Source organism: Eschrichtius robustus, chromosome 3 (genome assembly GCF_028021215.1).
Source record: "Eschrichtius robustus isolate mEscRob2 chromosome 3, mEscRob2.pri, whole genome shotgun sequence".
In the NCBI taxonomy this organism is placed as follows: Eukaryota; Metazoa; Chordata; class Mammalia; order Artiodactyla; family Eschrichtiidae; genus Eschrichtius; species Eschrichtius robustus.
Window position 1 is genome coordinate 59,067,748 of NC_090826.1, and position 144,179 is coordinate 59,211,926.

The following is a 144,179-nucleotide window of genomic DNA, read 5'->3' on the forward strand; positions in this document are numbered from 1 at the left end:
CTTTGCCCCAGAAATCTAGGCCAAGCAGGAAAGAACTCTGAGTTTCATCACTAACTTCCAGGTTGCCTCCTGCCCTTAGTGCTGAACTGGAGAAGGACTCCCTGGGACCTCAAGACAGAAGCCTGGAGCAGCAGGTTAGAGATTCCACCCCTCCAGTGGCTTCCCTGACCCTCCCATCTGAGGGTCCGCTTAGGGGATGGAGGAAGACAGGGAGAACACTTGGCAGGACCCTGCTGTGAGCATGCCCTCGCCATGTGTTAATCTGCCCACAGCTGCATGGGCTAAGGGACTGGCCCGAGGCCACACAGGGGCTGAGATGGATGAGTGGCTGAGCCAAAGGAGCAGGTGGGTGTTTGCCTTTCCACCTCGTAATGCCGACGCCTGCACAGTATTTGGGGCAGGAGGAGAAGCGTATCTGCCAGAAATGCCAGTAAAGGCAGTGAATGGAGGGGTTAAGAACAGGCTCTAGAAGCAGAATGAATTAAACCTGGCTCAGTTATTTCCCAGCTGTCTGACCTCAGGGAAATCGTTTAACCTCGACGTGCACCAGTTTCTTCAGCTTTAAAACGATGGAAATGGTCATACCTACCTCTTAGGACTGACTTGAGGATGGAAATGAATTGATAAATATCAAGGAATTATAATGCTACCTGGCACATGCGTAGCATGGGATCTATAAATGTTAGATATTATCATTGTTGTTATTGAATTAAATCCCATGAAGGTAGGGATATTTGTCTGTTTTGCTTACTGGTCTGCTTTGGAACAGTGCCTGGCACTTCATAGGTGCTCCGTATATACTTTGGGGGTAAATAAACATCATTATTACAATCAGTTAAAACGCTTTTGTAATGCAGACATTATTTATTTTGACCAGCAGAGGGCAGCAAGTAGCTATGACTGACAGTCATTCTGGACAAGGGGGTTTTTAAATGTTCATTTTGAAGGCTAACAGGACTGCCCCCTCCTGAGCCAGCTGGTGGGTTGAAAGGATGCTGTTGCACCTGTATGAGTGGCCCCACCCCTCCCACTTACCTTTATGCAGTTAGATGACTGGCAGAAATTCCAACTCATGACAAACCTTGGCTCGATATTCTCACAGGGTCAACTTATTTTCAACTTCTTTCTTCCTGTCCTTCCTCCTTCCCTCTCTCCCTCCCTTCTTTCCCTCCTCCCTTCTCTTTCTCTAATTATGTCTCTCTCTCTCTCTCTGTCTCACACACACACACACACACACACACACACACACACACACACACACACACACTCTCTCTCACTCCAATGCATCAAGCTAGTATACTGTACACATTCCCAAATTCTATCTGAACTACTGCACCTTGTACTCCAAACCATTAAGTCTAGAGTGGATATTCTTCCCAATCAATTAGTGTTGCTAGATATAGTATAATAGAAAGAACATCTGATAGATTAAAAACTAGACCCAGAGAGGTACTGTAACTTGGCCAAAGACACACAGCAATTAGTTGCAAAGTTAGAGTATAAACCAGGGCATTCTGCTCTGTCCATCCCACCAGGTCATCCCTCACCTCCCCTTCCACCCACAGAGAAGACTCAAGCGGTCCCCATTTATTGATCCAATCAATGTGGTCATCAGCTTCTGACCCCAGATGCTATTCCCGAGCTCTGCAGTGGAGGAGCTGACTGCTTCCCAGGGCACCCCCCCCGGGAGGTCCAGGCACAGGGGGCAGTCAGCAACCACTGCCTACTTGTCCCTCAACAAACTCGGCCCCTGCCCACAGCTCTCAAGTTTCCTCCATGACCCAGTGCAAGTCCATCTTCCCCAGTGACAGGGCCCACACCGGCAAAGTCAAGGTGAGGACCTGGGTGGCACCTGGGTAGCGGAGCACAGAGAGCTCTACTTCTCACAGGCAGCTTCTAGCGTGCCTGGCGGCTGGAACGGTTCCCACACTTCAGCCTCAAGGCTGTCCCAGAGTCTCAGCTCACGGGTGGCCCACTGCTACAGCCTCCCCAGTTTGCTTAAGATAGTGCCTTTCCCAATCATTATCCAAAAAACCTTTAGAAAAAAGTATTTGAGATTCCTACTGAAAAACAAATTCCATACGAATTAATGAATTAAAGAAAGAAAACTTAAAAAGAAAATTGAGAAAACTAGAAAAAAATATGGTTGACCTGTTCTATTATCTCAGATTAGAGAGGTTTCCTTCAGCATTACAGCAAAGGTAGAAAATATAAAGGAAAAGATTTACAGAATTGATTATATACAATTAAAAAGCTCCATGCCCCCGAGAAACATCAAAAAACAAAATCAAAAGCAAGTAACAATTGGGAAAAGCTTGGCTACATGTATGAGAGACAAAGGATGAATATCCTAAACCAGAATATCAGAGGAAAACGGATGAAGAATCTGAACTGACAACCTAAAAATATAAACTCACAGGAATATAGAACATGTTCAATTCTCACTGGTCATGAAATATATGTAAAATGCAACTTTTTTTGCATCTTAAAGTGGCAAATGTCAAAATTGCATAGTGTCAGTGAAGATGTGAAGCCACAGGCCCCTATTCTGCTGGTGGCACATTTCTGGGGGCCATGGTAAGCTTACAGGTGTCCATCATGAACGCTTTTTTCCGTAGTCTTTATCACCATCACTGTGTTTATTTATTACTTATTCTCCCTCACCGCTTCCCCCTACCAGGTCAATATGCACCTTGGTGACAGGGACACTGCTTACTTGTCTGTCCCAAGTACTTAGAACAGCACTAGCCCATAACTAGGGTGCTCAACATACACCTAATGAATGAATGATTGAACTTTTGCCCCAGTAATTCTACTCTTAGGAACTGATCCTAAGGCAACCATCAGAGATCTACAACAAGATTTATATCCAAGGATGTTCATTTCAGCATATAATAGTCAAATTTTGCAAATCATTTAAATGTCCAAAATAGGGGCTTAATAAACAAATGACACATCCTTATTAGAGACTACAGTAATAAAAGTCATTAAAATCATGTTGTAGATGATACAATGATATGGAGTTTCTAGATATAGTGTATTGTGAAGAAGGCAGGTTACATAATACTGTTTTCTAGAGAGTTTCTGGAGAAATTCTCCAGAAATCTTTTGTATATAATACCACTGTAATATACATAAAATACATATGTTATATATATACACATATATTTGATATATACACACATATATGATATATGCATGCATATATAAACATAGGAAATATGATCTATGCATATATATACACACATGCATACATGCATATAAAAGCTTGTGTAAGAACACTGACATTTTAAGTATTTATGTCTAGTACTTGATGTGATCAATGAAAAGTTTGCCTTTTTTTCTTGACTCACGCATCTTTCCAAGGGCCTGTTTTGCTTTGGGGAATCAGGTAAGAACACACCGTAGCACCCATATTACTCAAGCTGACCCTGGTTCCAGGTAGCTAACAGCTCAGGGGTGACCCTGCACCAACAGAGGGCGGGTGCTGGCTAGGCCCCGCCTCCTTGCTCAGCGGGGCTGCCGCTCACCCTTCTAGGGAGCAGGAAGCCCGAAGCCCGAAGAAGCCTGAGTCAGCAGCGCAGTGGTGACCGCTCCGAGCTTTCCCTTTTCTCAGCATAAGTTCCGCGCTCCCTCTCAGTGTCTCCTCGGACCGCCTTACGAACCTGCACACGAATCCTTGTCTCAGCAGTTGCCTTTCGGGGGACCAGGCTAAGCCACAGAAACGTGATTTAACACTCCTGCCCATTCCTAGGAACAGCTCCCTTTGTGAAGCATTTCACAAACAAAGGAGGAGTCTCTTTAAAACGGATTCTCAGTTCGCAGTGAGTCTTGACCGGCCTCTGGCCTTTTCGTGCTGGCCGTGCAGTTTCCATCCGGTCAGCATATGAGGAACGTCCGCCAAGCACGTGCTATGGAAAGATCTCATGTATTGGCCGCTCCTGTCTTTGGCTCACTTTCAGTCTCTCAGTGTCCCTGAACTGAGAAGAGTTCATCATGGGAGTGAAGACCATCCTGACCTTGACTCATCCCCCTGGAAGGAGCTGCTGGGTAGAGCAGCCACCTGAGGGAGCTCAGAGCTTCAGAGGAGCTCAGAAGAACAGTGAGAAGGATCGGAGGGGCCTCCGAATCAATAAATGCAGGGGATCTATTTACACTAGCACCCCCCCAGGCTGCGATGCCAGCGCATCTGCCCACAGCGGATCTGGATCAAGTGCCCTGCGTTGCTGTAAGATGTCATTAACACATAAGCCTCCTTTACCGTTCTTGGAATCAGGGCTGGTGAGGACTCCAGAGATCACCTAGTTCAAGGGGGATGGGGTGTAGGCAACTGCCCTCAGGGTCCCAGAGCAAAGTCATATGCAAAGCTATGACAAGAACTCACTAAACAGCAATAATTATCATGGAGCAGCTGCATATTCCCCCATTCCCAGGTCTGACTTTTGTTCTAAGAATTTGCTCAGTGGTAGCTGTCATCCTCCCTTTGGCCGGAAGAGGGCAGACACTTGCCACCGATGGAAGTGGAGAGGAAGCAGATATTTGTTTAGGCTGGAATAACATCTCCCAATAAGGTCATTCTGCTCTAATGAGAGTTGCAGCTCAAAACAAAATTCTTGACTCTTCTGCTGCAAATATGCCACTGAAGAGGCAGGTTCAGAGACTGAAGATCTCTTCCTAGTTCCAACTTTGTCATTTCACTTCTCTGAACCTCACTCCTTTATTATGTAGTCACTATGTGACTATGAAGAGGAGATATGAAAGGAAAAATATGTAAATTATAAAGTTCCATATTACAAAACACATGCACATGAAAAAAGGAGTTTAACAGTAATGGGGGGTGTGTGGTGTGTGTGTGTGTGTGTGTGTGTGTGTGTGTCTGGAGAGAGCTGGACAAAGGAGAGATCCAGGCTGAGGGAGGAAATTCCCCAGCAGTTGAAACCAACCCATTTTGCACTTAGGTCTTAACTACTTTTATTTACATTTCAAACTGTGCTTATTTAAAAGTTAAAGATGTGCTTTACCTATTGAATCGGTGTGTGGGAAAAAAGTGAAATTCACAGATACACTTGTAAAGTCCTACAATTTAGTTGAAAAATATTGCTGAATACAAAGGCGGGTATTGGCGATACAGGCATACCTTGGAGATACTGCGGGTTTGGCTCCAGACCACTGTGATAAAGTGAATACCACAATAAAAGGAGTCACATGGAGTTTTTGGTTTCCCAATGCACATAAAAGTTATGTTTACACCATACTATAGTCTATTCAGTGTGCAGTAGCATCATGTCTAAAAAACAATGGACATACCTCAATTAAAAAATACTTTATTGCTAAAAAATGCTAACCACCATCTGACAACAGAGGGTCGCCATAAAACTTCAATTTGTAAAAATTGCAGTATCTGCAAAGTGCAATAAAACAAGGTATGCCTGTATTAATTTTTAAAACTCTTAAGTGTTTTAGTGGTTACATGTTCATGAGAAGCAAAAAGGTAAGAAGTGGATAATCTTTCAAATCTAGTGCCATTTTCTTAGGATGTCGAGCCCTAGTAGAAGTATTATTTTCACACTAATCTGTGCCAGCTGGAGCAATGCTGCAGTCTGAGTATCAAATTCTAGAACAATGAGGAACTAGAAGGCAGTTAATAGGCGAACAGTCATGAGGCAAGGGTCCAGAAACCACACCTGGAGGAGGAACTGAGGAATCAAGACGTGAGCCTGGAGGAGAGCAGTCCTGGGTGGGACAGGACCTGTGGGAGGAACTGCAGTCAGAACAAAAAGGCCAAAGTCGCAAAGGGGGCCTGCTCTCAATACTGAAGGGTCTTAACCACCGGAGCTAAGTGCATGATCATAGAGACAGGAAGCTCTGGACACTGGGGTGGTTCAAGGAGTGCCCGGAAGAGCCCTCTGATGTCAGGAGAAAAGAAACGCACCACTGACACTGTCTCAGAAACCAAGTCATCCCTGTAGCAAAATGTGACAGGAGAGAGCAAGCAGCTGAAGTCAGAATAGTTCCCGTAGCACAAAAGTACGAGAGGACCTTGAAATACAGGGAGTGAGGCATAGGCTCATGGAAGTCAGGCTGCACCCACACATTAAGCCTAATCAACTGCACTAACGTATCCTGATGCTGAATGGCAGTGAAAGGAGCAGGGTCTGATTGAATCAAGGGAAGAAGGGCATCCCCAGCAGTCAGAGAGAATGGGGTGGGCTGAGGTGCGTTCACTGGCTCACCCACCAATGCTCCCCAGCTGGACTCCCGCACTGCGCTAAGCACTCTTCAGGGAGCTGTGTGTATTTTCTTTGGAGGTCCAGGGATGCTCCCTCATGCTTCATCATGGTTGAGATGTTATTTCTTTCAAGGGCTCTCATTTCTCTGTGCTTTTATCCCCTGTGCACCAAAAACCTCCCACTTCCTCTTTTAGCCTCCATGGCTACCCAACAATAGCAAGGAAGAACACGTCCTTGATGATGGAGACACAAGGCGTGTCGAACGCTTCACTGTGAGACGGCATGGGAATTGTCATCCACTGAGACTCCCCGATGTGACCAGGCAGCCTCTCAAAGCTGGATCAGTTTGAAAGAGTTGACAAAATAGAGTTTCTAGAACTGCCAAGATGAGGATGAGACCCAAGACCAACCTCCCTTCTGACACTTCTGTAGAGCTTCTCAAGGTACCTGCCGGAACCCCGAGGGGTCTGACTTCCAAAGGCTTCACCAGCTCTTAGATATCAGAATTGAGACATCATCTCAGTTCTGAGAAATGATTAGAACTACCGAGAGGTCGTGAGAGAAACCACTTATTTCATTTTTATGGACGTCTTCTTCCCCTAAGGGGAAAATGTAGGACTAACACCTCGTGAACCCAACGGCTTAACCAACAGAAAACTGATTGTTTTCTACGGGAAATAGCAATTGTGCCTTACTTGTTTGATGAATATAATCGTAAATTCTCTTATTTTTTAAAGGCAGATAGTTGGGGAATTTTATACTTCTTCTCCATAATATTCTTCAAAACTACTTTAAAAATTTAAGATAATTTGTAAAATGCATACATGGCCAATAATTAACTTTTGCTCTAGGTTGATAGTCCTTAACAAAGGCTTTTTCTCACCTCTTGAAGGGTTTCTTGAAGTTTCCAACTGATTGAAAACAATTGTGTTCAACCTGCATTGTTGAAACCGAGAACTTCTTCAGCAGAACTCCAGGCTCATTTCATGTTCGTGGAGAAAACAGAACACACAGAGGGACAGGCTGCAACTTCTCTCCTTTTGACCTAAAGTTTCTCCTCTAACATCCATCGGTTATTTCTCTCCTGTCTCTGGATAGAAGTGACCTTTCACTCTTTCAAAGCTAACTCAACAGCTTGTGTCCTTTATCCCAAGTCTCTGACCTTCCTTGGGGCTTATGTTACTTCATCATTGTCTTGACTTCATGGCTGACTCTCACCTCTCAGAGTTTACAAGCTCAGTCCCATTCTCTCCCCAGACTCTGGTTCCTCCTGGACCACCGTCCTACCTCTTTCCTTCCCATCATGAGAACTCTAATGTCTGCCCTTGCCATGAGGTCCCACATGTCCAAACCACCAAATCCAACAGGCCTTATTCAATCTTTAAATGCTGTTGAATCTCTCAGGGTATTGAACTTTTTTCCCTTGGGTCTGGTTCTTTCTTTGGCTTCTTTGACACCTTGCGTTCCTGTGAGTCATCTACCTCAGTTTCTTCCTCTCACCTCTTGAATGGGCTGTGCCCGGTTCATCACTCACAGCTATCTGACGCTTTGCTGCTCTGCCAAGCTGAACTTCATTCTCAATGATGATGGCTGCAAAGTCTCCTGCCCTGACTGGTCCGCTTCTTCTCTTATTTCCAACTGCTAGCTTGTCAATTCCTCCAGAAGATGGCTTTTAAAACCCAAAACTCCAAACTCCTCATCTGGCCCACTGTAATTCATCTTTTCTGATTGTGTGCCCAGCTCAAAATGGATTCTCCATTCTTTAGAAACTGATGTCAATCCACAGGGTACGCTGCTCGCAGCCACTTGACTTGGCTTCCTGATCACAGGTGATCTGCACAGGGGCAGACACCTGCCTGAGACTGAGCCGCTCATGCACCCTCCCCTAGTTTTGAAGCGAGAGAGACAAAGACTTGGACTAGTCAATGGTATTGTTTTAGGGGAAAGGTCCATGAATTCCTGGTGCTGGGTGCTCTCGGAAAGTTCTACTAAAGTCCCTCTTTTAGTTAAGCTTGCTAGACTTGGCTTCTAGTACTTACAGACCCTTAGGTAATAGATTCACTGATACTTCCTCTCCAAAAATCCCTAATTCTGTCAAGGGCCCTAACGTTCCCTCACCTAGGAGGGCTTGAACTTTGACTCTGCTCTTGCTTTTCATGAGGTCCACATTCAGAATGCTCAGACCTTGCTGGTTTTATCTCCAAAATTAATCCCCTCCTCTCCATGTCCTCTACTGTTGCCCTGGTTCCAGGCTTTGTGATCTTTTTTGCTGGGCTTGTCCAGCCTTTCTGTTGCTCCAGCAGTAACTCTGATCATATCACTTTTCTGCCTAAAACTCTAGGCTCAGTCTGACAGCTCTTCCCACAGCATTAAGGACCCTTCTCATTCTGGCTCACAGATGCATGGGGCCCATCTTCTGCTATATCCACTCCTTTTACGTGCCAGTCAGGCCTGATGACCAGCCTTGTCCAAACATTCTCTATTCTTCACTTCCTCTATGAGTTTTTACTGTTGTTCCCTTTGTCCTTCAGCCCTCGTAAAATCTTACTTCTTCTTCTTTAAGGCCTATCTCAGGCCTTTTCCCCATCTCCTTAGGAGAAACTCTTCTTCCATCCTCTGGGGCAGATTACTTGTTGTGTTTTAAGTTCATCTTCCCTTCCAGACTGTGAGGCATGGGCTACATTTAATTCCTGGCATCACAGTGGTCGATCAGAAGTGGATGTTGACTGCATTGGATTAAACATCATCAAATGTTTACCAGGACAGGAAAAGGCCTGAGAGAAAAGCCAAAGCCATAGTATTTCCTCCCATCACTGTTTTCCATGGATTTAGCCAAAATCAGGGAAAAGAAAGGATGGAGAAGGAGTGCCGAGTAGGAGAATTAAATGGATTGTGCCCCAAACCTCCAGGCATCAATGTCTGAAAAACAGGACACTCACAAAATTGTCTTTAAAATCCAGAAAGAACATAGTTACACAGCTTCAGAGTTTAAAATGCATTTCCATACACATTAACTGACTTAATTTGCACTGCCACCCCGTGAAGCAGTTAAAGTTTATGAATGCCAGTTTGTAGGTGAGGGAACAGCCAGGTCAGGTGGCTTCAACAAGGTCATGCTATGTAATAAATGTTGGGCCTCTGCTAGGAAACTCTGCCTTCTAATCTCAGATCCAGTATTCTTTCTCTCTGCTGCACCATGTTGTCTCTCCAATGGCAGAGTTAAAATACAATGAAACAGGCTATCTGGGGAAGTGCGCATAGGTAGGAGGGTCATAATTTACTTCTAAATCATGTACATTTCCCCCCCCCACCCTTTCTGTCACACATGCCAGCCTAGGTAGGTTAACCATCCAGTGAAGAAAATGTTACCCTATTTCCAGAAATATATAACACCCCCAAACACTTTGATTTGATGGCAAAATATTTTAATTTTTCATAGAGCTGTTTCCCCCCTACCTCATAGACGCAACACGGAAAAGAATCTGCATGCACGTGTTCTGGCTGAGCATGAGGGCGAGGTGTGCATATACATATATGCATATACATACAGGTTTATTTAAATGATCGGATCTACACTTTCGGAGGCTGTTTGAAGCATCTTATCAAAAGAAAACACATTTTAAGCAAGAGGTTAAAAAAAGCTTTTCAGACCCAGAGGCCATTTAATACGATAAATCCTACTTGGGTAGTTTAGCAAACATTTTTTAAAACCCACATCCAACAGACTGGTTAGTATTGAATATACAGATTTGGTTTCAAAGCTGAAATGCCCCTGGTGTAACAGACCTTCTCATGAAATTCAGTTATTTTATATTATGCCATAAAAAATAAGGGCACATATCTATTGACAACTTAAATATTAACTCGATAGGCTACTTGGTGATATAAATAGGGGAAAAAAAAAGTGGTCATGGACTAGGAGAAAGAAGACTATGACACCAGCCCATCTCGGACAGCAAAGAATGTTAAACTCTATCCTAGAATCTAAAACAGGAAAAAAAAGAATCAAATATTCCACTCCATATAGACCCCATCTGGCCCAAACCATCCCCCAAGGAGTGCACCCCCAACACATGAGGTTTACTAACCACCTGCTACAGCTGTTACTATGTCACTAATTAACAATGATCACAGAACATGTGTCATACCAGAGGGTTTGTTATCATACACAATGCATTAGTGGCTGCAGGAATCTTCCTCCAAGAGTTACCATCAGAAGGCAAGCTGACAAACATCCACACTGCTGGTCCAAGTAAACCACAGCTAAGAGACAGAGCATTCATTTGCACGTGGAGCTCTCTGGCACGCTCCCCACTCTAGTTAGAGGGGCTGGGGCGTGGGGGACAGTCCCAGCCGGGTGCTGCAGCCTCCTACTCCTGGGCCTCCTTGCGGGTCAACTTGTAGATCTCGGTGGGTCCATCCACGTGGGTGATAGTGGTGGTGAGCTGGAGTTCTTCCCCACTGTGGACACCCAGGTCGCCTGAAACAGGGTTTTTGGTGTTAGATGTGATCAAGGAGAAAGCTGGGATTCGTCTCAGTAACAACCGCCCAACGCCAGAGCTCTTTCACATTCTGAGCTTAGAGAAAAAACCAGGGCACAGACACCTAAAACTAGGGCTGACTCCCACCCTTTGCACTCGGACTTGCCAGTAATTTCTTAGCATTTCCATCTCCCAGAGAAGACATTTTAATGATAGATGAGTCAGCTTACTGCCTACATTATTCGTAATAATTATTAACATTTAATAGAGCTTACTTTGTGCCTGACGCTATTCTTGATGCTTTATACGTGATGGTTGAAATTTGTCAAATGCGTCTTCTGCATCTATTGACACGACCATGCGGTTTTTGCCGTATTTAATCCTCACGAGAGCCCTCTGAGGCAGGAACTCTGGTCTTGCCAGCTTTACAGGTGAGGTAGCTGGGAAGGGGGGTCAGGAAGAGGAGCAGACACACGATGGAGCCGGGAACTAGGCCAAGGAAGGTAGGTCTGACTCCAAAATCGCGTACACACTCGCTGTGAATAATTTACAAAGCAGCTACGGCCATGTGAAGGTAAAGAAGACCTGCCTATATTCACCAACACATTGGACAGGGCACTACGTGTAATGCTTTTAGGAATAATTAGGGGTTTTCTCCTCCAGGAAAAAAGCATAAGAAACGTGCTCTGAATTTTCTGTTGCCCCCAGGATTCTACACAACATCAGTGTTCTGGAGTCATCACCAGTGGACAAAGGTATTCCTCTGCTAAAACGGAATAAGGTGGCCTCTTCTCAACTAGCAGGAGAAAAATAAGTTTCTGTGTTAAACCTTTAAAGTCTGCTACCTGACGTAAGACCATTAAGTGAATATATAGTTGGCAAAGGGAAAACGAATAACACCAAGACCCAATGGTTCTCAGTTAGACTGTATATGGGGTGCACATGTACAGGCATATTTGCAGAGAGGGGTGCTGGAGAACAAAAGGTTAAGGTTATGTCTGGGATTTTTTTTTTTACTTACATTGTACACATATGATTTCATAGTTTCTGGAACTGAAATTTTTCCTACTTCAAAGCATGGAATTAAACACACAAGCGCTGTTTTCAATTGGGATTCCATACTATTACTTAGAAGAAAGCTCTGGCCCAACTAATATCTTGTCACTAGTTTAGGAATTGCTGGGCATCCATTAATCTGATGGCCTTAGGACCCTAGGGGTCACCCAACTCACTGGCCCTTCAGGCTGCTTGGCTGGTGCCCTTCATGTGTGCCACGGGGTATTCGCTTTTCACTGTAGACCCTCAGCAACTGTGCAACTAAATCAGTCTTATGAAATGCTGGAATTGCAGCTCTCTACCCAGGAGAATCTTTAGTCCCAGAAGCAGGGTCATTAGCTGTTGCAGAGACTGTTAATAGCAATTTGGGGCTGTCCTAGCAAGTGTCCAATCCAAGGACAGGGGGCAGAGCAGGTACCAAAGGGGTATCAGCCCAGACTCCAATGCTACGGCCCTCGGCATGCACCAATAGGGTGGAAAGGCTGCTTAAAGGCTTTGCACAGAGCTGCCTGGGGCCACGTGGAACCATTCATTATACAATGAGGGAGTTTTCCCAGGTCACTAACTTACATTCTCGCTGCTGCAAATTCTAGTCCTCTCCTCAGTCAAGAACGGGCTTAAGCCTCAGATTTCTTGGTCAAAGCTAGTTCTGGATTTGCATATCTGGGTGAGCCAACCAAAACTTCAAAGCCAATTTCCTGATCTGCATGTCTGAGAGTCATCAAAATTTCAAAGAGAGTCCTGAGCACCCCAGTAGACCCATTAGTACCTCCAAGTGTTTACCTAAGGGATCCCTTTCACTGAAGACTTCATAGAAATAGATACTAGATTGTAATTCCACTCAGGTTTTGAACCAAAGGCACCAATTATTTAAGCTTAAAATGTGATTCCAATTAGCAGGTCCTGGAAAATGTGTATGACGGTACAGATCACATCACGTGAAAAAACAGCCAAAACTACTTGGGCTTTTTAATTTTAACAGGTACCGATATTATAGTGCTTGTCCTATGTCTGACTCCATTCTAAAGACTTTACAAATATTTATGCATTTAATCCTCATTACCAGCCCTTTGAGAGAGGTACTATTTCATCATTTCCATTCTTTTGAAGAAGAAACTGAGGCACAGAGAGGTCAAGTAACTTTCCCAAGACCCAAGTTGATAAATAGTGATGTGGGGTTGAAACTGGAGCAATGAGGCTCCTCAACCTTAGGTTATGCTGACTCTGTGTAAATATTCAAGTTCCCAACACCCATTGAGACTGCCGGTGAAGTACAAATCCACATGCAATACGTTACTGTCATAGATATATATATATATACAGCAATTTGGATGAATTGTTCAGCATATTAATTTTGCATTTGCATCTGATGAAAGGAAGTTTATAGCACACAACACCAGTGCACTGATAGTAAGGAGAGCTATTATTTATGAGTATTTACCATATGCACTTTTAGGGGCTTAGCATGCCCTGTATTTCCTAATAAGACGTGAAGACACCAAGGCTCAAATAGGCAATGAATTTCTCTAGTGTGACCAGGCTTGCTCCCAGCAGAGCCAGAATGAGGACCTGGATCAATGAGACTCTGGCTAGGAAAATCCATGATTCATGTGTGGTTTCATTGTACCTTGAAGACCAACATTTTCCCTTTAGGGAACGGATGGGAAAATGACAGTGACATAGCAGGAGTAGGGATCTCGCCATTTGTCTCCAAACTCCATAGACTTCCTCTTCTGCCAAGGTCTCACTCCATCTGCTACCCTCCCTCTCTCAGCTCCAGTGCAAAAACATGTTCAAAGTCTCTTCCCTTCCAAGACAACAAAACAAAACAAACCCTTCTGAAAATGTGATACGTTTCTTATTAGGGGGTAGGGGCAGAGTAAATGGAAAAGAATAAATTATGAAAGGAAAAGATTTCTTCAGTTTGCAGTAAGTCTCTTTTCCTACTTATGATGTCATTTCATCTCAGCTAATTAACAATAAGATGAAGGCTTGTTTCTAACCATTGTGAAATGAGACCAATCTCTGCCATGGGATTTAATCTCAAAGGACTATCAATAGATCCACATCTATGGTATGACATCCACAGATATGCAGCTGCTGCTTGATTTTAACTGCTGGAATGCATACTGGGGATGCAGAAAGCTACATAAACTGCACTCTAATGATATAATGATGAGCACAGCTTCCTAAGACTGGCAGCATTTTAATGACAATTATTTGTGTAAATGTGGCTACTTTAGTCAAAGAAGGGAAACTTCTAATTTAATTCCAAGGCTGTTTCACAGAATTTGGGAGAGATCCACATTCTTCTAATATTAATAAGGGCTACCTAATTCTGTCCTCACAACCATTAAGGCAAATTAATAACCTCATTACCCAGATGTGGAAGTCAGAAAGCTCTCACACTATGAGTTTGTATTTATTTCTTGAGGTCATACACAGTATACATTGGAGCCAGGATTCCAAACCATCTGTGTCTACCTCCAAAGATTATGTTCTTTCTATAACACTCCTGACCTTTCTGTGGAATTTTTTACAGTCCCACACAAACCTCTTCCCATTTTCACCTTCAAAGCTGAGCTCAAATGATAACTCTCTGTAATGATATCCCTGGTTCATGGCAAAATGAGAAAATCAAGGAGAGCGTATTGTTTGTAAAGCTAAATTATTTCCATGCCAAGGACTGTTGTTTACTCTACAATTATATCCTTTCTACATTTTGGGTGTTAACAAAATACTGGATGGTAGGTTTTCTAAATCTTTAAAAATAAAAATAAAAAAATTTTAAAGAATGTAAATCACCAGCACAGTATCTGCTATGTAATAAGTGATCATTAAAAACACCCACCAATAATTCCTCACATGGGCCGGTCCAGCTCCTCCCTGTTCTGCTCTGCTCTACACGGCTCATCTAGCCCAGCACCCCAGCACTGGAATTCCCCACTGGGGTTTAGGGACAAACACTCAGCTAGAAAACACGTGTGCTTTGGGATGACTCAGCCTTTGTGATCCCTTCTGGGGGATACGGCAGAGTGGCCTTGGTAGGAAGGGTTCAGGGATCTCTCAATCCCTTTCAACGATCAGATTGGTTTATACCAGGCTTGAAGTGAGCCGTTTCCCATCTACCTCCAAGGTACCTCCAGACACTCAGTGCCAGGCACCTCTAAGGAGGGGAACAATAAATCCCAGACATTTTGCATGAAATCTTAGCGTCGTAGTTTGAATTGTACCTCCCCGCCAATCCATTTGTTGAAGTCCTAATTCCCAGTACCTCAGAATGTGACTGTATTTGGACACAGGGTCTTTAAAGAGGTGATTAAGTTAAAATGAAGTCATTAGGGTGAACCCTGATCTAATATAACCATAATTTCTCCTTCTGAGAAAAAAAGAGATGAGGATACAGACATGCACAGAGGGAAGAAGACCATGTGAAGACACAGGCTATCAAGACCCACTTCAGAATCTGAGTCCAGCCCTGGAGGGAAGACCGATTCCATCGCTACACACAGACATCAAGGGGAAGCCAGTCTGGCCATGGGTAGGTGCGTGTCACTTAACACACAAGCAGGGGAAAGATCTGCAACAAAAGGCAGCCACTGTCAAAGCCTCATGACTCAAACCAAACATTTACTGAGGCAACAAAAGCCAAAGCCACCTTTCCTGTGAAACAAGCAGCAGGAGACCTCAGAAGCCTCCAGAAGCAAAACTGACACTGAATGGTAGCTACCAAGACACAGGGCCTGGGGTTGCTGCTGTGGCTTCCAGCAGAAAGAATGTATCAGACAGAAAACATTTAGTGGGAATAGAAATAGAAAGGAACCTGTTGGCACTTAGAGTGTCTCCTGTTCCCTCTGTCATAGTCATCCAGTCAGGAATTCCATTTCTCACTTTTTTTCTAAAACCTTCTGATAAGAATTTTATAAACGAAATAACACAAAAATGAAAGCTAGTATCAAGAACTGACTTCATAAGCAACTCCAACTTTTTTTCCCTACATGAACTGGTGACTGAGGGGATCTGGACGGTGTGTCCTGTGTGCAGGGCATCAATGGTGTACCCCTGAGAGATGAAGCCTTTGCTCCGGGCTAAGGGTTAACATCAGCCTGTGTTGCAGTTTGTTTCTGCCTGGGAAGACATCCAGAATGATTCGCAGACTGATTATGCAAACAGGTAAAAGGAAAAGCTTTAATGAAAAGGCATCAGGAGCACGGCAGAAAATGCGAATGGTCCTTGAAAGAGAAGGTCTAAAGTATCTTTGCTAAATTAAAGAAAAAAAAGTATATGTATATCTGTATATGTATACACATATATACATATATACACATAAAATGATTATATGTAAACAGATACATATGTATACATTGATAGTCTCTCTATATATTTTTAACACATTAAAAACTATTCAGTTTTATTAATTAACATATATTAAGTACACACATAGTCTAAATAAAGCCTTTCAAAATCCACTGTATGATTCTCAATCAAAATACAGATTACAAGCATTCAAAAACATTCCTGTTCTTCCGATATAAGAATCTGAGAATTCGGATCTCTATGGTTTACAAAACTAAGGGTAATCGTTTAGCAAACATGGACGTAAATTAATTTTACGACCATATATATATAGACTGACTTGAATGTGTTCATACCAACGCTGCAGCTATGGTGGATCAACCGACAGTCAGGAACGTGGAGCACCACGCCCTTGCGGCACCAATCAGCCGCTGACAACATGAAAACATTCTGGCTTGGACACCCTGGCTGGAGTTGTCCCGCCACGTCCCATGTTTCAGGAGGCAGAGGAGGAAGTCTTGTCTCCTAGATCAGACTACTAGCTCTGTGAGAGCAAGCATGAGTCTTTGTCACTCATCCTCTCAAACCCAGCACAGGGCAAAGCAGTGAGGCGCTCACCGGTTCATTTTTAATGCTCATTTTCCGAGCCACACGATAAACAGAATTATGTGAGAGAAAATGTTCTTTGGAAACTGACCCTTTCTCAAACCTGCTGCCTGCTTTGTTTCTCTCTGTCCATTCCTTGACCAAAAGGGAGAAGCAAAAGTCTGTGCTCTCTGCTTTTATTTCCTTCCTATCCACTCCCGCTCCACACACACACACACACACACACACACACACACACACACACACACACACACACACACACACACACACACACACACACACTTCTCGGCATCTCTCTCTATGTCCCAAACAAAACAACACTTCTCAATGGTTCTTTCTCTTTCCTTAGCCCCTCTGGCCTCTGCTGCATCAGAAACTGCTTGCCAAGTTCCTGGAAATGAGCTTTTTCCAGAGCTCCACTCAGGATCCATCTCACGAAGGCAAGAAGAGCCACACATCTAGGATTCATTCTCCATAGCAAGAGATCCAAATTCTTGGCTCTGGACCTTAAAAGCTAGAGTGGGGAGGGAGTCCAAGCCATTTAAAAATAAAAACTTTCCGCAAGAAAGGAAAAGGAGCATGGGAAGGCTGAGGAAGGAGGAGGAATGCCATCCAGAGAGTCGGAGAATTTAAAAATACAGTGTAGGGCAGTGTGGGAAGACGAGGAGTTTGTGTCTCCCCACAACTTGGGCACCGGCAGGATGCTGGTGGGGGACCTCGAAGCCCAAGGTGACAGGAGGAACCCCCAAGCGAACTGGTAGGATGTGGGGAGACTGAGGAGGTAGGAGAAGTGGAGGCCAGACAGGACCAGTGCCCTCGAAGGGTGGCTGAGAGGGGGAAGGGGTTCACCCTTGGAGGCTTGGATCAGGGGGAGCACGCCCAGCGCATCCCCTGCCCAATCGTCCAGAGAAGTCTGCCTGACTCTTGGGCCAGGTCCTATGCCCTCAGAGGCCCACTCCAGGCTGCGTGGGTCTTGGGGGCAAAGGAGGGAGACCAGGAGGAGATCAGGAGAGGCGGGCAGGAGGGGGCCTCCAGGACCAGAGGAGCGGGAGAGGAGCACAGGGCGTTGGCCCCACCCACTCGAGCCCGGGAAACCTACTGAGCTCCCAGGTGGGGTCCCCAGTGCTCTGAGACCAGAGGCGGGAAGCACGCCTGGGCCCCTTCTGTTCCATTGAGCCTAAGCCCCACCCCCAACACCCCCAGGGCCTTTTCCAGTCCTGTGGGTCCTAAGCATAGGGCCCACCCACTGCCCAAACTCCACCCCTGCTTAGGCCCCACCCTCCATAGCCAAGGTCTTTTCCACCTTTTCTTCTTTTCTCCTCCTCTTTTTTACTATTGTGGTTCTGTTTTGCCTTCCAGTTGTTGTTTCATCTCTATTTTTATTTTTACGTTCTTTCTAACATATCTGTTAATCTCTTAGTATAATTTTATTTTTTACTTTGTTATTATTCCCCCCCCCCTTTTTTTTGGCTGCTCCGGGTGGCTTGTGGGATCTTGGTTCACGAGCTGGGGGTCTGGCCGAAGATCCTGCGGTGGGAGCTCCGAGTCTGAACCACTGGGCTAACAGAGAACCTCAGACTCCAAGGAATAGTCATCAGAGTGAGGTCTCCTGGAGGTCCTCATCTCAGCACCAAGACCGAGCTCTACCCAACAGTCTACAAACTCCAGTGTTGGAAGCCTCAGGCCAAACAACCAGTAAGACAGGAACACAATCCCACTCATCAAAAAAAAAAAAAAGAGACAGCAAAAAAATATGTCACAGATGAAGGAGCAAGGTAAAAACCTATAAGACCAAATAAATGAAGAGGAAATAGGCAATCTACCTGAAAAATAATTCAGAGTAATGATAATAAAGATGATCCAGAATCTCAGAAATAGAACGGAGGCACAGACTGAGAAAATACAAGAAATGTTTAAGAAAGATCTAGAAGAACTAAAGAACAAACAAACACAGATGAACAACACAATAACTGAAATGAAAAATACACTAGAAGGAATCAGTGACAGAATATAACTGAGGCACAGGAACAAATAAGTGAGCTGGAAGACAGAAGGGTGGAAATACCTGCTGAGGAGCAGAATAAAGAAAAAAGAATGAAAAGAATTGAAGACAATCTCAGAGACTGCTGGGACAACACTAAACGCACCAACATTCAAATTATAGGGGTCCCAGAAGAAGAAGAGAAAAAGAACGGGTCTGAGGAAATATTTGAAGAGATTATAGTGGAAAACTTCCCTAACATGGGAAAGGAAATAGTCACCCAAGTCCAAGAAGCACAGAGAGTCCCATCCAGGATAAACCCCAAGAGAAACACATCAAACCACATATTTATCAAACTAACAAAAGTTAAATTCAAAGAAAAAATATTAAAAGCAGCAAGGGAAAAACAAAAAATAACATACAAAGGAAATCCCATAAGGTTATCAGCTGACTTTTCAGCAGAAACTCTGCAGGCCATAAGGGAGTGGCAGGATATACTTTAAGTGATGAAAGAGAAAAACGTACAACCAAGATAACTCTACCCAGCAAGGATCTCATTCAGATTCGATGGAGAAATCAAAAGCTTTTCAGACAAGCCAAAGCTAAGAGAATTCAAAACCACCAAACCAGCTTTACAACAAATGCTAAAGAAACTTCTCCAGGCAGGAAACACAAGAGAAGAAAAAGACCCACAAAAACAAACCCAAAACAATTAAGAAAATGGTAATAGGAACATACATATCAATAATAACCTTGAACATAAATGGATTAAATGCCCCAACCAAAAGACACAGACTGGCTAAATGGATACAAAAACAAGACCCATATATATGCCTGTCTACAAGAGACCCACTTCAGACCTAGGGACACATGCAGACTGAAAGTGAAGGGATGGAAAAAGATATTCCATGCAAATGGAAATCACAAGAAAGCTGGAGTAGCAATTCTCATATCAGACAAAATAGACTTTAAAATAAAGACTGTTACAAGAGATAAGGAAGGACACTACATAATGATCAAGGGATCAATCCAAGAAGAAGATATAACAATTATAAATGTTTAGGCACCTAACATAGGGTGCATAAACCCACCTCAAGACATAAGGCCAATGCTAACAACCATGAAAGGGGAAATTGACAGTAACACAATAATAGTAGGGGACTTTAACACCCCACTTACACCAATGGACAGATCATCCAAACAGAAAATAAATAAGGAAACACAAGCTTTAGATGACACAATAGACCAGATAAATTTAATTGATATTTATAGAACATTCCACCCGAAAGTTGCAGAATACACTTTCTTCTCAAGTAGACACAGAACATTCCCCAGGATAGATCACCTCTTGGGTCACAAATCAAGCCTCGATAAATTTAAGAAAATTGAAATCATTAAGCATCTTTTCTGACCACAACGCTATGAGACTGGAAATCAATTACAGGAAAAAAACTGTAAAAACCACAAATACATGGAGGCTAAACAGTGAGCTACTAAATAACCAAGAGATCACTGAGGAAATCAAAGAAGAAATAAAAAAATACACAGAAACAAATGACAATGAAAACATGATGACCCAAAACCTATGGAACACAAAAGCAGTTCTAAGAGGGAAGTTTATAGCAATTCAATCTCACCTCAAGAAACAAGAAAAGACTCAAATAAACAATCTAACCTTAGACCTAAAGCAATTAGAGAAAGAAGAACAAAAATACCCCAAAGTTAGCAGAAGGAAAGAAATCATAAAGATCAGATCAGAAATAAATTAAAAAGAAATGAAGGAAACGATAGCAAGTCAATAAAACTAAAAGCTGGTTCTTTGAGAAGATAAACAAAATTGATAAACCCTTAGCCAGACTCATCAAGAAAAAAGGGGAGAGGATGCAAATCAATAAAATTAGAAATGAAAAAGGAGAAATCACAACTGACACCACAGAAATACAAAGGATTACAAGACAATACTACAAACTATATGCCAATAAAATGGACAACCATGAAGAAATGGACAAATTCTTGGAAAGGTACAATTTTCCAAGACTGAACCAGGAAGAAATAGAAAATATAAACAGACCTATCACAAGTAATGAAATTGAAACTGCAATTAAAACTCTTCCAACAAACAAAAATCCAGGACCAGATGGCTTCACAGGCAAATTCTATCAAACATTTAGAGAAGCACTAACACTGATTCTTCTCAAACTCTTCCAAAAAATTGCAGGGGGAGGAACACTCCCAAATTCATTCTACAAAGCTACCATCACCCTGACACCAAAACCAGAAAAAGATATTACAAAAAAAGAAAATTATAGACCAATATCACTGATGAACATAGACACAAAAATCCTGAACAAAATACTAGCAAACAGAATCCAACGACACATTAAAAGGGTCATACACCATGATCAAGTGGGATTTATCCCAGGGATGCAAGGATTCTTCAATATATGCAAATCAATCAATGTGATACACCATATTAACAAATTGAAGAATAAAAACCATATGATCACCTCAATAGATGCAGAAAAAGCCTCTGACAAAATTCAACACCAATTTATGATTAAAAACTCTCCAGAAAATGGGCACAGAGGGAACCTAACTCAACATAATAAAGGCCACATATCACAAAGCCACAGCAAACATCATACTCAGTGGTGAAAAAATGAAAGCATTTCTATTAAGATCTGGAACAAGACAAGGATGTCCACTCTCACCACTCTTATTCAACATAGTTTTGGAAGACCTAGCCACAGCAATCAGAGAAGAAAAAGAAATAAAAGGAATACAAATGGGAAAAGAAGAAATAAAACTGTCACTGTTTGCAGATGACATGATACTATACATAGAAAATCCTAAAGATGCCACCAGAAAACTACTAGAACTAATCAATGAATTTGGTAAGGTTGCAGGATACAAAATTAATGCACAGAAATCTCTGGTATTCCTATACACTAACAACAAAAAATCAGAAAGAGAAATTAAGGAAACAATCCCATTTACCATTACAACAAAAAGAATGAAATACCTAGGAATAAACCTGCCTAAGGAGGCGAAAGACTTGTACTCAGAAAACTATAAAACACTGATGAAAGAAATCAAAGATGACATAAACAGATGGAGAAATACACCATGTTCTTGGATTGTCAAAATGACTACACTACCCAAAGCAATCTACAGATTCAATGCAATCCCTATCAAATTACCAATGGCATTCTTCAGAGAATTAGAACAAAAAATTTTGCAGTTTGGAAACACAAAAGACCCCGAATAGCCAAAGCAATCTTGAGAAAGAAAAACAGAGCTGGAGGAATCAGACTCCCTGACTTCAAACTATACTACAAAGCTACAGTAATCAAGACAGTATGGTACTGGCATAAAAACAAAAATATAGATCAATGGTACAGGATAGAAAGTCTAGAGATAAACCCACGCACATATGGCCACCTAATTTACGACACGGGAGGCAAGAATATACAATGGAGAAAAGGCAGCCTCTTCAATAAGTGGTGCTGGGAAAACTGGACAGCTACATGTAAAAGAATGAAATTAGAACACTACCTAACACCATACACAAAAATAAACTCCAAATGGATTAAAGACCTAAATGTAAGACCAGACACTATAAAACTCTCAGAGGAAAACACAGGAAAAACACTCTTTGACATAAACCACAGCAAGATCTTTTTTCACCCACCTCCTAGAGTAATGAAAATAAAAACAAAAATAAACAAATGGGACCTAATTAAACTTAAAAGCTTTTGCACAGCAAAGGAAACCATAAACAAAATGAAAAGCCAACCCTCAGAATGGGAGAAAATATTTGCAAATGAAACAACGGACAAAGGATCAATCTCCAAACTATACAAACAGCTCATGGAGCTCAATATCAAAAAAACAAACAATCCAATTTAAAAATGCACGGAAGACCTAAATAGACATTTCACCAAAGAAGACATACAGATGGCCAAGAGGCAAATGAAAAGATGCTCAACATCACTAATTATTAGAGGAATGCAAATCCAAACTACAATGAGTTATCACCTCACACCAGTCATAATGGCCATCATCAAAAAATCTAGAAACAGTAAATGCTGGAAAGGGTGTAGTGTAAAGGGAACCCTCCTGCACTGTTGGTGGGAATGTAAATTGATACAGTCACTACGGAGAACAGTATGGAGGTTCCTTAAAAAACTAAAAATAGAACTACCATATGACCCAGCAATCCCACTACTGGGCATATACCCTGAGAAAACCATAATTCAAAAAGAGACATGTACCACAGTGTTCATTGCAGCACTATTTACAATACCCAGGACATGGAAGCAACCTAAATGTCCATCGACAGATGAATGGATAAAGAAGATGTGGCACATATATACAATGGAATATTACTCAGCCATAAAGAGGAACGAAACTGAGTTATTTGTAGTGAGGTGGATGGACCTAAAGTCTGTCATACAGAGTGAGGTAAGTCAGAAAGAGAAAAACAAATACCATATGCTAATGCATCTATATGGAATCTAAAAAAAACAACAACATAAAAATGGTACTGATGAACTTAGTGGCAGGGCAATAACAAAGACGTAGACATAGAGAATGGACTTGAGGACACGGAGGGGAGGGGGAAGCCTTGGCGAAGTGAGAGTAGCATGGACATATATACACTACCAAATGTAAAATAGTTAGCTAGTGGGAAGCAGCAGCATAGCACAGGGAGAGCAGCTCGGTGCTTTGTTATGACCTAGAGCAGTGGGATAGGGAGGGTGGGAGGGAGGTTCAAGACGGAGGGGATATGGGGATGTATGTATGCACGTGGCTGATTCACTTTGTTGTGCAACAGAGGCTAGCACAGTATTGTGAAGCAGTTATACTCCAATAAAGATATTTTTAAAAAAATACAGTGTATCCCTCTGAGAGTTCATCTTCTAGGTTTCCATGTAATATTCCAAATTAGCTTTTTCCAAGGAGCTTCAAAATCTTGACAAACGCTCCATAATTCCTACGATACATTGTGTGATCTGGCGGCGGATGAAGAGATGAAAAGGGAAGAGAGCAGAGAAAGAAAATGATCGGAGAACCCAACTTGGAAGAGCCCTTTCCAAATGCACAGGGCACAGCACCAGTCAGGTAAGCTAAGGGCACAACAAGCTGCTAGGGGCTTACGGGCTTCTGCAAAGTCACAGTGGGTCATGTCACCACTGCAGGGCTGCTAAATCGTGTGACTAAAAATTGTGTTTATGATCAGAACAGGGTCCCAAAAGAGTCTGCCTGCTAGATTGCTTGAATGTTTTTCAACAAGGGCCCTATTGGCATTTTGGGCGGGATAACTCTTTACTACAAGGGACTGTTTTGCTCCTTGTAGGACATTTAGCATCCCTAGAATCTGGCCACTAAATGCCAGTGGCACGTCCCAGTCATAAATGACAATCCAGTACAGCCATGGACATTTCCAAACACCTCTTTGCAAGGGATTCAGTGGATATGACCTCCTGTTGAGAATAGCTTTTGAGCTTTCAGTGAAATTACAGATCTGTGTGTTGTGTAGACTTCAAAAACAACAACAAATCTGCTGGGGAACAAATCAAGTTCTATTGTCAACGGCAAGGTTCGAAGCCTAGGAGGGTCGCTGCTGTGCTGTGTAAGACGTCCTCATGGGAGCTGCCTAACACTTGGCTCGCAGCTCAAGCATCTGACCCCACAGGGTAGCAGGCAGTCATCCTGCCTCGGCAGGCCTGGCCCCAGCTCTGGCCTCCCATGAGCCTGAAAGTGCTGGGCTTGGGCGAATTCTCACCAGTGTTTAGAAATCCCTTACGTGTGACGGAATCACCCCCTGGGCTGCCACTTTATGAAAGGAGGTGCTCTTCTGCCCCTTCCTTGCTAACGGGAATGAAGAGAACCATAGAATTTTACGGTCCCAAAAGATTTTAAGAGAACACGTACAGGTGGGAGAAGTGGTGCAGAGAGGGAAGCAGTTCGCCACCAGTCACACAGCAAAAACAACCAGAATAGTGTACGTCCATAAAGTGCTGTAGCACGCAGTCAGTACTCAATAACTGTTACCCGCTAGGATTATTATTCCAACATCCCAGGAAGTCCAGCCATTGCTTTAGGTGGTATATCCCTGGAAGGCAGGGACTCCACCTACTAGGTTCCTGCTTAACACTCTCAAGTCAAGGACAAGTCCATATGGTTTCTGTCAAAGTCCAAGAGGATGGCCATGAAATGAAATCAAGATTCTTGTTCACAAGCCCAGAATCCCTTCCTTTGGCATTATGGAGGGCCACTAAGAGACCACATGCTCCCGTTACCATGCATACAGTAAAACACAGAGTGCTGGCAGTGGAAAGGAAGTTGAAGGCTACCTGGCTCACAAGCTTTGTAGAAGGGAAGTCAATCAAACCAAGAGCTGGGCAGGTGGGAAGGTGAGCCAAAGGTCTTTGTTCTTGCCCAGAACCCATGGCCAGAGGTGGACTTGATAGTGTGACAGGAAGTCATGGAGTAGAAAGGAAGAGAGGCCTGGCGTCTAGGATGCTTTTGTACAGAAGAGGCAGGTGTAATACTGGGGACAGATGGTGGCTGAGACCATTCCACGACCCTTGACCCTCAGCACAGATGCCCTCCTCTCCCTGCTCCATCCCTCATGTCATCTCAAGATGACCTATCTCAAGATCACTGGCCCACCTGTGAAATAAGAAAGCTAATCTAGAACTCTTATTTCTAAAGCATTAATGCACTCAACATTTTCAAGGCACCCTTAAGAACCGATCCTGGCCCTTAAGGAGTTAAGTGTTCCAGCAGGAGAGAGAAGGCACAGGTAAACTCATCCACTACACCTACACAGTGAGTGTCACGTGAAAAGTGTAGTCATGTGCCCCCAGGCCTGCTCTTCAGAACACTAGTTCCAAAAGATACCATGCCTGGAAAAAGGGTTCCAGGGCCAAATGATTTAATAATTTGGAAGTGGGACTACCCTGGTGGTCCAGTGGTTAAGACTCTGTGCTCCCAATGCAGGGGGCCCGGGTTTGATCCCTGGTCAGGGAAATAGATCCCACATGCCACAACTTGGAGCCCGCATGCCACAACTAAAGATCCCGTATACCACAACTACAGATCCGTGTGCCGCAATTAAGACCCAGCGCAGCCGAATAAATAAATAAATAATTTAAAAAAATAATAATTTGGAAGTGCTGTTACCCCCACCCATTTTAGAAGACATAGTACAAATTAATGTGCTAAAGGCATTAAGATATCTTGCAGTAAAATCATATTAATGCTGATTAAAAACCCAATGATTCTCAAACTCATTTGACTACTAAAGCCTACCAACATCCCACGGCAACAATATTCTATCGAATGTAATTTGCCCGACTCCAAGTGGGGTGATCAGGAATGGGTTTGAAGGAGGAGAAAACATTTTGAATGGACCCAAAAGACGAGTAGGGTTTTATCAGGCCCAGATGGAGAGGAGATATGAATCCATCAACTTAGCAGACACTTGCTGAGCACTTCCTATGAGCAAGGCCAACCCTTGGTGCCACGCAGACATGCAGACCTTAAAGCCCTGATCTCTGCTTCAGGGCAGAGCGAAGGGCACTGGCTCTGATTTGACAAAAAGCATCTTTTGTTTGGAGAATAGGAGGCACATGGCCAGGGTAAAGCAGGCATGAAAAAGGGAAGAAAGAATAAGGGTGGAGCCAAACAATGTAGGCCTAAGTATGCAAAGAAAAAGGAGCTCTCAGATGTGTTGTTTACCAGGTCACCTCTTCCATGTTAACAGCACCGGCCCAGGCAGTAATGTTCATTTCCCTCTGCCACGGCTGGTAGAGAAACCCCAGGCAAGCCTCTCCCTTCTCCGGGTCTCAGTTTACTCATCTATAGAATGACTGGACTGACTAAGTTCTCCAAGGCTCCTTGCAGCAGCACCAAAGACAGCACACACTAGCACTTCAGGGGAGGAAGGCTATGGGGACAGGAGAATAGCTACCGGTTTGGATGTGTCAACAGGCTTGCAGGAGAATGAGCAGGGGAAAAACGAAGCTAGCGCCACTTCAACTCAGGGCCCAGTCCCCATCCACCCGATATCTCAGCTTGTGGTTCTCAAACTAGAAGAATAAATGTAGCACACTTTCCAACAGTCAATTTTGTTCAAAGAATTGAAGAAAGTAAATTTAATGTTTGTCCTAAGACTGGGAGATACTGTAGACTAGAATGCAATATTCCCAATGTATTTTAAAGATTTTTTTTAAATGAGGACTTATAGAAATATCTGCCCTACGCTGGCGTTTTGTCTTATGGCCCCAGAGTCCCTGGAGGTGTTCATTCACACTTGGAGGGAACGTTTGACTGGGGAACCCAGAGCCTTTGCTATCTAAGTCTTGTAGAGACAGAAGCCTACTTATCCTGATTAAAGCTATGCCAAAGAGGCTGGAACTCACCATTGGACTGGTCTTCCCCATAGTTCTTATGGGATGGCGCATACAAGAACATCAAAGCAAAGACATACAGGTTCCACATGCCATAGATGCCTGTAAAAAAGGCACTGTTCACTTGGACCGTGACGCCGCCCCACTTCCAATGGCCTTCAGTCACCTACAGGATAAAGAAGTGACATTCAGTTGGAACCAAGAAGAAACAACTCCAACATAGGAACCAACTAACACAAACACCAAGTCTCTTCCCTATATGGGAAAGTGAAGGGCCATGTAAGATTCCATCTTTTAATCTGAATCATACTAGTCTGAATTAAGGTTAATTGAGGGCTTACTATGTGTCAGGCACACAGTCAGTGGTTCTCCTCTTGGCTGCACATCAGCATCACCTGGGTAGTGTCTCTTCCTAAAACAGCAGCACATCATTATCCCTAATTTAATGAAACGGCATTTGAGTCTTAACGCTTAACTACAATTATAGTTCCTCCTCTGCTACCTGTCTTCCCAGCTGGATGTAAACTCCCTGCAGGCAGAGACCAGTTCTGGGTTGTTTTCTGCCGTATCTTCAGCACCTGATATACCACAGGGTTGGTTAAATAAACAAATGGGTCCTCGGAGTGAGTAGTTTTCCGGAGTGGGGCAGTATGGAGAAGCCGAAGGACACAGGCTGGAAGTCAGAGACCTGGATTCAAGTCCAGGCTCTACCACTCACTCTCTGTTTAATGTAAGAGAAGTACGATTAAGACTCTAAACTTCAGTTTTCTGAAGTGCAAAACAAAAACTTGCAGGGTTACTAAGGAGAATTAAGTAAAAATATTTCTAGAAATTTCCTGGCACACAGCAAACACTCAAAAAATCTTATTTTATAATGTCACCCTATGTAAGTCACTCATGAAGGTAACTACGAAGCTTTCATATGCTTTACAATTTGGCAAGAATGTTTTGAGGCGGGTTTTGTCTATGTTAATGACTTGGTCATTGTTTTAAGGGCTGATGACATATGGCTTGCACTAAGAACTGTCAAGAAAACTGCTGAGCAGAGGAACTAATAATTTGTGCCAGCTCTGAGATCAATGAAATGATTTTGACCACTCTGCTTGCTACAGGAAATCTTAAATGGGAGTAAAAGAAAGTATGGGACAGATGTTCTTGTGATGAGGCTGGGTTATATAAACCGTATCTAGGAGACCCTCCTTCTAGGAGCTAAAGTGTAAGATGGCAAGCTACCTCTAAATGTTAATGACTTAAACAAGCAGGTTGATTTCACCTCCTGTTTATGAGGCAGTGGGTCTATATTCATTTGGTACCCTCTGTATAACCCATGACCCACAGGGGCCTCAGGCAGAATAAAGCTATAAGGACAGGTATTTCCTTCTGAAAGGCCTGGAGTGTCAGTTAACCAGGTTAATGGATTATAGACTTGCCAGTTTTAGTTTGGCCTTGTTAATACATAATTTTTCATTTTTGTGATTCATAAACAAACCACCACCACTAACTCTTATTTACTTTGGGAAATAATTCACTTTATATGACATGCTCAGGAAAGTTTTTTTGGCAAAGAAGGATTTCATAACCATCAACGATTTTAGAAAAATGTACCAGCATTCAAGCTATTTAGGACTGCTTCTTAGAAACGTCTCCAAATGTCACTCTTCTTACTTTTAAGTACAGAATATCCTAACTTTATAAAAATTACAATACTTAGAGCATACTTAAGATGATTTTTAATGTATATAATGGAAGGGGAGAAGTAGCCTTAAGACAGTTTTTGGAAATCCATGTACCTGCTATCATAACAAAGGGAACTCTTCTTTATGTGATCAAGGAGGGGAAATGAGGCTGGGAGAGCTAAAGGTAATGTGGAGTAAGGCAGTTCTTATTTTCTTCTACTCTGTTAAGGCAGTGGGCCCCTCAGCTAGGGGAAGGGCCTGCAGGAGAGCCTACTTCCCATAATATAAGCTGGGAATACTCAATATTGACAACTTTGCTGAAATTGATTCTTGCTGGGACTGGCATAACTGATCTATCTAAGGAAACACCCCCCTCCATGCCTGGTACACAATGGTGCTCTACAGACAGATATTTGTTGAATCAATACGGGCAAAAGCACAGGGACGCGTGCAAGAATGCCAGCACAAATACAGGGAGGTAGAAAGGGGGTATAGAAAGAGTCACTTTTAGGAAATATCTGACTAAGAAGTAAAAAGAAAATATTGCAGTCCATAGTAAACCATAATAATTACACTTAAAAGTAAAAGGAGTAGTCAATGACCTAATGAGTAGTCAATAGGTCAAATCATTTAAATAGTGCTCTCTACTATATTCCTTTATTATCACTTAAAACAAATCGTTAACGTAGATATTAACAAAGCTAAGACTTTTAGAAATAATAACAAGGATAATGATAGTTAACGTTTATTCAGTGCTAATGATGTGTCAGGCACTATACTAAGAACTGTACGTGGAAGATATCATTTAGTCTTAATAACAATTCTATGAGGTAGGCAGGTAATATCTCCACTCAACTGATGGGTAAACTGTGACACAGAGTATCTTGCCCAAGATTGCTCAGCCAGAAAGTTGTGGCTCTGACCCACCAAAAAGGTGGGTGTTCCTAACCATTATACAGCACAAGAGTACGAATATTATCTTAAATAGGATGAGTCTCTTAGTTAGAGAGACTAAGAGGCAACTATTATGTCAGGTCAAATTTCCTTTGAAATTCACTTAATTGAGCACAATGCACATATTTATACAGTATGTGTGTATATATATATATATATATATATATATATATATATATATACACACATATACATACACAGGTTTTTATATTCAAATCTGTAATTATATGAACTATGTATCCCAGATGTAGTAATGTTCGGTATATAACAAACTAGATATATATGCAAAATGCAGTTTTACAGTAGAAACACTGAAAGGACATGCTTATACTATGAGGGACGCACTGGAACCAGGACTGGCTGAGGACACAGTAGATTCATGCCCCCATCTCGCGCTTGCTTTGGGACACCTGCACTTGTTTAAAATGGAGTTGCAGAATTACCCACACTATTTGATCTGTAATCTCTAAATGCATTACTTCCTGCTGAGGGCAAGGAGTTGAATTTGCATAAACGGACTGTATACATAATGTCACTCTACTGTTTGGAGACCCCATTGTGCTTTCCCCTCTTCTCTCTCAATTATTCATGCCTGAGACATCCTGAGCTCCGAGTACATTCCCACCAATATGTACCACAATGAGCAGCCTCAACAGAGCAGGCCTTGTAAATCCAAAATCTTATTAATGGCAAGGCAAAGAGGTGACAGTCACCCCCTTTAAACTTCCAGAGAGAAAAATCAGGTAGCCCCAACCAAAAAAAAAAAAAAAAAAAGAAAAGAATCTCCCCTCTGCCTGAAGTCTTATTTCTAAAAGTCCCTGTTTTTCCTGATTTCACATTTGAACAATTTACTTTTGTGTGAAACCACCCAATTATACCCCTGTAGCCAAGTGAAGGTCAAATCCCTTTACACCCAGTAGTCTTGACAACCAACATTCCACTTTACAACGAGATTTCCAAATCCCAGACACAGGCTCTCTTACTGGAAACATTTCCTCTGTAAGTAACAGAATGAAGTGATCACATACAAAAAAAAGAACTGGGGAAGGCTCTCTGGGAGTTTGCTGCATGTGGCTCGACCTGAATGTCAGGCACCTGGAATCCCCTTAGTGAAGGTCAGTGACCGTCTTTCCTGCATTGCACTTCTGTTCCCTACTGCCTGCCACCCCTAAATGGAATGCCTCTTTCTTTTCCAGAGGGAAGGGGCTAAAATACCAGACTGTGACGTGCCATCACTTGGTTGCTATGACTGAGGCCATTTAAATGGCAGGCATTAAAAGACCGCACCTCAGTACCCAACTACAAAGCCTCAAGGTCACTGCATTCCACAGCTTCCGTCGGCCTTTCATTCCTGGCCTCAGAGCTTCAATATCCTGGCGAGATCCCCTCGCATTATATTTCATGGGGTTTAAATGCAAGCTCTCCCAGCAAGCCTGAGAGTATAATGGGAGTTTTAATACATTCCTTTTACCTAAGGCTGGGATCTATTTCAGAAAGTTACCCAATAGGTTTTCTTTCAGGTGAGCTCATTGCTGAGACATTCCAAAATGACATTAAAAAATAAAATCCTGTGATGACTGTATTAACACAGTACCTGGGACACTGAGAGTTATGCCTGAAAACGTCTTAGATATCTATAAATAAACCTTAAAAAAAAAAAATAACCCAGCAGGAGGACTCTAAGGAGCTAATGGAATCCAAAAGACCTCATCGCTACCCCCTTAGAGTTGAAACCCACTCCAGGCCAACTGTCGCAGCAGATATAAAAAGCCAGCCACAGGCTGCAGCTGTGTTAGAAAATACTGGGCAGTAGAATATTAATCTTTTTCTCCGAAGAAAAGCCTGCGACTTGGAAGGTTGGCCTCCTTTGCTTCAGAAAGGTGTACTAATGAAACATGTACAAGATTAAATTTGGGCAACATGCAGCCAGCTTCAAGATCAGCCAAAAATCCCTCTTGCCTTCAGATGGGAGAGACGCTCTGCAGAAACAAGAGAGTAAGTGGGATGGGATGGCGCCATGGGGGAATGACTTCAGCTTTCTAAGGTAGCAGAAGCACGTTGTTAGGAGCAAAGGGGTCCTTTCTTTCTGCCTCCCTGAGAACGTATCTTGGCATTACATTTTATTCCTCAGCCCATCTTCCTCGAGGTTCTGTTTTTCCAAGGAGTGTGTCCTGCTCTCGCAGCCTTGCAGAACTGGCTGTATTAAGCGTCACAGGACATTACTGAGGGACCGGAGGACCGGAAAGCATTTTGGGCACATGAGGGAATCAGCCAAGGGATAAGTCTGGCCTCACACACCCTTGTTTGAGCCTCATCTGGTTGAATAAAAAACTCATTCAGAATCTGAAATATTTTTACTGCATTTGGAGTGGAGGGTGAAGTTTCCAAGGTTTTATAAACAAACAGTCTGATACAAACACAGCACTGTTATAGGTCAAAGCAGAGGTGGTGAACAGAACCTCTGAAGATGTGTACGTATATTTGTTTTATTTTTTTCTATTCACATCAGCCTTCAGCAGCAGCACTAACACTGCCCAGTGGGCGTAGCCAACAGGGCTCTAGGGATTAGAGGTACCCTTGGGTATCCTTGGATAGAATTCAAGGGGTCCATGAACTAGAGTGGGGAAAAAATTATGTCTTTATTTTCACCAGTCTCTAACTGAAAGTTACCATTTCTTTCAATTATGAATGTAAAAAACAAATCCCCATAATATTAGCAATACCTGTAATTTTGTCACCGATAGAAATCATATTTTCATATCAATTATACTTATATATCTGAAATCTCTGTAATATGTATAACTGCAAATATACATCACCTATCTATCTCTGTATCTATATGATTCCCTTTGAAATCCAAAGTATTTTGTTCATTTAAAAACATTCAAAGAAGAGGCCTTTGGATGTTTGGAAGGCCATGGCCTTCACCTAAGGTTACCTAAGGGGTCCAGGACACAAAAAAGCTTAGGAGCCCCTCTCCTAAAAGGAAGTTTGCTAGCAGAATGGGGCAAGTCTTGTCCTAAGGCTCTATCTGCACTACTAACATCCTCACTTTTAATCAAATATAGGGATGACAGAGCAGCTGGCAAAGAAAATCAAAAGACTGGATTCTGGTGCTTAACTCACTGTATGTCCTTTGGTACAACACTCACCCTGCTGCTGCTATTCATAAGAGCACAGCTACTCACGCTCACAGCTTGCCGGGCCCTCTGCAAATCACTTTGCAAGCATTACTTCATATGATCCTTACAGCCGCCTTCTTCAGGTGGTGCTATTATTATATCCATTTTACGGATAAGAAAATTAAACCTTAGAAGTGTTCAGTAATCCATCCACAGTCCCACCCAGTTGGAAAACAGCATAAATGAGAAATGTCTCTAAGGCCATTAGACTTCATATTCTAGCAAACTGGCATAGCAATTCCTATCCTACTTACCCATCAGATTTTTGTGACGCTCAAAAGCATGATAGGTACGTAATATGTATGATTTAAACAGTACTTTCCACTTTCCAAAGCAAGTTACCAATATTTAAAAATCATTATCATTACCATTATTGAGATTTTCAAGTAGAGCAAAATGTTGAGCTTTGGAAATAACCAGCAGAAAGATAAAGCTCTATCAAGGGGAATTTTGAATTACATTTCATGTTTAAGTGGCAATATAATTGTTACAAAGAATGGCTGATGGACTGTAAAAGGATCTATGTTAATGCTAGATAAGGATCAAATCAAATTAATACTTGCTTGTTGGTAATCTAAGGGGCTTGAAAAGTTATTCTCTTAAGTAAATGAAACAAGTGCCCTTCAGTCTAGCTGCAGGCTTTTAATTTATTTAGCAACTTTTCCCTCCTACAGGGCTGTACTGAAAGAAAAATTCAGTCTACCTCTGGCCAGGTGATAACAAGTCCCAGATTAGAGCAGCCTAAAAGCAATGGCTTGATCAGCTGCCCAGCATAACAGCCTCTGCTCCTTTCACAGTAGCTCTATAGAATTTTCTGTGCAAAGCAGAGGCACCTTTTCAGGACATTCTCATCCTGACCTCTCAGAGTCAACTTACCTGACTAACGATGAAGAAGATGACAGTCATGGCAGCACAAGCCAAGGTGATAAGCATGAGGAACTTGAACCTGAAAATCAGCCCCTATTAGGAAAGAGAAAGAGCAGTTTAACATTCTACCAGCTACCACCAATCCTTTTCTCAATATGTAAGTGTATCAAAAGCTAATTTTAAAGAAATCTGTAAAACCAAATCCCTAAGAGTAACAGTGAAATAATTTCACAAAGTAACATTTCTCCTGCAGAGGTGAATATGGCTGGAAAATTTACTGGGCCAAATTATTTCCAACGTTCTTATCTGTCATGAAACAGTGATACCAGAGCCTGGGAAATTATATTCACAGCACGTCATGAGGCTGCTAATTTCCCTGCTAAGCTAGTTATGCTTCTCTGCAAGGGTTCAAAGTTACCAAATCCAAGTTTTCTGCGGTTGTAATAAAACTCTGCTCCAGTGAACAAAGAGAAATGTGCATATTAATCACCATGAAGTGGATTTGGTTGAATTTTCTCATGTGTCACTCCAGCTCTAGACACAGGCAAAGCTTCTGAAAGTGCCCCTGCTTCCCGAGAGGAATTGAGGGAACCTGTGTTTCAGGGAGAGACGTCTCTTATTCAGGGGCTCTTATTTCCGCTGCATATAAAAACCCTGTGGTTCTGCAGTTTCTGTTTCTCTTTGCACAAAGGAATTAGGCCCATGTCTCCCAGGACAGCCACTTAGGCATGAGCCTAAGGGATCCTTGAAAAATTAAGAATGTGTTGCCTGCATTAGAGATGTGAGGCTGTCAGTGTGTTTCCCTTGAATAGGGACATGATCTATAAACAGAGGGAGCACCTGCTGGATATTTTAGGGGAAAGTTGGTTAATTGAAGTCTGGAAATCAGATCACCTGGGCTGAACCCCACTCTCAAAGCTGATTCTCAGCAAGAGAACTTTAAATAAAGCCTCACTCCAAGCCAAATCCCAATTCTACCATAGTCAGGTCTCCTATCTAGTACACACCCACATTCCATTCCAAAGCTGAAGAACCTGCTGAACAAGTTTACTCCTTATTGGGGATAGAAAGACATTTATACCACAGAAAACTCCAAGATCTAGATAAGCCAGACAGCTAGATGCCTCTCAGAGTAGGATTTAGCCTCTTATTTTGCCTAGAGGTTCTACATTACATGAGAATCTCTCACTGTGTATTTGGAATAAAGGCTTCCATCTCCCCTACATCTCCAGGTGTAGTGGGGGGGGGGGGGGCGTGTTCACATCAAGCAGGAGACAGTGAGCACCAGCTCCTGAATGAGCCCAGAGATGTGCTCACCTCATAGTGCAGCCGCCGGACTTTGCTCATGGCTGACAGGCTGGACTGCTTCCCACTGATGTTCCGAAACACCTGAAAGACCATGAAGCACAGAAATAGGAAGTAGAGGCAGAGGCAGATGCCAGCCACAATGATGAAAGCCATCTGATGGCGTCCAGTCAAGGAAACGGCCAGCTCATCGCCAAGGACTCAAGTACTTCTCTCCCCATCTCTGTGGGCGATACTCTTTGTCTCCAAATATTTAGGCAATTCTCGGGAGGATAAAAATCTTAAAACCTGGTATTCTAATATCAACAATAGAGAGGTTTTCTGACACAAAAGTACCAGTGAGGAATGTTCCAAATTGCTTTCTAAGCTGAGTAAGAAGAGGAATGGAGCCTTGCTTTTAGAAATGCAGACTCTAGGGTCCACCCTAGACCTACTGAATCAGAATCTGCCTTTTAACAAGGTCCCAAGGAGAGTCATATGCACAGTAAATTTGAAAAGCACTAAAATATTGGATATTGGTCGTAAAATATTGATCAAATGGAAAGTTGCATTAAAATCAGCACAAGAGTTAAAATACAGGTGCCTAGGTCTCACTGCAGATCTACAGAATCAGATTTTCCAAGGGCTGGGAAACCAAGTACAACCATGTTTGGGAACCACTGGGTTAGTCCCTGGATTTTTATAAGGAGATGGAGATACCCTGGAATCTGGAGGGGATGGAATGGGGTTGGGTGAAATAGCAGCAGCTGCTGCTACAAGGGATACTGGGCCTGAGACTGCAGGTCTTCAAGTAAAACCAGGGATGAAGTTCTGTCGCCATCTTCTCTCACCACGAGAAAAATCTTGTCAAATGGAACGAGGAGCAGAACACACGGCCAAAGTGGGAGCTGAGGGTGGGAGCAATATACTCTGAGGCATCTTCAAAGCTTAATCTGAGAACCAACCAGCTTTGGGGTAGAGTGAGCTGGCTTGGGAGGCAGGTGACCGGACTCCAAATTTTTTCTGCTACAACTCCATGCCAAGCTGCATATTTTAAAAAATTTTAACAAGTGTGAACTCAGCATTTATATTTCATTAAATAATATATTTAATGCAGTTTCTTTCTTTCCTAAAATCAATGGTACCCTTGGATGAAGAGAAAAGAGTTGTTTGCTGCAAGACTTGACAATTTATTTGCCTCCTTAGACCTCTATCACATCTATAGAATGAAGGGGTTGAGGCAGACTTAACATTATAAATATTCTTGGTGTCGTGCAGCTCACATTTGAGGGGGCGCGGCGCGGAAAGGGGGAGCTCAACTCTCTCGTCTTTAAAGCAATGATACTATTATTGATCATGGCCAAACAAAGCATATTCACCAGCACCTGACAAGATATTATCTATCAAGAAAGAATACAACTCAAGCCCCCTCTCCAGAGGACAGTCTTTTTCTCCTGAAGCACTTAACATATTGTTGAGGAAGATAAACTATTTAAATCCAGCATCCTAAAAGGGATAAGCTAAGACTGTCGCTTCTGCTTCATAAAGATGACTCAGACACTTTATGCCAACCAACCAGAAGCCTGGGCGACTCCTCTGGAACTAATCCCCTTAGCCTTATCTCCACTTGGTCTTGGAAATGAATAGCAGCAGCATGGGATGCCAGCACACCAAAGTCACTGTGAGAAGCCTTGCACACAGACGACTTCAGAAACAGGCTCTCCCACAGGGGCCCAGAGATGAACCTCCGTGGCTCCAGGGAAAAGCTAGTCATACTTCGGTCTGCAGTAAACAAGTGTATAATAGATCATTTAGACAGGCAGCAGTAAGACCAGCTACTCTGATCCTTCTGCCGTGGGGATGTGCTGTAACCTCCTCATTTGGCCTGCTCTCACCCAGGCTTGAAAGCAAGCATTAATTCTCCTATTTGCCTTAATTGTGCTGTTATCTTTGGTCTGAAGATCAAAGCCCTGGCTGAGCACATATGGAGAGCATCAGCAGGACTTAGAAAATGATCTTGGGGACCAGGCGGCTATGGGACGAAATAAAACCCTGAGCCCATCAAGAAAGGATACAGCCAGCTCTGTTCCAACATCTGTAGTCCAGATACTGTAGAAGGGATTCGTGAGTTGTACCCCTCTACAAAGAGAAACGAGATGGAAAGGCAAGAAACAATTAATACAGAGGCAAAGGGGAACTTTCCTTCTTACATACTCTCAGCTTTTCAGCCAGAGGGGCAGAGACTGTATTTAGACTAAGTCACAGAGGACTTAAAAGAGAAACGGAGTTTGAAGAATACAATCAGCTCAAATATTTTGTATCTATAAAGAGCTCTGTCTCTGATTTAATCCCAGTGCTTATCTGAGGATGTGACCATGTCCAGTGCTTTCATCCTACAGGCTCCCGACCACCCCCTCTCCTTTTCAGATACTTTTTCAAAAGAGCTGGGAGTGGACCTGGTGACATGCATTTCAGCCCAGGGTCCCACGAGCCCCCTGCTCACCTCTCACACATGTCAAATATGAAGAGGCAGAAAGAGCCAACAGCAATTGGTCCGACTTGCTTCCAATACCCTGCTATGTGATTCCGCTCGTGCTGATCCTGCGGAAAACCAAGTTGAAAAACGAGATAAAGGTGTGGGAGAGCAAAGCAATTCTATAGATGACTCAGTCATCCAACAATCCCTGCTGACCACCTGTTATTTATCAAGCGTTGCACTAGACCAGCATACGAGCCCATCCATGAGGGCTCTCATCCTGTTCTCATAAGAACAGGATGCTACAGGAGGCAACACAGAGAAAGGCCTTGTACCTGTCAGGGAGGAAGATATTTTCCTCTACCCTTCCAGGTTCTTCTGGCTGGTCTAAGAATCAAAGTGACATGAGACAGATTAACAAGGTGAAAATCAAACAAAAGTTTAATAACATGGGAGAGTCCCAGGAAAACTAAGTAACTTGCCAAAATGGCCAAAACCCTCACCTCCCTTTTCTTTTGATGGCGATAAATGGGTGGAAAATTTACTTAGAGAAAAATGCACCCATTCCATAATTCCTTATTCCTTCATGATATAGATAAGAAACATAGTGTTCACAAATGGAAAACATTTCTCTAAGTTGTACATAGCTTTTTGTTTTTTTAAAAATATTACATCATAGAGCCTTATCGACTCTTTCTTGACATCTTACATAAATTATCTAAATAATAGATCCACACTTTGCTTAGCTTTTATAAATACTTTGACCTAATCACCAGACCACTGACCCTCACCTCTTAAATACTATCTTCAGCTAAAGACAAAAGAGGATGTTGGGGGTAGTGGTTTGGGACTTCAAAGGGGAGGAAGGCAATTCACATGGAGATGGAAAAGCAAATGTTTGGTAAATAAATGTTTGCTGGGCCCTGCAGACGCAATGAGATGGAGTAAACTGATTTTTAAGGCCCTGCCTAGAGTTTTCCCCACCACACCCAGCCCATATTCTTGCAGATATCTCTGGTGATAGTTCTATTCAGGGAACAGGCCCTCTATTGAAATTCTTTTAGGCAGTTAGGCGGAAGGTCCAAGTTTCTTCCTGAGTCTTTTGAACCTTGATTGTTTCAGCTAGAAATAATTCACACGCCAAAGAGATATTTTGGTTTTGAGTGGCAAATTTTGCTCCCCTACATACCTTAGATAGTGGAAGTTCTGTGATCCACAAAATCACTCATTCAGAATTAAATTCCTATGTGACTTATCACTTGTGTTTTTTCAGGTGGGGTAGTTCCCAGAGGACAAAATAAAGACTTAAATGCATTAAAATACGTCAAGTGTAAGCGGTCTCTTATGGTTAGGAAACTAGAAATAAAGTCTATCTTCATTAAAAAGAAGAATGATTCCTCTTGATAGATAGACAAAGATGCTAAGAGACAGAAAATGAAGGAATGTAAAGTGAGAAAACAGGGAGAGGTAAAAGACATGTCGTAGCATCCAGGCTAGGCAATCCACCCAGACTGGCTGTCCTGCTGCTGCACCTGAGTCCCCTCAACTCCCATCCCTGCTGCCGAGGGCTGAAGGACCCCTCACGCCCACCCCAGCTGTAAGGAAAAGCCTCTCTCTCCTCTCACTGCTCTTGTGGAAGGGCTGCAAGCCTTCAGAAGCAATGATCAAACCATAATGGAATTTAAAAACAGGCCGCTCTACTATGAAGCCCATGTGCCTGACACAAGGACCAAGCTCCAGCTGGCCTATCCTCCTAGCCATAATGTGATGACTGCACCATTCTTATTTTTATCCATGGTATCTTCAATCCCTCTTGAAATATGATTTGGTGTCTGTGCAAACTGAGACCAGGGAGGTCAGTATTTCAGGGTAATAGGGGTTACTAGGCCACCTGGACAAATTGCCAGCTGGAAAGAGCCCGGCCCACATTCTCTGGCGGTTACCTTGGTCCTAGGGACAAGCAGAGCTGAAGCCAAAGGACAAGAAAGAGTGATAATCATTAATGTTTGTGCATTTACTTTCTGCTAAATACTTATCCACGTTATCTCATTTAAACCTCACGAGAAACCTATACATTAGCCTTTAAAACCCATTTTATAGTTGAGGAACCTGAGATTCAGAGTGATCAAGTCACTTGCCAGCTAGTTTATAAGTGGTAATGCAGGAATCTGAACCACAGGTCTGACTCCAGGGCTCTTGAGCTCACTACTCCTGTAACCACTAGTTTATTCTGCCTCACCCCCTGCCTCTTCCCCAGGGCGCTCTTACCATCATGTGCTCACCACAGAAGATGATCCAGAAGGAGAGAAGCATTGCATAGAAGATGCCCTGTCGGATATCGCCAAACAGTAGCATCCAGGTCCAGTCAAACCCAATGGAAAACCATTCCACTGGGATATTGATAAAAGTCATGGAAATCCCAAGGGCAAAGATGACTCTGATGGTGAGAAAATATCAGGAAAACTACTTTGTTCATCTGGGAGGCAAAACATTTTTGATTTAAAAATCAAAACCCAGTTTTGGGAACTGAGATGTTACATATTGGGACTGAAGCCATATGATCAGTTTCTTCGCTCTCATAATGAGTTTTTACACGGAGATGCTAAATGTCTTCTTTCACTGGCACCACTGCAGAATGAAGGAGTGTTATATTAATCTTTCTACACAGTAACTGAACCTAACCTCCTGAATGCTCTGAACTTTATCTTGGTGCCACCTCAGATCAAGAGCTTCCTATAGTGTTTTCACCCTCCCTTGCCTTCTTAAACAGACCTCACTGAGTATAATTATCTGCTCTTACCTATTCAGGTTATCATTAACCTGATCATTAAGAATGATATTATGATATCCTCAGCAACTATAAAGTATACAAGCATATTTGTTTCAATAATACATGACTCCAAACAATATGAAATACAAATTATTTTAGCTGCTTGTTTCATTTTTATTTTGCTTTTCTCCTGTTATTTCCACTTCTCTATCAAAATATCAATCATTTTGTTACTGACTTATTCACACTTTCATTCATACCCATGATATGTTTATTAAGCACAAATCATGTACCAGGCATTTTGTTAGGGACATACATACCTAAATGAATAGGACCAGTTCTTTCCTTCAAGGAGGTATATTCAGTGGCTGAGCCAAAGTGTGATAAGTAATGTGACAGAAGTGTGCACAGGCTGCTACCAGGACTTCTCACTTTGATAGAGACAGAAATTGAACTGAGTTGTGAGTCAAGATTAGGGAGGTGGAAGGGCATTCCAAGCAGAGGAGAGAGCCTGGAGGGAGGCACGGAAGTCGGGAACAGCCTGAAGCATTTGGGGATCTGTATGTGGCACATATCAGGAAATGACAGGACATGATACCAGAGAAATAAAAAAGGCTGAGCTGGTAAAGAAACTTGCATACCTCATTAGAGAATTTGAAAATTATCTTGAAAGGACTGAGGATCCAATAAGAAGGTTAAGCAATGGAGTGACATCATTCCATTCATTCATTCAACAAATTTATATTTATTGAGCTCCTACTATGTGCCAGTCACTATTCTAAATGCTGGGGATATAGTAGTAAACAAAGTAGGCAAGAATTCTGCTCTAGTGATGCTTGTATTCAGATGGGGTGAGTGGAGGGGTATGGGAGGAATGATAATAAATAAATAGAGAATGAGTATTATGAAGAAGTATAATAAAGCAAGGTAGGAGAATGGAGAGAGAGATCAGGTGCAATTTAAATAAGGTAGATGGGAAAAAGCCTTTAAGACAGAAATTATATCAGGTCCTGAAGGAAATGAGGCATTGAGCCACAATGATACCTGGGAAGGAGCACTTCAGATGAAGAGAACAGCAAGTGCAAAGGCTCTACGGTGGGCGCATGCTGGGCATGTCTGAGAACCATCAAGGTGGATGGTAGGTGGTGCAGAGAATAGGCAGATAAAATTAGAGGTGGTGAAGAGCCGGGATCATCGAGGGTTTATAGGCCAGAGCAAAGGAAATGAAAAGCCAATAGAGAGCTTTGAGCAGAGCAGTGACGTCATCCAATTTCTACTTAAAAGGGAACAGTCTGGCTGCTGTATGACCAGATTTCAGGAAGGAAAATGATGGAAACAATAGGAGCATCTTATAGCAAATAATAGGCTATTTCCTATAATCCAGGTTAGAAATGAGAAATCATGGTGAGTTAGATTAGGGTGGTAGGAATGGAAATGGTGAGATTTCCTGGTGTGTTGGAAGAGGCGTGTAAATAAAGAGAAGTAAAGGATGCCTCCTGCATGCCTGCTCAGCTGCTTCTGAGCAGCTGAAAGGATAGAGTTGCCAATTCCTAAGACCAGGAGGCCCCGAAGAGGAGCAAGTTCGAAGTGAGAGGAAAACAAGTGTTCTTCGTATGTGTTACATTTCTGTGTAAATGAAGATGTTAAGTAAACAGGTAGAATATTTAGGTCTAGATTTGGGAGAAGCTGAGGTTGACCATGTAAATGTAGAGTCATCAGAGTGTAGATGATTTTTTAAGACCACAACACTAGATGAGATCACCCAGGGAAAGCAGCGTAGCTAAGAAAAAGAAGACGTCCAAAGACCGAGCCCTGGTTCCAAAGTTTAAGAGGTCGGAAAAATCGTTGGAAGCAGCCATGGGGACTGAGTGGTCAGCAAAGGAGAATAACAATGAGAATGTGGAGGAGGCTCTATGAAGAAAAAGGGAGTGATCAGTTATGCCAAATGCTAACGACAAGTCAAGAAAAGCGAGGACTGAGAAATGAGCATTGGATTTGGAATGTGGAGGTCATTGGTGATTCTGTTAAGCAATTTTAATAAAGGGTCAAGGAGCTCAAGAAAAAGCAGGAGGAGAAGATATACAGACAAGACTTTTGAGGAGTTTTGCTGTAAAAAGGAGCAGAATATTGGTGTGGTGGCTTCAGGGGGAAGTACAAAGAGTTTTGACTAAGAATGGGAGAAGGCAGAGTGTGTCTGTGTATTAATGGGAATCATCCAGCAGAAAGGAAAAAGTCAATAATGTGGGAGAGAAAGGGGCTATGTCTACAGAAACATCGTCCTTCTGGCAGTGAGAGGGGTTGGGATCAGTTAGCAGCAAGGCAGTTCGTCCACTGTAATAGAGAGAGGTATCTGATGCAGAACATGGGAATGAAGAGCAAAGATACAACAGAGAGCTGGAAATATGAGAGCAGTAGAACTCCTAGGATTTAATAATAATTTGCACATGAAAGCTGAAGGAGAAAAAGGAGTCCAGGCTGATGTGTGGTCAAATCACCAGCCCAAGTATTGATAACACACTGACCACTTGAACTAGGCCCCCAGCAAAACCAGGTCCACGGCAGGCAAATCACAGGATGCCAGTGTTCCTTAAGGGTGCTCCAAAATCAGCTCTTACTTTTCCAGAAGCACTGGGGGTCGAGACATCATGGTGATCCTCCTCCAGTACCACACCATAATGATGAAGATGCTGGGTGTAAGGAAGGTCTTCATGGCAAACCACACCTTGGTGAAGCCTCCATTTTGGTGAATTCCCTAGATAGAGACCAATCATAATTTTGAAGGTCAATATATCTTAGTGTTATTTTCTACCAGCAGATGCATTCTGGGGAGAGGTAAATGGAGATCTTTTTTGCTGAACTTTCAAGATCAAGAGCGCTAACATTCACAGCATGTACTGTTCTAATACTACCTCCCTGGGCCCCTCCTCAGGCATTGTAGAAATATAAATCAAAAGGCATAAAGATAGACTCACTCTATCCTAAGGGAATGATTAAGAACATGATCAAAGATTTGTCTGTAAGGTTTTCATTGAAAAATTGGAGCTATCTTAGATGCCCAAAATGTTGGCATTGGTAAAGCGTGTTAAGGTAAATCCATACTGTGGAATGCTAAGCAGTACTACAAAGTATATTTATACTGTATTCACAATATACCATGAATTTTTTTTTTTTTGGTCACCAACTCTTTATGAACTCAGAGAAATGTATTATATTATCAACATCTTGAATACATATGTAACTTTACACATACCCTGGCCATTCATTGGTAAATCAATCCCAGATCTCAACACAAATATTTTCCATCACGTTTTTAATAATATGTGGGCGTTCAGTAATATGTGGGTGTCTAGTTAATACACTCATTAGACAAATATTGAGTGCCTACATTGTGCCAACAGTTGGAATACAGTTGTAATGTGATTTGTTTCTATTAATACAGTATTGTTAATGATAACAACTTTTTTTTTTAATTTGTCAGAGTGGCTTTCAGGTTATTCCCATAAAATTTCATTATACCTTACTTGTGTTACAATATCCTTCCTTTAGTGGAGAGAAAGGGGTGGAATGGATGTCATTGCCACAGGAGTTGCATATAAACACATTCTCTCTTCAAGAAATGAAAAAGATTTTGTGGGTGCCTACTGACATAGTATGCCCATGAAAGTTGGTATATACGTAAGCACCAGCCACCCTATTTCACAGTGAAGAAACTCTTAAAAACCACTGTATCAAAGTGCTTTTAGTATTTGCTAATGAAGATACAGAAACACTGAAATTCTGGGTTTCATGTAGAATAATCCCAAATTAAGACATTTTAAATATTCTCAAAATTTCTTCCAAGGAAAGATACATACAATTAATTTTAAAAAGCAAGGAACGAAAGAGTCAGTTGAGTATGATGGCCTTTTTTTTGTGAGGGAAGGATTATATACGTATATACACAGAGAAAAAAATTGAGGAGATACAGCATAACCTCAAAGTGGTTATTTCTCTAGATGGCAGGATGTTACAGGTAATGTTTATGTTCTACTCTGTGCTTATTTGTGCTTCTGATTTTCTAGAGTAAATATGTATTTGTTTTTTAGATGTAAAAAAACCTAAATTAGATATAAAAAGTCATGCTGCACATTCTATTTTTTCCCCTACTAAAGAGATAAAATGGAAAGAACCTAAATCATGACTGCTCCCTTTAACATTTGTGCTTGCAAGGTGAAACATGTTAAAAATAAAATTACTTATATCTTGGTGTTATTCACTATATAATCATGATCATCATAATAAAATCTTAAATGGACACAATAATTGCATTACTTTCCATTTCCATGGGTTTGTTATTCTTCTTACTTCTTAATGAAATAGTTGAGACATGGAGAATTCAAGAGCGAGATGGAGCGTCTTTCCAATACACATGCTCACAACCAGTGTTCTTAGCCAGTGCTCTGATGTGACAGGCTGCCTGGATCAATCAGATTCACTTACCACCAGCCGGATATCCTTAATCTCTCCAATCCCAACGTTGATTTTCTTCTTCTCATTCACAGGCAGCCGGATGTTTAGAAGGTAATACTTATGAGCCACAGACCCAATTTCCATGAAAGGAAGGACGTCACATTCATAGTAACGGCCCTCATGTTCTGCGGTCTGGAAGAAGAGTGGAGGGTTTGAGGCATGGTCACTATTTCCAATAGACTATGTCTGAATTGTCTTGCCTTTGCCTCATATCACCAATTCTAAAAAGCTAATGTTTAAAGGTATACCTCAGAGGTACAGATAATAGGGTACACTGGAGGCATGGCATCTACAAGCTGCCACCTCCCCCAAAATAAAACCCAGGGACTTCCCTGGTGGTACAGTGGTTAAGAAGAATCCACCTGCCAATGCAGGGGACCTGGGTTCAAGCCCTGGTCCAGGAAGATCCCACATGCCACAGAGCACCTAAGCCCATGAGCCACAACTACTGAGCCTGCGTTCTAGAGCCCACGAGCCACATCTACTGAACCCACGAGCCACAACTACTGAAGCCCGTGTGCCTAGAGCCCGTGCTCTGCAACAAGAGAAGCCACCACAGTGAGAAGCACGCGCACCACAACGAAGAGTAGCCCCAATCACTGCAACTAGAGAAAGCCCGCGCACAGCAACGAAGACCCAACACAGCCAAAAAGAAATAAATACATTTATAAAAAGATAATAATAAAACCCAGCCACATTCGAGATAGAACCAGAAATTTTAGGTAACAAGCAGAAATTTCTTCTATTTTGACACCTTTCTCAGCTCTTCAGTCCTCATTAGAGCCTCACGTCAGACTAACCTGGTCTACCAGGGCTACAGTTTTATTTGCAGCGTACCGTCGGAGACCTATAAGGCTCTGTGGAACAGTCAACTCAAATGTTCAGGAGGAAGCCCTTTTTAATGTTCATCACTTTCTTGGATGATGACTACTTATTTACATGGTTTTGGCCTGCAGGAGAAGCTACAAGAAGCTGAAAATATCTACTTATTACTGATTTGACCAAAAAAAGAAGCTACCCAAGGAGCCCTTGGAATTTGGGGAAGACACAGAGGGATGAAAGGAAACAATGAGATTAGCTTGCTAGAGATGACCACTCGCAATTCTCTGCCTCTAAAGCTTTCTAACTGCCCAAGAGACAAGATGGCAGAGGGAGCAGAAATTAAATAAACAAAAATTTAGCCCAGTTTCTAGAAAAGCCTCTTGGACTTCCTGCCAAGCAATTTAAGAGGTAACAGCCAGCACATGGCAGTGGGAGATTGGCAAGTAGTACAACTTGCTTTTGAAAACTAAATTCTGCTCTACCTTCGCAGGACACATGGCTATGTGTCCCAGCTGAGGGGTGGGGAAAGTGGGTACGTATGGACACATATAGGCAGGAGCTTCAGCAACCGAGGACTCTTCCCTGATAAAGCAGATGAGTGTCTTGTCTTCACTGCTGGGTTCGTATGCCAGCTTCAATGTTTGCTTGATACCTCCTGATGAAGTGATGGGGGACTGATTTGGTGTTCCTAAGCCTGAATTCTCAGGGCCTCCAAAATTTTTTGTAAATCTTCAGAGTAAAAAGTCCAGTGCAGAAATCAAAAGGAAGATACCAAGGAGTCTGTTTCTTCTGTGATCTTGGGGCGGGGGATGGGGGGTGGGGAGGGGGGCTCTTTACTGGACAGTCAGAGCTTAGAGTGCAATAAACAGACCTTTGTACAGGAATGGAAGACACACATGACATAAGTAGAGGTAGAGCAGGCAAATATCTGGCTTATGCACTTCCATTTTTCCCTTTCCCATTCATGGCAGACATCACTAATCAATCATGATAATTTTTCATCCACTAAGGTCTAAGGGGCTCTTATCAGAACTACCAGTTGATTAGACACGGCATGTAAGATTTTAAAAATTCTTCTGTAGAAATGATCCTTCTTTGCCAAACCTCAGCTGCAGGTTGGATGAGTCTTCCTGTATAGATCTGTCTTCCTCTCCCCTCTGCTCCTTTCTCTTATACTTACAAATCAAGGCTATTATTAGGACTCTGCAGAACTACTGAAAATACAGTGCAGGCTCTAATTCAGCCTCAGATGAAGCTGCACTCAGGAGGCTGATTACCTGCTATGGTAACAGCAAGAGGTGGGTTTTCTGATGTGTTTCCAGTCAGGGTCTTATTTACAGCAATTGAGAGTTTGAAGGAAACAAAACTTATTTAGTCTAATGCCACTGGCTTGATTATGTGGCTCACCCAAGGTCCAAAAGTCATGGCAGAATTGGGTTGAGGACGTGGGTCTCCCAAGTCCAGCCTCCAGCTCTGATGCAGAGGAGGGTGCGTGAGTGCAGCAGGAAGAAAGGAATGCTGTTTTGCCTCAGACATGCCTGAAGGCAGGCATTGTGCTGGGATAAGGAGGGCGCTGAACTTCAAGCCAGGAGGCTGAAATTCTAGTCCTGACCTCACCCCTTGCTGGGTACCTGGGGAAGGTCATCCACCTCATTTGGCCTCACTTTCTTCCTAAGTAAAGCGAGAAAAACATAATTCAAAAAGAGTCATGTATCAAAATGTTCATTGCAGCTCTATTTACAATAGCCAGGACATGGAAGCAACCTAGGTGTCCATCATCGAATGAATGGATAAAGAAGATGTGGCACATATATACAATGGAATACAACTCAGCCATAAAAAGAAACGAAATGGAGTTATTTGTAGTGAGGTGGATGGAGTCAGAGTCTGTCATACAGAGTGAAGTAAGTCAGAAAGAGAAAAACAAATACAGTATGCTAACACATATATATGGAATCTAAGGAAAAGAAAAACAAAGGTCATGAAGAACCTAGTGGCAAGACGGGAATAAAGACACAGACCTACTAGAGAATGGACTTGAGGATATGGGGAGGGGGACGGGTAAGACAAAGAGAGAGAGTGGCATGGACATATATACACTACCAAACGTAAAATAGATAGCTAGTGGGAAGCAGCCGCATAGCACAGGGACATCAGCTCTGTGCTTTGTGACCACCTAGAGGGGTGGGATAGGGAGGGCGGGAGGGAGGGAGATGCAAGAGGGAAGGGATATAGGGACATATGTATATGTATAACTGATTCACTTTGTTATAAAGCAGAAACTAATACACCATTGTAAAGCAATTATACTCCAATAAAGATGTTAAAAATAAATTAATTAATTAATTAAAAAAAAAATTATACGATCTCTGGGGTTCCTTCTAATGCCCCGTCATGGGTCTCTGTGTGTTCTCCACTTCCCTGTCCTTACAGAGAGGGTAACACCACCACATGAGACAAATTTACCTAAGTCCAACAAATGAGAGAGACACACAGGGTCCTGGGATCCTGGCCTGGCCTACCTGTCTCAGAGACAAATTCACTGTATCCTGCTGGGGACTTTTCCTTATTCACTGAGGTTCTGCCTCTGCCAGTATTTAGGGCATTTAGGAAGAAAGATTTCCTTCTCTCTCTTCCTCCCTCCTTTTCCTTTCCCCCACGCCCCTCCGCCTTCCCCCAAATCCAGCATAAGCCTGGCTAATTAGGACAAATTACAGCAGGTGGCAACTTGACTTTTATTTTTTTTAACTTCACAATCCACCAGGGACTAAAAAGCTTTAAAGCAATTTCTCATTTAATCTTCAAACTCAGGTCTAAATTTCACTGCAATCAAAAAGCATAGATTTGATGATTCATTTCCTTCACATTTTTCAAGGTTTAATATCTTTCTTGAAAGGCATCAGCACACCCTAAAGATAATTAAGCAACTGTCATTAAGAAGCAGTTACAGTCTTCTTAACCGCCTCCCCCTGACTCTGCTTCTCAGTGTCCTCTAAGTGTATACGTAAGGTGAGAAATGACTTTTCCCTTTTCCGAGGTTGAAATTCCATATCCAAAAGCTTTATATCCTTTAGCTTAGACAGCCAACCAGTCTTATCTCTGAATGATGAGGTCAACTTTTAATTAATTTCCTCCACTGCATACAAAGATCTAGAAATATTACATATTTCTCTCCTGCTACCTCCAATTTCTCTTGACCATTCGTTTTTACCTATAGATTGCCCCCAAAGGCCTACCCGAAACAATTCCAGATGGCTTTTGGGTGGGGGGAACCCTATATTTGACCATTCAGCAAAGGGTCTACTGAAGTGATTTTCAAACTTTATCAAGCTTAAGAGAAGGAACTGAAATCCTGTTAAAACACAGATTCCTTGGTCCTACAAGCTGAGATTTTGATTCCTAGGTTTGGGGTGTGCCCTGGGAATCTGCATTTCCTACAAGCCACCAGGTGATGCTGACGCTGTTAGTCCTTAGACCACACTTTCCATAGCTCTTGTATAGGGAACCTGGGGAGGGAGAATTAACAAACACCAGGTGCCCCAAAAGATGCTTATGTGTAGGGTGCATGGTTTGCCCATGAGAGTTTTAATTTATACCTTTTGTCCTGTTGGCCCGACTAGTGAAACGTGTCCCAGACTTGATGTTAAGTGATAAGGTTCATTATCTCATCTGGTCCTTCTAAAAATTCCCAGGGCAGGTATTATTATCCTATTCTGCAAAGGAGAAACTGAAGCTTGGACAGATGAAGCAAGCTTGCCTGAGGTCATGCAGTCAGTAAGTGAAACAGCCTGGAAGTGAAGCCAACTATGTTTTGCTCCAAATCCAGGCCTTTAACTAATGTTCATGAACCTGCCCGGCCCCGTCTTACTCCTCTTCGGGGCAGGATGGACCGGGCAGGGGCATGGTACTCAGAGGCTTCAACCTGCCATTCTTACCATTCCACAGGGAGCCCCAACTTTCCAGTTATAGGCAAAAGTGAAGTTAGGAAAGGCCAATGTTAGGAGAAGAGAGGAACTAAATCAGTCAACAGAGCGAGTACTACAAAGTAGCCCAAATCCTTCAGGAGCAACTGACCTGAAGATGTCAAGTGACAAATGACATAATCAGGAATGTGCTTCAGTGCAGTTTGGCCTCTCATGCGTTTCATGCAAAGAAAACAAGACTATTTATGTCTGTGAAGGGACATCAGAGATCACCTAGCTGGTGGTGCTCCTTGTCAACACTCTTGAGGAATGTGAGTAGCCATGAGTAACAGTAACTACGGCTCCATTTCAACTTTACAGAGACTTTCAAGGGGGTGAAGGGGGTGGTGAGTGGGGAGGGGGACAGAATCTTGGGGAGGCATGTGTGAGGGCAGCATGTGGCACTGGAAAAGGGCCCCTCACTAATTCTGATTTGGTCCTTATACAGACAAATCCCACTATCCTCTGAGGGTCACTGAGTCCATGCCTGTATTTTAATTCCTAGAGAATCTAAGGACTTTGTCCAAGAGAAAGTGTCTCCCTACTCTCAATGAAGGATAGTGGCTTTCCTCCCCTTGGTGGTTAAATGAGTCTTCCTGGAAGAACCAAAGAAAGGAGAGTCCTAAAAGTATGTAAGAGAACTGAGAGGTCTCAAAGGAAACTAGATTTCTCCCTCAGGTCCTCTTTTTGTCTGTGGTGTTTGTTCCCTGGGATTGTTAGTCTTCACACCTGCACACTGACTTTGGCAACAGAGATGCCGATGAAACAGAGAAGCAGACGAATGCATTGAACCAATATGAACAGATTTGTACACCTAAAATTAACTTAGCAATGATCTTCAAACACTTTTTGTTAATATCCAAAGAACCAAGAATTTACTTTTATGGAGGTATTTCAGAGAAACAACTAAATCACTTCAAACAGACATTCCTTCTTCTGTTCTTTCCTCCTTTGCAGGGACATGAAATATCTACATTGCCCTCTTCTAGGACAAAGGACGGTGACTACTAACCTTTGTGGGTCACGCATGCTTAGGAACAAGAAATGTGTCTGAGCAAATGTTCCCACATACCTGGAAACCAAATAAAAAAACCCATCAACTGAGACTTCAAGGTACCCTACCTTGGGTGAGGTGAAGGTACATTTGAGTTTCCGGGGCACTCTCTCATGGGCCATTTCAGTCCACTCAGCAAACATATCATCTCGGTAAGCCAGGGAAACGTCCATGGAAACTTCTGCATTTTCTCCTGCAAGAGAAAGGATGCACAATTCAGAAACAGCTTCTGGGAAGATACTTTGGAAACAGTTTAAAAATTCTTATAGGCTCTACCATGGAAACCAATAAGACAAAAGAGACGTATCAGTTCCTATCAAATGCCAAACCTGACTCTCCAAACCTGAGGACTTAAAAGTCATAGGATGACTGTCTAAGCTGGACGTTGGGTCCCCTCCCATAACCAACTGCTCTGCCAAGGAGTCAAAGAGCATCCACTTAAATTCCTCCAGAGACAGGGGTCTCACTGTCTCTGAGGCAGTTCAAATGGTCAGATTCCAACTCACGGTCAGCATTCATCCTCCTTAACTTGCACCACTGGTCCTAGGTCTGCCTGTAGGAGTCCCACAGCAGATGAGGTCCTTTTTCCACAAAAGTTCCTTAGGTACTTGAAACCTGCAACTCATCTGCCTGTGTTTCCTCTCCTCTCTGATAAAAATGACCAACTTTTTCAGCCACCCCTCAGAGACATGATTTAAGTACCTTGGGTGCTTTCTTCAGGACACACTCTAGTCTGAAAGCATCCTTTTTAAAATTACCCACAGGAAGCTCTCAAATATAGGCTCTGCTGCTTCTCAAAACCCCTTCTTCAGAGTATGGACAAAGTTAATATAAGAGGTAAAGGGTTTTTCCAAATTAAAGACTTATACACAGACAGGAATATAATAATAAGTTCATAATTGTGCAAAGGAACGTTCACATACACTTCCATATCAATAAGGACCATGAATGGGTTTAACTCACCATAGAACTCATTAAGGAGATTAGAGTAATAAAAACTGCCTCTATCCATTTTGTCTGTTTTATACTCTGTTGAGCAAGTTCAAGAACAGAGGAGTCTTAATGGAGGAAAAAAAGCATAGACTACATTTCCAAAATGACCTTGGTGAGCCAGCTCCCACTGGGGTTATGAGACTGGGCTCAGTTCTAGGCTCTGGAACCTGAATATCAGGTCACAAGGGAAACATAAGAATAACTGCCGTCTGGAAAATTAGGGCTGTTCTTTCCACTGACCCAGTGTGGCTTGAAGACAATTTGACAGTGTGGTGAATCCCTGGTTCTCTGAGGAAATCTAGGAAGATAAGGAAATAATGCAGGAAAGAAGGAATTTGAGGCCATTCTGATATAGACCAAACCTTCATGAACATCAGCACCCGCTCCTTTATTAGTATCATTTAAACCCTCAGTCACTAATAATGAACTATCAGAAAGAGAAAGTAAAAAAAAAAAAATCCCATTTAAAATCACATTAAAAAGAATAAAATACCTAGGAATAAACTTAACCAAGAAGATATAAGACCTATACTCTGCAAACTATGAAATACTGATGAAGGAAACTGAAGATAATACAAAGAAGTGGAAAGCTCTCCCATGCTCTTATATCAGAATAATTAATATTGTTAAAATGGCCATGCTACCCAGAGCTATCTACAGATTTAATACAGTCCCTATGAAAATACCCATGACTTTTTTCACAGAACTAAAACAAATAATCCTAAAATTTATATGGAACCACAAAAGACCCAGAATTGCCAAAGCAATCTTGAGAAAAAAAGAATAAAGCTGGAGGTGTCACCTTCCCAGATTTCAGACTATACTACAAAGCTACAGTAATCAAAACAGCATGGTACTGGCACAAAAACAGACACATAGATCAATGGAACAGAATAGTGAGCCCAGAAATAAACCTATACACCTGTGGTCAATTAATCGATGAGAAAGGAAGCAAGAATATACAATGGAGAAAAGATAGTCACTTTAATAAGTAGTGCTGGGGAAACTGGACAGCTACATGTAAAAGAATGAGATTACAACATTTCCTCACACTGTATACAAAAATAAACTCAAAATTGATTAAAGACCTAAATGTAGAACATGATACCATAAAGAAGATAACATAGGCAGAACACTCTTTGACATAAATCACAGCAATTTTTTTTTGGATCTGTCCCCTAAGGCAAAAGAAATAAAAGCAAAAATAAACAAATGGGACCTAATTAAACTTAAAAGTTTTTGCATGCAAAGGAAAGCAATGATAAAACAAAAATACAGCCTACAGAATGGGAGAAAATATGTGCAACTGATGCAACTGACAAGGGATTAATATCCAAAATATACAAACAGCTCATACAACTCAATATCAAAAAAACAAACAATCCAGTCAAAAAATGGGCAGAAGACTTGAATAGACATTTTTCCAAAGAAGATATACAGATGGCCAACAGGCACATGAAAAGATGCTCAACATCTCTAATATTAGAGAAATGCAAGTCAAAGCACAGTGAGATATTACCTCACACCCATCAGAATGACTACCATCAAAAAGTCTACAGGGGGCTTCCCTGGTGGCACAGTGGTTAAGAATCTGCCTGCCAATGCAGAGGACACGGGTTTGAGCCCTGGTCTGGGAAGATCCCACATGCCGCGGAGCAACTAGGCCCGTGAGCCACAACTACTGAGCCTGCGCGTGTAGAGCCTGTGCTCCACAACAAGAGAGGCCGCGACAATGAGAAGCCCGCACACCACGATGAAGAGTGGCCCCCGCTCGCCGCAACTAGAGAAAGCCTGCGCACAGAAACGAAGACCCAACACAGCCAAAAAAAAAAAAAAGTCTACAAAAAACAAGTGTTGGTGAGGATGTAGAGAAAAAGGAACTCTGTACACTGTTGGTGGGAATGTAAATTGGTGCAGCCACTACAGAAAACAGTATGGAGGTTCCTCAAAAAACTAAAAATAGAACTACCATATGATCCAGCAATTCCACTCCTGGGTATATATCCAGAAAAAATGAAAACACTAATTCAAAAAGATACATGCACCCTAATGTTCATAGCAGCACTATTTTCAGTAGCCAAGATATGGAAGCAATCCAAGTGTCCACCGACAGACAAATGGATAAAGAAGATGTGGTATAAATATATATATATAAATATACATACATAAATACACACACACACACACACATAAGCACACACAATGGAATATTACTCAGCCATAAAAAAGAATGAAATTCTGCCATTTGCAGCTATGTGAATGGACCTAGAGAATATTATGCTTTGCTTATGTCAGAGAAAAATAAATACTATATGATATCACTTATATGTGGAATCTAAAAAATAATACAAATGAATGTATATAGCAAAACAGAAACAGATATAGAAAACAAACTAGTGGTTACCTGCAGGGAGAGGGAAGGGGTGTGTGGCATGTAAGGGGTATGAGATTAAGAGATACAAACTGCTATGTATAAAATAGAAAAACAACAAGGATATATTGTACAGCATAGGGGATTATAGCCATTATTTTATAATAACTGTTAATAGAGTATAATCTGTAAAAAAAAAAAATTTTTTTTTAAACCTGAATCTCTATGCTGTATATCTGAAACTAATATAATACTGTAAATTAACTATACTTCAATGAAAAAATAACTAGAGATAATAAATCTCAGTCAAACATGGTGAATTGGCTACTTATGTTTTCCTCCTCTCACTCCTGAAACTCCACAAAAAAACAGTAAAAGAACACATAGGATATTAAATCACAAGGGGAAAAAAAAATGGTAGTGACATGAGCAAACCAGAGACTGCACCAATTTTTTCGAAGATGAAAAACAGATGGAGTAGGATTTCCTGACAGCCACAGAGATGGGCACAGCAGAAATGCTACAGAAGGGATACTTTGGAAAAGTGAGCCAACATGTCCAATAGACCCCCAAGCCACTTAGAACTGGAAAGCACCAGGTGTTGCATAAGACAGAAGAGGCAAGATGTTGACAACAGGGTAGCGGAGACCCCCAAGCCACTTAGAACTGGAAAGCACCAGGTGTTGCATAAGACAGAAGAGGCAAGATGTTGACAACAGGGTAGCGGAGTCAAAGTCTGCACACAGAATCGCTGGAACCCCAGTTCTCATCCATCTTCCCATCTCCACATAGTCCAGGAGACTCTGGACTTGAGGACACCAGGCTGTGCAGAGACCCAGGGCTGAGAATGGATAATAAGAGTCTGTATAAGAAACTGTGGGATGCCTGGCTTGGCAGAAGCAATGCTCAGAGTTTGTATATCCTCCTGGTTAGGAACCAGAATGGCTACAACTGCTTGTCACTTGGCAGCCTCAGTGGTCCAAAGAAAGAACTGAGCAGAGCTCCCATCTGTGAGTTGAATGTTAGGCACCAGGGTACCTCCTTTTCATTTCTAACATTGTGATTAGGAATTGGGACTTTCAACTCTGTCGAAAGGGCACTTCCAGAACCACAGAACTCAACAGTATAAATCTGAAAGGTATAAAGGAAGTTATCAATTCTCATATTGCACTCCTTGGAGGACCAGGGTTCAGAGCAGCACTGGCCTTAGACACAACACAGCAGGAGGGGCCCTGAATCTGGGGGCCACACTTTTAAAGGGTCCCGCTCTGTCTGGCCCTTTTCCAGCTGTTCTCTTCCTCTCCAGATGAGAAGACCCTGAAGTGAAGGGGACATGTCCATCAAGAGCCTATCCCCTCCCCCAATTTTTAGAACATGGTCCAGGAACTCAGGACCCCAGAATACATACCCAGACAGCTCTGAGCCTACTTCCACATCATGGGACTGGGTGGGACCTCTCCCCCAGATCTGGCCTCCCAGAGGGAACTACACAACTACTTGTGTACCCTTGGGCTCAGGAGTGCTCAAAGGGCTGCTGTTTGGAGGAGGATATGGACAGAGATTGAGCTTGGAGGGTGGGGTGTCCACACAGAAACACACTCTTTGTATGGGACGGAGCCAGGGTTGGGAAGAAAAGACATCTAGAAGCCCACACTCCCTGGTCCATCACATTTTTGGCACAGAATTCCAAGGCATCCAAGAATCTTAAATTCACATCCAGACTTCCAGTGCATTACAAAAGTAAATTTGTTACAATTGGATGATAAGACTTATTTGGCTTAACAATTTGCTAAGCCAAGTTCATCACTTTAAAATATTTAGACGTGTGGCAGCCATGCCTTCATAGGTACTCTTACTTTGCGCCCCACAAATGTTAGGAGTGGGCCTGGTACAGAGCAGGTGACTCAGGGAGAGAAAGGGCCAGACAGACTGGCCTCCTGGCCTGCTCCCTGCTTTAAAAGTTATTGCCACCTGTTGGGAATCCCCAGACTGTTTTAAAATATGCTGTTAAAAACAAAGAAAAATTTTAAACACTGTTTTCATGTACAATTACTCTGTGTTAGACCCTCGTGACTTCCGTGCTTTCATTTAAATGACCTCATGGAACAACTTATAAAGTGGGCATGGATATTTCCTTTTGATTAGTGAGTAAACCGAGGTCCTCAGATAGGAAGTGACTTGCCTGAAGTTGTATTATTGTTGGTAACATGAGAAAGAGAAGTATTTTGAAACTGTCTTAAAAGACAACCACCTTTTTTGTATGGCTTAAAGAAAACTGGGTAACTTGTGATGAAAGAAGCCCCTCAAACTAGTCACAAAATATGAATAGGTAGGTCTTTAATAAAAGCAAGTCTCCGCGTGTACACTGTCCCCTTTGGTCCTCACACCCATCCTATAAAGAAGAGGTTAGTTATATAAATTGTCCAAGAGTACGTGGCTAGTAATTGCAGAGCTGGGCCTTAAACCTCAGTCCGGATCACCCCAGACCCCACCACCCTCTATTACCTTTGCTGGTAGAAACAGAATTCAAAAGAAACTTAACAGTTGCATCAAACACACTGCGTACAGAGACCACTCAACTCTGACCAAACACAACTTTCTACAGGAGAGAAACACAGCACTACTTCAGAAAACTGACTGGAGGAGAGTGATGCGACGCCCTCAGCGTGGAGTTGGAAGCCTGGGGACGCTTGTGCTCATGTTGTGGATCTGGCCCTAACCAGGTGTGTAGTCAGGGACAGGAGTGAGCCCCGTGGACTGGGGGCAGCTGCTTTCAGCTCCAGCCATCATCGTAAGGCAGCACAGGTCTTCCGACCAGACCTGCTGCTTCTTTCAAGAGAAGCCAGAAATTCAGATGGCTATACAACATCTCTCAATCTTTAAATGTCAATAACCAATTTGCTAAAAATAAAAGGAAACAAAACCTCTGCGCAGGTCAGCTAGTGAGACATCAGGCAAGCCGTGTCATTCTTTGGGGGGACACTTATCATACTCCCCCCCACACCACCGTTCTTTTCTTTCCATTTCAGCATTAGGCGAAGTTCTTTCTAAAGCTTTCTATTTTGGTTCATGAACTTTACCACATGCTCTGCCTAATCCTCACACATCACCTCCTTCCTTCCTTTGCCATCTGGGGGCAGGTGTTATCATTCCTGTTTGTGAGGCAGAGAAGCCAAGACTCGGAAAGCTTTACCCCTAGAAACATCAGACGCTCAAGCTTCTAGAGTTTCATGGCGTATAGTTCTTACAGAAACCACAGGGAGAATGGCCGGTTCAAGTGGCCCTCGAGCCTTCGCTGGCTGGACTCTGTGATCTCCCCTACCCACCCTGCCATGAACATTCAGGTTCCTTACCCTGTTGGAATAGGACTTGCCTCCTAGGATTCTGTGATCATTAAATTAGTTACTACCTGAAAAATCCTTAGAATAGTGCAGAAAGCATGAAGGGTTAGCTATTGTTTTTATCATTTTATTAGGGAAGTGAAAGTCAGTCTTATACTTACTTTAATTCAAAATAATTACCGGGTTTCAGGGACATGGATCCTCCCACTATGAACCCGTATCCAAACCTGGAACACAAAACTCAGAAAAAGGAAAACACTGGGCAGAGAAACGCAGCAAAGCTCTGAAGTCAGCCACCAGAATCACTTTCTCTTCTGTCTCCAATGGACTCGGAAACAAAGTTCAGCTTTAATGACTATGTTGCATGTAATAAAACACTGGTCTCATGACACCCCTCTCCTCCCCACAGAGATAATGAAAGTAAAGCATCCAATTTGAACTCCCTGGGAGAATGGCAGCAAGGCCAAGGCTACCTCTGGCACCTGGAGAACCTTCCCTATAAAACAAGGACGCTGGTTATACCAGTTCCATGGGGTAAAGTTGTGAAGTATCAGCATAGGGCATTTATAGATTTGAAATGCATGGTTTTCCGCACCTAAACGAGACCAGCAGCTTTGCTATCCTGTGGGTTGTCGGAACCTCGCGTTTCTCAAATGGCTTTGGAGACACATTTTGGTTGCAGGGAAAATCCATTCTCAATACCGGGAAGGGAGGTGTGGAAAGGCACACTGAGTATTTCCATCCTGTTATGGGAGCAGTGCTCTGATGTGAGGAACCTGCACTCCAGGGTTCCGGAGGAGCAGATCCAGGCTGCAGAGTATCATTACAAGCAGAAAGATCTGTGCCTTTCCATATTGGGAAGTATAGACCAATCATATCCTTAAGAAGCATTTATCTCTGTGTGAGTTAAAACGCCCTGCCCTTCATGAGAAAAGTGTTTGCCAATTAGTTTTCTGAAGACAAGTGGAAGGCCAGAGAGGTGAGCAAGTCCTTAGCATAAGCCAAAAATGGTGGGGGGGACACATAGCTAGGAAAACAGTGTGAGCACCTCAAGAAACCTAGGGCAGCTGCTTAATGTAAGAATGGCCCCTGGGAGGAGGGGCTGAAGTGATGAAAGATGAGCTTTCCTTGAGGAAAAAGAAAGAAAGTAATCAAAATGCTTCTTACTTACACTTTTAGAAACAGGTATTTGCCAGCCAGGATAGTACAAAGAGTTTGGAGGCCAAACAGATCTGCTTTTCAATTTAATCTTTATGTCTTCCTAGCTAAGAGACCTGAAATGTCTTAGTTTCCACCTCTGCAATATAGAAATAGTGGGACCTACTTCCCAAGGCTGTTGACAGGACCACTTGGCATATAGGTACTTAAAAATACTCACTCCCTTTCCATCCAGTCCTAGGATGGTTATATTATTGATCATTTAACTGGAAATAAAGGGGAAAAGGGGGAGGACAAGTTACATTAAGAGTTAATAAAGAATTATTTTATGGTTGTCAAAAGCTTTTCAGTTCCCTGAGAAACCTTGATTTCCCTGGGCCCTTGTTCTGGGAAAAAATTAAAGAGATTTCAAAATGCTCACATGCATTCCCACGTTACATAGGGGAGCTGCCAGTCACCAGGTTTGTTTGGGTAACCTCAGAAGGAGGCTGTGCAGACCAGCCTCCTCCCAGCCTCCTGCAGACATATAATCTGGGGTTATTTATGCCAGCATTCCTACCCTGATCAAAAACTCCCTGACCTGGCTTGTATTTTCTTGACGTTTTCAATTAAGGAAATAACAAAACCAACCCTGTCCTATATCCATGGTTAGGTCTGGCAAAAATGGACTCAGCTAATTATAAATTTGGTCTCAGCTGTTTTCTTAAGATGCCCTACAGGCCTGGGTGTAAGCAGTTATAAAATGAATGAGTACAATTATTTTGCAAACCAGCCTAACAGTTTAGTTCACACCACCTCTCTCATTTTTCCCCCATCACGTCAAGCATTTGCGTTGTGGAGAAATATTTTCCACATGTAGGAAGACATTTTTCTAAGCATCATCAGAATGATCCCTTGCTATATTCTGAAGCAGTATCTCCTAATTGAAGTAAGCTGTCTATGAAACATGACTAGGGCATGGGGGAATGTTCCTCACATCAGGCCCTTTGCAGTTAGAAAACATCCACTCACGCTTATTGCGCCCTACTGGACTGCTTAAAGGCTATACATTTGGAAAAGTATCTGGGGCATCGAATGTTTTGTAAACAAATGAATCTGCAGGACCACAGAATATAGAAAACATACATCCTGGTGTTCGCTGGGTTGTAGAGTAGCTCTTTCCCCTTCCAACTCAGCTCACTTGCCCTGAGGGGTCTCATCTGCTCTTGGGACACCAGCCACCTCTCAAGTTCAGATTCCTCTCCTAAGTTTCAAATCTGCACGCTCACTACCCACTGGATGGCTTTATTTCTGTGGTTCAGAAAAGAAAGCCAAACCACCAAATCTGGTCAATTCTCTCAGCTCATCAAGCCTTGCAGATTTACCCCCGTCTCTCTCCTCACCACCACTCCCCGTGTTCAAGGCCACCATCATCTCAGGTCTAGATGATGCAAACACATGCCCCATGCCTGTGTTTCACACTGTAGCCAGATAGATGATTTCTGAGATACTTTCAATGTCTTTACATTACCCTCAGTCTAATGTTGAAACTCCTTGAATGGCATAAGAGACTAAGATCTGACTCTTGGTTAGCATCCCAGGGTCTCATCTTGCAAACCCTTCCCTATTCCTGCCCCCCCAGACTAGTCACCTTAGCCCGCCATCCTGCCTCCAGCCTGGAAGATGGGTAAGAGTTCAGGCTCTGGAGAGACGCAGCCTGGAATCACGGCCCACCTTGGCCACTCGGTGGCCAAGTAGGCAAGGTGTGCAACAGTAGGCAAGCCACTGAACTTCCCTCTCTATAAAAGGGGGATAACAGTATGCCCATCTCCTATGGCTGTGAGGACTAAATGTGCTAATCACTCAGCACAGCCCTGGCATACAGTAAGCACTCAGTAAATGCTGACTGCTTTTTAAAGTCTGCTACTCAAGGTTACCTACACTTACTGCACTTGGGGGTCCCTGCTTGCAAACCAGGTTTTTAATAGGTGTCCCCTTTGAGAGGATGAATTACAAAAGAGCTTCTTTGCCTCTGGGCTGCAGACAGTACTCTGCAGATAGTGCCTGGCATTCCCACTCATGCCAGAACAACTCCTGCTCATCTTCTAGAATTCTACAGATTCATTCCCACCTTCCCTCACCCACTAAAACGGATGAAGTGCCCCTCCCTCTTGCTCGCACAGTACCCTGTGTGTCCAGCACTGTAACACGTATCCTACTGCAGTTCAACTACCTGACTACGTACCTGTATCTCTTTCCCTACCCACCTCTCACTTAGACTGAGAGGTTCCTGAAAGCCAGGGACTACCTCAGTCACAGCTATATCACCCATGTCTTTACAAAACAGAGAGTCATTAAATATTTGCCAAATTAATGAATATCATTCTTCTTTCTCCAAATATTCCTACAATCCAAAATTCCCTCCATCACTCCATCACCTCTATAACAAACGTGTGTAGTCTATAGTTTGCTCTGTTTTGGTGGCATTCACTTTCTTTTCCCCACTGCCTGCTTCCCTTCTCCCACACCCCGCCCCCGCCCACACACACACTCAGAAAAAAGGATGTTCCTCAAATTTGGCCAAGGGTCCCATCAAGAAGCAACATGCCTGTTCCCGGGACTGGATGGAAGGGGAGTGAGCCTGAGGGAGGCACTGTCTCCTTCCTCCCGTTCCATCTGAATTATAATATGGGGTTGCAGTAGTGTTCTGCTTGAGACGACTAGTAGGGGTAAAGGAGGAGAAAGGATGTAGCCACAGGGACTAGAAACCAAATAGTTCTCTGACTTGTTCTAGAGTTTAAGGTTTAAGTAAAGCAATAAAAAGATGGGTCTTTGAGGTGTGTATCATGCCTGCCCAAGTCTACAGGGATAAGAGAATAGATGGAACTACTGGCAAGAGACTTCAGAGAAGAAAAACTGTACAGCACCCATTTGGGTATAACACGTCAGGTCTCTGGTAATCTACTCAAGCCTATTTTTCCAGGACAGAAAAGAAGCCCATCAGGAACTCATAACAGGAAGTCATAACAGCTGGTGTGGCCACCAAGATGGAATAATATACCTGTGAAACCTCTAATTCTAAATGGACCATCCAATCCAATTCATTTTTTCCTCCACCAAATACGTTTAAGCACCTACTAGTTTCTATGCACAATAGTGGGGATGAAAAAGACATACGAGGAAAAGTCATTGCCCTCGATTGCTCACAGTAAGGTGGGGATGGCAGGCATATACATAAATAAGTATTATCTCATGTGGGTAGTACATCTAAAGTAGTTATATACAGTCAGTCCTCTATATACAGATGCAGAAGCTGCAGATATACAAGGCTGACTGTACTGCACCATTTTATATAAAGGACTTGGGCGTCCATGAATTTTGATATTCCAGTGGATCCTGTAACCAATCCCCCAGGGATATCGAGGGATGACTGTAGTCACCACAAAGATGTCAAGAGTGCTAGGTAGGGGGACAAGAAATGCAGCATAGAACACACGATCTTCTAGATTATCTCATCTAGAAGAGATGATGTTTAACTGTGAATCACAGGATGAGTAAGAGTTCACTAGGTAAGGAAGCAGGAGAAGAAATTATAGGCAGAGGGAGCCGCATGCCTAAAGAGTCATGGAAGCAAAAAATAGGACAGTGTAGTCAGAGAAATCAACTAATTCAATATGGCAGGGAATGGGAAAAGGAGTGGAGAAAACAGACAAGGTTGAGAGGAGGAAGGATTTTCTGACAAAGAGAAGAAACATGCTCTGAACGCTGCATTTTATTTATTTATTTATTTTAACATTTTACTTATTTTTTTTTTTTTGGCTGGGTTGAGTCTTCGTTGCTGTGCGCAGACTTTCTCTAGTTGTGGCGAGTGGGGGCTACTCTTCATTGCCGTGCGCGGGCTTCTCATTGCGGTGGCTTCTCTTGTTGCGGAGCACGGGCTCTAGGCGTGCGGGCTTCAGTAGTTGTGGCTCGTGGGCTCTAGAGCGCAGGCTCAGTAGTTGTGGCGCACGGGCTTAGTTGCTCCGCGGCATGTGGGAACTTCCCGGACCAGGGATCAAACCTGTGTCCCCTGCATTGGCAGGCGGATTCTTAACCACTGTGCCACCAGAGAAGTCCCAGCATTTTCTTTAGAAGGATGTTTAAGCAAAGAGATCTGGCAGCTGTGTGAAAGGCGGAGTGGGATAAGGTGGGGGAAGAGGTAGAGAGATCTAGAAGAAACCGCGGCCCGCTGCGCTTACACAGTTTTCAGCATGTTTAAGATTATTTCATCTCATAGTAAAGATCACCAGAAGGACCTTCCCCATTTTCCAAGGAATTTGAACTCAACAATGAACCAATCTTTTCCTAAAAAAGCTAGAGAAATCAGAACCATCCAAGCTGGCAAGTGTTAAAACACTGGAGAGCAAATGTGGCAACACTGCTCTTTCCTATTTGACCATAATCAACATAAATGTGGAGTGAAAACAAACTTGACAGCCAAGGGAGGGAAACACACAGTGGGTTTCTTTGCTTTCTCCCCAGGACACCATCAGTGCACAGAGCATCTGGAATAATAGCCAATGTGATGGTTACGAAAATCTACCTGCCTCTCCCTCTCTCTCTGTCTCTCTCTCTCTGTCTCTGTCTCTCTCTGTCTCTCTCTGAATGCAATTAGAGAAGAGAGCTTCATTCACACTGAATCTAAAAATAGACGATGGCGGAGTTCACAGACTGACAGCTGCATTCTCATACAGTAACCAGGAGAGGAAAGGGATGGCTAATTTAACTTAACAACTCCCAAAACAAACAGTGCAGAAGAAGTCCAGGATAAAGAGAAAACACAAAGGTCACTTCTTCAAAGGGCTGGAAGAGGAATGGGGTCACTCTGTGGCAGTTTATTAGTCCTCCTCAAATCCAGATGAAACCAGTGAAGTAGTGTGCCCAGATCTGCCCAGAGTCCTTCAGACAGGAGCTCTGGCAGATGAAACGGCTGAAGAAATGCAATCAAGATCAGGCAGGAGGGCCAGGACTTGTCTTCTTAACATTTTCCTACATCACCTGGATACCTTAAAAGCTAAGAAACTCACTCCATTTTCTAGATAAATGAGCTCTTCCCCCCTGCCCCGCCCTACCATCACCATGTCTAAATCACACTCTGCTAGCCTGAGGCAGGAAAAAAAAAAAAAAAAAAAAGTTATCCAGGAAATTAACATGGATCATTAAGGGAAAGAAACCAGGTGTCTCAAAGGAGTTCACCCTTTCTTTTTTCCTCTCCTCAGTCCCAAAACGTTTTGTTCCCCAGTCTGCCCTGCCCAGGGAGGGGATTATGGTTGGGCTTCAAAAGAAACAAGGGAATGCTTGTGGGCAGGAAGCAGATTCTCTCTGCAGCTCTCCCACAGATCTGTGCTGGCTCTCAGGGCGGCTGCCAGCCAGCTAAATGTCAGATCACTGCACCCCGCATTCCCGAGCCACACCACCTCCATTGCCCCGGTGACTAAGCTGTTTCAACAGCTGTGTCACTGCTGGAGTCGGGCCAGTGTTATTTGCACAGAGTATGTGCTTCGTGCGGCTTAGGTGGGGAATTATTGCACACGGGACTGGGGTGCTATTTGCAGAGCAGGTCCTCCCCTTGATCATCAGCAAGGGCATCCCCTGACCTCTGGGCAGCAACGGGACAATGTTGGGCTGCTGCTCAGGCTTCCGGGAGACGGTTGGACTCATAACACCACAAAGAGGGTGGAGAAGGCGTGTGTGTCTGTGAGACAGAGAGAAGAAGTGTAACCAAAAACCAGGACCCTGGGTTGGGCCCCGAAGACCTCAACGGCCCCTCCCTCAGTAAAAGCCACCAGTACTAAAAGGAGGTTCCTTCTTCTGCCCTTCCTCTCCAGCCGTCTCCCTCAGTCTCTCCTTTGAAAGCCTCTTTCCTTTCATGTAATGTTGGCACCCCCTTCATCTCTGTAGGTCTCTCTATGCACCTCTCCACAAACTTGCCTCTGAATGACACTAGGCCTGGGCAACGTCCCCTTGCGTGCCTTGTGCCCGTGACTCTTGTGTTCCCTCAGCCCCTGGCCTCCCCCTCTCCCACTGCATCGCCTACCGTCGTTTATGTTTATCTCGCTCCTGAAGCAAGCTGAGCCCGTGGACTCTTGTTCGTGCCCTCCCACCCCCTACAGTCTAGCCTCTTGCTCAGCAAGGCAGGCACAGCAGGCATCCCTCACTAACTGCTGAACAAAGCAACCCAACTCCCTTCCAGCGAGGGCTGATGGGACCCAGGCAAAGGCATTGCACTTGTGGCCTTTCTTATCTGTGGGCAGGACCAGTTTCCACTTGTAGTCAATTCTACGCTGCATCCAACCAGGAGCCCTATTAGCCTGCTCTCCCTCCTAAGTTGTTCTCACAACAGCAATCGGGCTACATTTTCTGACATTAAAGAGATCCCAGAATGTGTTTTCTTAACCGTAATTCAAAAAGAGTCATGTACCACAATGTTCATTACAGCTCTGTGTACAATAGCCAGAACATGGAAGCAACCTAAGCGTCCACTGACAGATGAATGGATAAAGAAGATGTGGCACATATATACCATGGAATATTACTCAGCCATACAAAGAAACGAAGCTGAGTTATTTGTGGTCAGGTGGATGGACCTAGAGTCTGTCATACAGAGTGAAGTAAGTCCGAAAGAGAAAAACAAATACCGTATGTTAACACATATATATGGAATCTAAAAAAAAAAAAAAAAGGTTCTGAAGAACCTAGGGGTAGGACACGAATAAAGACGCAGACGTAGAGAATGGACTTGAGGACACGGGGAGGGGGAAGAGTAAGCTGGGACAAACTGAGAGAGTGGCATGTACATATATACACTACCAAAGGTAAAATAGATAGCTAGTGGGAAGCAGCCGCATAGCACAGGGAGATCAGCTCGGTGCTTTGTGACCACCTAGAGGGGCGGCATAGGGAGGGTGGGAGGGAGACGCAAGAGGGAGGAGATATGGGGATGTATGTATATGTATAGCTGATTCACTGTGCTGTAAAGCAGAAACTAACACACCATTGTAAAGCAATACTCCAATAAAGATGTTAAAAAAAATAATAATAAAGGATATTCTAAAGACATAAAAAAATAAAAAATAAATAAAATAAAAATTAAAAAAAGAAATGTGTTTTCTTGTAAAGGAGGTCTTGTATTTTAAAAAGAAATAAAACAATGATTCTCTAAAGCTCACATTTTTGAGTGCCTATTACGTGCAGACATTTTCAGCTGCACATAGATGCCAGCCAGATATAAAAGATCACCTGCAATCTCAAAACGAGGAAACTGGGAAGGAGGCAAACTGTGAACCAGGCCTGCCCACCTCCACCACTCCAGGCCTTTCCTATCATGTCATGAGTTCGGGGACGAGACCTGTTTCTTGCTCTAGAAAAGCCACTAATTAGCTGTACGATTGGAGTAAGTCACTGTACACATTGTATTTTTTCATTAAATACTGAAGTTGAACGTATGATGACTAAGGTCCTTCTAGTTCTAACATCTCATGAATGCAGAAAACTAAACCACTAGCTGCTTAACTGCCTTCTACCTTTGAGGCACTTCGGTAAAAACAAAGAACAGTAAAACAATTCCTGCCCTCAGGGCACTTATAATGGAGTTGGGGCAACCAGGGATAAAAACTTGATTTTGACTAACATGAGTTAAACAGAAACAAATACAAAAATACCAGAGTCCATGGCAGTCCTTGAGAAAAAACAAAGTCATAACTATAAAAGGACAAAAGTGCATTTCAACAATGGTTTCTCTCCCCCCCAAAAAAATACTTTTGTGCTGCTGGCAGGAAAAGCCAGCTACCAGAAGGGATCCCGTCTGTTTCACGGGAAAACTTTGTTTCCGACAAGTTTCGTAAAGGAAAAAGTAGGCTAGAACAAGCTTTTTATTTCCAACCCACCTTTTCTTCGTTCCCATGAATGAGGAGGGGATAAGAATGACAGCAGGCAGCCAGGGAGAAAAATAATATGGCTGGTGGGTCCTGACCTCTTGGATTCCTGCCGACAGAGAAGCCCGAGAGGCAACATTTAATTGTGAAAAAACCAGCCTTGCTTGCCTCTTATCTTTCTCCTCTGTGACTTAAAACCCACAATTACTGGCAACCCCTAGATTCCGAGTCACTCAGCTGGTGGTGGCAGCAATGGCTGTGTCTGTAGCTGAAAAGAAAAAGGGGAGTTCGATTTTACCTGCCTCGGAAGCCAGCCTCATGCGAACACAGCCCTAACCCAGCTTTACGACTTCTCCTATTAAAAAGTTCACAGATGCCCTCCTGTCGGGAAGACCACCATGCGAGAAGTCCAGATGGAAAAAAAAAGAAATTCAATTTCCAGCTGCTGTATAATTCAAAGGACAAGCTATGAGTCTCAAATCCTGAGTTCCACATTTCATTTCAGCCCTAAATATGTGATTTTCAATTCCTTTTCTCAAGGATCAAACTCCAAATTTCTTAGCCCGGTCATCAAGGCAACTCACCGACTGGCCCCTCTATCTTTCAGGAGCTTATCTTTTCTCTCCAATCTAGAATTCTTCTAACAAGTAAATTTACTGTCCTTTGCATACAACACGTCATTTCACAGTATTCCACGGTGGAAAAATATGGGTCTTAGTCCTGCCTTTCTCAGCTGCAAACCAGATGACCTTGGAGAAGTCACATACCTTCTATAATCTCAGTTTGCAGACCTCTAAAAGGTTGTCACCCACGTACCTCCGCTCCCATCTTGACTTATTACTCTATTCCCAAACATTTTAATTTACATATTCATATGTTTACAGTCAAATAAGATTAAATCATCCCTTGTGGACATATTCTCCTAAGGATGCTGAGAATTTCCCATAACTTCTATTTTAGGGTGTTCTCCAATTGCTTAAGTGGTGATCAACATGCAATTTGGCACTCATGGGGTCTACCTATACCATGAAGTTGGAACTCTTACCTTGAGATTCATAAATCTCTAAATTCCACAGACGACCTTCAGGTCTTCTGTTGAAGTATGAATACAAAATATCTGAATGGGGCTTATGCACATTTTTCTCCCAAGGTCAAGGTCCTTGATCCAAAGTTAAGAACCACTGTCCTGAAGTAATGAAAGGCCTCAGGCCATCATCCACCCAGGTCCTTGTTCTGCACATTTGACCCTGCTGCCTCCCTTTCTGGGCTACTATATTCTCTCCAGAACTCACATTTCTTCTCTCTGCTCAAGTCCAAGAATATTAACTCACCTTTACTGAGCATTTACTCTGTACACTTACTATGTAAAAGCCTCACATGTATTTTATTCTAGTTTCATCCTTAAAACAATCCTAATAAGGGTGGTACTACTATTATATCTATTCTATTGATAAAGAAAATGAAGTATAAGGAAGTTCACAAACTTACCAAAAGTGTCATATAATTTGTAAGTGATAGCTCGGGGATTTGGCCCAAAAACTCTGGCTTCCCAGAACAAAATAAGGCTGCCCTTGGATTGTTTCCTTGCCATCAGATAGTAGAGTCACAAATTCCAACATCTCCTTTAAGACTCCACCCTTCAAGACTCAGTTAAAAAACTATCTTCGCAGTTAGTTCATCATTTCCCCTTCTGTGTTCATGGAATATTCTGGGCACTTAGCACTGAACACATTAGTGTGATATTCTTGTTTCTTTCTCTCTGAACTAGACAGTGAGCGCCTAACTCCTTTGAGTACATCTCAAGTATTTACTGTGCCTGGGGCTGTGCTAGGGACCCAAAGATGAACAAGATACAGTCCTTGCCCTCAAAATTCAGTCTTTCAGGATAGAGAGAAGTAAACAAAGAAGGGTCATGATGTTTTTTGAAACTGTATTATGAAGGATAAAGACTTACCTTCATACCTTAATTCCTGAGTAAAAAATGCCAGCACATAGTAGAAGCCCAATAAATAAGCAATAAATGAATGCAGGACATTGGGAAGGGGGCCTCAGAAGCTGGACTGTTAAATTTAAAAGATCTACCATCCCTTTATGAAAACTCTTTGAGGTTATTTATATACTGACTCACCTAAAAACTGTTTCCCGTGTTGGTGTCTATGATACGTTTTTTAATGTCAGACTAAAAATACACTTCCAGTACACCAACCCTGTCTGCCTACCCAAGGACTAGAAATGAACACAAGGTAACACGTAACAAAATAAAAGACAAGAAAACTCATTCATTTCAACACTAAGTTCACCCACTAACAAAGGGGCATCCATCCCCACTCAGCAGCATCTTCTAAAATGGTTACACTTCAGGGTCTTTGAAGTAGCTGATTCACAAAGCTGAAGGGATACTCATGAGATTTTTATAGAGCCAAAGAATCTTAAGTGAGTCATGGACTCTTCAGCAAAAGAGATGTAGAGTGGACGGAACCTTAGGAGTCATCTCGTATGATTTCCCATTCAGATCAGGAAGCCTCTCCAGAGCACTATGGATGGATTCACGCCATAGACTCAGTGGGATCAAGGCGCTAGAGTTCCAAGATTGCTTTCACTTATAACCCCTCTATTTCTCAGCTGGGAAACTTTGGACAAATCATTTAGCTTCTCTCATCCTCAGTTTCCTCTGATTTTATAAGGGAGAAGAACTATTGAGATGATCAAATGAAATAAAAAAGTCTTAATCAGAGATGATTCGCTTGCAAGTAACAGGATTTTATGCACACTAGCTTAAGCAGAAATTAGCTGGAAGGATACAAAATTATCTCAAGAAACTCAGGACACAAAGTGCTGACAAGCTTGAGGAACCAGAACCAGGAAGAGAAAACTGTCAGAGAATGATTCATCATTTGCAGTTGATCATAATTATACCCCATGGTCCTTTGTCTCCACTTTTCTCTTTGCATCTGATTTTCCCAATCTGCCAAACAACTTTTCTCTCCAACATCTCCAACACCTCCTGCCCAGGTAGCCCCCAGGGCTTTTCAGTTTAAATGCCAATGAAGGTGGGCCTAGAAATAGCGAATCCCCATTTGTTATAAGAGAGAATCTGATTGTTCCCCCTTGGGGCAAGGGCCCATCCTAATCCAATCAGCTGTGGCTGGGGGACTGATCATGTGGCCAGGTGCCCACTCAGCAGGCACGGTGGAAGCCCACACTCAGAGAGGAGAGACAGACAAGTTCTGCAGGAAAATGACATGAGGCCAAAGCAAATGGCTGGCAACACAGACACCCCTAGCATTTTTTGCACCCCTAGTACAAAAGTACTTTGTAAAGAAATCACCACCAAATGCAAGTTATCACTTGGGGTCATCATTATGATTCCCTCCTCAACCAGCTTCTGGTTGATTACTACCAATGACAGGCTGCTCACTACTTGAAGAGACAGTCTTTTCATTGCTGAACAACTTCAACTATTAAAACTCTTTTCTATGTTGACAGTAACTTTTTAGAAAATACTAAATTTAAATGTTTACGATCTTCCCCCAACCCTTACCTTTAGAGAACACATAATCTTGCTTGTTAGGTCAGGCCTGGGCTTTCCTTTGTGGTCATAATATGAATAACCAGTAAGGCAGGAAAGATAGATTCATTGGACAATTACTTTAGGAAACAACCTAAACCAGAACAATTAAAAAACCAGAACCTCTTCTTCCTTTTTAAAGAATTACTACTACCTCTCCTACTAATACCATTAGCACTAACTTACTAAAGCAAAAGAGGAACCGGAACCATTTCTAGCATCAGTGTGTAGACAGTAGGTAGATGTTGAAGAAAGTGGTTTTTTCCATTGTAGAATCCCTGGCACTTTTGCAAGTAGAATTCTGCTTTGCTTAACAAAGGATTTTCTTTCCCCATCTAACTTTCTTTTGCTTTGAAAAGCATCATCCAGAAAATAATTTTACTTCATATTTTCTTAGGTTACCCAAAATAAAGGTATGATTCCCCATAAAATAACCTCATATTAGCTATGTGGTGATTGACTGGCATTTAAATATTGACAAAAATACCCCAAATTAGAAGAGGAGGTAAAAGCACAAAAACACCTTATATATAGTGGAACGCCAACAAGGAATCTGCTGCTGCTGGTGGCTTTGCTGTTCCCATTTTTCATTTATGTCACCAGGCTTTTATTTTAGTAACCAGGATATACTTGTTACGGATGCAAAGAGAATCTCCTCATTTATATTCTAAACTCAGAGCAGGAAATGAGACACGTGGGTGATCTGCAGCTGTGGCACTATAAACAGGACCAGCCTACCTCCTAGTCTAGATTCTAGACTGCACTACATTTCCTGAACTTGGGAGATTTAAAAAAAAAAAACATAGAGAATACACCATTTTAGAAAGACCAGCACAACTTCTGTCCAAGAATCTTAGAGGCCGCTGTTTGGTAGAAGGCTCACTGCCCTGTATATGGGTAGCTACTTGTTGCTAGGTACCATCCACCTGCCTACATGGCTGATATACACCAGGAGATCCTGCTCTGTCTCCAGCCAGCTGTGCTACAGTGCACAAGTGTTGTAGGGTTTCCTCATCTAGTAAACTAAAGGACTAGTCCTTTAACATTTTTGGGCCAAACACCCATTTGAAAACCTGACAAAAGCCACAAACCCTTTTACTCCCAAAATGCACATAAGTAAATATGACTAAAATTTCACACAGTATCAGGGGCTCATGTGGCCCTTGAACCCTACCCATAGACTCCTGGTTGAAGATAATTAGACCAGCAGCACTCTCACCAATCTTCCAGCGCTCAGAGTCTGCAATCACACAGTGGATGTTTAGTAACAATTACTGCAGATTATTCAACACCACAGATGAGTGTTTTGCTAAGACTAAAGACCAATCCAAAACGATCTAGCTTCCAATGTTAAATTGACTGGTAAGTCAATGAATGGAAGGAAGTGGGAGGGACTGGATACAGCAAACTCTAAACATTAATAAAAAATCTTGGGAAGGTTTTGAAAGAGCCCAACTCTGTTTCTCAACTGGATTTTTTCATTTGGAAATACATAACACAAAACCATTGAGCCAGATATAGAGATCCAGACAGCTTTATAGTGATGCTGTCCAAGTCACGTGCTTACACCCATCACACCCAAATAAAACAACGCCAAAGGTTCCCACGCTCCTGCCAATATAAACACGTTCACAATGGTTAATTCCAAAGTTGTGCCTGAAGATTCCCGCACAGGGAAAGATAATCCATCAATGAGAGTAAACAAACATGATGTCCTTAATATTCACTATCCTGGGTTAATCAACAAAACATGGTCTTCTCCCATGATTTTAGTTTCTTTCTGTTTCAAGTCAGTAGATAAGACTGAGTCATGCTTGTAAGTTCTAGGTTCTAGCCTTGGTTTGAAGGGGAAACATGACTCCATAAGAAAAAGGACTGGCCATGTAAATCCATCTCAAATAGTGACAACCTCTTTACCTTTACCCACCACGTCAAACCCCACTCCATTTAGGTCTGCCACATCTTTCTGGTGTGTTTTGAGCTTTTTCAGCTTATCTTCTTTTAAGGGGGAGGGGAGAGAGGAGAGGAAAATTTTGAGGTTTTTAATTCTGCTCACTTTGACTCTGGGGCAGGTAAAGAAATTTAAAAGGTAACTTAAAAAATCTTGGTGTCACCAGCCTGTAATAACAACTGTCCAATCAGAAATGTTTCTTATAAATAGAGACAGTAACATGGTCATGAATCAAAGAAGGTCTCTTTTAGGGGAGGTGGGGGAATGGGAGTGGGAGGGTAGAATTAGATTTCTTCTCAGTGACTTACTTCAATATAGTTTGTTAAAGAGGATTATCTGATGAAGCATGGAATTCCAGTTATGTGAATACCATATTACCAATGGTCTGTTCCATCACAGCAGTTGTAGTTTTATGGTGTACAGAATCCTCTGCCCCATTAAGCTCTCTTTGTGGACTCTTCCCAAGAAGCATCTCAAAATATAATAGAATTAAGAACTATGACTCTTGCTGATGGTCAACAATAAGATCACAAAAGGATTCCGTCTTTCTTCCTTCTATAAATTCGCCCCTAATCATTTTAGATAACATGACAGTTTACTTTTTACAGTCAGCAGATTGTTCCTTTATTCTAATTGTCTTCATGTGGTGTCTAACTAACATTCTATAATAGATACACAAATGGAAGCACACAATCATTTCATAAAAAGTTAGGCAATTTCCTCCCAGGACACTCAGCCATCTAACTTGAAAAATGACTGGGCAATAATATCATTCTACTTTTTTTTTTTTACTAGAAATGTTTTACAGAAATGTTTTCAGTTTGAGAAAAGAAAAATCACTTGTTATATAAATAAATCCATCGTTACATGTAGTCATTTGCAAGAATGAAACAAGCAAGTAAGACAATACTCAATTATAGCGTACAGCACGGGGTTCGAGGCAAAACATAATGACTTCATTACCTAAGAACAGAATAAACGCTCTGGCTTTCCCCATCCCACACCATTTATCAGTATTTCTTCAGCCTAAGGGATTTTTAGACCCCTGAAATCCTAGATTTACTACTCAAGACAGATCAATCCATCTTGAGGCTTTCTGCCAAAGAATTTCAGTGCTTCTATTTCAACAGTAGATTTGAAAGCTGGGTAGAGACATGTCAAAAAAACCCTCCTTCTTTGATCTCTCCACCCAAGTTCCTCAAAAGACGCCCCATGGAGAGTCTGAGGTTATCCTAAGTATGTGACTTGCAGTTGTAATCAGTAGAGCGACATTCCATTACAAGTGGGTACCATTTTAGCCAACCCAAACCTGTATTTCACAAATACATACATAAATTAAGTGACTGATAAAACACTTTAAAAAGAATGACATACACCCACTCTAGAGGATATTTTCAAATAACAGAATTTGCTGTTACAGAACAATCTAAGCCCATCGCATAGATAAGCATTCATTTTTCTCAATGATCAACCATCCAGACACCAGATGTTTAGGTTGACTTTTTTCTGACACTTTTTAGTCCACTCACACTCCCTCCATTTTCTAACTCTCCAGAGCAAAAACTGAAGTTCTCTCTTTCAATTCTATAGAAGCACCACGTTTGTGCCCTGACAAACACGTTACTTCAATGCCTCTGAAATGTTTAGGTAAAAGTCAGCGGTGACCCAAACACAGATTTCAACAGACAGGTCTTCTCAGAATTTGTACAGTCATCCCTCGTTATCCAAGGGGATTGTTTCCAGGACCACCCTCCACCCCCAACCCTCAGCAAATACCAAAATCTATGGATGCTCAAGTCACCTATACAAAGTACCATAGTACAGTAGGCCCTCGGTATCCAAGGATGAGATACGGAGGGCCACCTGTAATTGGCATTTACTGAAAAGTCCACTTTCTAAGCATCTAGAACTAGATTCTATTCAACTGGCTTTCCCTTCCCAGATCCTGCAGACTATAGTTTTAAAACTATCACCATTTACAAGTTGAACTGGCTACTACTTTTCATACTTATTATTGAATGACAACTGTAGGTTTTTTAAATGTTTATGTTTAAAAAATGAGAGTAGGGATTCTGTTTAGAATTGCTTTTTCAAGTATGGATTACTCTTATTGAATAATAAACATGGAATATCATCTTTCTCAACAATCAAATAAAATATACACATTCTCTAAACACTTTTATTACTATAAATTACCCTATAATATCATCATTTCCCTCCGAAAAACATCAGTCTGATGAAATCTTGAAGTTGATGAAACAATGACCAGTTTTTAAAGTGAATGTCAATGCTTATTCAGTTTCTGACGGATTGTGAAGATCTCAAATCCTAGCCAAAATCTGTATCATCTTAAATTGAAAGTTTAAAAGGAATAAACAGGGCTTCCCTGGTGGCGCAGTGGTTAAGAATCCGCCTGCCAATGCAGGGGACACGGGTTCGAGCCCTGGTCCGGGAAGATCCCACATGCCGCGGAGCAACTAAGCCCCGTGCGCCACATCTACTGAGCCTGCGCACTAGAGCCCGTGAGCCACAACTACTGAGCCCACATGCCACAACTACTGAGCCCACACGCCTACAGCTGGTGCTCTACAAGAGAAGACACCGCAATGAGAAGCCTGCACACCGCAATGAAGAGTAGCCCCCGCTTGCCGCAACTAGAGAAAGCCCGCGCGAAGCAACGAAGACCCAACTCACCCAAAATAAATAAGTTTTTAAAATAAATAAATAAATTTAAAAATGGAATAAAATTTAGCACCAAATGACTGTCCTTTAAAATATATAGTCCTTAGATTATTTTATCTGCTCAAAGACCCTTCAAAGATACATGAAAACTCTGAATACATATATATATATATATATATATATATATATATATATATACACACACATATATATATATAATCCTAACTTTAATTTCATAGTCCAAATGTGAAATCTCTTATTACTTGAAATCTGAAACTCATTTCACAGACTGTCTAGGAAAGTTTAAAGAAAAAACAGGATTGGTCCTGACTTTTCCTTCCATTTGAGGTAATATTGCTAGAGCTGAATCTCTGATAAACAGAAAGCCATCCACATATAACAGGATCTTGTTCACCACACTTATCTTTTTTCTTCTGCCCCATCTCTTGCTGTCAGAAAGGCATCCAAACAATGATAAAATATAAAAAGTGAACTAGCAGTTGCACATACTCTTTAATATAAGGATCAGGGGAAAACCCAGACCTGCCATGTCTTATAAATATTATTATAATTAAAATATATGTATGTGTGTATATGTCTATATCAATCAACAAAGACATACCATTCCTCTTTAATCAATGCCCTCCTTAGTGCCCATAAGCAAAAGGTAAGGAGAATACATTTAAGGAAAAAATATTCTCATAAACCCAAAATGTAACATTTTCATATTAAAGTCAACAGCCCCCACCCAGAGCTACTGCTCAAAATAAGCATTTTTTGATCTGGTTTTCTTGATGACTCTATGGTTTCAGTTATTTTATACATTTATTGAAGGAACTGTTAGCTGTTCATCTTGTTAAATTTTTAGTGTGGGGGGCTTCCCTGGTGGCGCAGTGGTTAAGAATCTGCCTACCAATGCAGGGGACACGGGTTCGATCCCTGGTCCGGGAAGATCCCACATGCCACGGAGCAACTAAGCCTGTGTGCCACAAGTACTGAGCCCACACGTCGCAACTACTGAAGCCCGCACACCTAGAGCCCCTGCTCCACAACAAGAGAAGCCACCGCAATGAGAAGCCAGTGCACCGCAACGAAGAGTAGCCCCCGCTCGGAAAAAAATTTTTTAGTGTGCCCCTATTAAGTGCAGACCCTCACGTTATAAGAAATTAAAGTATGTTTCTAAGATAAAGAATCTTTAGTCCACTCTTTTTCTAGATGAAGATAAAATATATTTTGGAACCTGAAGATGTACTTGGGAAAAAAAACCGTAAGATGCATTCACATTTCATTTACATATAGCAATGTTTTAGTTAAAGCCTTACCAACATAGGCATTTTTGATATTTAGAATTAATATTTGATGGGAAGCAATTCATCTGTGAAGTTATTAAGATATGTAATAGGTTCTGACCACCAATAAGGATGGGGCGTGAAATTTCCCACACATCCAACAATTCTGACGCCAGCAGGGTGTCCTACAATTCAACTTAATTCTGACACTATCTACCCAGAGATATCATCAGATCCCACAGGTTAAGGGCTCAGTCGCACAAAACTGCCCCTCTCTTCAGATGCTAATCACAAGCCCAGGTTGTTACCTGCGCTTCTGACCTACTGGCTACAGACTGGAGGATACCACGATCCCCTCCTTAGACTTCAGATGCCAGCCGCCAAGTCCAGGTTGTTACCTGTACTTCTAACCTAGTAGCTACGAATCAGAGGTTCCCACGACCCCCTTCTCAGGTTTGATTAATTTGCTAGAGCTGCTCACAGAACTCAGAAACCCATTTATTCACTAGATTATAGGTTTATTACAAAAGATATTAAAGTAGATACAAATCAACGTCCAGATACATAGGGCAAGATCCCTAACAAAGGAGCTTCTGTCCTCATGGAGTTTGGGTTCCAGTATGGTGCCACGTGGAAGCATTCTGATTCCCCAACCTGGAAGCTCTCCTTCTGGGTTTTTATGGAGGCTTCATCGTATAGGCTTGATTGATCAACTCATTGGTCCTCAATGATCTCCATTTCCCGATATTCATGCCCTATATAATCTCCCTCAAGTGTGGGCTGGACTTACTTGTTCACTTCTAACCAGTAGAATACAGTAGAAGAGATGAGATGTCACTTCTAAGACTGAGTGGCTTCTGTCTTAGGCACCTGAGTTTTCTCTCTCTCTCTCTCTCATCTCTTTCTCTCTCTCTCTCTCTCTCTCTGCCTCTCTCTCATCACTAGCCCTTACTGGGGGATGGGGGGGACCTATTGTAAGACAGCTCCATGGCAAGGCCCATGTGGTGATGGAACAAGGCCTACCAACGACCACACGAGTGACCACATGAAGCAGATCTCCCCCAGTCGAGCCTTCAAGCCTTCTCATGAGACTGCAGACCAGACCAACAGCTTGACTGCCACCTCAAAAGAGAAGCTCAGCCAGAGATTCCCAAGTTAAGCTGTACCCAGATCCCTGACCCAGAGAAATAGGGAGATAATACATGCTTATTGATTTATGCTGCTAAATTTCAGGATAATTTGTTATACCCAGCACTAATACAGTCAATACAGAACAATTATTTAATTTCTATTACAGGGTAAATCATTTCCTTTATACTTGGAGCTAGGAGTCTGGGAACATTATTCCTGAAATACACAACAGGCAACCAGATAACAGAGTACTCTGTCCTTGACCTTCACACCAAAACATAAATAAGCCAGTTAATCTACCCATGTCAGCCTACCATGGCTCCTGTAACTGTTGTAATTCTCCTTTTCTTGAATACCATTCTTAGAATTAGGAATATGAAAACCCAAACCTCAAGATATATACATTAGTTTTAGTCTCAGTTTTTAACCTCATAGCAAAGTTTCCTTCCCGAATCTCACACATTATATGGCATATTCCTCTCTTTATAGCACTTATCTTTCCTTATGGTATGTTTAAGTATCTTTCTCCCAACCACTTCTTCCCTAGTGCTTTGATCAATCTTGTATCTTCAGTACCTACTGCTTAACACATGGTTGAGACTTAATAAAGCTTGAATGAACAAATATGTTAACGCAAGCAATGAATGAGTAAGCAAGTCAACAGGCAAGAGAATAGGGATGTGGGAAGTGCCCATCAGCCATTACTTCTATCTAAAGTGCTCTTCCACTTGCACCCACCCTCATCCCAACTCCTTGTCAGGGTTTTCACTATTTAACACTCGCCTCAAAGATGTGTCTGCTCACCTCTACACACACACACACACACACACACACGTGTGTGTGTGCGCACCAGGGCAGCCTTCCCTTTCTCTGCTCTGAAGCCTTTTCTTTATGCTCCCACAGCTCCTGGGTATACCTTGGTCACAGCACCTAGCACACTATACTGTAATGACTGGTTATTTGCCTTTCATTTCCACTTAACTATAAGCCCCTTGAAGGACAGTGTCTTCACATGCAACCACATGTCCAGCCATCAATTTGGTATGTGGCCGTAGTGGGTACTCAAAAACAGTTTGAAATAATGGGTAAGAGACTGAAGGAATTAGGGGTAGGGTGGAAACTCTACATTCTGAAAAATTATCTTAGCATAATCTGTTCCAGATAAAATGTCAATCAGGCATATATACTGCTCCAACTCCTAAACAGAGTAAAATCAATATGATTGTGTATCAAGATAATTGTTGATACAGGAAAATTAGAATTAGAAAAAGTGCTTTAATCCATGGACAGGCCCTAGGCAGAGCTGTCTTCAAGACACCTTTTTCTCTTTCACTCTCACCCCGATCCTGCTTCAGTAAAAAATGTTCTCTTCCCTCTCAATTTTCAGATTCCCTATACTGTCCTCAGATGCCACAAGTGGATCTTCCTCTCCAAAATAACCCAATAATCTCCTCACAAAATGTTTATATGCCTCATGCCCTCGGAGTCTTGAATCACAATTGAGTAAGCTAGAAAAATAACCCGGTTTGTGGGAAAATGGGTGCTCGTGGGTTGGTGTTCCCATTTTGACAGGTATATTTTTCTAAGGCAATGGTTTCACTCAAAGCCCAGCCAGAAAAGACATTTGGAAAGATGGGACCTTTCAGAAACCCTCAAATCACTCCACTAGGATGAGCTCCCTCTCGGCACTAGAGAGGTGATGAAACTTGGTTAGGGCAGGGCTCTGGCTGCCTGACTTTGAATTCCAGCTCCTCCACTCTCTAGCCTTCTGACTTTGGGCAGTCTCACTGATGCCTGAGTTTTCTATGTGTAAAATGAAATAAGACTTACCTCTAGGAATTAAATGGGTTAATTCAGGTAGAGTACTCAGAATAGTGTCTAGTAAGTAGAAAGCAGTCGATAATTGTCACTAGTAATACTATTATTTTACTGTTATTATAACTGGCTCTGAAAAGCCTGAAGAGAGAAATTCTCCAGGATAGGAGAGGGATGGGGAGAAAGCACTTACTGATTTGGTTGTTCAGCTTGAATGCAATGTCCAGCTGCAGGATAAACAGCATGAACTGGAACCAAGGACTCATCTCCATGGAGGGGAGGGGAATGTGAACAGAAAACACAATGTCATTGGCTTCGATTTCCCTTGGAATCGCTTCCTCAATGTCTCGGATCTTGTCACACTGGTTGGGTCCCCAAGGCATTAACCATTTTGTCTTGTGATGGTTTTTACGGACATCCACACATTTCACTGACATGTAGGACACTGCCGTTGTGGGTCCTGGAGCTGAAAAGAGAATATTTTCCTGTTTTAGAAGAATCATCCACGCAAGTGCCTATTTCTGTCTAATATTCTTTCCACTACTGTCCTCTCTCCATTTTTCACACCACCTTCCATAACTTGAGGTCATTAATACCAAGAGATCTCCCAGATCCAGGTGAGGATCCTTCAGTGACCTCCAGAGGCATCAAAAAGCATCCCCAAGAGCCTTCCCACTGTTCTCAGTGACTGTTATTTATTGAAAGAATACATTTGTTCTCTTCAGTTTTGTTCAGTTACCTCCTCATTCCAAACAAATGTCACAAAAATCAACTGTGCTTCACTTTCCACCTGCCTGAGGGCTTGGAGACCTCTGGGGCTTCACAGAACACAGTGTCTGAAGTCAGAAGACCTGGGTCTGAAGCCTGGTTGAATGACTTACTCTCAGATAATTTTGGGTAAATTGGTTAAATCTATACTAGCTTCAGGATCCTCATCTGAGAAATAAGATGGTTGGCTTCTAAAATTCAACCAAGACGGCTGGTTTCTAAGATTCTTCTTAACTCTGAAATTCTACAACACTGCTTTTGATTGAGAGAAAGAATTTTTCTGACTTTGGGCCCCCATCTAATGTACCTATCAGAGGATGGAACCCAAACACTGACTGACACTTCAAGGGTATACTAAAATACGATACATGCATTTCAAGAGGGATCATCAAATTTGAAATATATAACATTAACAACACAATTTTGTGATTATAAAATGGTCACATAATTATAACAGAAAATTTGCAAAATACAGAAATGCTGAAGTTCAAAACAACATTTACCCAAAATCCCACTAAAGAGAAGTAACCACTGTTGGAAAAATATCAAAGTATTATCTGTCTTTTCTATGAGTGTGTAACTAGATACAAATTTATACAGGAATTAATTTGTATAACTTTAAAATACATACTAATATTAACACACATATTGTTACAAAATAGGGTCATACCTATTTGTAGCTTCTTTTTAATCACTTAGCAAAGTAGAGTAGAACAGTGGTAAATAAAACAAGCTGTGAAGCCAACTTGCCTGGCTCTCTCATTTCTGGATGTGTCACCATGAATCCAAGCTAGCAAAGTTTGGGGTGAATTTCTAAACCTGTCTGTGTATTAGTGTTGTTATCTCTTAAATGGCAACAATAATAGCTTGAATGCCGTATCCAGCTGTAGGATAAACAGCATGAACTGGAACCAAGGACTCATCTCCATGGAGGGGAGGGGACTGTGGACAGAAGACACAATGTCATTGGCTTCGATTTCCCTTGGAATCACTTCCTCGATGTCTCAGATCTTGTCACACTCTCTGAGTCGTATACATTAAACAAATTAACATATGAAAAGTATTCAGAACAGTGCTTGAAAGTACATGAAAAAATATAAAATTAATTTTAGCTATCATATTACAAATATTTTCTGTACAATTAAAATTTTTCAACTAGTGGTTGCAAAGTAATCACACGATACACCCTTTTAATTTACCTATAACCCCCCACCCCTTGTTTTGTAAAGGTTGTCTATAAATAAGAATAATTCTTTGCCTAATATGTTTTGTTAGTGATTTACCTCAACTTTTCCCTCTGCTGTCTCAATTTGTTTACGGCATATTTTAATACAGAGAAATCCCAGATTTCATATACAATCACACTTTTATGTTTTTCCCATTCTTCTGTGTATAGAAAGACTTTCTAATCTCCAAATTCAATAAACTTTTACCTTCTAGTCATCTTTAACAATTTCATTTTTTAAATATTTAAATAGTTGATCCACCTGGAATTTATTTTGTTATAAGGGATGAGGTGAGAATCTAGTTTCATTTTTCTAAATATTTAAATTATTCTTTACTGAACAAACTCTCCTTTTTTGTTGCTTTATGACATCACCTTTATCTTATGTATACAAATAGGTATTTCTGGACAATCTAGTCTATTTCCATGTATTGGACTGTAAATTCATGGCCCAACACAACATGGTTTTAAGTCACGTAAACTGATGGTTTATATCAATATCTGATAGAGTAAAACCCCTCCCCCATGCCATTTCATGTTTATATTTTTTGCGGGGATCTGACTGAAATTACATTACGTCTATAAATGAATGTGGACAGAGTCGGCATCCTTTCCTGACATTTAGTTTTCCCACCCAAGAACAGTGATCACTTCTCCATTAACTGCAGTCCATTTTAATATCTCTTTGAAAATTTTCATAGTTTTCTTCATGTAGATCCTTCTTCTACAATATATTCTTAAATCTATTTATAAAACTTTTCTCTGAAAGTAGTGGAAGGAAAACATAAATCTGGTTTATGTGCACGGTTTAAATATGTTTAATTTTGTACATATGATACTTGACATACAGTGCTTTCAGACCCTTTATGAACAGAAATCATCTCTTACTTGACAGAGATCAAATAGCAGCTAGAGGAATATGTAAAGCAAGAGGAAAAGTCACTTATGATACAAGAGTGTGTATTATTAATACTTTGCCCTACTTCTAGTGCTCAAATACACATTTTTCTATCCCTAAATATCAATCCTAACAGTAAATTTTGAGTAGTAAAACGTTATGTTCCCAGAAAGTTGGGACGGTGCCTACTAAAACTTACCAGAGAACACAGCACTGCTAAACTCTAGCTGAAAGTTCTTCAATGCAGTATCCTCAATACCACAACACAGAGCCACCACTAATCCATGCCAGGGAAGTTTTTCTTTAAAACTCAAAACTGTATCATGAATACATTTTACACCTAATCCATCTAAAATCAGACATCTCACTTATTATTAGAAATATGAACCAATCAAACTTTGGTTATCCTGACTCTGCTAAATAGCCCACCAACATTACAAAGACCAAATGGCACATTTAACTAAACTTCTTTTAATGTGGTTGGAGAATAAACAGGGAGACAAAAGTCATGAATTCTATTTTTGGCTAACATACTCAAACTGACTATTTGCTGCAGAAAATAGTTACTACATTTTAAAACTTCTATTCTTCCAAAATGAACCTAACCTTTTTTCATTTCTTTATTTTTCCCTTTTGAAAAACAAGTCTCTCCCTCCTTAGACCAAAATGAAAAATAACTATCTGAGTTCCTAGTTAACCTCCAAAACCACATTCCAAACTTAATAACAGAGAAGCTGAACACTTTACAGGCACAAAGGCTGCATTTTTAATGGACACGGTGAACGCCTGCCTTTGTAGCAGCCTGAATTATTTTCATTCTTTCATTAGTCTAATGTTTCTTACATAAAGAAAAAAATCCCAGGAATACTAATATTTTCATAAATATCATGGCAATGAACGTGGGAAGCCGCAAGTGCATCTCAAGCTATACTATAAGAATCACAAGTATTTTTCTTCACTTGAATAAATCTAGTCTAAAAAACCTTTTGTATAACTTTAAAAACCTGAAGATAATTCAACATTTTCCATTTCTAATAGTGCTCAAAAGGCGAAACCCTTGTATCATTTGAGAAAGTAAACAGACATTCTGATATTCAAACATGGACAGTTAATGTTCCCTGAATATGTTTACAGTTCAAGACAACTTCCTACTCCAGCTAAAAGTGAATTTCCAGGTGTTTCTTATGTAGAAAGCATATCAAAGTAAGCCAAAAACAAAGTCTATAACTCTTAGCTGATTGCCTACTATAGAAGGTGTTTTCATCAGCTATAGCCAACAATGTGACTACGTAGATCACAAAGCAGTGTCTAAAATCAAAAGAACTTTGATTTCTGTCTTTAAATTTTTAAAAAGTGTGAGGGATTATATTGTAAGAGAAAAGAATGAAATGGGAGAAGCTGAAATTATCTGTAACCTTTGAACAAGCCACAGTCAACTAACCAACAGTTATACATAAGGAAGGCCTCAGTCACCAGCGTGGTTCTAGGGATTAATAGTTTGTGTACTTAAGAAGGAACTAGATGGATTCAGGTCAACAAACTGAGTCATGTTTGCTCAGGTGAAAGCTAAAAATAACCACTCCTCAGTATTCCTAGGATAGTAATGTAATATCACCCAGCTGCTTCGGCACATATTATAAATGTCTCCTCTACCCATTCGTAAGACTTAGTTGAAAACAAGTGGCCCAAAACTACTTCTACATCAGTACAATTTCATAGACAGAGCAGTTTGGCCCAAAATGAATATGCCCAGGCACTATGGACTGGTTAGTTTATGGTAGGTTAACACAACTTTTGGAGTAGACACAGAAGTTATAAAACACAAGCTACTCTTTGAAAATACCACCCCATTTTGAGGCCAGTTCTCTACCGTGTCAAACATCGGCCATTTTTTTCCCTTTTTTTATCTGTATTTCAACACAGTATTTTTGGCCTCCGTCTCTCCACAATAGCAGAGAACTGTGAAATCTGACACTACACAACATTTAAAGTGATGTGAAATCAATAAGACTTCTAATTCGAGGCTGTGAAAAACTGCACAAACACAACGTGAAGCCTCTTTAAAAATTCAGTGACCCTTCAGTGACATACATCACTAAGGCTCATACTGCATTCACCAAAAATGTCTTGAATACCTACTATGCACAAAGCACTGTTAGGTGCTTGAGGGAACCTAACAGACACCAGCCACGTGGAATGTAAAAATAATGGGGAAAACAGACAATACATAAATAATTACAGGAAAAAGTAATTATAGCTGTGGTAATACTATATTTACCGTGACATTACCTGAGAAAGGGCCATAGTCAGATATTTGAAAGGCAGGAGAAATGAATTCACTAGAATGAGGCAAAAATTCCAGTCATCATTACAATGCAACCTTGAATAAAAATGTAAGTGAACAATGACTAAACCTGTACTTCTTTTGGAAGAATATTCATTGACTCCAGTCAGCTTCCTGTTATGGCATCTCAAATGGCTGTCCAGTTTACAAATTACTATCTGGCCAACCACTACCGCTATCATGCTCAAAGTTGAGTCAACATCAAATCATTAGCCCCTACTCCCGCCAGAACCTTTAATTAGAGAGTTGGACAGAGACACAAGACTTGGTTGCCTCCTAGAAAAGTTAAAATAAAATTACAACAACATGCTGACATGACACATGGTCTCCGTTTAAGCCAACACAGACTATTTATTTCTTTGCTTTATTACAAGTAAAGAAGACTCCTGTAGCAGTTATCTAGGAGTATTACTATTATGCGGGCACTGTGCAACCTAAAGATAGAGACAAATGACAGTCCCAGACCCTGAGTTGCTCACAGTCGAGTGTGGGAGGGTGAGAAGTTGGCAGAGAAGTCCATCCTGATTGAAACGTGCCCTTACAGATGTTGCACGGGAGGCATTATTCGTGAAGGGGGCTGGGAGAGCTGCCTGCCCGAGGCCTGGACTTAGACTTCAAAGAGAGCAGGTGTTAGTTAGCCAGGTGGAAAAGGGGACAGGAGCAGGGAAGGCACTGAAGAAGAACATGTGCTGGGTCAGAGGCTATCTAGAAAACCACAATACAGTCGTCCCTCTGTATCGGTGCAGGATTGCTTCCACGGCCCCTATGGATACCAGATTCTGAGGATGCTCAACTCCCTTCTATAAAATGGCACAATATAGTCAGCCCTCCTGATCAGCAGATCGATCCCTGGCTGGTTGATCTGAGGATACCGAAGGCCAATTGTACAGTCTGTGTTTGAGCATCAAATTTAAGAAGAGATCATTTACTAGGTGAAAATGCTGCACAGTCCTAGCCTTGTTACAGCCCTTTGCTTTCTCTACCAGGGGTCTAGTTCTCTAGGGGCCTTGGCTTTTGTTCCCAACAGGCTCAGCTTCACTTTGTACAGCGACATGAAGAGACCCACAGATAACAAAGAACTTTTATTTGGGGGAATCTTTCCTTCTAAGACACTGTTGGCACCTTATAGGTAGCCACAAGGCCAGACATGAGCAACACGGTGCCCCGGAAGGACGGGAGAAGGCAATGGGGTCTCCAAAGAGCCTGTGCAATCTCCATTTTCAGCATAGCCTTCACCTAAATGAGAGGAAGACTGTCTTCCTTGCAACCGAAATGTTATTTCAGGATTAATGTGCTTTGGGCTCCAAGGGGAAGGAATGTGGAAAACAGACCAATTAAAAGGGTAATTCATGTTTACAAGCATTAATAACCAGAACCTCTCTAATTGAAAAAGTAACGATTTTAATTAAAAAGTCAAACATTTCAGAAATATTTTAGAGAATTTTATTTTTATAATAGCATCTTAGCTAACAAAAATGAAAAAACAAAACTATACACACTGATTTAAAAACACAATCATTGGGCTTCCCTGGTGGCGCAGTGGTTGGGAATCTGTCTGCCAATGCAGGCGACACGGGTTCGAGCCCTGGTCTGGGAAGATACCACATGCCGCGGAGCAACCGGGCCCGTGAGCCACAATTACTGAGCCTGCACGTCTGGAGCCTGTGCTCTGCAACAAAAGAGGCCGCGATAGTGAGAGGCCTGCGCACCGTGATGAAGAGTGGCCCCCGCTTGCCACAACTAGAGAAAGCCCTCGCACAGAAACAAAGACCCAACACAGCCAAAAATAAATAAATTAATTAATTTAAAAAAAAAATTGAAAAAAGATTATTTCTAAAAAAAAAAAAAAAAAACAATCATTTCACGATGTATGTAAGTCAAATCATTATCCTGTACCCCTTAAACTTATACAGTGCTGTATGTCAACTATATCTCAATAAAACTGGAAGAAAAACATTTTTAAAAAATAAAAACACACCCTTACAATTAATGAAATGAAACAAAGCTGAGTAGACTCCCATTAATTATATGATCTAATAATGAATATATAATAACGGACAGAATAACCCAACCAGTATAAGACTGTCCCTAGAAAAAAATGCTGTAACAGTACTTATTCAAAATTTGTTTTAATGTCAAACATAAATGAATAGTTAGATCTGTAAATTAACATCTTGAAAGTTAAATCACTTGCTTCCTGTCTTCATAGATTTTATGGTCTGGGAAATCTTTGCTGTCTGATTTGATCCCATTTAACTATAAGATTTCTACACATTTTGTACCCTACTGTATTCCAGGAAAATTGTTTTAATTGTCTGAATGAAAGAAATTGTATTAATACTTCATATAAAAGTTTACAAAATATCCAAGCTGTAAGCAACTATCCCTGAGACCAGGTCATTTTCTCTTCTGGAATGAAATGTGATATATAATGTTATAAATTTGGGGACTTAACATTTAAATCTGGAGAAATTTTTAAACTGTTATGAAATATATGCAATAAGTCTGATCCAGGTAAACTATAGAGCTGTTTAAACAAAGTACATTATTTATATTCTTACAATTATTTACTTTCTTGAAAGTGTTATTTTTCTTTGTTGTAGAAAATGGTGCACTTGTATAAGAGTTCATTACTCTTATTTTTGATTATTTTGCTTTTGCTAATTAATAAAAATTTAAGGTGTTATTTCCTTTAATTTCATTCCTATTTCTTAAAATAACTTATTAAGCTGTTTATATAGGTGTAAAAAATATGTGACAGAATTATATTTAGAAGAGAGACGTATTAAAATATTAAAGTGAAAATAAATAAATAAATAAATAAAAACACAGACAATTGCTAGCAGATACTTTCTACTGACTCAAGAGGGAGGTTGATTTAACTCTTGAAATCTGGTCTTACTTCAAAATCTGCTGTCATGATCTCCGACCTGTATAAACATGAATAATTGGTTTATTTATTTTTTACAATTTAATTTGTTTATTTGTTCTCTACCTTGTTCCCTAAAAGATTTTGGATACTAGGAAGTGAATATTAGACTTTATTTTTTAAAAAGAGTTGAGGCTGATTTAAAAGCATGGAATTAATGTTTGGGGCACTAAGAATTACTTGGCCTATGTCTGTATCTATGAAAGTAGAGAATAAAAGCAATAGCTGGATAATGTAAGCCCCACAGTTTTCACCTGAACTACAGGGCTAAATGGCTCAATATCCATTTCACTTTGTAATATAAAGAAAACATCCATTGCCTGGCTATGAACGGTATGTATAAGATGTTCATCATGGATGGTATGTATAAGATGTTCATAAAAGATTATATACTCAAATTGGTTCTAAGCTTTGCCTATCTGAATATCTACGCTTGCCTAAATGAGAATTTATATGAAATGCATTGGGCCTTTAAGGCCCTTGGACAATTCCAGGGTTTGCTTAGAAATTTTTGATTCCCTCCCAAGGAAGGGCATGGGGAAAAGAGGGGCAGAGGAACATAGGTGGCCACAGAAACCAAGGAGACCAGATGAATACCTGTTATTTATACAACTACAAGTTTTATTCAAACCACCCCCCCAAACACTCATTTAACATAAAGGAATCTTCAGCTAAATTTAAAAATTAGCTTTTAAATGTATTAAATTGAATTCCCTCAGAGATTGCACCTGCCTTTCTTAAGCTCAGAAACCTTCTACCTTAATTCCAGTTAAAAGGATACATGTGGGATATACTATACAACTGAAGTAGCCAGATCATGTTATCTGGTTGAGTTGGGAGGTTTTAGACAACTAGCAATTCCTTGACCAATTCTACTTACTGTTCCCTCCAGGTCAGTTCCTAAAAAGATTTCTTAGTATCTACCACAGCATGTACCTAAGTTTTAGAATGTCTCATAATAATGACCACTTCAAAACTTTTCAGCTAAAGAAAGTGTAAATACTTGTGTTAAACTGAGTGCTTCAGAATTAACTGACTCAGTCTGTTAATTCCTTTACGTAAATTGCTCTGAAGTTGTAATGGTCAGACACTCACTCTACCTCTGCCATTGACTTTGAAGATAAAATTCTCCTATATTTCAACCATACCAATTAAATCTTACGAGATTACTAACTAAAATATTATTTCACAATTCAATCTCAGTCACTAGAGAACCAAAAGTGGGTGTGCAGGGCCAAGATCTGGAGAAGTAATTTTCAGAATTATCCTAGCTATGCCCCAGTGGGCGTAACGGGGTACACTAAGTGACGTGTAATTCATTCTTGCCAGCCGTTTTCAGTAAGTAGTAGTTAATTATGCTAACATCTGTTCTAAGAAAGCTAAATTTTTAAACACAGCAGAACATTCCTCTACACTAACCTACCACCACCAAAACACACAAACACACACACACCCCACATAGCAGAGATGAATGTAAAGTAATTTGTACTGTACACACACAAGTCAAACACGTATTTTAAAACAGTTCCCTACAACATAAACTTATGAATAAATGACAGAAATTTTGACAGGAAAGGTTCAGAAATTGTAGCAAACACTTGTGTAATTCATTCCTTCCTTAAAAAATATTGAAAAATAGTGTATGTTTACATCTTAGGCTGATGAGGATTTTAAATGCTTAGCCTGCAACCTCAATTGTTCTGGAGCCAAAGATGCAACAGCTTTGAGGAATAGAAGAATTACTCTACATTTGTCAGAATCTACACAGCAAACATGAAGCGCCACTTGGCTTCCATTACTTGTCTGGCTTGGATCCCGTGGAATTGAGGAGCGCTGGAACCAAGAGGAAAAAAATTACTGTGCTTTGGGACACAGAGCCAAATTCTTACATAGTATTTGAAATGCTGTGGTAAACATGAAGTTACTTTAGGCTCAAGATTAGTGCCAGTTTTTTTTCCCTCTTTTTGAAAAAATAATAAAATGCACATAAAGAGCCCTGCCAGAGTTTTAGCACATAAAATCTGCCAACCATTAGACATGCTAATTGGGGGAGCAATCCTGAGTTCAGATTAAAAACACTGACCCTCACCTTTGGTGTCTGGCAACGAACAGAGATTAAATTAAGAAGCTTGACAGGTACATCCAATATTTCTAACCTCTAGCTCTGAAAAATACCTACAATTACTGTTTCTCCATCACTTCAAAAATACTCAAAACACTAGAAACTACACATGAAGTGAACACAAAAGTCCTCCACAGAGAAAGCAAACGGCTCATCTGTTGACACTATTGCTCATCGCTCAGCAAACCAGTCATCTGGGCTGAATTTCTGACTTTGTGCCAGTGCATCAAAATCAGCCACCATTCAGCCAAAAGGCTGTGGAATGCAGCCAAGACCACCTATGGAAAGTGAATTATAGCATCTTATAATTTACTACCTTGGCTATGATCTCAGAAACCCAGCATGGAGGGTGAACAAGCTTTTGTGTGGAAAATCTCTCAGAGCCCCTGTAGAGGCCCCCAAAGCTGCTCTTGGCAGCTCCGTGGGTAGGGGAGACACAAAGGTGGCCACCTGGCTCTATGAACCAGCAAGCTCACCACTGGCACAACTTTGGAGTGAAACTTTAGGGTTAGAAAACCCCCAAATTAAATCTCCTAGGAGAAATAGCTGCTTTGTTCTGAAGTACCTATTACATTCTACAATAATTTCACATGTTTATTACCTATCATTTATTATTATCAGACATGTATTATTTATAAATTACAGATATTCTACTTTTATCAATATTATCAATGTTAACAATAAACATGAACACTAACTAATATGTGAACTGCACGTTGCATTTTACAAAGCACTTTCAGACACCTGGATAATCTAATCCTCATAGGAAACAGGTGAAGTTGTTATTATAATGGTCCACACTGCATATGCAGAAGATTGGTGGCTTTGTCCCACCAGTAAGTGGCAGAGCTGGGACTTGAACCCCGGTCTCACTTCACATCTGCTGCTCTTTCCAATACACTACATTGCCTCAATTGCCAGTTTACTTATTAGCCTTCACCTGTTTACTATGAGGGTTTGCAGCCAATATTAAAATTGTGGGAGCATGTTTAGATACCACTCTTCAGCATTATTTCCTGGAAACTGAGGTTCACAAAGGTAGGACTTAACAGTTATTTACCCTATACCAGCACTGCCTTGAAGGGATCAAGTCCTGCATGATGGAAAGAAAATAGGAGACAAAATGAGATAAAATAGTCACATCTTAGACTTAAGCGTATATAATTAATGGCTGCAAATTTGAAGATTTTATAACAAAATCTATATTCCTAAGAACATATATAGGGAAATTTTTGGCCATTTCATTAACATCCCCTACACAAGTCACTTGCTTTTAAAGGCATCAAATCCTACTTTTGAGATCAAATCTACAAAACAGCTCAGGCAGAAACCTGGGCAAAAGAATCTCCTGCGGCATTATGATCTATTTACCTAGCAGCTCTAAATGAGATTTTCTCTGTGGTCCAATGAATTACATACAAAAGTTCACAAAAGAGTAGCAAAGAAAAGCAATGGAAGACTTCTGGTGTTGAAGGAACTGTGGAGCACAGGATGGTATCAGAAGTCTTGAGATGACACACGGAGCTTCTGAATGGTGACGGGCAAATGCAATTGTGACTGAAGGGAAGAGCTAGTTAGGAGGAAGAATTTGTGGGCCCTGTTGGTTAACGCGGGACGTGAGTGAGAGAGAGAAGTCAAGGATGTCCAAGTTCCTTGCATGGGCAGCAGATGGATGGCAATGTCATTTGCTAGGAGAGGAATCAAAGGAAAATGAGTGATATGTCATATGACAGGCAGAATATAAAGAAGCTGGGGGTGTAGAGCTCGTTAAATTAAAGAGCTCAGTCTGTATGATGCAGGGGGTGTTACAGATAAAAGGTCAAATACATGAATGACTAATATTTGGAAGAGGAGTTAGATTTATTCTAGGTGGTTCCAATGTTGCAAGTTCTAAGGAAGGAAATCTGAGAGCAACAGAAATCAGATGGTCCGAAGTTAACCTGACCAGTTGAAGACAATGAGTTGCTCATACCTGTGTGAGTACAAATGCTCCTGCTAGAAACACTTGGTAAGTGCAAAGAGTGCAGAGGACATTTGAGCACTGGATGCGGATGGAAAGACAGCCTTTAGGGCCTTCTCCATCATTATATTCTATGAGCACTCTTCAGACATTTAGAGCTTCAACTCTGGGCCACAAATTGGTCTGCTATCCCGAATTACTACAAGTTTTAGGATAAGAACCTTGGCAGAATGAAGTATCCTAGGAATCAGGATTGTGGAGTTCTAGTACTGGATATGCCACTAAGCAGGCAAAGTATTCAACCAATCTTGGGCCCCAGTTCTCTCAACTGTAAAGGGCAGTATTTTAACTGCTGGACACTCCTAACTTAGAAATTCTTCGACTCTAAAGGGAATTTATATGTTCTATGTTATGGTGAAAGTCGTTCTTTTAAGGTTGAAAAATACCCTTTTAAATTAGGATCAATGTATATGCCAACACTACAGGCTGCCATGCCTTGCCCATCTAGCCCCTTCTCCCCTCATTTTCCTCGTATTTTCACATCTGTTAGAGGAAAAGACTGTAATCTCCTACTCTTCTCTGTTGCTTATTGAGGCTGAAATGGGCTCTGGGTGTTTTCTATCTTCCAACAGCTGCTGACATCAACAAATTATTCCAGAAAGCAAAGGCAAGCTAGAGCCAACTGTATATGTAAAATTTCATACTGATATATTCAGCACGATGAAATATACCCCTGTAATACATACTATAGGAAGGTGGTCCAACCTAATCATAATGAAAACGTTTAGGGAAAAAAACCCAAAACTCCATTCCAGCTTCCAGCCAATGGCCCATACACTTGCAGTATAACAACACAAAGACATTCCAATACAATGAAATAATCTGGAGTATGTCCAACCTCTATTTTTCAGGTTGATAGAAATAGGCTCAACAGAGCTGAGTCTATTATTCAGAAGAAATGGAAGTCATGGCAAACACTGCCCTAAGCCAAAAGATCATGGACAAAATTTGCTAACGAGACATCAATCCATAACATTCATTCAGATTTTCATTTAAACTGCTGGGTTCTTAATATATTTCAAAATTTACCCAAATCACCCTCTATGAAAAAAATGTTCCATAAGAGAAAATGACAATTACAGTGCAGCAAGGGAAATGCTTTCACTGAAAGGGTTCTTTAGGTTGCTGTAGGCATCTACAAAAACAGAACAAGAGAAATTAAAAGCAAGGGCTCTAGACTCAGAAAAACTTGGGATCAAATCTAACTCTGTTTCTTACTAGCAATTTAGTTGGGCAATTTTCATGGTCTTACAAAATGCCGGTTTCTCCTTTGTAAAAGTTTACTATGAGTACCCACCTCGTAAGTTTGTTGTAAAGATAAAATAATTAGTAAAAAGAGCCTATCACAGTACCTTGCACATAGTGAGGCCTTAATGAATGTTAACTACTGATAATAGGAAAGCTGCCAGCAGATGGAGAAGAATAATCTGGTGGGAGATGGTGACATGCTCCTTGCTCTCTATCCTGTCTCCCCCTCCCTCCCCCCAGGGATGTGTTTATCGAAACATTCAAGGAACAAGAAGGTCTGAACCTTGGGTCATTAAAAACAGAGGTTCTCAGCAATCGGAGACGATTCTATCAGAATTTTAACTTGAACATCTAAGATGTCTTTCCCTAAGAAACATCCCAGGGATATCCTAAGCAGCCTGTTGTTTGAACACAGAATTAGCTCTTAATTTTCTCCTCAGTGAAATGGGCTTAATAACATCTTTTTTCACAGTTATTTCCATAAATTATTAGAAAATAACTATAGCCAAAAGTATTAATGTGGGTCTTCCCTACTCCATCTCCTCCTCCCTGCAGATAGAGAGAATGCTGGTTTTGCTTGCTCTGTTGCAGGCCCTCACCAGCCCCCAGCAAGGGTTCAACTTATTGCTAAATGGATTGAGTTTTCATGATACACAATCAAGAGAAAAGGGACAAGTGGAAGAGATGGGCTTGGGAGGAAATTTTACCAGAGGAGGTTTTAGGGTATTTTGGAAGAGAGAAGTCAGAAGCATCGAAGAAAAGGGGGATTTCCAGAAGTAGTGTTACAGATTATATGTCTTCTTTACCGTGTTTCACAGTATGAATAGAGAACTGAAGTTATTATACGACTTTAAATTCATTTTGGGGGGATTGCCCATTTCTTTGACAGAATCACTACTTCAGGATGGCTCTATTAGGCTAGTCATGTCTTTACATGGGGGCAAAACAAACAAAACAGATTAACAGGTGCAAAAAACGTCATCTAAACCTTTGGCAGGACTTATTTAATCAGCACATGACACTGGGAAGATGGAAAGGATTGACATTTTAGAAAGGCAGGTTAGGATTATGGGGCTGACCATATGAGGTTACAGCTACACCTACACTATATCATCATCATTTTATTTCAATATTTTGTTCAAAGCCTGGGCTCTTTACAATCAGAGAGCTGCACATGCCTATTCCCTCTTAATACTCCTGGCTACCCTGCCCCCATCCCTCTACCCCAGGGTTTCTCAACCCCGGCACTGTTGACATTTGGGGCTGGATAAATGTGGAGGCTCTTCTGGGCACTACAGGGTATCTGGCAGCAGCCCTGGCTTCTATTCACTAGTTGCCAGGAGCATCTGCTCTCCTCCTCCCGAATGTAGTGCAAATCAAAAATGTCTCTAGACATTGCCAAATATCCCCTGGGGGGCAAAATTACTCCTGGTTGAGAACCCCGGCTTTATCCCAATCACTCGGGCTTCGGAGAAAAATTCATACCCCACTAAGCCAATTTGCGACACTCCCTTTTCAGAGTTTGCAACTATGGGGATTCCAAGCTCTGAATAATCCATAACCATCACAGTTGCCTGCATGCTGGACTGGCTGCATCAGGCATCAGGTTGTCATCTACAAATTATAAATGATTATAACAGCTACCAATCGTTGGGTATTTCATATGTGCCAGGAAACAGGCTAGGGGATTTAACTGGATTGATTTTCATTCTTATACAGCAGTAAGTGGTAGATATCATTATCTCCATTTAGAGATGAGTAAAATGAGGCTCTGAAAATGTAAATAACTCAACCAAGGTCACAGCCAATAAAGGGTTGAGCTGGGGTTTGAACCTAAATCCGTCTGAGTCCAGAGTCTCTCTCCGTCTCAGGTCACCCTATTTCTCCTAATGAGAAAAACCAGTGCAGACATATATGCGAAGTACATTTGGCGTAAGTTACATGAGTTAAAATGGGGAGGCCAGCACATAGACTGTTGTAGAACTCGGTGCTCTCTGAACTAAGCTGATCACCAGTAATAGAGGCGTGTTTGTTTTAAGGACACTAACAAGTTGATTTTTGAATTATGGATTTTCTACTGAAGACATGAAAATGGTGGTTTCCTCTAAGTAGAAACAACAAGCAGTAGCTGGTTGCCATGGTAGCAGAGGTAAACTTAATCTTGCCTGGGAATACAATCACCAGACAGGGACAGCAAGATTCTGGTAAGGAATCTTACCAGACAACGGTGTTTTCACCTGGAAAAGGGAAAGTCAGAGAGAAATGATAGTCATCTTCAATTATTTGAAAGGCCACCATCTAACAAAAGGGAAGCAGCACATATTCTAGATTATTCCAAAAGGAAAATCCAGGATTCATGAGTGGAAAATACAATGTGGTAATGGAAACCAGTTTTCCATTGAATTATAAGAAAGAACATTTAACCATCATAGTGTTTCAACTAGATTGAAAAATTAAACAATTTTAATTGTCTATTGAGCAACCGTCACTGGAATGGAAAAAATGCTGCCAGGGAGGTCGTCTGTGTTGGGGAGACCCCAGTGTGGGTGAGGTTAGACTAGACAAATTCCCAGGACCCTTACAAAACAAGAATCTCTGTTTCTCTAAAGAATTGGGAAATTGTGGATTCCTGCTGAAAACAGACAAATGGAGGGTGGGAAAGGTGGGGATCTCCACTGGGCAAAAAAGCACCAGCAGTAGTTCATCGCCATAATAGGAGAGGTAGACTCCCATCTTGCCTGGGAAGAAAATATCATTTAGGTGGTACCAGATAAGAGGGAAAGACCTTGTGGGGGATTTTTTTCTCTTCTGAATAGATGACCAAGGGGTAGGGCAGTAGGGTTTTAAAAAAAGGACCAAGAATCAAGCAGCTCTTTCTTTTGTCTTCCAACCCTAAGACACTGTGATGCCTCTTTCTTGGAATTTACAGCCAGCTGTCACTATCTGATTTAAAAAATCCATTCAATTTTTTAAAGAAAATAGACAAACATCCAGGTAAGGAATAGCTAAAATAACAGTTGACAGCTTTCTTCTAAACACTAATATTGCCTTTGGTTTCACTATCCTTGACTTGCCCTCAACCAACAATTCATTATAAAACAACTCACCACCAGATTCAGGGAATGGATAGGACAGGGCTAACTAACCTCAACCTTTCCTCTTGGAAAACCCACCACATTGTAAATTTGCTGGACTTGTCTTCGAAAATAAAATTGTTACAAAGTCAACTTCTGCTAAGGCACACAACCTCCCTTGTAAAAGGGAGGAGGTGCTAAAATAATAACAGGTTTTCAAAAAAAAAAACCATACTGATTCATCTTACCATATTATATATGAATAATACATTAAGAGAATTTTCCCTATCTCTTCATCTCTAGGGCACTCAAAGCATTTACATTCTCATTATTTTACACCCATTAAGTGGGTACCAAAGATTATTATCCTCCTTTGATTTCTAAGAAAGCAACTACAGAAAGGTTACACAAGTAAGCTGTCCAAGTTGCTCAGGAAATTGAGATGTTTGGAGTTGTCCACTCAGTGCTTGTTTTAGGGACTTAGTACTACAAAGTGACTGAATCCTAACTCACCAAAACCCCCAAGTCTTACCTATCTCTTCCCCATTTCTCACACACGCATGAAATTTTCATCAACTAAGCACAAAGCTGCCATCATGCAGATCTTGGACAAGGGTATCCTATCAGACCAGCACCACGTCTGCAAGAAGCCTGTCACCACACCTGAATTGGTTTTCCAACCAGAATCAACCCACTACTTTATCAAGTGAAGTTGATTCTGCCTGGCCATGTCTGGGAAATTTTTAACCCCTCGATTAGCTATTAACAATTGGTTTCACTCAGACGAGACAAAGGACAAAATAATAGTGGTTTAAAAAAAAATGCCTCCACCATTCTGATTACAAAGGAGGCATGATTAACGAAGTTCCCTTTGTGTCCAAGCTCCATTCTGAGAGCCAGAGAAAGAGATTTCCACCCCCCTTTTTTGATTGCTGAGTCTTTTCCTACTTGTCTCATCACCCACACAATCTGTTCATAGCCCAAAGAGACAATCCCGCCAGTCTGTGGAGAGTTCCTAAAACATTTATGTCGTGAAAGCAGACAGGATGAACAGGACCTCATCTCACAAAGGATGATGGGACATTCAGCAAAAGAGTTCACAAAGGGAAATACAGACGGAAGGCCCTAGGCTGAATGGATTTGCCCACAATGTCTAACACAATGCCCGTCCTTATGGATATTTGTAAACCTTCTGGTCAATTTACAACCACCCCCAGGTTTTGTCCCCAAAACTCCACCACTTTTGAAACTTACAGTTTTTAAAGAAAATACAATTATCGAGTTAAAGAAGTCCAAATCAGTGCTTTAAGGATCGTTCAGTCTCTCTAGACCTTTAAACATGAAAACAGCAAGTGAAACAAAGATTCTAGTTCCAGCTCAACCATGTTAGTGGGCCAATATAATGCATATAAAACACTTAGCACATTGCCTAGCACATAGTAAGTGCTCAATTAATATTACCTAATATTTTTACCACACCATGCTCTGTTTTATTAATGATATTTTTATATATGTCCTGCCTGTCTACTCAGCTAAAACGGTGCCACCTCATTTGTCTTTGGTACATTACAAAAGATAAGTGCCTTGCCTTCATACACATCCTCTTATTTACCGATTTACAGATCTATGGTAGGGTACAGACAAGATACTAAAAGCAAACTTACTCTCATAGCTGGTGAGAAATAGGTTCCCTGAGATCTCAACTCATGAACTTCATGCTTTCTCTCCATGACACAACAGATGAGCAGATTATCATGATTTGTGCCTCTTTATGTTCCCTAGAATTTAACAAAGTGCTAAGATATACCTTAATCACCATCTAAACAAATTTCTAATCTGCCGGTAACCTAAAGACTCTTACTTTAATGTCTTTAACAAAAAGAAAAGAAATGGGTGGAAAAAGCCAACGTATTTGGCTTTGAGAAAGACATGCCTCTGCCTTTATTTGCCAAGGGAAAGCATTACCAGGTCTACTCAGCAAATAATCAAAGGCAAGAAGAAGCAGGAGAGATTAAATGATATGTCTAAGGAGGCAAATGGGGCTAGAGCCAGATCTCTTGATACTCTGCTCATAGCTTTTTCTATTAAGCTTGCTCTTAATTCAGTGCCTTGAATGACGTGAATCTCGTCTTGAATTATGTACATCAAATTGTGCTTCCAATGACCACCCACACTGTGAAGGCCCAGGTCAAACTCCCTAATTCTTCAAAAAAATCTTTATATCTGATCTAAAAAATACTTAGAGCACTTAGTCCATTTCACCCACTTTGACCTTGACAACAGACTATCTTATTTTATCGCTCTTATCTCTCTAATCAAAGTTAAGTTGCCCAAAGGCAAGATCCATGTGTGCATCCCTTCTGGAGCCCATGACTAACCCAGCTCAGGGATTGTAGTAACATGTGCCAGCTCAACCTTTGTTCTGCCTCACAGATTTCTGGATGCCCCAAAGAAACCTCGAGTCATCATAACACCTACTCAAGTTGCCCAACCATCCCCCCAAACACTAGCCTGCTTGGGCAGTCATTAAGCTTCTCCTGTGGTGCCGTCAAGAACCTCATTTTAGCTGCTGGGACATCCTCTTGCCATCCATTTCACACACACATCTAGCTCAGCAGGAGTACATGTTGCAATGAGCTTTGCTTCAAAGCCAACAGCCTGGCCAAGTTCCAAGAATTGTCACTAGTGATCTTCACCAGCCAGTTGGTGCTCCAACCGTGATACAACACACACACACACACACACACCATTTCAACTACTGCTATAGTTGGAAGAGCTGTGCCTAACATAAGTTGGTTCCATACCTAATTTTATTTTTTAATTGTTACCAAAGACCTAAGATGAGCAAACTCTCCAAATACACCTTCTACGATATAGCAGCAGTCTCCATTGGCCTATCTTTAAACCAAAGGCATAGTAAGTAAATCAGTCTGGGGTCTTTTGGTTGCAAAAGAAAGGAAACCCTGCACAAAGCTGCTTGAGCAAAAATTAAATTAATCAATTAGCAAGGTGAAGATCAAAAATGTCCAGAGACAGCATGGTCTTTAGATAGTGGTTGTTTTGAGAAATCAAATTATATCAACAGACCTCATCTCTCTGCAGTCACTGAATTCTATCATATTTTACTAGCTTCATTTTCAGACTTCATTGGAAGGGCTCCAGCAGTTCCAGGCTCATATTATCTGGGTTCAGGTTCAGTAATAAACAGAGAAGACATCTCTTCCTGGTAGCTTCCACAACAAATCTCAGACTTCATTCTGATTAGACTAAATTGAGCCACGTGTCCCATGTGGCTTGGTCACATGTCCATAACTGGAGTCAGAGATGAAGATTCTCTTAAAGCTCATGGTCTGAGAGTGGGAAAGGGGAGGTACCACAAAGGAAATGCAGGATCCTGCTATCAACAGAATTAGGCTGAATCATCCTCCTCCGGAAGTCTTCCCTCTTTCCCTAATCTCTAACAAGTTGTATTACAAGGATGATCAACTTTGAAAATAGTATACTAAAGGAAGGAAACAACCAGGCAAGTCACAAAAGAGTATAAGTAGCCAATAAGTATATGAAAATAGGTTCACCCTCACTAGTAATCAAAGAAATGTAAATTAAAATAAAAAAATATTCTTGGCACATTAGCAAAATTTTTAAAAATAAAATTAATGCCCAGTACTGGCCAAGATGCAGGGATATGGACACTCCCAGGACTGACTTATGAGGTATATGTGATGGTTATCATTGATCTCGAAGGGCAAGATGGAGATTATCAAAATCTTTAAAAATGGGCATGATTTTTGACCTCAGATAAATTCACAGAAGTGAAATTGCTAAGAAAATAATTAAGGGTATGAATAAAAATTTAACTACAAGGGAGGTTTTCCCAGTATTGCTATTATATAGCCCCAAACTGGAAATAACATCAATGTCCAACAGTAGGAGATTAGGTAAACCAATTATGGTAATCCATTCTATGGGCTATCATACCAACACCAAAAATGGCTTTTCAATGCATATTTGTTGGCATGACTTTAAGGGAGAAAGGCATACCATGGAAGAGTTACTAAGTGGGTGACCATACCACAGCACCATTTACTAGCTAAAATTAGTAAATTAATTTCACTCTCATCTCTAGGTGCTCCTTGGCTCCTTCTTTAAGATTTTCCATAGGGTTCTAAAGCCCCAGATCTGCCCAGGGAAAGGTCAAAATATCTGGACACCTTCAACAGGCTAAAATTTGTTGTTCCTTCAAAGAGATATTTTTGACATATTTGCTTAACAATTGTTTAAGGGAGCAGGTGAGTGTTACATGGGGAAATTAAAGGTGATGGACCACAGGTGACATGTACTTGTCCTAGAAGATAGCTCAGAAAGTAATGTTTGCTTAATATACAGCAACTTCTGTAAGACATAATTCTCTATATAAAAAAACTAAGCTTTTTACTACTCTTTATCCTATATCATCATGTAGCAATTAATCTTCAAATCCTCAGAGTAACTCCACCACAAATAAATCTTACCAAATCAACCCTTCTCAAACAAAACTAATCACAAACACAGCTATTCTCCATTTCAGTTTCCATAACTTTAAAATGTGAATATTCCCGGTGGACTGACCTGTCTCAGAGTGCTGTTATTAAGATCAAATGAGATCATTTCTATGAACGTGCTTTGAAGAAGGATAAAAGCACTATACAAATATGAGGTATTAGTAGTATGAAGTCATCACCTAGGTTTAACATGCACTTAACAAAGCATCTCTGAGTCTGTGTCTAGTCTTTGGCTCTGCCATAGCCTTCACGTTCTTTTCCTGTAGTCATTTCTGAAAACCAGACGTTGGCCTGCAGAGTTTCCCTGCAACAAAAGGATAGGGCCCTCTCTACTTTCAAATTGGAATAGTGATTATAAAAGCATGGTGTTTCTAGCTGTTGAAACTTAGGTAATTAAATAATAGGGAGAAATGTCAAAGATAATCCAAAAAGCAGACAGACATGCCTGGTTTAGACTGGAGCCTGAAATGGAAAGAGGCAGCAGCATAAATGAGTAGAGGGGTTAAGGGTTTTCATATTATCTCATTCAAGCCACGGCAATTAAAAATCCTAAAAGATGTAAACTTTTGAGAGTGGGAATTATTTGAGAATTAGCACCTAATCCTAAGAGTAATATTAGTACTACTAAGTACTCTTAGTGCAATATTTTATAGCACTCCAAATATCTTCCCAAAGGAAAGCATTGCTTTAAAAAAAAAAAAAAAAAAGAGTTGTTTCTTGGTAGGGCTGTGCCTCTATACTATGGACTTTTATAGGGTTTTTTCCTACAGTCTTTTTCCCATTGTGAAGAATGGTAAAAGTTTAAATGAAACATGGATGGGTCAATAATAAGCCCACTGAAGTTCTTAAATTCCCTTCTTTTTAAGCCTCCACCCCAATTACATCCCTCCCTTGAGGATATTTACAATCCTCTATGACACATGCTCTGTACCTTCTTGGTTCAAGGAAAACACACCTACAGCATTTCAAATTAACTACTGACCCTTACTCTCACACTATAAACAAACCCTTTTCAAAATCTCAATTGCATTGTGTCCACATTGATTAAAGCTTGAAGCCTGGTGACCTCATGTGGTGTTAACTTCTCCCATGCACCAACAGCATTCTGCCTTTCTACTCAATTACCCCCTTTGGTGCCAGAGGATCGCTACCCAATGAACATACACAATGGACTTCTGCTTCATTACACTAACCAACAGCAGGATAGAAATAAGCAGAAGAGGAATAAACAAGCTAATTTATCATGAGGACAGAGCAAGCTTTCACCAGTCTCGCCATGGAAAACTTCAGTGGTTAACAGGAATATCAATAGTCTGGGGGTGATGTTTATGATCTTACAGATTGCAGACAGAGCCAAATAGACGCTGGTGATTAAAGAATTTTGCAGATTAGCAGGTGTGAACACATGCACACAAAAACCATGCCTTAAAACTCTGGGCTCCTACATAAAACCTACTGAATAATTATTTGGGAAAGCACAACCCAGGGCTTTGGATAATGTGGACTGACACCCTGGTAATTTGCCCCAAGTGTTCGACCTAACTGTGGGGTCCCTCTTATTCATCTTTGACGAGGTGGTCAGGAGGGACCCAGCCTCTTTGTGAGAGGGGTCTGGATACCCCCCTCCCTTCATTAGGCATGGCAAGGGCACAGTGGCTGATTGAATTAACAACTTTGGAGGGCTTCGGTCCCAGTTCCCAGACATTAGCACCATCATCCAGAACAAATTAAAAGTCTCACAGCAATTAAGCAGATTTTGAAAATGAATTTCCCATGGTTCAATGGTTCAACAAGCAATCTTGAGTTAAGTATGAGAGAAGAGTTTTAGAAGGAGAGGAGGAACTGACTGCTGAATTTCCAAAGAAAACACATAATTGGTAGAGGCATAAACAATAAACGTCTGAGCCTCTGCTAACTAGGCTTTTACATAAAGTTGGAAATAGTCACAGAAGTGTGAAAAAATAAAAAATTAACACGGAATTGTATTAAAATGGTGCATTTTAGGAGGATTCTTTTCCTTTTTTCTTTGCTTTTAATTCCTTTAACATCATTGTGTTCTTGCTTAAAAACAAATAAAATTAGGAGGGGACAAAAATGCATGTTTCTAGTCACTAGATTATAATTTCACACAAGCAATCTAAACCCGACTCTAGAACCACCTACATCTCCCTGAACCATTGTATCCAGGTTCGGAGCAGGCAGAAAACCTTTTATGTCAGCTCCCAAAGGACTCTGGGTGATTTAACACTGGGAAATCATTCTTGGGTTAAAAGAATAAGACTAATAATAAAATAACATGTAGCATATTCTATGTGGTTACAATTTGCAAGTTACTATACACATACCTTTCATTTCACAGATTATTTCATTTAATCCTCACAGCAATGTCACAAGCACTACTACTCCCATTTTACCCAAGAGGTAGATGGGGAAACTCTGGCTCTGAGTTTAAATAATTTGTTCAAGGCCACATAGGCACCAAGGGGTAGAGCCAGGATTTCTATCCAGTCCTCCTTCTGAACGCAACGCTCTTGCTTAACATTTAGAATAGCAAACTTCCATTTCCGCGGTGGTTTTACCTAGCCTTTAGAGCAGTGGATAGGTTCATAGCATACACACACACACACATCACTATTTTAGAGGGAAGGCCTGAATGATGATGTGATGACCCAGCCGAGGAGGAACTCCTGTCGCCTCTTTCAAGCCCGTTTTCTCTCCATCACCACCGCCTCCTCTCCCCTGACTCTTGTGTCAGCTCTGTGTCCCCTCCCCAATACTTCCACCTCTAGCTGGAAGGTCTGGCTAAGAGAAGTCCAAGTCCAGCTTTTGTGTAGCTTTCTCCTTGGTTTTCGCTTCCTTCCCTTTCAGTGTACATCTGTTGCTTAAATCTCTGTTCCCACCTTTCCACCTGGCTCCACTGGAAAGTCAGCAGGCCCAGGTTCCTCTTTGCCTGCAGGCACCTATTCCACACAGCATGTTTCAGTACAGTTCAGGAACCGGAAGGATGTGCGGATGAATTCATTCCCACCCACCAGATCAACAAGCTGAACACAATGGAATGCAGAGGTGGTTATTTGAATGTCTTATGCTTTCTTGTCAAGGGCAGTTAGAAAAGCTGACATCACAAATACATTACTGATCTCTAAGAAGAACCATAAATACATCTGCAAAATTCTTAGAAGGGAAACTTTGAAAGATGAATTTTCCATCTTTAAAAGTTTATAGAAAATTAAGCAAATTATGTGATCTTCTTAAAGAAGCCCCTAAAAAACAGCTCTCAGGGAGCAGAAGAAACACACTTACTTCTTAAAGATAATAAATCACAAAATTCCATTATGGTTCCACATTCCCATTTGAATATTCAAGATTCATGTACTAAGGTGCGTTCCTTTTTCTCAGCAAACTTTATCAGCTAGTATGGATAACCACAATCAATTTTCTGCCTTTATGGCCAAATAAAGACCCAATACATAAATCAGACCTAGCAGTAATCACTGTAACACTAGGCATAGGTAATGAAACACTCCCCTAGCAGTCAGGAAACTTGGTTCAAATCTTCTCTCATTGCAATTTCTCTGCACTTTAGTTTCTATTATACAACATAACAAGAAAAGGTCCCTTCCCAAAACTCCTCAAACTTACAATTTTATAAATCTAAGCATATAAACCATGAAGGTGACATAATCTTTTAAGTTCAAGTAAGTAATAAGAAACCTGTCCTCATTTAAATTATAAAAGAATAGCCCAGAATAGAGTGTTAGAAATTTTAGGGCTGACCTTAAAGTTGAAGCATTTTAGCTACCCCTGCAACAGGTCCAAAATGCAAGGCATTTATCTATTTCTTCAAAAAGTATTACTGAGCACCTACACTGCACTACCCTGTGGTAACCACTGGCGATAAAGATGAGCACATTAGACCATCCTTGCTCTCATGTAGCTTATAGTCTTACAGGGATTATATTTTAACTTTATTTTTCTTTATAATTCCTTATAATACAGCACGATAATTCTAGCTAAAGTTTCAGAAGTAGTTAATATTTTATAAGAAAAAGATCATTTCTTTCCTTGAAGCTTGACTTTCAAAGGTCTTTGTCATTTATATTATATCTAGAAGCAAAAACATTTCCCAGTGGATGATGACTTCAATTTTATAATGTAAAACAGAACAACTGGGATTTGCTATGCAGCAAGCATGGATGGAATCTCTCTTCCACATATTGAGTGGTATTCATTTAAAAGTCAAGCTACCTGGGCTATATATGCTATAAAGAGCCGTGAATACTGGCAAGCATTTTAAAAGGCAAAATTTAAGATTCAAATTAAACCTTGGTGAAAACTATCACTAACTGGATCAAAAAGTAAGTTAACTGCTCTAATTCACCAAATGTGTGGATGACATGCTTCTTGAACTGCTGGCTTGCATGGATTATGCTTAATGGGGAGGCTATCAAGCAGGGTTGCTGGGTTTCTAATTTTATGTAATTCACTAACAGGCAGAAATAAGCTTCCATGAGCCTAACTAGACATGGGATGACTCAAAAAAATCCTTAAAAAGTTAATTAGTGATGACTTCTAATTCAGGGAAATGTCTAACATATATTGATGGATCTAGCACATATGCACAGGTAACTTATGTTCTCTCATTTAAACCCATAGCCTCCTGTGAGGGAAAAATGTTTAGACGAGGAAACTGAGGCTGGCTCATAGAATGTAAATGGTTTGTCCAAGTTTGATAACAAACCGGATCACACGCATTGATCAACCCAAAAACCGCATGCCAGCGGTTAGAAATCTGATCACTTTAAATCAGTAAGTCTATCACTGAACAGAAACATCATATGGAAAACCTTGAGCCAACACCATGTTGTTTTGCAGTGTGACAATTTCCTAGGAATCTTATAAGAAGCCCAAGTCATTAAAGGCAACTTCCAAATTCCTGTAGCATCACTGCTTCGCTGGGAGAGTTACTCTAACTTGAGATGCACAGAGAGTTGGCGGCTTCCCTGGACAGAGCTGGTATCAGTACCTAACCACATCCTGACCTGGAAATGTTGTCTTCTCAAATATATACTAGTGCTGATTTTGTTCAAATCCCAAGCCTACTGCCTCTCCCAAACTATATTTTCTCTCTTTGTCTTTTTTAACAGGTAGGTGGGATAGAGAAGTGACATGAGAGAAATTCTCCCGATCTCTAGAAAAAAATAAGATGCTAACTGAAAGGGGACCTTAGCATACTTTTAGTTTAAAAATCTTAGGCATCTACAAATTATTCTGTTTCTTTCTCTTTCATCAACTATTATCCAGAAACACCACGTTCTCATAGAGCATAACTCTGTCCCGTTTGGGCATGTTCAAAGAACGATGCCGGCCGAGGATTTAACACAGGCTGGCTCATGGACATGCAAACACTGTACAGTTAGGAGACTGGGTGACTGAACGGATGTCCAAGGCCCTGGAGTTGCCTGTCACAAGCCCCTCCCCAACCCACCCACTGCCACCTCACAATTCGGCAGAAGCTGATCCCTTCTAAGTACAGATGTGTTCTTTAAGTGACAGCAAAACCCCTGGTGCAGTCTTTCCAAAGCCTCAGTAAAAATCTTATCTACAACTTCCTTTTGCCCAGGCACGCAGGGGCTGAAGTCAGAGCCCATTTCACACACGCCAGAACTAGCTCAACAGAGCAGAGCAAAGAAAGGAATGTGGGGATGTGTCTTTTCTACATTTGAGGCATTCCGTTCTCAGGCGAGTTCTAACCTAAATGAGAGCAGATAAAATATATAAGAACCCGGAGTAAAAGGAACAGAAAAAAGACTTGATCTGCCTTGAGAGAGGGCTGGGTTTCACAGATATGGATCCCAACTTTTTGGTTGGGATCACCTGAAGGCAAGCATGTTAAAGAGAGAATTAAAAGAAAAAAGAATTCATTACAGCTAAATCAGAGGACGCAGAAAAACAGTGCTTTGTGACTCTGCTTAGTTTCAGCAAAAATAAAAGAAGTAGAAGAAGCTACCCTGTAATACTGGCACTTCTGAAATCACAAAAATATGCTTGTCAGACACAACTGCATAAGGCCTTCAACATTTTAAGCCCTGTTTTGGCAATTTGAATTTTCTACTTGCAATTACCTTCAGAGTGCAGAAATGGCAGACACAAAGGATGAGCAACTTTGTTGTTTCTTTTGTATGTAAAATAGACCCAGAAAATACAGGGCATGTCACTTCCCCTAAACTCACTACAACTTCAGAATTATGCCTGCCACAAACATCCCCTGAAAGCACAAAAGTTAGTCACAGACATTTAGACAAGGAAGCTTTAGACTGATGAAGTCTTTAAACATGAGGATGTCACTTTTGGTTGGATTGGTAAGGACCATAGCGCACAGTTTTGTTTTGTTTTAAGTTTTAAATTTACATTTTCTCAAGCAGGAGAAAGGGGATGTACCGCCCGCTCAGCAAACAAGGAAGAAATTTAGCTTTATTTTTGTTTTTTATTATTATGTGGTGTTCTTTCGAATCCACATAGAACAGCTTAACACTCCATATAATCTTACTGCTTCATCAGAAATTAGCTAAGAACATTAAGTACACAAAGGCAAGCAGAAGACAGTAAAGTTATTGCTACTTTATTTTCAAGTAACAGGAAAGTCAATAGAGCTTTAAGAACCACAAGTTGGGAATTTTCTGCACATTAACTCTACGACGGAAATCAGATGATCTTCATGCTGAAACGCAGAAAGAGATATATGCTTGGAGTGCTGACTGGCATTAGAACCTGAGTCTAAACCAAGGCTCTGCCTCTAACTGTGTAAACTGAGCCCCTTCCCTTTCTTGGGACTCCGATTCCTCCTCAAAGGAGGTAGGACAAGACGGTCTCCAAGGCCCTTTCATCTTTACAATTTAATAGCAACAAGCTCCACGGCTTCCATTAAGGCCAGATACCACCAAAGGGGACAGACACAGCGGATCCAAAAAGCTGCACTCATGGCAAGTGATAAGATCGCAAAGCTTTGGAGTGGAATCAATTAACATACCCCAGCCTATAATGTAATGATGCCACTGGAGGGGGAAGGGGTGCTACTGCTAGGTGTGAAATGACTTGCCTATATCCAGAGACCCCAGAGCCCGGGGCATGCTCCCTTTCTCTTCCTGTGTCCTCATGTGACCTACTACACGTCTACATCTCTCTGCTGCCGGTGAGTTTCTGTGGCAAATTGTCCCAACTGCTGTAGACTTAGAAAATGGCATAACCAAGCTCTATTAAAATTGCCTATAAAGCAAAAGTAATTAACCTGGAGCAAAATGTGTATGCTTTAGGACAATGATTTAGACTCATGTTCTTTTTTGCTAGTTATCTGAAACAATATTAATATCTACCATTTGGGGAAGGCTCATTCTGAGACATACAGTTATAATGGGAATTCATGTTAGAAAGCAGGTTGACCTCTCTGTGCACCTTCAAACCCAAAATGAGTAATGCTTTGGGTCATTCCACTTCCCTCTGCCTAAATAGATCCATGAATCTGGAGGTGTTTGACAAAGTGGTGGTGACTCAAGAAAGAAAAAGAATAGAAAATAGACGACGTCAAGGCTAAATTCTTCCAGATCTAAGAGCAGAGAGGTACAGAGAGAGAAAAGTAGGAGGAACGGATAAGGGTTAAGCAGATGGTTTCAGCAAAATGTCCTCTGGGAATCAGATCTCTGGTGGGCCTGGCTCAGTGAGAAACCCAAAGGGTGCCTTATCCTCATGATAGTGGATTCCTCACTACAGTCATCCATGAAATAGGAGGCCTCTGCCCCACATCACAGTTGAGGGTGGGAGCCAAGGAGCTTTTGTGACTTACTTGCGATCACGGAGACCACAGATCATCTGCAGAGTTACAGCCAAGTTCCTCTCCACTACATGATGCTGCCCTGAGACCAGGCACTCTCTCCCTGGGAGGGTCTCAGTCCAAAACTAAAAGCAGCAGATAACTGGCCCCCAACCAGCTCTCATGAGCTTAACCTCCTTAATCTGGAGCTTGGAAAAAAAAAACAAAACAAAACTGAACCAATCATTTACAGACCGGTTACCTTCTTCATAAAGAAAAATCATAATGCCTTGCCAAAACAAATGTAATAACTTGGCGTCTTCTTTCAATTTCTTCTGCTTTCTTGGAAATGTGTATTTATGGATAAAGCCTCTTAGTTAACCCAGGGAATTAACTAGAAGATTAAGAAGGCCCTATAATTCCTGTGGGCCAGTGAAGAAAGAATACCCTTTACCAGGGAATATTAAAAGAATAGAGTAGAAAAGAAAAAGAGGGAGCAGAAATTGCACTTGAAGGCCCAGGATTTAAACAGGCAAGTAGGGAGAAACACTAGCTCAGCTTGGGAGGAGTGGGTGGCATAGGAAGTAGATTCTGGAAATCCAGGCATAAGCTATGTCCCAAAGAGACGTTCTCATATGTTTACAGGGGCCTTAATTTTCCTTTCCTGAATCCATATGCTACTCCTATCTCCCTTCTCCACACCCACATTCCCCTCTCTTGTATTTAACAGCTATATTCAGGACCTATTGTGTATGCTAAGTCTAGCTGGCATTCAGGTTGAAGCAACTCTTTGACAAGTTTTCAATTACAACTCGCAGTTACTCTTTGCTGTGTGTAATAATTTCTTTTGGTTGGGGCGGGGGGGAGCTGGGGTGTAATTTCCTCAGGTTCAGCCCTCTTCAGCACGGCCTGCAAGCACTGGCCAACATTTACATTAGCTGGCGAAAGAGGTTAATATATTTTAGGAATTGGGATCATTTGTATGGGAAGTAACTAGGTCAGTGAATAGTACCCAGGCAGTGATGGGAGTATGTGGTCTGGGAAAGGGGTAGAAGCAGAAAAAGCCAGTCTGAGCTTTCATCTTCTATTGAATCTGTGTAGAATGTTTCATCACACTTGACTCTTTGTTTCCCATAGAAATGGAAGGAACAATAGGAGGAGAGTGGCATTAGACTTGAGAGCATGGCTTGATTCAGTTCAGGATCATGGGCTTGAATGCCAGCCCTCTTATTTACCATCTCTGTTAACTCCGAAAAGTTCCTTAAGTGAGCCTCACATTCATCTGAAAACTGGAGAAAGTACCTGTTCCTCTAGGTTGTTATGTTCATTAAGTGAATCAATACATGTAAAATGTTTTCCATAGTCACCCAATAAATCTTAAAAAAAGCAGCAAATCGTAATTAGCCAAATCCCTCACTACCGGTCAGATGACGCTCTGATTATTGCTTTTGCTCCTCTACAAAATTTAATTATGGGTGGAACATGGTAGGGTGGGAGGGATGGAGGGGAGGGAGAGGTAGTGCTAAAGGGCTAAAGAACCTTAGGATTTCTGTATTCTAAAACATATGAGTTGCTCTTTTCTGTTATTTATCAATTCTTTTTGATTAGCCCTATTATGAAAAGGGAAAAATGCAAAACATTTCATCATCAAGTTTGAGAACTTCAGTGCCTCAAGTTCCTCCTCTCCACTGCCATCCAGGCACTTTTTCTGGGAACCATCCACATCTGGCACACTTGTCTATTCTATTGTGCCACCGTTACAACACCTCAGAGAAAACAGAAGACAAATGAAATAGACATGATCTTTTCACGTCTTGATGCTCTCTGTCTCCCTTCATCTCTTAGAGTCGCTATCAAAACTGAGGGCAGTAAATCTCTCAATAGAGAAAATCCATCAGCATTTTTTCCAATAGGACATGTACCTATTCATGGTGTCAGCATGGAAGACTCCGGTTTGAAATGCCCTCATTAGTATGCATGGGTGTATATATAAACCAAAATTATCCTTTGGGGAAACTGAATTTTGAACTTTCAGTAAGAGGCTCTTCTTTCAACTGCTCTCACTGCCAATCCACACCCTCTAAAAAACCTCTCCAACCTCAGTTGATTTCTTCTCTCCTCTTCCTTTGAAAAAGTCCAGACTTACATAACTGTATAAATATGTTAAAACCACTAACTAGAGAAAATAAAGTTGAGTAATCTTCCTTAAGGTAGCAGAACTCAAACACTTTGTGGCTAATGAACTTGGCTGCTCAGCCAGTTTGCTTATTCATAGAATTATGGGGACGGACTGGTTAGAACCTGTAAGAAATTGGTTGGACTGGCATATGTAGACTTCTCAGAAGTTGTCCTCCCTTAGCTGGGTCAAGGCTCTGCTTTATTAAGTACAGCTGGACTCCATTTCACCTATCATCAGATTTGATACTTTTTCTTTTAATATGTTACCTGTGGGTTAGAAATGAGAAATTAGTTGCATTTGCAGTGTTACTTATCATGTCTCTCTACATTCAAACCATTTCTATTCAGCCCTGGAAGTCAAGGCTTTGGGAAGTGGGGTCAGGAGCACCTAATGGTTGATAATTCTGGATTGACTGGAATCCAATCCGAGTTTTGACCCTGACTAGCTAGGTAATCTTGAGCAATTTTTCTAGACCTTTCTGTACCTCAGTTTACTTATATGTAAAATGGGTACAACAGTACCAATGTGGCAAGGCTTTGCGTGAATCAAATTAAACAAAGTCTGGCACACAGTACATATTTAACACATGTTTAGCATTATTTATATTGTTATATTAATATGTTTATGTTAAGATAAAATATTAATATAACTATTTGATGACATAATTAACAGGTCTTCTCATTTCACATGTTCTCAAATTCCCAGTAGATGAGTGAGAATTATCATGATATTAAAAACCTCATCATAAGAAATCTTTTGCTAGTGAACTTGGATTAAGAGGGACTCTTTTCTACCTCTGGCTCCCCAAGGTTACTCAGGCTTCAAGTCCCCTCTTTCTTAAGCCCTAGTCATCATTGTAGCACTATGCTGGGTACACATTAGGCTCTAATCAATATTTTGCACATTAGGTAGGTAACATACATGAGCTCTAAGCTAAGGACTTTCACACAATTCCAAATTCTAAACCTCCATAGAAACACCTTTATGAGGAAGATAAGGTAAGAATCTTTCCTCAGTCTACATGGATTAAAAAAAATTTTTTAAGGCTGCATTATTGCAAAATGTCAACTAGCTAGGAAAGGCTTTGAGTCTAGATCTGGGTTCCAGGCAGGGGACTTGAAAACCTTACAAAGCCACGCTATTATCTCAAGGAAATGTTTCTCACTTTGAACAGGGAAAAGGGAAAGTTCCAACAGAAGGCTAGACAGGCTGTACTGAATGATTAGATGAAAGCATGATTAGAGATTGTTAGCACTAGCATGACTTTGTTGCAATAACCAAGTAGATAGCTTAGATAGTTTTTTAAAAGTCAAATAATGTAGTTTCAATTACAAAAAATTTCCCACTCTTTACAAAAGAATTTTTGAGGTTGCACAGTACTGCTACAAACCATATTAGATATTCTGACAGTTAACAAAGAAAAAAATGACATGGTTTAGTCAGATACGAAATTTTACAAAATAAGAATCAAATACAGAAAAAAGTGGAGTAACATCAACCAAAAGCAAGTTCGTTAGTTCTTTTCTCAACAGATACCCAAACACTGCAGGATTGCCAAGTATTGCACTATTAATATAGGCTAAAACGTAATAAATACCACAACAAGTTTAAAACTTAATGTGTTGGGAAGCAAACACTTATATACGCTGCATAACTGTAATTTTATTATTAAATTTCTTAAAATCCTGCCCCTTTCAAATAAGTGATAGTGGCAGAAACAAAAACTCTTCATATGAATGGACCACAATCAAAACCATCCATAGTTTCCATTCAAACAATAATAGCACAATAATATGGGCTATATCATTGAAAAGCAGTAGATAAGTCCATGCTAAAATTGAGAAAACTGATTATACATGTGTGCATATGTATGTGTATTATACATGTATACACACATATAATATTCTCCGCAATAAAATACAAGAAAAGGCTGCTCACATACTAAGCCTTTGAAAGAAAGCAATCCTTCCTAAAAAAATAATAATGGGCAATTTGTTGATACTTATTTGGGTTTAAGTTTGGAATATTCTAATTTATGGGTATGCTTAAAACAATGCAATAATTTTCTATTCATCCGATCCTGATCTTTATACTCTTACCAGTTTTAGAACAGGTGGGAAGGGTGACCTGCTTTTCCAACCATTATATCTCCCAGACATGACTAATTTGAAGCTGAGCAAATTGCACATAATAGGCCAGGGAATCAAGTTCATGATTTTTAGTCGGCTGCACTCTTGTTTCAGCACACATGGTCTCCTTCCCCTCCCCCCTTCTACCACCCCTGCAGCTGCTTCTCCGTGAACTAAACTCACCAAACGTAAAATCAAAGGAAAATTATTTTTTAAATTTTCTGCAGGCTTATTTTTAAGGAGGCTAAAGATTAAGCTGTATCTCTAAAAATATTTTCTTTTCCTTCAGGGGTTCTTAAATTTTTAAATGAATTCTAAATACAAAATAAGTTAGCCACTTAAGAAACCTTCTGAATACATAAGCAAACAATCAGATGCATGATTTTATAATGACTCAAAGTTTTTACAAAAGCATGGCATAATTCAGTGAATTCTTAAGTACCCCAAATTCTACCACATAAGATATTGCTTTCCAGAGACTTCTTGAAAAATCCCATTAAAGGCTTAGCAGTATACAGACCCTGGCACAAAACAAGCACAAAAACAAACAAACAAAACCTTGGTTCTAAGAAGGCTGTTGGAGCAGGGGAGGATTTAAGCTGACTAAACCAAAACCCAATCCCTCTTATTTCCTTTTTACCTAGTGTTTAAATTTTTCCCCATCAATTCTAGAAGGCTACAACCAAACACCAGTCTGAATGCCACATAAAACTTAAGCACTGAAAAATTCATACAATTTCACAACTGAAAGGAATCTTAAACTCATCAACCTACCAATGAGGAGACTGAAGCCTGTTGGTTAACTGAAAAAGTGCCTGTCACCTTGGGTGCGTGGTTTGTCATTATTGTTTGGGGGTGGTGGTTGATTGTTTTTGTTTTGCGTCTGCGTGCATGGAGTACTTACACCCTTACAATCAGGAGCTTTGCCATTCGGATCCTCCCCTTTCTAGGCTGTCATGTTTCCTCTCATCTAGGACAACAGTGATCAAAAAGGAACATTATATACCAAGGCCAATTCAAAGTGAAGATTTCACTTTCTCACTTGGCCTCTGCAGATGAATTAGAAAGACACTGCACACCCAAGACACCGGACTTCCTACGGATCAATAGGGTTGAGCAGTGAAGAAGTTCTGTTCTCACTGGGGAGGGTGGAAGAGGAGGTTTCTGGACTTTACTTAGACTTTCCAGCCTACACACTTCTCCTTCAGCCACTGATTCCACTCACTTTCTTGAAGTTCCATCCTTTGCTTAGTTTCACCTGATTTCCAGGTTAGGGAAGTTTGGTGGGAAAACATATCACTTACCTTTTGTTGATATTTATTTCCCATGTTTGGGTCTTATAGCATACCTAAGTTCTTAGATTTGTTTAACAGCAAAAAAAAAAAAAAAAATTACTCTATCTCTATAACTGGTTGAGGTAAAGGCTAAGCCACTATTCAAGTGTTACGGTGAAATGGATCTGATCTTTTCAGCCTTCAGGCCGGAACTAGGGACATAGCTTTGGCAACTGAGGAAGGAGGAGAGGTAAGAGGTAAACGTAGACAACAATTTCCCCCAAGAAGTGTTATACAGAGATAGTTTTCTTTTTCAAGCAAAGATGGAATTAAATCAGTTGATTTATTGAGGGGAATCTAGACCTATCACTAACTTTTTGAGATTGTTATCAGATACGGTCACTAATCAAGTTCTCGGGGAAAAACAACCCTTGGCACCACTTACTCCAAACAAACCCCTCTTAAAACATACAACTGTTCTGATCCTATGGCAACTCCAATGTCCAGCAGCCACTCACCAGTGCCCTTGGACCTTCTCCACAGTACTAAGATTCCAGAAATTATGCTAGTTCCAGAAGTGCCCTAAGAAACCTACAACAGTGGATAATGGGCTAGATCAACTTTAGAAAAAGAAACACACACCAACAAATACCAGGGAACTATGTGTAATGGTTCACTGCTTGTGCAAAAACCTCAAAGAGGATGAAGGTCAGACAGGGATAATAGGCCAATTTAATTCTGAAAGCACAAGGTGCAAGAAATTTTAATTATGGTCTGCCACTGAAATCACACAAGATCCAATGGCATCTAACTGCAACTGCTCATCAAGGGAGACAAGAGGTGTAATTGTAACCGCTGCATAATCACCGTGAGGGCACAGAGAAGGCTGCCTTCAGCTCCCAGTAGAGAATGTATTAAGAGCCTCGAAAAATCCAATACAGGGAAACATGGAGATTGCACGTAGCTAAACAGGAGCTCCTAACGGGAGGGGTGGGGGGAGGGTTCCAGGAATAAAAAGATTAAGCTGTTTGACCCAAATTGAGGATATGAGCTTGGAAAACTCTGAACCTCCTTCTGCTTTGTGGATACACACACAGCGAAAGGCACGATCTCCTCCAGAAATTTCTCTCCTTGGTGAAGCTTCACCCACTCTCCTTTGTTTCAACAATTAGCCTGGATGTTACGGTGATTTACAGAACCAGACTCCCTTTCATTTGTTCCCATCAAACCCAAGTCTGGAGACAAAACGCCACGCACAGGACTCGAGGTGCCCAAGCCTGTGCAGCTCTCACGACCACGACGACACCCGCGCCGCGCGGGCTCCGGAAAAGGGACGCGCGCAGAAAGCCCCTCCGTAGACTCTCCACTCCGCAAAGTTTTACAGATCTGCGAAATACGGAAGCCTAGCCTCTCATCCGCACCCGTGGCGAAGTTGGCGCTTAAGTTTGCGCCGGGACGTCCTAAATCTCGAGGGTAAGGGGAAAGCGAGTGTGCGGAGAGGCGGGAGGATGGATGGAGATGGAGACACGGCGAGAAGAAGGGAGTATTTTTGAGTAGAAGGTCCGTGAAACCATCTTCTTCACCCGGAAGCGTGTTTGGCTCGAGAGGTCCGGGCGATGCACGCCAAGGGAGGTCTCCCAGGGGGGGAGCTGTCACCGGCGGGGGGCTGCGGCGGGGGCGCAGGCCGCCCTCCTAGGCGCCAAGGCAGGACCCGGGGCTCCAGACTCACCGGCTCTCGGAGCTCTAAGAAGTGGGGGAGGGGAGATTCGCGAGAGGGCGGGAGGCCAAAAGCAACACCTTTCTGATACGCCTTTCCCCTCCGACCTCTCCAACTTCCCGCAGCGCCATCCAAGGACTTTCTCCCACCGTACCTCACCCCATCCAGGCTCCGGGCCAAGGCTCGGACCTTGCGGACGGCCACGGCGGGGCGCGGGATGGGAGTGCGACGAGGAAGCCGAGGGCACGAAGGTCAGGACCCAAAATGCAAACTCTCAGCCCCCAGCTGAGACAACCCAAAGCGTTTACACATGCAGAGATCACAGCCCTGTAACAGGGCTCTCTGGGTTTGCGCCGGGCGCAGTTCTCCGACTCTTCAGTTGTTCCTAATAAAGTCGATTACGTTGCCCTCCGGGAGCTGATTGGGAGGGAAGCGAGAGGAAAAGGGGGGGAACGCGGGAAAAAGCGGGGGGAGCGGCAATCAACTTTGTAACCCAGCGCTTCCTCGCGCGATCCGTCGCCATGCTTAAGATTCCCACCCCCGCTACCCCCCTCCTTCCTTTCAAGTGGATACTGAAACTAGGCCAAAACTTTTCCCCCTCCTTTTCTCTTAGCCACTAGACTGGATTGTGCCCCACGGAGCCCCATGGAGCTCTGCTTTCTTAAGCACAATAGCCGGACTAATTAGATCATAGAAGCAAGGCAGTGATACTGTAACAAGTAGCCGAAGAGGCAAAGAGGGAAGGGGCCCGAAAAGAGAGAAAGGGGGAAAAGTTTGCAGCTCTCGCACTTACCAATCAAGCCTCCCACCAGAAAGGCGATGATTTGGAACAGGAGCAGAATCCCACCAACAATGCACAGCTTCTTGGTGCTCATGTTTTCTATAATTGCCCCAGCCATTTTTGCGCCCCCCTTTTTCTTTTCTCCTTGAAATAAATGTTTTAGGGTGTGCTTTTTGCTCCCTTTCCTCTCACGCTCCCTTCTCCCTCGCCTCCTTTCTGGGCGCTGCAAAACTTCAGGGGTGCGGGAGCGCGGCGAGGATGGGACCGGGACGGAAGGCGCCCGCACGGATTCCCCCGGCACAGCCGGCTCGGGCTCCCCCAATGCCAGGAGCTGTGATTGTGGCCGCTCCGCCGCCTGTGGACGCTTAAAGGAGCAGGGAAGCGGATCACATGACGCCGCCTCCCTCCCTTTCTTCCTCCCTCCCTCTCGCGCTTCCTCCCTCCCTCCCTCCCTCCCGCTCTTCCACTCCCCCTTGCCCTTCAGTGCGGGGCTCCGAGCTCTGGCGGGTGCTGGTGTCCCGCTCCCGGGTCTGGAAGGCAACCTGTCCCGCCAGGGTCTCGTGTCGTTTGGGGGTTGATGTTGTTGTTTAGTGGGTTCCCCCTACTCCGCTTCCCACACGTTTCCTCTTCTGGTGCGAGATTTAAATCCCCCGTGGGCAGCTCGGCAGACCTTTAACTTACGCGTTGACTTTAGGAAATGGTCCCCACCCCCAACTGCTAGAACTCTCTTTAGGAAAGAGGAGGAGAATTTTTTAAAGGGACCCAATAGATGCTTAAGTCAAAGCACGGAGATGCGGAATAAAGTCTCAGCTGGGCTTCCTTCTGCCTGATCCCAGCCCCGTTATTGGGCAAATACCCAGCTAAATCCCCCCCCACTGCACCCCTTGGGGAACCCTGCGCTCCAGCCAGATCAGGCCACTGTTCATTACCACATTATCCCCCCACTCCATAGGTTTCCAGAGCCTTAACCCTGGCTCTTGCCTTGAAAGAAAATATATTCTACCCCATCGGAGTTTTAAACCTCATTTAAAAACCAGCTCGCCTGAAAAATCTTTCTTACTTTCGAAACCACCTCCTTTTAATATATCCGGGCGTTAAGCCCCTACAATTCCTGTGTTTACGTTCTTACCTTCTATTGCAAGGACTTGTGTGTACACGTTTGTCTCCACCATTTAGCTGTAAACTCCTGGGGAATAGGGACCGAGTGCTCTTCATCTTTGTACCCCCTGTGGTGCTTAACAAAATTCTAGCTCTAGTAGGTCCTCTGTAAAGTTTTGTGGAATGAATAAATAAGTGAATGTGAAAGCAAGCCCACGGTGTGCATTTCAAAAGCCTGAGACCTTATTTGCCTTAGAGGGAACACATATTAAGTTACAATGTTTGTCCTCTCTTTGTAAGGATATATTTATATTTATGCTTAACTTCCAGGGGGAAAGGTAAGTGGGACTCTAGAGATTTCCTGCTCCAGCAAGTCTAAATTCCTGGGCCTGGCTGGCTGTTCCACGTTACATAAACTAGCCACTTGGCCAGTATAACTCACATTGCCCAACAGACCCTTGGTTTGGTAACACCCTATTCGCACACATACACAGCTTCCACCACCCACCACCCCTTACATACCTGGTTTCTTGTCCCTCGCCTCCACCTACACCCTCCTCATGCCAAGGGAATATCCCAAGTCCTGTCTCCTCCTCTACTCTGTTCCTGATTTCTCGGTGCCCTTATAGAAGATGCCATGCAGGATACACTTAATAGAAGTGTTAGATTCTAATCTCCAACTAGACTAGGAACTCCTTAAGGACAGGTGCCAAACCATACATATATAAAATTCCATCTCCTTGGAGTCTAACAGTTTTTAACAGTTCTGGGGATACAGTTGCTATTTATTTATTCTTTCCTTTAACCAATAGGCACATATTGCGCCCTTAACTTGTCCCAAGCTTTCTTTTCTAAGTACTTGAGGATAGCAAGATGTGAAGACACTTGCCCTTGACCTGGAGGAGCCCCAGACTAGCTGTTATTCACTGACTAGTGATTAACCATCTTTACTTTAAAGAACAGCAGATCAAATGGCAAATGGTCAGAAATAGACAGAACTGTTGTGAACAATAGCGGTCAACACTTTGGTACCCAAACATAGATAGACCAGCGTGGGTTATTTTTGCATTCCTTCTTTACCTTTTCAGAATCTTACATCATTATTTTTTCCCTGTCAGTATTGGTTCCAGAGCATCATAAAAAGAAGTAAGAATGTCCTTCTCACCTTACTGCTAGTTAACTCCACATTCTGTGTTCTCATCTCAACAAGCTGGCAACTTCCACACATTTAAATAATAATGCCTTAGGGTTAGAATTCCTTTTTTTAATATCAAGGGATATTTCTAAAGTAAGGTTGACAGGATTCAATATCAAGATTTACTCTCCATTTGATATTACATTTCACAATTTAAGAAGAAAGAAATGGGTGTCCCATGCACTTCAAGTTTGAATTGGATCCATAAGATATTCTTGGCTAGTTGCATTCATTTAAGATTAATGAGTCCTCAACTCATTTTTCTATCAACTGCTACAACACACCCCATCCCCTGTAGCTCCCAAATGCATCTCTGCAGAGTAACTGGCTTAACTCCTTATGTTCCAGTGTCCACATCTGGAAACCAGAGGCTTGGGATAAAATACTGGTTCCCCACAAATATGATCCCCTATTTTGAACAGGCACTTATATAACCATTTTTATTAAAAAGAGATATTTCTAATTGCTAATAAATGCTTCTAGCTTGCCTGAGATTACCAATATTGCCAAACTGAGAGTAGGGCAGACAACATGCAATATTCATCACCATGAACTGCTTTTAAAAATTCACAATGTCTATTATGTCTTTATGAATATTAAAAGTGACTATCGGATCCGTATTTTCCAAGGGAATAACACAGATGAGTAGAAAACAGCATGAGTGTTTGAGTCCGCTGGATCTGGGGTGTAGCCTAGAGCCCAGCTCTGCCTCTTGCTGTGTGTGATCACCATAAACCATTACACAGTCATTTACCCACTCTGAGGCTCAGGTTTCTCATCTGTAAAATGGAGATCATAATAGCACCTACCTCATGGTATTCTTGCAAGATATGATGATGATGATGATGATAACGATGATTATATTTAGGAACCCTTAGAAGAAAACAAAAACCTTGTGTTAAAAGACTAGTAAAACTGATCACTAATTGGTTCTTTCTCAGCTCTAAGATTTTATCATGTTATAATTATTTTTGGAAGCATATTTTAGGAGCAGTCTGGGTGATTAACTATTTGACAAAAGGGCTAATAAGGCCAACATCTGGTATTGAACTCTGAACAACACTCAGTGAACCTTAAATATAGATATTCTATTCTAAAAACTGCACCCAATCACCAGTAAAACACTTTTCTGGAGTCATTAGGTACATTGTCCAAAAGACAGATAATCCAAGGATGCAATCCAACTCTGCCAACTGAAGCTGATCATTCCAACTCCATGTCGCTAGACTTTAAGTTGGGGATCCTGATTTATCCATTGATTTATTTGAAGGGTTTGGCATATGGAAGGTCATAAAGATTGCAGTGCATATTTATTGAATGGATGAATGAATGAATGAACCAACGTATGAATAAATGAATATCTCACTGAAGGTGGATTCACTGCAATTCCTCCCCCTCTCCCAACCCCCATTCCTGTATAACGTTCACTGACTAAATGCCTTTCTGGCACATTTTCCTGTGCTGAAGTTTGCACATCTATCTATATATGTGCTGTGTTGTCACCCGTGGCTGGCAAGCTCCTTAAAAACAAGGAGATATGACCTGAGCCTTTGTGTCTCTCACAGCCCCAGCACAGCAACTTGCAAAGAGCGAGGCTCAGTTCCTCAAGTTGAGAAAGCCCCCTTTGGAAGCCAAGGGTGGCATATCATTATTATCATCACAGTAAATGTAACATAGAAATACAAAAGAGTTGCACCTACATACACAAACACGTAATTTACTTCTCAGAGGGACCTAACAAGAGTAATAGTCTCACTCTGAGGCTTCTCATTCTCATAAATAGCTTTTATCCATAAATGGCATCCCCGCAGCTCCTCCGTTGTTGGTATTTTCTCACAGTTAGTGCCTGTGAATGTGAGCAGGCATTTTGGGTTCACACTCTATTATTCAGTGTCACTTTTCTCCCTCTCTCTGTCTCTCTCCCTGAATGTATATATATATATATATATTCAGTTTCTTTTAAAATGCTTTTTTTTTTTCCACATGGAACCACCCTTCCCTTCTTTCTCTGAGTCCCATTGTCTTGTTTCATGTATACACACAAGACCTTTCCCAGCCCCTCCCTTCACAGGCTAACCTTGGGTAGGAACTATGTAGAACCCAGAGCTTGGAAGACCAGTATTTCAACCTGATCTTTAGATGAATTTGTTTAATTAATAAATATCCCACCACTCCTCCCTTTTTACACATCAGCACCTGCCCTGAAGTTCTCCATTTCACTTTTTCTTTTACATTCCACATACATTTCAGACATTAGGCTTATTCATGCCCAACTTTAAGTCTTACTAATTGTGTAAATAAACTTGAGAAAATTACTTACCTTTTTGATATTTATTTTTCTTATTTCTTAAAGAATTTTTAAAAAAAGGTGATACTATAACCTCATAGTTTGTGGTGAGCATTAAGTAAAATAATGTTACAAAGTGCCTAGCACAGAGCCTGGCACAAAGTGGGCACTCCACAAACATTTTGCATGCTATAAAGGAGGAGATTTCTGTTCCCAGATAGAAAAAAACAAACAAAAAAACCCCAAAGAACTATGAAACACCTAATTATTGTCTCTTATGAAATTGTGTCTTTGAAATTGCAACCCGGAAGGGCAGGTAAGAAACTTTATAGGTTTCCAGAGGCCTCTGGTGGGAGGCAGCTGACAACTTGAAGTAGCCAGCCAGCACCCTGCTGCTTCCCAGGCTTGAAAGAAGCTTCAGCAGAGAGCAGACATGCCTCCAGTGTTTAAACCTCAGAGGTCACACATGCTGGGTTCCTGGAGCAGAGGTGGAGGAAAGGGCTTTTTCTCTTAGCCTGTTTTCGTAGCCTGTATAAGCCTAATGGGGTCTGAGCTGACTGCTTCCCCCACTCCCCATCCTCTCATGACTGCCCTCCCTCCCCACCTCACCGTGTACTCTGTCATGCTCACAAGCTCCTTTCCATCTGCTCCTCCCCACCGAGAGTGGCAGTGGGAGGAGGACCTGGAGGGCGATCCTATGATATGTGGACAACACGCAACACCGTGGCACAGAGTCAGCACACAAATTTTGCTGAATGAATGAATGACAAATGAACATGTCCCAGTCCCTGGCTGTCTGGGGGTTCAAGAAGGCCCCCCACAGGTGGCCAATGGCAAGAAGAGGGGCTCAGACTTTTAACGTCAGCCCTAGACCATCTGGGGTGAGAATAGGCCCTGACTTGGACCAAAGCCCAGTCCTTACCCCATGTTAATTGTAAATTAGCTCAGAATCATTGCTAAGCAGCTCAGCATGAAGGACAACCTCCAATAAAAACAGCTTCAGGCATCTATGTGTAATGTGGGAAAGTAAAGGTTGTATGAGAATAAAATACGTGAAAGTCAAGGAACTTCATATTTCTACTTCCCACTAGCCAAAGGAAACTGCGATGACTGGGAGTGAGGGAGGGCAGGTAATGCCCCAAATGTCAGATACATGGCAGCAAATAGCCCCTAATAATAACACCAATAATTATAACAGCAACAACAACAAGAACTTATATTGCTTCCTATGTACCGAGCACTCCGTGAAATGCTTTACGTACCATTAATGCACGTGACAACTTTTGAGGTAGGTACTATTTTTATCATTTTTAAAAGGGGAGAAAGCCAGTTCAGAGAAGTTAATGAACATTCCCTTGGCCACAGAGCTAGTAACGTGGGGAATTAAGATTCTAAAGTAGATGCAACGCTCCATTCATTCAATCACCGAATATGTACTGAACTCCTCTAAGTGCCAGGGGCTGATCTAGACCCTGGGGAAGAGCAGTGAGCCCAACACAGGCCTTGCCCTCACGCAGCCCACTTTAGAAAGCTCACTTCAGAGCCTAGGTTCTCGCCTCCTTTATGTCAGCCACGCCCTTTGAACTTATCAAAGAAAGAACCCCATAAGGCTGTGGAAGTGAGTAGAAATCATGTTGTCATTGGGCTGAGGGGCCTAACTCCTGCTTTCCCATGTTTCCCTCAGGAGACAATCATTCAGAAACCCCTTTTCCTGCCAATTCTGAGACAGGCCCTGTTTTAGTGTTTTTCAGCTACTACTTAGTTCATACACTCAACTCTGTTTTTTTCTTCAGCACCTTACTCTCACTCAGGTCAAACTCCCTCCAATAAAGCCTTAAATCTTTGCAATTCTTGTCTTGCTTGGATCTGCCACTAAGGCTTTTCCAAGTTGAAGATCAATTTTCAAGTCAAATGACTCATGGAAGAAATTGTTAAGCATGATTTCACAGTGTTTTGAGAACATCCTTGAAGAATATACATTAGGAAAAGACATTCAATGCACAGAATTAATTTTGGCTTAGCTAAGCTGCAGATTGAGTCCTAAAACATTTTTGTTTGATATTGTGTTTTCTCTACACAAAGTTTCAAGTTGCTTCATAAATATTATTCATCTTACTGTATCATTTATATGGGTAAAAATTCCTACTTCTGATATATGTCTTACCTTTCTAGGAAATCTGATACCTGAAGCCTGAATGATACTTTTTTTTCTTTTATTTCATAAAGATTTATTATACCTTTACCATCTGCCAAGTGTCTGGCAAGTGCTGGGATACAAATACAAGAAGGACAGATATACTCTTACTCTCGTAAAGTTTATAATCTCAGGTGTGTCCAAGGATCTTGGTGATGCAATGGCTCTATTAGCCAAGATAGTAAGCCCTAAAGAATCACTGGTGTAAGACGCATGGAAGACACTCTGACCTGAGAAAGAGAAAGGGAATGTGCTCTGAGAGGGGGTGTGTCTTCCTTGGCTGGATGTACGAGGTCCTCCACACTCTGGCTCCATTTAACCTTCACAGAGTCAGCATAGTGTAGCAGTGAAGAGCACGGATCTGGGGCCAGATTACCTGGGATCTGAATCCTTGCTTTGCCAATTACTGGTTGTGTGCCTGGGCCAGTTAGGGTAATTGTTTTGTCACTCAGTACCTTCACCTGTAAAATGGGAATAATAATACCCTCCCCAAGTATGATCATTACGCAGATTAAATGGGATAATTTGTGTAAAGTATTTAAAACTGCCTGATTTTAAGTTCAATGGATTTGCTAAAAATAAATAAACAAATAAATTTTTCCCTTTTCTATCACTCCCACAAATGTACCTTGGATTCTGTTCACTTTAACATCTTGATAAATCCCCAAAGCACCACGTGTTGTTGGATATATATCCATTAGTAATTATTATTACTATTATTATCATCATTATTAATGTATGAGATATCTCCTATATGCCACGTGCTGTTTGTATAATTATTGGAGGCAGCGTAAGAAGCAAGGATAAAGATCAAACGGATGTGGGTGGAATTCCCTGGGCAAGTAACATGACCTCTTAGAGCCTCAGCTAAGTCACCTGTAAAGTAGAGATGATCACATCTCCACAAAAGCTGTGGAGAAGATTGAATACATTCAATGTATAGAGAGCTTAGTAAAGTACCAGGCATTTGATAAGCACTCAATAATGAGGAACTAGAGGAAGAGTGGGAGGAAGAAGAGGAGAATAATCTTAGAGGTGGCTGACATTTTTTAGTTGGAAAACAGGTTCAGGGCTCTCAACCCTTGCCTTCCCATCCTTCCCTGTTCAGGGACTCTTCCTTCCCCCATGCTTTGTTCCCATCAACTCCAATTCCTTGCAATCCTTGTTGAAAACTCTCTCATGGAACAACCCTGGTCTTATGGAGCTGTGGAGCTGTCTGTTGGAAAGAATGGGATACTAAGCTTCTAGGACTGCTTGCTGAAACTCTATTTTTCCAGTATCACAGATATACTTGGAGATACTTTTTGATTCTCCTGCCTCATAAGCAGATACAGTATCTCCTTTGGGTGAACCCTCAAATAGCTATGTCTATTATGTCCCTTCACACATGTTACCTGATATTGTAGTTCTTTGGGCACTTGTCATATCTACTCTATTAAGTCACACATTTTTTTAAGGTAAAAGGACTGTGTTTTACTCAGAAGACTTTTTATTTAATTCTATTAGAAACCCAGGCTCTGTAGTGATTCTCCCAGATCTTTCTTCCTGATCTTTGCCTCTTCACCTCCCTCTCAAAACAGTTGTTCTATTTTACTGAGGAAGTTGGGGGAAGGAGCCATCAGGTATAAACATTCTTAGCCTCCAAACTCATCAATATTTTCCGATGCCTGATCTCCAAAGAAGCAATGAACCCCCTCTTGGGCAAAGCATACAACTTTACTGGTGCATATCCACCTTTACTTATGCTCTTAGGCCTATTTTAGAGAGCTGGCCAGCACAGCCTAAGGGTTAAGAGTGTGGGTTCTGTTTAGCCCCTGCCTCCAGGGTGAGAATAAGGATTAAATGAATTAGTCTGTGGAAAGCACTTCCTAGATAGAATACTTAGCACATGGTATACAAACAATAATTGTTAGCTATTATTATTAATTACCTTCCATCACCTTCTACAACTTGCTTCTTTAATGATCTTTTTTCCTACCTTTCTTCAATCTTACTCTCAAATCTCCATCGTAAAATATATCCTTCGCATTCTCCTTAATCCATCATCTTCACTGGCTTCTTTCTTTTGGCTGTGAATCAAATTTCTGGAAAGAACGGTTCATATTTATAACCTCATTTCCCATTCCCTCCCTGACTTACTGCAGACGATCTAGATTCCAGACCCAATATTCCACTGACTCTACTCTTCTCTAATCTGACAAAGATCACCAGTGACCTCTTTGGTCTTCATCCTACTTGATGCCTCTGAAATTTAACACTCCTTTTGGAAAAGCTCTCCCTACCTCAGCTTTAATAACTTTGCTTTCTCGATTCTCTTCCTATTTCTCTAACATCCCCTTTGCTCTCTTTCACAAGCTTCATTTCCTCTGCCCACTCCTTGAATGGTAATATCCCTGAGTATTCTTTCCTTTACCTCATCTCTTCCCATAGAATCTGTGGGCAAATCTGGATCTTCAGCCCTGACCTCTTGACTGAACTACAGACTCATCGAGTCTATAGATGTCACTTCCTAGACATCTCTGCCTACATGCATCTCCAAACCAACCAGGTGTCTTCCGTATCTCACTTAATAGCCCAACTTTCCAACCAATTACCCAAGTTACATGTCTCAAGGCAATCCTTGATTCATTACCCCCACATCCAGTCAGTTATCCAGACCAGATTCTTCTGTCTTCCTTATTCATAATGAGCTACCTTTTCATCTCCATCCTCCCCACTTCTCTGCAACTCCAGACCCTCATTATCTCTCCAAATTGGGACTACTGAAGACCTTCCTTATCAGTTCTCCAATCTCTGGTTTCTTACTATAGATAATCCAGTCTGCACACAGTTTCCAAGTATGATCGTTATAAAACACAGATCTGTTTTGCTCACTTTCTGAATATAATTCTATGGTATCTTCCTACTGCCTACAAATAAAGCCTACTTTTTAAGCCCTTGTCTAGCAAAATTCCACTGAGTACTCTAAGATCTAGTTCTTTTGTACTACCTTTTGTTCCCAGACTCACCAAGGCACTTCTTTGTACTTCACTGTGTATAATTCACAGTCTAGCTTACGTCTTTCTCCTTGTGACATAATTATTGGGATAGACTAGTTGACCCCTAAGACAATGTTACCAAGCTATGATTTTGTGGTATTTTTCCTGTTGCATTGTCTGTTTAAAAGTGCTGGCTATCCAGAGACCCAATGGAAACCTAGAAATTATCCTAGACTTCTCATTTGTAAATGTAGTCAACAGATACTGACAATATTACCTGCCAGGCATCATAAATAATGCATCATTATAATAACACAAAATACTCATATCATACTTACTACGTAACAGACCCTGTTTGAAGTGAGATAGATAGTTAGGGAGATAGATAGATAGATAGATAGATAGATAGATAGATAGATAGATAGATAGAATGTATAAATATATAACACTTAGAACTGCTAGAGTATAATACAAATATATACCTCAAATAGTTGTAGTGAGGATTAAGTGTTCTAAGTGTACCCTTATACATATCCCTTAGAACATTTTATCCTCACAACAACCATTTGAGATACATGCTATTATTCTATTTTAGACACTGGGGAAACTTTGGTTTAGAGAGGATTAGTAATTTGCCCAGGATCACACAGTTAATAAACACTGGAGCTGGGCTGTGAACCCAATCAGTATAGCACCAAAGTCCTTGCACTTAACAGATGCTCTCTTCTGCCTTTGATTCAAATAGCAGTGATAGTAGCATACCTTAAGGTTTTCTATGTACCAGGCACTGCTCTGAATATATTACATGTATTACTTCATTCAGTCCTTACAACACCCTCTGTGAGGTAGGTGTCATTTTTCTCCTTGATTACCTATACAGATAAACTTAAAGAAAACTGAATAAAAGTTCAAACTGGAAACCCATAAAAACCTTGAAATGAATACTCAGTGCAAAAGAGTATACTTTTACTCTTTTAAAGGCTTGTTTCAGAATTCCTTGGAATTTTCTATTTCTCAGATCATTTAACACAAACTTTTAGGTACCTTTCCAGTATGAGAGTGAGGGTCTCTTTTATTCAGTCAACCATCCACATATTAAGCAAACATTTATTGAATACCTACTGTATGAAAGACACTAAATACTCCAGAGAATGTTTCTTCTCTTCAGAAAATAAAAATCTAGAAAATGAAAAGGACATTAAAGCCAACAAGTACAATGAAGTATAACAGGTAGAATTACAAAGAGGTTAAGAAAACAGACTCTAGAGACTTCCCTGGTGGTCCAGTGATTAAGACTCCATGCTTCCACCACAGGGGGCACAGGTTCTGTCCCTGGTCGGGGAACTAAAATCCCGGATGCCTTGCAGTGTGGCCAGAAAAAAAAAAAAAAAAAAACACAGACTCTAGAACAAGATAGAGCTTGTTCAAAGCCTGGCTTTGCCACATACCTCCTGTGTGATCTTAGGAAATTCACTAAAATTACTTATGCCTACATCATATGATTGCTATCAAGATTTTAAGTTTTACTATATATAAAGAACTTTGATCACTGCCTGGAACATGGCAACACTAAGTAAAGGGCAGCTATAGCTAGTAGTAGTAGTAGCAGTAGTTGTTGTTTTAATGGAATTACCGTATAAGGAAACATGGGCATTGAGAAGCAAGAACAAAGAGTGAGTAAAGGAGTTCATATAAGTCTTTAGAGAAAAAGATAACTCTAGATGAGTTTTTAAAAATGAGCAGGTGTTCTCCAAGTAGGCAAAATATACAGATAGATAGATAGGCAATATTAAAATCAGAGAACAGTAACTCCTAAAGCTCATACAAAAGAGGTAGTAAAATGTGTCATTGTGTCTCCACCATATTGCTTTGGAGACCTATAGCCATGGGAAATAGGAACATAACAAGGGTGGAGACGTGATGTTCTCATTATGATTATAGATCTTTAAAAGCTATCATTTGAAACCATGTTTATTATTGGACTGGGAATAATAACACTTCTTCTGTGTTTGTATAGCACCAATTCTGTACAATTTTAAGATACTATCTTAGTAATCTTCACAACCTTGGAGGTCTGGCCAATTATAATTATCACCATTTTCCATACAGGAAAGCAGAAGTACAAGGTAGGGAAGGCAGAAATCCAGGGTTGCACAAAAAGTTACTGATGGACCTAGAAATGGGACTCTAAATTGCAGCTCACTGAAGTGTCCAAAATAACAAGATCATGCTAATTCCACACTCTCCTCCCATTCCTCTTCTTGTCATGGAAAAAGAGAGCAAAATGTTGTAGCTGAAAAGGCTAAGGTGGAGCTAAAGATAATCAGATAGAGTGATGAGCTCTGCAGAAAATCCTGGATAAATTATGATACAGGTTTCCGATGATGAGTAGGACTGATGTGTTTGGGATAAGTTAGGTTGTCTGCCAGAAGGAAACTTTGTTTTTTTAATTTAGATTGATGTATATATAACTTACATACAGTAAACTACATATATCATAGGTATACGCATTGATGAATTTCTACAAATGAATACTGTATTTGTTTGCTAGAGATGCCATAACAAAATACCACAGACTGTGTGACTTAAGTAACAAATTTATTTTCTCACAGTTCTGGAGGCTGTAAATATAACATTAAAGTGCTGGCAGAGTTGCATTTCTCTGAGACGTCTCTCCTGGCTTGAATATGGCCACTCTCTTACTGTCTCTTCATATGATCTTTGCTCTGTATGTCTGTACCCCTGATGTCCCCTCCTCTTCTCATAAAAACATCAGTCATATTGGATTAGGGCCCCTCCCAAACGTCTCTTTTAACTTAATCACCTCTTTAAAGACCTTATCTTCAAATATAGTCACATTCTTAGGTACTGGGGGGTGGGACTTTAACATATGACTTTGAAGGAGGACATAATTCAGCTGTAGAAAATACATATATAAGATACTGCCTAGATCAAGGTATAGAACATTTCCTTAATCTCAAAAGGTTCTTCTGTGCTCTCTTCCAGTCAATCAATACAACAATGCTAATCCCTTTTCATCTTTATCACCATTGATGTTTTTTCCTGTTTCAGAACTTCATAATATGGGTTTATCTTTTTGACTGCTGTTTTTCTCCCCAAATGCCAGTGCAACTGGACAAGAGAATTAAAAAAGAAGCAAAAAGGAAACAAACTTACAATAATTTGTAATTGATATAATTATAAACCTAAAAATTACAAACAATTCAAATAAAAATTATTTAGAGCAATAAAAATTCATTAATCTGGTTAATCACAAATTTAATATAAAAGACAGTTACTTTACCTTAATGATTAACTATCAGAAAGTAGAATTAAAGGAAAGTCTCATTCACAATTACTATGAAATATTGAGATTCTAGGAATTAATATAACAAAAAAGGCACAGAAATTAAAAATTCCTCTGAGGAGGAGAGTTAACTAAATGAAAAGATATCCTTAATTTGGATAGAGGAGTCAATATTTAAAAAGACACCAGTTATCTTTGAATCAGTCAAAAATATGAACAAGGTTTTGGGTTTTTTTTTTAAACTTGAACCAAATGATGCTAAAATTCATGTGAAAAATGTACATGTAAGAAAAAATTCTAAAAGAGAAAAATCATGAGGAGAGTAACAAGTAAAGTATTTAAAACTGTATTTCCCTGACCTTAGATTAGACACACAGATCAATGAGACAGAAGAGAGAATTCATAAATAAACTTGAATAATTTTCAGAATTTAATAAGTGATAAAAGCCAACTTTAATAAATTAGGAAAATATGAATTGTTGAATAAATAATGGTGAGAATGGCTGAACATTTGAAGTACATAAAGCTGAATATTCTTCTTCTCCTTCTATATTAAAATGTGAAAAAAGAAACTTAAGTGTGAAAAAAGAAACCATAAAATACCTGGATGAGAACTTGAGATAATAGTAATATATAAACAATTTTGGCATGGGAAAGGCCTTTCTAAAGCATTTTTCAAACCTCTCAAGCTATTCAAGAACATTTAATATCCAAATTTATATCTTAATATTTTAAGTTTTTATTAATTTTAAGACTATGCAATAAAAAGGGGCAAAAATATAGACAAGGACAAATTGGAAAAAATATTTGTAATACATATGAAAAAGCATCCTTAATATACAAGAAATTCTCACAAATAAGTAAATAAAAGATAAATAACCCAAGAGAAAAAATGGGCAAGGGAGTTCATGGAAAAAAATCTTAATAGACAATTAACACATGAAAAGATGCCCAACCATATTCATATTTTAAATTGTACAAATTAAAACAAGAATAAATTGTCACTTTTTTCTATTCAATTAAAAATTAAAAGATTAGGTCAGTTCAAGGCTAAAGGGAAATCGAAATTTCTATGTATTGCTGATAGTATAAATTATTATAAACCATTTTAGGAAATTTATCGACATTTTTCCAAATTACTAGTGAGCATATCCTTTGACCTCCATGGTGAAATTTATCCTACTCATATACTTGCAAAGGTTTTTTGAAGATATATGTACAGGAATTTCACAATTTTGTTGTAGTATTGCTTTTAATAGTGTTATGGGCTTAGTTGTGTCTCCCCAAAATTCATATGTAGAAACCTTAACCCCCAGATCCCCTGAATGTGACTGTATTTGGAGATACGACTTTTAAAGAGGTGACTAGGTTAAGATGAGGCTGTTAGGGTGGCCCTACTCCAATCTGACTGATGTCCCCATAAGAAGAAGAGATTAGGACTCAGAGAGATGGAGATGCACAGAGGAAAGACCGCAAGAAGACAGAGGGAGGAAACAGCTGTGTATGACACAAGGAGAGAGGCCTCAGAAGAAATCAACCCTTCAAACACCTTAATCTTGGGATTCTGGCCTCCAGAACTGTGAGAAAATGCATTCCTCTTGTTTAAGACCCCCAGTCTGAGGTATTGTGTTATGGTAACCCTAGCAAACTAATACAAACAGTAAAAGTGAAACCTTTTCAACGGCTGTAAAAGGAAGAAAATGTTACCAGTAGTTATCTCCAGAAAGTAGGATTACAGAGTAGGAAGGATAGAAGGCAGGGAAACTTTGTTTTACCTATACCTCTCTATTCTGTTAATATTTAAAATATTGAGCCTATATTACTATTGTAATAAAATAGTTAATTTTAAAAAGCAATGGAGGACTTCCCTGGTGGCACAGTGGTTAAGAATCTGCCTGCCAATTCAGGGGACGTGGGTTCAAGCTCTGGTCTGGGAAGATCCCTCATGCTGCGGAGCAGCTAAGCCCGTGTGCCACAACTACTGAGCCTGCATGCCACAACTACTGAAGCCCACGCACCCTAGAGCCCATGCTTCGCAACAAGAGAAGCCACCGAAATGAGAAGCCCGCGCACCGCAACAAAGAGTAGTCCCGGCTTGTCGCAACTAGAGAAAGCCTGCACACAGCAACGAAGACCCAGCGCAGCCAAAAATAAATAAATAAATAAATTTGAAAAAATAAAAAATAAAAATAAAAAGCAATGGGAAATTTTTGTCAGTTGTGCATGTGTGTGAGAATCTTTGAAGTCCCAGAAAAATGCTAAGAAATCTCCTTTGTGAGCATAAAAATTTCTCTTGTTTTATACATTTTTGATTTGCTATTTCTTCATGATTTAGCTTTAAAAATAAATGTAATTCATTTTGACTCTTTTGTCTGGTTCAATTGCCAGTAATTCAGCAGTATTGTTTTCTATGGTTTTTCTTTCATAAATCTTTGGATTTATTTCATCTTCTTTCGAAACCTGAGAAATCATAATTTTGTTCACTCAAGAATGGCATCAGGGTATTTAGAAAAATTCCTCAGCTTAAAGTTGAGTTCTTTATTTTTCAAGAAGACATCAACCAACCTACTGTAACATGAAACAAGTAATAACCATGTTGTTGTAATAACCCTCTCTTTTAATTACAATCTAGGCCAAAAGGGTTAGGGATAAATGTATGGTAGATAGCACTGTTATGGGCAATATTCCACTCTAAATACAAGTCCATAGCTTTACTTCAAATCCCCTTAGAAACATGATTCTCAGATAACTAAGGGAATACATAAATGGTATAGTCACTAATTATTAGCTGGCCTTAAATGTTAAGTATAACTTTATTGCCAAGATTTGTTTTCTTTATTTTAGGAGAATATTATTGAAGTCTAAGTAACTATCTCACTCTGGTTAAAGACATGGCAATATGAATTAGTAAATAAATGAAAAATGTGAAGTTTAATTAACCCACCTGAAAATTGTTCAGATGTTCTTTAAGCAGAGTGATTACAGAGTAGGAGTGGATGAGATACACTAGCTGAATGGCAGGAACATCCCTGGGGCTTAACTCCCCAAGCCTTCTCACAATTGGCTTGCATCATCTACAGCCTTCACTGATGTTATAATCCAATTGAATAAGCATTATTTTATGGACCTCCTATGGGTCTGAAGCTTTTGTTAGGCCCTGGGAGAGCAACGAAAGAAGTAGATGAAATCTGAAAGAGCCAAGGTGCCATGGAGAACATTAGGAATCAGGTACCAGCAGTAGCTTTTGCCTGCCTTGAGCAGAGGGAAGGCCATCCTTACTGCAGCTCTTAGTCTCAGGAGTAGGAATTGCAGAGTAAAAGGATGAGTGGAAAAACCACGTGATTTGATGGAAATTATACACACTATTACCTTAAAGGTCCATGTTTAAAATGCATTAATTATGTATAAGCTTACTCATTTGGTCATTCATTTTGTTCAACAAATATATATTTGGTGCCTATTATATGCCAGGCATTATGCCAGACGCTGGAAATATAATGGTATAGAACATGGCCCTCCTGACTTTCAGGAGCTCACAGATAAACGGTATTGACAAAAAGTAAACTAATGACTAGCTAGATCTCCCAAATCTTAAAAGATAGCTGGAGAAGTCCTAGATTCATGTGCAAACAGGGACTTTTCTTTATCCACAACGGATTCTTGGTCCCCTGTTGAAAAACTTAAGCTTCTTTGTGTTTACAAAAACACTTAGCACAAGGTTAAGAGAAAGGGGAAGAGAGTGGGCCCCCCCTGTATTTGAATCCCAATTCTGCAGCTTCCTAGGTATGTGAACTTGATTTAGGTTTTAGAGCATCTAAGATGCTCCAGTTTCTTTATCTGGGGATAGCAAACTGAGGATAACAATAGTGCCTAACTCACAGAGTGGTTATAAGGATTAAATTAGCTCTACATGTGAAGTTTAATAGTGCCTGGCTCGTAGTAAGCTCTACGTTGTGTTTACATGTAGGCATTTCAGATTTAAAGACATACTACTCGTTTCAACCTTCAAGAAGAAAACTAAAATAAATTAATTAAATTTAATAAATGTTTAGGCATCATTACAATCTAGAATTATGCCATCTAACTAGTTACAGTTCAATTTTATTCATATATGCAAGAGGGGATAGAAATGCATTTTAATATGTTTGGCATGACATGGGGAAAAGTTTTCAATAGTTAAGTCCCTAGGTACCATAAAGATTATACATCATCTGTGAGCACAGAAGAAGACTATCTATTATCAGGCACTGTAAAAGTGCTTTTCTTTGCCTACATTACTGATCCACAATGTCTTAGTAACAAATATAAAATTCAAAAAGTTCTGAAAACCAGGCTATAATGAGGTTATTTATAATTAGTGTTTATCCCACTTAATATGAGTATATTCATATATTTTACTGAAGAAATGTTAATATGCATGATAGATTTGAGTATTTTGCAGAAATAATTCACTTACTTCATTCTGAAATGTATTTCCCTAACTCTGGACTTGGCCATGTGGCTTGCTTTGGCCAGTGGAATGGAGTGAAGGTGATGAGAGCAGGGGCTTTAAATCTGCTTGTGAGGTTTGAATTTGGTTTGCCTCTGGCCTTCCTATGATTCACCATGAAAAAGCCTGCCCCAGGAAATTGCTGATCCAAGAAGAATGAGAAGAAATGCAAAAGAGCCTCCCCAAGCTACCTTCTAGAGCAAACCCAGCCAATCCTAGCTGAGCTCAGGTGACCCACAAGCTGAAGTAGTCATGCCAACTGACCCACAGACCTATAAATAAAAAACATATACATACGATTGTTTTTGTAAGCCATTGAGTTTTGGTGTGTTTTATTATGAGGAATTATTGAGGCAGTAGCTGACTAACACAACATGTTTGATTTTGGAGTGCTACCCCAGACTCTAGTGGGGGTATTGCATAATATATGGTATGTTCACCATATTTCCTTTGTAAACATACTATCTAAATTCTGAAACACATTAGGCCTTAAGGTTTTGGATAAGAAACTGTAGTTTTGTATTTTGTACAATCATTACAACATTCCAATGAGATGTTCCCATTTTACAGATGAGGAAACTGAGTGTCAGGTGGGTTATATAACTTGTTGAAAGTTTTACCACTAGTAATTGGCAGAGGCAAGATTTGACTCCAAGATTCTGACACAGATCTGTATTCTTAAATATCAGGCTGTTCTGCTTTTCATAGATGGAATTCATTTCTAGTAAAAAATGCAACACATACACAAAAATGATTTATTTGCAGTCATACCTATTACCTTTACTGCTAAAAAATTTCCAATAACTCCTAACCTCAATTTGGGAAAAAATCATAAACATCTGAATTTGCTGAGATAGTCAATAGAAGCTTTTTTTTCCTAAGACATTGAAACTTTAGAAGGGATACTGGTTTGAAATAATCATTTTAATGGTGGGAACACATTAAATTGCTGAAAGCTAACATGTTTTAACTGTTCCTTGTCTAATGTTGCTGTGGATTGACTGCTAATATTCAGAGGTCACAATAAACTGCTCATCTTTGTCATGGAGGCAAATTTGTATTTCAGGTTTATTAATCAATTTCATAAATTAAACCAAGCAAGACCATTGTGATATTTCCTTTTGGGAAATTTTCATTGACTATTAGAGTTCCTCTGACTAATGTTAGTCATTAGTCAATCTTTTTTAGAAATTATCTGGTTGCTAAATATAAAAAATAAATTATATTAACGGTTATATTACTGTCAGAAATGCAAAACTTTACTTTGTTTAAGGCAAATGTGCCTAAGTCTTTGTTTCATTTCCTGGTCAGAATAAGGTACCTGACTCTTCTTTAGGTGAAACTAAAGTTCATAAAATAAGCATAAGGCAAAATTAAACAAAATTATAAATTTTAGCTTCTACTAGAGGTGATTCAGGCTCTTTGTAGGTTGAATAATTTGGCTTTTGTTACCTCCCTGAGACTTATTACATAAGAGAAATATTCAATTTTATGAGAGTACACTGACTTCAGAATTGTGGTATCTTGCCAACAAAGATTCCATCAAAAAAATTCTAAGATTAATTGAACAGTAGAGGACAACAGCAAAGTCAACAACTATTAATTCTTACTTTTCACATTTATTTGAAACTTTGAAAAGCAGTGGAATCAACATTTTAGAACAGAAGAGTATTCTAATGATAAAAATTGACTATAATATTTTATTCACTTTTCTAATTTAAAAAGTAACACCAATTTGGTAGTATATGTGAGTCAAAATTTTTTTGAAGAAAAAAGAAATCAATTGATCGCCCACAATCTCAAATCTAAAATACAGCAAGTGAATATTTCAGTGTATTATAGAAAAGTATCAATAGAATAATCTGATAGTTTGGAGTAATTCAAACTTTATTCTTCATTTATATAAGCTATGCTTAGACTTGATGGATATAGTGGCTTAAATAGTTGTTTTGATTCAGTCATAATAGAAATGATTGAGTTCTCTGAATTTCTTGTTTTCCTCATAATTTTGTTTCTATATGTCTATATATCTGATTTCAATATGCACAACTGACAGAGAAGTAATTTCTGAATTAACTGATTTCCCCACGCTGTCTTTTCTTTGTGTCCTATAAATGGAAGCAAAATTATCAGAGGCCAGGAAATGGGTAGGTTTCTAATCTTTGGTTGAAAAGCTGGAAAATCTTAGTTTTATTAGTCACTAGCTTAAAATGTTTCAAAAGAGATAAAGAAATAAAGAAGGAAAACAGATATACCAATTCACAAATTGCTGTCTTCAAACACTTTGGGGTTGAGATATATATATATCTCAATATATTTATATATATATAAAATCTCTATTTAGAGCTTTTCAGATTTAAACAGAAAATGTAGATTCAGGAATATCTTCAAGGGAATGGCAAGGATTAGGAGTATGCACTTGCTTGTATTCTTGGTTGAAAATGGATCTTGGGAAGAAAGACACACATGCTGCTATGTCTATGAGCAAAAAGGGTTAATGCATTCCTGACACCACTGATTTTGTTTATTGGGTTTCTTTGCAGGGAGGGGAGCAGTGGAGGAGGTTGATTCATTTGTTTGCTTATTTTATAAGCGACCCCAAACTATGTTTAAAACAGGACCAAAACTCAAGGGCAAGTCTATGCAATTCAGTCAACCTGTAAATGACATTTGTTTGGGGAGTTGAAAAACATATCTGCCTTTGATTTAAACCTTTCTGCCCAAACAAAGTAAAGATGCTTTAAGTTTACTCTACTCTCCTCAAGAATGAGTTGATTTTCAAACTGACATTTGCTTCTTTAATGAAAAGGTCCCTGTTAGCACTGGTTCAGGTATTAATCAGAAGAAAGGCCAGCCTTAAACCACCACTTTTAGCCTGAATTAATGGTACCTGCTGGCTATCACCCCTACCTGTTAGGCTTCCTCAATCCATTCCCTTGTTGCCAGCATAGTAATGGCCCAGAGAATCTTCATATGAAGTTTAGACCTAAAAAAGGAAGTAATAGAAGTCACAACAAAAACAAAAATAAAAGGACTAGCCCCTCTGATCTAGTTCTGAGATTACAAATAATGTTACAGAACTACTGCCTATTCATTAAGAAGAATCTTTTAATTAATGCTAAAAATATCCAGGGCACTTCAAACGTATAACCTGGGGCTTGCTAAGTCCCTAAAGAATTATGAATATTAGATTTTGGTATAATATTTTTGTTGTTATGTCCTGTTTCTCAAAACATTTTTATAAATTAGAGCTTGTGGGTTTTTCAACACAAATTTTAATGGTATATGAACATGTTTACTCTTTTTAATATCAGAAATTACTTGAATCAAGAAAGAAGGTAGTGTAGCCCATTGACAGCAGGGCCTTAAACCTCTCTTCCACAAAGGCTTAGAGTTACAACAGCATTCATATACGGCATCTCACTAATTTTCTCAACCTGGTAAGATTAATTGTCCCTGGTCACCATGAAGAAATTTAGGCTCAGAGAGCTAAGTGACTTGTTACAAGGCACATGTATGGTAAATAGTGGCACAAGGCCTTGAACTGAGCTCTCTGCCTTTCCGCACACACTATCTCTTGGACAGACAGAATGAACGAGAATACAGTTCTGGGCTGTCATTCTGAATGGTCAGAAAATCACACAAAAAACTCATGCTCTTCCTCTCCCTTTGCCCCTACACTTAATATTTTCCACCAGGTGAATGTGGCTGTGGAAGCCAGTCTTTGGGGAGGAAGGAAGGCAGTGTCCTTAGGGATAATATCAGCTTGGATGGAGTGCTGGGTTATGGAGATGGAGGGAGGAATTGATGCCAAGCAACCAGTCCTGGTGTTGGCAAGATGACAACTGCAGGTGTGCCCACCTCTTATACTGGCTCTTTACTTCTCTGTGGCCTGACCCCAGGTGCCTCCGAAGTTTCCTAACCAAAGAATCACCCCACTTTGCAGTGACTGGGAATGGTTCTGCTGATCTACTTGCCTTTTTCCTTTGATCCCACTTAAAAAAATATTGCTGGGAGTCTCATCACTTTGGGAATAGATACAAGAACCTTTGAAAATCTACCTGAGAAGATCTCTGCACAAATTGTTAACAGCGGTCATGCCTGGGAAGATTTTTACTTTTAACCACTTCTGTGATACTTTATTTCTTATGACTGTATATTAATTTGCATTAAATAACACAACCAAATATCTTAAAATCTATATAAGCTCTATCAACTATGCAATGAAAAAAAATCAGTATTTCTGCTTTTTGACATTTCTTTTTTTTTTTTTTTAAACATCTTTATTGAAGTATAATTGCCTTACAATGGTGGGTCAGTCTCTGCTTTATAACAAAGTGAATCAGTTATACATATATAATATGTTCCCATTTCTCTTCCCTCTTGCATCTCCCTCCCTCCCACCCTCCCCATCCCACCCCTCTAGGTGGTCACAAAGCACCGAGCTGATCTCCCTGTGCTATGCGGCTGCTTCCCACTAGTTATCTATTTTACATTTGGTAGTGTATATATGTCCATGACACTCTCTTACCCTGTCACATCTCACCCCACCCCCTCCCCATATCCTCAAGTCCATTCTCCAGTAGGTCTGTGTCTTTATTCCCGTCTTGCCACTAGGTTCTTCATGGCCTTTTTTTTTTTTTTTTCCTTAGATTCCGTATATATGTGTTAGCATACTGTATTTGTTTTTCTCTTTCTGACTTACTTCACTCTGTATGACAGACTCTAACTCCATCCACCTCATTACAAATACCTCCATTTCATTTCTTTTTATGGCTGAGTAATATTCCATTGTATATATGTGCCACATCTTCTTTATCCATTCATCTGTCGATGGACATTTAGGTTGCTTCCATGTCCTGGCTATTGTAAATAGAGCTGCAATGAACATTTTGGTACATGACTCTTTTTGACCTATGGTTTTCTCAGGGTATATGCCCAGTATTGGGATTGCTGGGTCGTATGGTAGTTCTATTTGTAGTTTTTTCAGGAACCTCCATACTGTTCTCCATAGTGGCTGTATCAATTTACATTCCCACCAACAGTGCAAGAGGGTTCCCTTTCCTCCACACCTCTCCAGCATTTACTGTTTCTAGATTTTTTGATGATGGCCATTCTGACCGGTGTGAGATGATATCTCATTGTAGTTTTGATTTGCATTTCTCTAATGATTAATGATGTTGAGCATTCTTTCATGTGTCTGTAGGCCATCTGTATATCTTCTTTGGAGAAATGTCTATTTAGGTCTTCTGCCCATTTTTGGATTGGGTTGTTGGTTTTTTTGTTATTGAGCTGCATGAGCTGCTTGTAAATCTTGGAGATTAATCCTTTGTCAGTTGCTTCATTTGCAAATATTTTCTCCCATTCTGATGGTTGTCTTTTGGTCTTGTTTATGGTTTACTTTGCTGTGCAAAAGCTTTTAAGTTTCATTAGGTCCCATTTGTTTATTTGTGTTCTTATTTCCATTTCTCTGGGAGATGGGTCAAAAAGAATCTTGCTGTGATGTATGTCAAAGAGTGTTCTGCCTATGTTTTCCTCTAAGAGTTTGATAGTGTCTGCCCTTACACTTAGGTCTTTAATCCATTTTGAGTTTATTTTTGTGCATGGTGTCAGGGAGTGTTCTAATTTCATACTTTTACATGTACCTGTCCAATTTTCCCAGCACCACTTATTGAAGAGGCTGTCTTTTCTCCACTGTATATTCTTGCCACCTTTATCAAAGATAAGATGACCATATGTGTGTGGGTTTATCTCCGGGCTTTCTATCCTGTTCCATTGATCTATATTTCTGTTTTTGTGCCAGTACCAAACTGTCTTGATTACTGAAGCTTTGTAATATAGTCTGAAGTCAGGGAGCCTGATTCCCCCAGCTCCATTTTTCGTTCTCAAGATTGCTTTGGCTATTCGGGGTCTTTTGTGTTTCCATACAAATTGTGAAATTTTTTGTTCTAGTTCTGTGAAAAATGCCAGTGGTAGTTTGATAGGGATTGCATTGAATCTGTAGATTGCTTTGGGTAGTAGAGTCATTTTCACAATGTTGATTCTTCCAATCCAGGAACATGGTATATCTCTCCATCTATTTGTATCATCTTTAATTTCTTTCATCAGTGTCTTATAATTTTCTGCATACAGGTCTTTTGTCTCCTTAGGTAGGTTTATTCCTAGATATTTTATTCTTTTTGTTGCAATGGTAAACGGGAGTGTTTTCTTAATTTCACTTTCAGATTTTTCGTCATTAGTGTATAGAAATGCAAGAGATTTCTGTGCATTTATTTTGTATCCTGCTACTTTACCAAATTCATTGATTAGCTCTAGGAGTTTTCTGGTAGCATCTTTAGGATTCTCTATGTATAGTATCATGTCATCTGCAAATAGTGACAGCTTTATTTCTTCTTTTCCGATTTGGATTCCTTTTATTTCTTTGTCTTCTCTGATTGCTGTGGCTAACACTTCCAAAACTATGTTGAATAATAGTGGTGAGAGTGGGCAACCTTGTCTTGTTCCTGATCTTAGTGGAAATGGTTTCAGTTTTTCACCATTGAGGACAATGTTGGCTGTGGGTTTGTCATATATGGCCTTTATTATGTTGAGGAAAGTTCCCTCTATGCCTACTTTCTGCAGGGCTTTTATCATAAATGGGTGTTGAATTTTGTCGAAAGCTTTCTCTGCATCTATTGAGATGATCATATGGTTTTTCTCCTTCAATTTGTTAATATGGTGTATCACATTGATTGATTTGCGTATATTGAAGAATCCTTGCATTCCTGGGATAAACCCCACTTGATCATGGTGTATGATCCTTTTAATGTGCTGTTGGATTCTGTTTGCTAGTATTTTGTTGAGGATTTTTGCATCTATGGTCATCAGTGATATTGGCCTGTAGTTTTCTTTCTTTGTGACATCTTTGTCTGGTTTTGGTATCAGGGTGATGGTGGCCTCGTAGAATGAGTTGGGGAGTGTTCCTCCCTCTGCAATATTTTGGAAGAGTTTGAGAAGGATAGGTGTTAGCTCGTCTCTAAATGTTTGATAGAATTCACCTGTGAAGCCATCTGGTCCTGGGCTTTTGTTTGTTGGAAGGTTTTTAATCACAGTTTCAATTTCAGTGCTTGTGATTGGTCTGTTCATATTTTCTATTTCTTCCTGGTTCAGTCTCGGCAGTTTGTGCATTTCTAAGAATCTGTCCATTTCTTCCAGGTTGTCCATTTTATTGGCATAGAGTTGCTTGTAGTAATCTCTCATGATCTTTTGTATTTCTGCAGTGTCAGTGGTTACTTCTCCTTTTTCATTTCTAATTCTATTGATCTGAGTCTTCTCCCTTTTTCTCTTGATGAGTCTGGCTAATGGTTTATCAATTTTGTTTATCTTCTCAAAGAAACAGCTTTTAGTTTCATTGATTTTTGCTATTGTTTCCTTCATTTCTTTTTCATTTATTTCTGACCTGATCTTTATAATTTCTTTCCTTCTGCTGGCTTTGGGGTTTTTTTGTTCTTCTTTCTCTAATTGCTTCAGGTGCAAGGTTAGGTTGTTTATTCGAGATGTTTCCTGTTTCTTGAGGTAGGCTTGTATTGCTATAAACTTCCCTCTTAGCACTGCTTTTGCTGCGTCCCATAGATTTTGGGTCGTCGTATCTCCATTGTCGTTTGTTTCTAGGTATTTTTTGATTTCCCCTTTGATTTCTTCAGTAATCACTTCGTTATTAAGTAGTGTATTGTGTAGCCTCCATGTGTTTGTATTTTTTACAGATCTTTTCCTGTAATTGATATCTAGTCTCATAGCGTTGTGGTCGGAAAAGATACTTGATACGATTTCAATTTTCTTAAATTTACCAAGGCTTGATTTATGACCCAAGATATGATCTATCCTGGAGAATGTTCCATGAGCACTTGAGAAAAATGTGTATTCTGTTGTTTTTGGGTGGAATGTCCTATAAATATCAATTAAGTCCATCTTGTTTAATGTATCATTTAAAGCTTGTGTTTCCTTATTTATTTTCATTTTGGATGATCTGTCCATTGGTGAAAGTGGGGTGTTAAAGTCCCCTACTATGATTGTGTTGCTGTCGAGTTCCCCTTTTATGGCTGTTAGTATTTGCCTTATGTATTGAGGTGCTCCTATGTTGGGTGCATAAATATTTACAATTGTTATAGCTTCCTCTTGGATCGATCCCTTGATCATTATATAGTGTCCTTCTTTGTCTCTTGTAATAGTCTTTATTTTAAAGTCTATTTTGTCTGATATGAGAATTGCTACTCCAGCTTTCTTTTGATTTCCATTTGCATGGAATATCTTTTTCCATCCCCTCACTTTCAGTCTGTATGTGTCTCTAGGTCTGAAGTGGGTCTCTTGTAGACAGCATATATATGGGTCTTGTTTTTGTATCCATTCAGCCAGCCTGTGTCTTTTGGTGGGAGCATTTAATCCATTTACATTCAAGGTAATTATCGATATGTATGTTCCTATTCCCATTTTCTTAAATGTTTTGGGTTTGTTATTGTAGGTGTTTTCCTTCTCTTGTGTTTCTTGCCTAGAGAAGTTCCTTTAGCATTTGTTGTAAAGCTGGTTTGGTGGTGCTGAACTCTCTCAGCTTTTGCTTGTCTGTAAAGGTTTTAATTTCTCCATCGAATCTGAATGAGATCCTTGCTGGGTAGAGTAATCTTGGTTGTAGGTTTTTCTCCTTCATCACTTTAAGTATATCCTGCCACTCCCTTCTGGCTTGCAGGGTTTCTGCTGAAAGATCAGATGTTAACCTTATGGGGATTCCCTTGTGTGTTATTTGTTTTTTTTCCCTTGCTGCCTTTAATATGTTTTCCTTATATTTAATTTTTGACAGTTTGATTAATATGTGTCTTGGCGTGTTTCTCCTTGGGTTTATCCTGTATGGGACTCTCTGTGCTTCCAGGACTTGATTAACTATTTCCTTTCCCATATTAGGGAAGTTTTCAACTATAATCTCTTCAAATATTTTCTCAGTCCCTTTCTTTTTCTCTTCTTCTTCTGGGACCCCTATAATTCGAATGTTGGTGCGTTTAATGTTGTCCCAGAGGTCTCTGAGACTGTCCTCAGTTCTTTTCATTCTTTTTTCTTTATCCTGCTCTGTAGTAGTTATTTCCACCATTTTATCTTCCAGGTCACTTATCCTTCCTTCTGCCTCAGTTATTCTGCTATTGATCCCATCTAGAGTATTTTTAATTTCATTTATTGTGTTTTTCATCATTGCTTGGTTCCTCTTTAGTTCTTCTACGTCCTTGTTAAATGTTTCTTGCATTTTGTCTATTCTATTTCCCAGATTTTGGATCATCCTTACTATCATTATTCTGAATTCTTTTTCAGGTATACTACCTATTTCCTCTTCATTTGTTAAGTCTAGTGTGCTTTGACCCTGCTCCTTCATCTGCTGTGTGTTTTTCTGTCATCTCATTTTGCTTATCTTACTGTGTTTGGAGTCTCCTTTTCACAGACTGCAGGTTTGTAGTTCCCGTTGTTTTTGGTATCTGTCCCCAGTGGCTAAGGTTGGTTCAGTGGGTTGTGTAGGCTTCCTGGTGTAGGGAACTAGTGCCTGAGCTCTGGTGGATGAGGCTGGATCTTGTCTTTCTGGTGGGCACATCCACGTCTGGTGGTGTATTTTGGGGTGTCTGTGGCCTTATTATGATTTTAGGCAGCCTCTCTGCTAATGGATGTGGCTGTGTTCCTGTCTTGCTAGTTGTTTGGCATAGGGTGTTCAGCACTGTAGCTTGCTGGTCATTGAGTGACGCTGGGTCTTGATGTTGAGATGGAGATCTCTGAGAGATTTTTACCGTTTGGTATTACGTGGAGCTGGGCGGTCTCTTGTGGACCAGTGTCCTGACGTTGGCTCTCCCACCTCAGAGGCACGGCCCTGATGCCTGGCTGGAGCACCAAGAGCCTTTCGTCCACACGGCTCAGAGTAAAAGGGAGAAAAAATAGAAAGAAAGAAAGAGGCTATAATATAGTGAAGCAAAATAAAGCTATTGTAAAGCAAAGCTATACAGACAAAATCTCACTCAGAAGCATATACATATACACTCACAAAAAAAAAGGAACAGGGGAAAAATTAATATATCCTGCTCCCAAAGTCCACCTCCTGAATTTGGGATGATTCGTTGTCTATTCAGGTATTCAACAGATGCAGGCACATCAAGTTGTTTGTGGAGTTTTAATCCGCTACTTCTGAGGCTGCTGGGAGAGATTTCCCCTTCTCTTCCCTGTTCACACAGCTCCTGGGGTTCAGCTTTGGATTTGGACCCGCCCCTGCGTGTAGGTCACCTGAGGGCGTCTATTCCCCGCCCAGACAGAACGGGGTTAAAGGAGCAGCTGCTTCGGGGGCGCTGGCTCACTCAGGCAGGGGGGAGGGAGGGGTACGGAGGAGGCGGGGCGAGCCTGCGGCAGCAGAGGCCGGCATGACGTTGCACCAGCCTGAGGCGCGCAGTGCGTTCTCCCGGGGAATTTGTCCGGGGATCACGGGACCCTGGCAGTGGCGGGCTGCAGCGGCTCCCGGGAGGGGCGGTGTGGAGAGTGACCTGTGCTCACACACAGGCTTTTTGGAGGCGGCAGCAGCAGCCCCCGTGTCTCACGCCCGTCTCTGGGGTCCGCGCTGATTGCCGCGGCTCGCGCCTTTCTCTGGAGTTCGTTTAGGCGGCGCTCTGAATCCCCTCTCCTTGCGCGCAGCGAAACAAAGAGGCAAGAAAAAGTCTCTTGCCTCTTCGGCAGCTGCAGACTTTTTCCCGGTCTCCCTCCCAGCCA

The 144,179-nt window shown here is 40.9% G+C and overlaps 1 protein-coding gene across 2 annotated transcripts; it reads right to left on the bottom strand.

Moving 5' to 3' along the window:
• Positions 1 to 9,861: 9,861 nt before the first annotated feature.
• WLS (Wnt ligand secretion mediator) lies at positions 9,862 to 116,247 on the bottom strand. 2 transcript variants are annotated; one of them, XM_068540089.1, is made up of 12 exons: positions 115,886 to 116,247; positions 79,011 to 79,283; positions 50,695 to 50,819; positions 44,759 to 44,920; positions 42,895 to 43,031; positions 39,778 to 39,946; positions 37,537 to 37,634; positions 37,109 to 37,172; positions 35,067 to 35,210; positions 33,759 to 33,842; positions 27,083 to 27,236; positions 9,862 to 10,710 (listed from the first exon to the last, which is right to left on the bottom strand). In XM_068540089.1, exons 1-12 carry the CDS (start codon positions 115,989 to 115,991, stop codon positions 10,601 to 10,603), a joined length of 1,626 nt encoding a protein of 541 aa, XP_068396190.1. In that variant the 5' UTR covers positions 115,992 to 116,247; the 3' UTR covers positions 9,862 to 10,600. The 2 variants fall into 2 exon arrangements, with proteins under 2 accessions (XP_068396190.1, XP_068396192.1); XM_068540091.1 differs by lacking the exon at positions 115,886 to 116,247 and adding an exon at positions 115,247 to 115,267.
• Positions 116,248 to 144,179: the final 27,932 nt, after the last annotated feature.

Excerpts from the sequence above, each read along its gene's own strand:
- WLS (XM_068540089.1), bottom strand. The coding sequence starts at position 115,991 with ATGGCTGGGGCAATTATAGAAAACATGAGCACCAAGAAGCTGTGCATT. Across the intron at positions 79,284-115,885 it reads TCTGGTGGGAGGCTTGATTG|CTCCAGGACCCACAACGGCA; the intron begins GTAAGTGCGAGA and ends TTCTCTTTTCAG. Across the intron at positions 10,711-27,082 it reads TGGGGAAGACCAGTCCAATG|GCGACCTGGGTGTCCACAGT; the intron begins GTGAGTTCCAGC and ends ACCCTGTTTCAG.